The sequence below is a fragment of the Palaemon carinicauda genome, chromosome 24 (genome assembly GCF_036898095.1).
Source record: "Palaemon carinicauda isolate YSFRI2023 chromosome 24, ASM3689809v2, whole genome shotgun sequence".
NCBI classification, from domain to species: domain Eukaryota; kingdom Metazoa; phylum Arthropoda; class Malacostraca; order Decapoda; family Palaemonidae; genus Palaemon; species Palaemon carinicauda.
The window spans coordinates 109,379,892-109,524,070 of NC_090748.1; the positions used below are offsets into that span (position 1 = coordinate 109,379,892).

At 38.2% G+C, this 144,179-nt stretch overlaps 1 protein-coding gene and 2 long non-coding RNA genes across 3 annotated transcripts; 2 read left to right on the forward strand and 1 right to left on the reverse strand.

The window, feature by feature from the left end:
- The first annotated feature begins 4,236 nt into the window (after window positions 1-4,236).
- On the forward strand, window positions 4,237-30,451 carry SppL (signal peptide peptidase-like protein). The gene is made up of 9 exons (XM_068348441.1): window positions 4,237-4,330; window positions 6,983-7,120; window positions 11,022-11,100; window positions 12,002-12,114; window positions 13,419-13,570; window positions 15,473-15,634; window positions 21,320-21,435; window positions 21,854-21,998; window positions 25,924-30,451. The coding sequence occupies exons 2-9, from the start codon at window positions 7,021-7,023 to the stop codon at window positions 25,990-25,992; spliced, it is 936 nt and encodes a 311-aa protein (XP_068204542.1). The 5' UTR covers window positions 4,237-4,330; window positions 6,983-7,020; the 3' UTR covers window positions 25,993-30,451.
- Window positions 30,452-34,993: 4,542 nt separating this feature from the next.
- LOC137617963 (uncharacterized) lies at window positions 34,994-79,608 on the forward strand. The gene is made up of 4 exons (XR_011039713.1): window positions 34,994-35,115; window positions 58,629-58,729; window positions 67,922-68,022; window positions 79,417-79,608. It is a non-coding gene; the product is annotated as an uncharacterized lncRNA (long non-coding RNA).
- Window positions 79,609-104,568: 24,960 nt separating this feature from the next.
- Window positions 104,569-122,767, reverse strand: LOC137618272 (uncharacterized). Its single transcript, XR_011039760.1, has 4 exons — window positions 122,666-122,767; window positions 118,668-118,780; window positions 105,561-105,667; window positions 104,569-104,749 (listed from the first exon to the last, which is right to left on the reverse strand). It is a non-coding gene; the product is annotated as an uncharacterized lncRNA (long non-coding RNA).
- Window positions 122,768-144,179: the final 21,412 nt, after the last annotated feature.

The following is a 144,179-nucleotide window of genomic DNA, read 5'->3' on the forward strand; positions in this document are numbered from 1 at the left end:
TTCTAGAATACTGTGTAGTATTGAGTCGCATGATGGAGAAGGCCTGACTATTAGAATTAACTGCATGTATTTAGAAGTAAATTGGCAATTTAACATTGTATGCAAGAGAATAATATCAGTAATAATGAATTAAACATCATAATTGTTGCTTAATGATGTCTTTGTTTTGGAAAATGAAATCGAGTCATATCTTTTAAGGGCAAAGTCATTTATATTATCGATTCTGTAAAATAATAATGATTAAATGAAAATAAGTATTTTTATTATTATTATTATTATTATTATTATTATTATTATTATTATTATTGCTTCCTATCAAAACTAGAATTTTCATTACACCAAAATCAATGAATCTCATGACGTCATATGTGTTTGTATATCATATATATATATATATATATATAGTGATTATAATGTGTATATATATAGTTTGTTTGTAATTATATATATATATATATATATATATATATGTATATTTATATAAATAGATAGCTAGATAGATATATAGATAGTTATAAATATATGTATATGTATGTGTGTATATATGTGTATGTATATATATATATATATATATATATATATATATATATATATATATATATATATATATAAATTATTATTTTATATGTGTTATGTGTGCATGTATGTGTGTAATGTTCGAGCATTGAACAACACAAGAGTTTGAGTAGACGACAACTCCAAAGGCTTATCTGACATTAGGTACATTTTTTTTCATAACCTTAATCAACCTTGCTCTTTGGGAATAATGTTCCTGCAATCTCTTGTCTGTTCGTCCTGCTATCAGCTGATATAGTCCACTTGCAGTGAGGAACACAATTGAGTGAAATGTGCTCAGAAAGAATTGTTTATACGTTGTCATTTTCTGTTATTGTTTGTGTGTTTATATTTTTTTTTTAATATTGGTGTGTTAAATATTAGTTAATCCATTTGCATGATTATTTTGGATGATAGTGGTATTATTATTATTATTATTATTATTATTATAATTATTATTTCTAAGCTACAACCCTAGTTGGAAAAGCAAGATGCTATAAGCCCAAGGGCTCCAACAAGGTAAAATAGCCCATTGAGGAAAGGAAATATGGAGATATACTATATAAAAAGTAATAAACAATTAGAATATATTTTATTATTATAATTATTGTTAGCTAAGCTACAACCCTAGTTGGAAAAGCAAGATGCCATAAGCCTAACGGCTGCAACAAGGTCAAATAGCCCAGCGAGGAAAGGAAATGAGGAGATAAACTATATAAAAAGTAATAAACAATTAAAATATAATATTTTATTATTATAATTATTATTAGCTAAGCTACAGCCCTAGTTGGAAAAGCAAGATTCTATAAGCCTAAGGGCTCCAACAAGGTAAAATAGCCCAGTGAGGAAAAGAAATAAGGAAATAAATTATATAAAAAGTAATAAACGATTAGAATATAATATTTTATTATTATAATTATTGTTAGCTAAGCTACAACCCTAGTTGGAAAAGCAAGATGCTATAAGCCCAAGGGCTCCAACAAGGTAAAATAGCCCAGTGAGGAAAGGAAATAAGGAAATAAACTATATAAAAAGTAATAAACAATTAGAATATAATATTTTATTATTATAATTATTATTAGCTAAGCTACAACCCTAGTTGGAAAAGCAAGATGCTATAAGCCCAAGGGCTCCAACAATGTAAAATAGCCCAGTGAGGAAAGGAAATAAGGAAATAAACTATATAAAAAGTAATAAACAATTAGAATATGTTTTATTATTATAATTATTATTAGCTAAGCTACAACCCTAGTTGGAAAGGCAAGATGATATAAGCCTAACGACTGCAACAAGGTCAAATAGCCCAGTGAGGAAAGGAAATGAGGAAATAAATTATATAAAAAGTAATAAACAATTGAAATTGAATATTTGAAGAACAGTAACAACCTTAAAAGATCTTTCAAATATAAACTAAAGAAAGAGACTTCTGTTGACTTTTGTTATTTTTTATTATAGTTGCCTCGGTGTAGTATTTAAAGGAAATCTAAGAAGGATAGAACATGTTATTTAAAGTATATTATTTCTATAATAAGTTATAATATAAGAAAATTCTATTGCATAAAACCAACATATAGTAACAAACTACAAGAGAAGTACTAGACAATCTAAATAAAATATTTCAAGAACTGTAACAACATCAAATCAGATCATTCATATATATACTCTAAAAACTTGATAAAAAACAAGAGGAAGAGAAATACGATGGGACAGTGTGCCCGAGTGTACCCTCTAGCAAGAGAACTCTAATCCATGACAGTGGAAGGTGTGGTACAGAGGCTATGGCACTACCCAAGACTAGAGAACAGTGCTAGTGTATCACCAAGTTAAAATCACTCAACAGTCTATACAAAAAGAGGAAGAGAAATATAGAAATGCATGCCCGAGTGTACCCTCAAGCAAGAGAACTCTAATCCAAGACAGTAGAAGGTCATGGTACAGAGGCTATGGCACTACCTAAGACTAGAAAATAATGCTAGAAATATAGAAATGCATGCCCGAGTGTACCCTCAAGCAAGAGAACTCTAATCCAAGACAGTGGAAGTTGTGGTACAGAGGCTATGGCACTACCCAAGACTAAAGAACAGTGCTAGTGTATCACCAAGTTAAAATCACTCAACAGTCTATACAAAAAGAGGAAGAGAAATATAGAAATGCATGCCCGAGTGTACCCTCAAGCAAGAGAACTCTAATCCAAGACAGTAGAAGGTCATGGTACAGAGGCTATGGCACTACCTAAGACTAGAAAATAATGCTAGAAATATAGAAATGCATGCCCGAGTGTACCCTCAAGCAAGAGAACTCTAATCCAAGACAGTAGAAGGTCATGGTACAGAGGCTATGGCACTACCTAAGACTAGAAAATAATGCTAGAAATATAGAAATGCATGCCCAAGTGTACCCTCAAGCAAGAGAACTCTAATCCAAGACAGTAGAAGGTCATGGTACAGAGACTATGGCACTACCCAAGACTAAAGAACAGTGCTAGTGTATCACCAAGTTAAAATCACTCAACAGTCTATACAAAAAGAGGAAGAGAAATATAGAAATGCATGCCCGAGTGTACCCTCAAGCAAGAGAACTCTAATCCAAGACAGTAGAAGGTCATGGTACAGAGGCTATGGCACTACCTAAGACTAGAAAATAATGCTAGAAATATAGAAATGCATGCCCAAGTGTACCCTCAAGCAAGAGAACTCTAATCCAAGACAGTAGAAGGTCATGGTACAGAGACTATGGCACCACCAAAAACTTGAAACCAATGCTAGTGTATTACCAAGTTAAACTCCTCGAGTGTCTATACTTCACACAGTCTGCAGCTTTTCCTTTTGCCTGTTTTTATGTCATTTTAAGGATCATGCATTTATTTGATCTACGTCTTTGCATCTTCTAAACCCCCTCGAGTTGGTGAAACCCTTTTGCAGATATCTCGGGACTGTTAAATCAGTGGAACGTGTCACTTAAGGACAAGATTCCTCCACAACCTGTTTTGAGGAACTTTCTCTCACTGTCTTCCTTTAGTTTCATTTAACTAGATACTTTATATCTTGTTTTTCCTCATGGTTGTTGTTCTGTGGGGTTGGAAGAAGGAAAATGTATTAAATAATAGAAAAATTGTTACATGTATAACACACATATGTATATTTATATATATATATATATATATATATACATATATATATATATATATATGTATATATACAGTATATATATATATATATATAATGTATATATACATATATATATATGCATATATATATATATATATGTATATATACATATATATATATATATATATATATATATATATGTATATATACATATATATATATATATATATATATATATATATATATATGGGTACATACATACATACATACATACATACATACATATTAAAATGAACATTGCTTATTTGATGTTTATATTTGTACTATTTGTAACTAAAAAGACCTTCTATTTCACCCAAAATAAATTATTACTTTCAAAGACAAAATTTACATCTATTACTCGAGTAATATAAGATAAATACTCTATAAAAATGTCTCAATTAAGTAATAATAACAAATATCTTTTGTCACATTCTAAGACAATTTGTGGCAAATAATATAGAGCGAAATTTAAACCAGCAACACTAGAGTTTTGAGAGTTCAAGCTAATTACATCGTTCATTTTCTTTTCAGATCGCTCAATCTGGAGCAGGAAGCGCGGGAAAGGGAGTCTGAAAAGGAGAGAAACAAATTGTTGGGCATTGCCACTCCAGCCTCCAATGATAACAGTAAGTTATTCATTCTTAAATGTTCGTTGGTGACCTAAAATCTAAGTCAAGGCTTTATCCTACTATTTGCTGTCTTCTGTTTTTTTTTTTTTTTTTTTTTTTTTTTTTTTTTTTTTTTTTTTTTTTTGGTCAATTAGATATTTCTATTATTATTGATTTTTTAAGAAATAGATTGCAAAGTGTTGTTGATAGGTACCATAGGAAGTATGGGAATGTGATATGTGGTTATGCATGTGTGTGGTTTGGCCTAGAAAACAAGCTCGTTCCATATGCAGATGATGCTACTCTCTTTGGAGATGATGCTACTCTCTTTACATCAATTCCATCTCCTAAATATAGACCTGGGGTTGTCAAATCCCTTAATAGAGATCTTGCTAAATTAGTTTTTTTTTTTTTTTTTTTTTTTTTGTATTTTTTCGGAAGATGGGTGTAAGAATGAGGCAGTTAGCTAGCTAATCATGGTAGGGAATAGTTTGGAAAGTTATGTACAGTATTAGTAAGAGTAATGGAAAGTATGGTTTAGCCACAATTTTATATATATATAAATGGTACATTTTTCTTGTTATGGTAAATGTTAGCAAAGTATAATATATCAGCATAATGAATTGTATAAAGGGATTTTTTTTATTCATTAGCCCTTCGTAGTTCAACTCAAGATGAAGTTGCCATTTTCTTATTTCAATATAAATTTTAACTCTTAATAATTATGATTTTGCAACACAGAAGCATATTCAGTGAACCATTGTTTCTTCCAACGTTCTTGAAAATATAAATTTTCTGAGCTTGAAATTAAGTTTACTTTTTTCGTCGTAAATATTGCCTTGCAAGACTGATTTTATCACTTAATAGAAATCTCAAGTAGTGGGGATAAGGACCCATCAACATTTTGACATATCCATTATCTCTTATCTCCCAAATTCTGCTATTCATGCACCTTAATTTTCTATCTTATCTTGAGATCTTCTTTGTTTATATTTTTTTTATGATCTTTGTATTCTCGAGAGTTGTTGTAGTCTACATTTGATATTCCTTTAAGAATTTTGAAAGCCTCTATTAACTGTCCCCGTAGTCGTCTTAACTGTCCCCGTAGTCGTCTTAACTGTCCCCGTAGTCGTCTTAACTGTCCCCGTAGTCGTCTTAACTGTCCCCGTAGTCGTCTTAACCGTCCCCTCAGTCGTCTTAACCGTCCCCTCAGTCGTCTTAACTGTCCCCTCAGTCGTCTTAACTGTCCCCTCAGTCGTCTTAACTGTCCCCGTAGTCATCTTAACCGTCCCCGTAGTCGTCTTAACCGTCCCCGTAGTCGTCTTAACCGTCCCCGTAGTCGTCTTAACCGTCCCCGTAGTCGTCTTAACCGTCCCCGTAGTCGTCTTAACTGTCCCCTCAGTCGTCTTAACTGTCCCCTCAGTCGTCTTAACTGTCCCCGTAGTCGTCTTAACTGTCCCCGTAGTCGTCTTAACCGTCCCCGTAGTCGTCTTAACCGTCCCCGTAGTCGTCTTAACCGTCCCCGTAGTCGTCTTAACCGTCCCCGTAGTCGTCTTAACCGTCCCCGTAGTCGTCTTAACTGTCCCCTCAGTCGTCTTAACTGTCCCCTCAGTCGTCTTAACCGTCCCCTCAGTCGTCTTAACCGTCCCCTCAGTCGTCTTAACCGTCCCCTCAGTCGTCTTAACCGTCCCCTCAGTCGTCTTAACCGTCCCCTCAGTCGTCTTAACTGTCCCCGTAGTCGTCTTAACTGTCCCCGTAGTCGTCTTAACTGTCCCCGTAGTCGTCTTAACTGTCCCCGTAGTCGTCTTAACCGTCCCCGTATTCGTCTTAACCGTCCCCGTAGTCGTCTTAACCGTCCCCGTAGTCGTCTTAACCGTCCCCTCAGTCGTCTTAACTGTCCCCGTAGTTGTTTTAACTGTCCCCGTAGTCGTCTTAACTGTCCCCGTAGTCGTCTTAACTGTCCCCGTAGTCGTCTTAACTGTCCCCGTAGTCGTCTTAACTGTCCCCGTAGTCGTCTTAACTGTCCCCGTAGTCGTCGAGTTTGTAGATCAATTGAGTTCAAACGTTCCATCCTCCTTCTATATCCAAATTGCCTTAGTGTTGGAACTAATTTGGTGGCCCTAGCTTGTACTGCTTCCATTCTATCTATATCCTTCTGAATACTTGGAGCCCAGAATTGCACTCTGTTTTCTAGATGGGGTCTTAGTAGTAATGTGTACAGCTGTAGTACAGTGTCTTTGTTTCTGTATTTGAATTGTCTCTCTTGAAGTATTTTACTCACCAATGCTAGTAATACGGCATTGAATTAGTTAATAATATTGATAAGAAATGATATATTGAATATGTTTAATGATATAAAACATAAAATATGATATAAAGAGTTATTGATATTGGTTTAAAATATATTGATAATGCTTAATGATATAGAACATAAGATATGATATAAAGAATATTTGTATATAATAAACAGGGCATATTATGATATACTGTAATATTAAAAATAAGGATAATGATGTAAAACAAAAAATATGAAATAAAGGATATTCGTTTATTATGCAACAGTGCACATTTGGACGTACCGATGCACGGCGTACCGGCGTACGCTCATGTATAATAATGCGAAATCATTTATTCATATAACTATTTCCTTTTAATCACTTTCCATTACAGTCTTTCCTACCTCCACAGATGTGCAGACATTGGACACAATGCAAGCATTATGTTTACCAATGGGAGCCTCCGTGTCTTTACTCATCATGTTCTTCTTTTTCGACTCGATGCAGATGTTATTCGCCGTTTGCACTGCAAGTAAGTCGCGTTAACCCTTTTTACCCCCAAAGGACGTACTGGTACGTTTCACAAAACTCATCCCTTTACTCCCGTGGACGTACCGGTACGTCCTTGCAAAAAACTTCTATTTATATTTTTTTTTTGCATATTTTTGATGATTTTTTCGACTCGATGCAGATGTTATTCGCCGTTTGCACTGCAAGTAAGTCGCGTTAACCCTTTTTACCCCCGAAGGACGTACTGGTACGTTTCACAAAACTCATCCCTTTACCCCCAAAGGACGTACTGGTACGTTTCACAAAACTCATCCCTTTACCCCCAAAGGACGTACTGGTACGTTTCACAAAACTCACACCTTTACCCCCGTGGACGTACCGGTACGTCCTTGCCAAAAACTGCTATATATATTTTTTTTTAGCATATTTTTGATAGTTTTTTTTAGAAACTTCAGGCATTTTCCAAGAGAATGAGACCAACCTGACCTTTCTATGATGAAAATTAAGGCTGTTAGAGCAATTTGAAAAAAATATACTGCCAAATGTGCTTGAAAAAAAGTAACCCCTGGGGGTTAAGGGTTGGAAAGTTCCAAATAGCCTGGGGGTAAAAGGGTTAATTTACCCTTGAGAAATGTTGACTACACATTACAGCATGTTTTGGGAATGGGTCAGACCAGATGTACAGAAGGTCCTCAACATGCAAACATTCGACTAAAAAAGATTTATAAACCTCGTGGCTAGTACAGTGGTAACGTGTTTGCCTAGCATTCGCAAGGCGGCAGATCGATCCCCGCCCGGGACCATGAGTTTAAGCTGTTTACTGGGGAGGCCACTGCTGTGGTTGGGCACCAGAGTCGGGGGTTGGGCTTGCCCGGCTGACGTTCTGGTGAACATCTATCCTGGTGAAACTGGAACGGAAACACGACACCTTTAACCTGTAACCTTTAACCTTTAAACACAAATCCAACTGAACATAACAAACATAAGATAAAGAAATATTGTAATAAAACAATATTTTGAAATTTGATACAGTAAGATTAACGACATTTGTAGTAACCTGACATTTATTTCATATGAAGCCTAACTATTTGTTAATTTTGTAGTTGGAAATCATACGGATGAGATTCAGGTTAGGCATACTTACAAACAGCTTGGAACCAATTAAGTTTGTAAATTGAGGACTTTCTGTATTTCCTAATGTCATCACCTTAAATTAAGGTAATTTCCTGAGAAGTGTAAAGCTCGTAATTTCGTAAAACCGAAATTACCTTAGAGTCGCCTTAAATATTACCTTGAAGCCATGCAAATTACCTCAAACTAAGGTAATTTCCTTAAAAATGTCTTGACGTATGTCCTTTTTATAAGGATGGGAACATTAAAGTCCTGGGTTTAGCATACTCCTTCAGAAAAATGTTATGTCGAACAGGTTGACATAAGTCCCTCTTCTTACTTTATAAATGACAGATCTATTTTAATGTTAGAGATCGTAAGATTTTTTTTAATTCAACTTGCTGTATTTTTTTCCTCTCTGAGCTATTTCCCCTGGTGGAGCCTTTGAGCTTATAGCATTTTGCTTTTTCAACTAAGTTGTAGCTTAGCTTGTATAGTAATAGTAATACATACATACATATACCAAGGCACTTCGCCCAATTTTGGGGGGTAGCCGACATCAACAAATGAAACAAAAACAAAAAAGGGGACCTCTACTCTCTACGTTCCTCCAGCCTAACAAGGGACTCAACCGAGTTCAGCTGGTACTACTAGGGTGCCACAGCCCAACCTCCCACATTATCCACCACAGATGAAGCTTCATAATGCTGAATCCCCTACTGCTTCTACCTCCGCGGTCATCTAAGGCATCGGAGGCAGCAGCAGGAAATAGTAATAATGGATATTAAAAATCCAGTATTATATCATTGTATATTTCAAATACACACGAGCTTTGAGCTTTCGCACGTTTATGAAAGGGCATTTTCAGGTGAAGCAGCACTTTGAAAAAAAGTGCGAAAGTCCTGTGTTTTCAAAATATACAATGATATATAACTGGTTTTTAAACCCTTTTACCCTCAAAGGACGTACTGGTACGTTTCACAAAACCTATCCCTTTACCCCCATGGACGTACCGGTACGTCCTTGCGAAAAAATGCTATGAAAATTTTTTTTTTTCATATTTTTTCAAAAATTTTGAGAAAATTCAAGCATTTTCCAAGAGAATGAGACCAACCTGACCTCTCTATGACAAAAATTAAGGCTGTTAGAGCAATTTAAAATAAATATACTGCAAAATGTGGTAGGAAAAAAATAACCCCCTGGGGGTTAAGGGTTGGAAATTTCCAAAGAGCCTGGGGGTAAAAGGGTTAATACCCAAGATTCTCAGACAAGGCATTTTGTTTTCTTCAAATTAGTAGTCATAATAATAATGATATGCAAATACAAACGTAAGTCTTATCAAAGGACTTTGATTTGTAACCTTGTTTACCTCATACAAATGTGAAAAAAGCACGTCAATAATAGAAGTAGTTTTGTATAGTTAGGAGAAATACAAACTATTAAAGATATGTGTAATCACATAAGTGATTGTAGTAAGTTCATTCACAAGTGTTGTGTGGTAATATTGTTTGTATGAAATGTAGTTTCTATAATTGAAATTACTTGTTTTTATGTAATCGTTAACATATTTGTAAAGTGACCAATGTACAGTTTCATGACAGGACAGATTTCCAGTTAAAGAAAGCCAATGTAGAGTTTTGAGCATACAGTAATATAAAGATATTCAAGTTATACGTCTATTTCTTCTTGATGCTGTAGTTCAAAATTCCGTGAAAGTATAGTATGTGTAATGGAGAGGTCAGGAGTAATCAATATCAGTATTGAAACAACATTATTATTATTATTACTATCCAAGCTACAACCCTAATAGATTGTAGCACAGTTGAGTGATCTTCCTAATTGAGCAATTTAATCGGTGGAATTTCAGAAGTTCAAATTTGCAGCAAATATTTTTATATTGAACAGGCTGACATAAGTCTCTCTTCATAGTTTATATATAACAGATAAATTTTAATATTCCTATGGATCTTAACCCTTTTACCCCCAGGCTCTTAGGAAATTTCCAACCCTTAACCCCCAGGGGTTTATTTATTTCCCAGCACATTTTGCAGTATATTTTTTTTAAATTGCTCTAACATCCCTAATTTTTGTCATAGAGAGGTCAGGTTGGTCTCATTCTCTTGGAAAATGCCTGAATTTTCTCAAAAAATTATCAAAAATATGAAAAAAAAAAATTTTATAGCATTATTTTGCAAGGACGTACCGGTACGTCCATGGGGGTAAAGGGATGGGTTTTGTGAAACGTACCAGTACGTCCTTTGGGGGTAAAGGGGTTAAAATATTTTATTATATTAAAAACTTCTCATGTGTTTTATTTTCTTATTTCATTTCTTCTCTGGGTTATTTTTCCCTATTAGGGCCCTTGGACATTCAACACTCAGCTTTTCCAACTGGGATTGTAGCTTGTTTTGATAATTGTAATAATCAAGGGCTTAGGCATTTCATGTATCTTGCTATTGATATGTCTGGTGTGCATTTTTGTAGCGGATCAATGTTCAGTCGTGGAAAGTCAATTTTCCCTTATTGAAAAAGCCTTCAAGTTTGAACAACTCATGACATTGTATTGAAGATAAATGGTTATGTTTTTTTATTCATACCAAACAGACATGCAAAATTCCAATGTCGTTATTGTAGGAATTTAATTAAAATCTTGATGTTCGTAATAAGACAAGTGTAGTTCATGCTGCAGGAATGATTTTGGATATAACAAATTCTTCTACATTTTTTTATCTTGATGTATTTCTTATTAAATATTTAGAACACAGCCAATTTCTGTACCAAAAATTTCTCATCATCTCTCCTTTCTTTTTCAGTAATTGCGACAGTGGCTTTAGCCTTTTTGCTACTACCCATGTGTCAGTACATAATTCGTCCGTGCTCCGATAATAAAAAGTAAGTCGGTCAGTTGTAATTTCAAGGGTTATACTTCAGGACTTGTTCATTTTCCTGTGTGATATCACGGGATAATTTTTTTATCTGTAAACAAAAATGATTTATGCTTATGAAATGTTTCTGATTATATGAATTTTATTTTTTATTTAATAGATTTATGAGGAATTTTATTTGTAATACGGAAGCGTAACCTTTTAAATGGTTATCATTACAGTATTTTGCAAGAACAAAAATATAATTATATCTATCAATCTCTGATTAACAAGAAAATGTGAAAACGTCCTTCAGACATTTCCTATAAATTAAGCATGTCCAGTAGTTATTTATCGGGAAAACTAAACATAAACAAACATTATCACATAGGAACATCTTTAGAAATAACGTATACCATGGTTGGCTTAACTAATCATAAATGTTTATGAAATTTTTTTATTATATTTCATAACTTATATAGTCAGTGAACGACACCTCGTAGTAACGGGGGATTTTGAGGAGGGAGAAGTCTAATTTGAAAGGAACCTCTGGTAGTGGTATCACTCGCCCCAGTTTTAATACCGACACCCTTTAGGGGTGAGCGAGCAGGATATATTCCTGGCATTCTATGCAACTTTTTTCTCTGGTATATTTAGCAGTATTTATTATACCTTAGAAATGGTGCTTTAAGGAGCATTTCACTGGGCGACACAGGTTGAGGCCAGAAATAGATTTTTCCTTCGTCAAAATCAATTTTTTAAATATCAATTGACTTACTTTGTGTGGCGGGTGAAGTAAAGACATTTTTGCTACCTTGAAATACTAACCTCTTTAATTGACGTTATATTCGATTGCAAGATAGCCATCGTGCGATATCTCTCTCCTGCTTGTTACATACAGACGTTAATTGGTGTATCTCGTATTTCAGAATATCCTTTGGAATGTGTGGAAGGTTTACGGGGGCAGAAATTATGGCTTTCTGCCTTTCTGTATCTATCGTCTGCATTTGGGTCATGACTGGCCACTGGCTGCTTATGGATGGTATGTAAAGTGTTAATTTCCCTAGTATAAAAAAGGCATTTTTTTGTGAGAAATACAGTAATGTACTTACACTGTTTAAGTGATTAAAAAGTGTATGAAAATTAAAGAATATATTTTTTCCTTTTTTTTTTTATCAGGTGCAATATTTATTGTTTATGTATATAGTTTTTGTATTATAGCATAGTAAATACAATTATATTAAAGAATAATGTACTTACACTGATAAATTGATTAAAACATTTATGAAAATTCAAGAACAAAATGTATTTGTATCAGTGGGTACAGTATTTATAGTTTGATAGTATAAAAATCAGTTATAAAGTCACTGGGAAAAATATTAATTCCTTTTTCTAATGCCTTTACCATCGATAGTTATGACTTATACTGATAAATTGATTAAAACATTTATGAAAATTCAAGAACAAAATGTATTTGTATCAGTGGGTACAGTATTTATAGTTTGATGGTATAAAAATCAGTTATAAAGTCACTGGAAAAAATATTAATTCCTTTTTCTATTGCCTTTGCCATCGATAGTTATGACTTATACTGATAAATTGATTAAGACATTTATGAAAATTCAAGAACAAAATGTATTTGTATCAGTTGGTACAGTATTTATAGTTTGATAGTATAAAAATCAGATTTAAAGTCACTGGGGAAAATAATACGGTAGTTCCTTTTGCTCATGCCCTTTCTGTCGATAGTTATCACAATTTGTTTTTGCCCACCTGCAAGTTCTATTACATTTTAATAGGTTTAGTTATTCTACAATAAAGAGCAAGTTTCTTTATGTTTACTAACTATTAGATAGAAAATCCTATAATTTTGTTGTACCTTTTTCAGCTATGGAAGTGATAGTATAAAAATCAGATTTAAAGTCACTGTGAAAAATAATAATTCCGTTTGCTAATGCCCTTACCATAGATAGTTATCACAATTTGTTTTTTTTTTTTGCCCTCATACAAGTGCTAGTAAATTTTAATAGGTTTAGTTATTCTACAATAAAGAGCATGTTTTGTTATGTGTATTAACTGTTAGATAGAAATCCTATAATTTTGTTGTACCTTTTTCAGCTATGGGAGTGATACTATAAAAATCAGATTTAAAGTCACTGGGAAAAATACTAATTCCGTTTTCTAATGCCCTTACCATATATAGTTATCACAATTTGTTTGTTTTTGCCCTCATGCAAGTGCTAATAAATTTTAATAGTTTTCGTTATTCTACAATAAAGAGCATGTTTCTTTATGTATACTAACTATTAGATAGAAAATTCTATAATTTTTTTTTTTATTTTTCAGCCATGGGAATGGGTCTGTGCGTAGCGTTCATTGCATTTGTACGTTTACCCAGCTTGAAGGTCTCCACGCTCTTGTTGACGGGCCTTCTCGTGTACGATGTGTTTTGGGTATTCTTCTCATCTTACCTATTCAATGCCAATGTTATGGTAAAGGTGAGTAGTGTCCGTCGGTTTTTTCTATACGTATATTTTACAGGTATTTTAATTGTTCCTTACGTCTCTTGTATCTTATTTATCTCCTTATTTCATTTCCTCACTGGGCTACCCTGTTGGAGCCCTTGGGCTTATAGCATCTTGCTTTTCCAACTAGGGTTGTAGCTTGGCCAGTAATAATAATAATATTTCTTGTTCCGGTGTAGGAAGTACAAAATGCTTGTTTTTTACGTCTCCTGTATCTTATTTATCTCCTTATTTCCTTTCCTCACTGGGCTACTTTCCCTGTTGGAGCCCTTGGGCTTATAGCATCTTGCTTTTCCAACTAGGGTTGTAGCTTGGCTAGTGATAATAATAATATTTCTTGTTCCGGAGTAGGAAGTACAAAATACTTGTTTTTTACGTCTCTTGTATCTTATTTATCTCCTTATTTCCTTTCCTCGCTGGGCCAATTTCCCTGTTCAAGCCCTTGGGCTTATAGCATCTTGCTTTTCCAACTAGGGTTGTAGCTTGGCCAGTAATAATAATAATATTTCTTGTTCCGGAGTAGGAAGTACAAAATGCCATTACGTCTCTTGTATCTTATTTGTCTCCTTATTTCCTTTCCTCGCTGGGCTACTTTTTCTGTTCGAGCCCTTGGGCTTATAGCATCTTGCTTTTCCAACTAGGGTTGTAGCTTGGCTAGTAATAATCATAATATTTCTTGTTCCGGAGTAGGAAGTACAAAATGCTTGTTTTTTACGTCTCTTGTACCTTATTTATCTCCTTATTTCCTTTCCTCACTGGGCTACTTTCCCTGTTCAAACCCTTAGGCTTATAGCATCTTGCTTTTCCAACTAGGGTTGTAGCTTGGCTAGTAATAATAATATTTCTTGTTCTGGAGTAGGAAGTACAAAATGCTTATTTTTTAAGGCTATTTCCTCCGTTGCATTCTCCATCGAAAGGCTCAATATAAGATGTAATTATAAAGAAAATCCTTTCCTTAATCATTAGATAATGAATGTAGTATTTTTTATAAATGTTAACCCTTTTACCCCCAAAGGACGTACTGGTACGTTTCACAAAAGCCATCCCTTTACCCCCATGGACGTACCGGTACGTCCTTGCAAAAAAATGCTATAAATTTTTTTTTCATATTTTTGATAATTCTTTGAGAAAATTCAGGTATTTTCCAAGAGAATGAGACCAACCTGACCTCTCTATGACAAAAATTAAGGCTGTTAGAGCAATTTAAAAAAAATATACTGCAAAATGTGCTGGGAAAAAAATAACCCCCTGGGGGTTAAGGGATGGAAATTTCCAAATAGCCTGGGGATAAAAGGGTTAAATACTGCCTCGTTATCTTTTCTAATTTTTACAAGGAAGGTTTATATCACTACATTTTTAAAAGTTGGATACTGTGTTATCTTGTAAGTGGTTATGCCATGCCTCTCCTACTCTTAATTTCTTTCCCATTTTATATTTGCGCTTTTGAAAGTTCAGAAAAGGAATTTATTTCAATTAAACTTTTTTTAAAAGTTTATAAAAGTTAATCTATATATATATTACATCTAAGAAAGTCTTTCATTTTAATACATGATTCTTGAAGTAGATTCTATGTTTGTCAATCCTAAATAATTGTATTATAAATTTCAACCTATAAACATGTCTGATAAGGGTGGTCCTGTTATTTTCTGTTGTATTGCAATATTTCAAAATACATACATATACCAAAGGCACTTCCCCCAATTTTGGGGGTTAGCCGACATCAACAATGAAACAAAACAAAAATACATTATAAAAAATTTATATTGAAATACTCTATATGTTAAGGATTTTTCAAATATTGCAATATTTAAAAAAAGAAAAAATCATTGTAGTATAAAATTTGAAGTAAAATACTGTACGTTAAATTATTTTCAGGTTGCCACCCGTCCAGCGGAAAACCCCGTCGGAGTGATGGCCCGTAAACTTCATCTCGGTAGCGTGGGACGAGAGGCGCCTAAGCTGTCTCTTCCTGGCAAGCTTGTCTTCCCATCCATGCACAATACTGGCCACTTTTCAATGCTTGGCTTGGGAGATATCGTAAGTTGATTGGAAAACATTACGAGAGGGGAAATTTTCATTAAACAATGCTAAATAATTTGAATGAGCTTTTTTGATGTTTGTCTTTTCAGTTAGGTTCTTGCGTATTGGGGTTTTCACCTCCTTACATTGGAATTTTAAACATTTACGTTTTCCTACGTTAATAGAAAATGCTAATATTTTGCTTTTCTTTATCACCTTACATTGGAATTTTAAACATTTACGTTTTCCTACGTTAATAGAAAATGCTAAAATTTTGCTTTTCTTTATCACCTTACATTGGAATTTTAAACATTTGCGTTTTCCTACGTTAATAGAAAATGCTAATATTTTGCTTTTGTTTATCACCTTACATTGGAATTTTAAACATTTGCGTTTTCCTACGTTAATAGAAAATGCTAATATTTTGCTTTTGTTTATCACCTTACATTGGAATTTTAAACATTTGCGTTTTCCTACGTTAATAGAAAATGCTAATATTTTGCTTTTGTTTATCACCTTACATTGGAATTTTAAACATTTGCGTTTTCCTACGTTAATAGAAAATGCTAATATTTTGCTTTTGTTTATCACCTTACATTGGAATTTTAAACATTTGCGTTTTCCTACGTTAATAGAAAATGCTAATATTTTGCTTTTGTTTATCACCTTACATTGGAATTTTAAACATTTGCGTTTTCCTACGTTAATAGAAAATGCTAATATTTTGCTTTTGTTTATCACCTTACATTGGAATTTTAAACATTTGCGTTTTCCTACGTTAATAGAAAATGCTAATATTTTGCTTTTGTTTATCACCTTACATTGGAATTTTAAACATTTACATTTTCCTAGTTTATAGAAAATGCTAATATTTGGCTTTTCTTTATCACCTTACATTGGAATTTTAAACATTTACGTTTTCCTACGTTAATAGAAATTGCTAAAATTTTGCTTTTCTTTATCACCTTACATTGGAATTTTAAACATTTACGTTTTCCTACATTAATAGAAAATGCTAATATTTTGCTTTTGTTTATCACCTTACATTGGAATTTTAAACATTTACATTTTCTTAGTTAATAGAAAATGCTAATATTTTGCTTTTCTTTATCACCTTACATTGGAATTTTAAACATTCACATCTTCCTACATCAATAGAAAATTTGATAATTAGGTGATGCTTTTAATGTACAGTTGATATGGACTGTAAACCTGTCCAGATTGATGGAACAACTTGTTGAATGCTAGTGATATTTATCAAGAGAGAGCTGGCTTTGCTCATTATACACGTTCTTTGCTGTGCCCCAACTTGCTGGCAAGATTCCATTTGTTTTTCCTATTGTTTACTTTAGTATCTCAATGCAATGACAAGGTTTCTTTTTTATTTTCAGTTTTCTTTGTTGTTTCAATGCAATGAAAAGATTCCATTTGTCTTTCTGTTTTATTTGCTGTCTCAACGTGATGGACAAGATACCATTTATTTTTCCTTCTGTTTGTTTCACCGGTTCATTTGGCCTATAGCGCATCATGCTGTCTTACCTATATGCTTCACAAAATCATAGTCTGTGAAGTAATTCTAAATTAAAGGTTTAAAGCACTGAAGGTTGTTTATAAGCAACTGAAGCCAGGGATAGATCATTGCACTGCAGCACACTTATCCTGGAGATGGAGTAATTATACTTGAAGTAAGGTCAGCTCCAAAGCTAGTAATGAAGAAGACTCAGGAAGTAGACCTATTTCCAGGACTCAAACTCGGGATTCTCAGACATTTCTCTGAGGCTGCCACAACCAATTTTGTTTAATTCATAATTTTGATATCAATTTGTGCTAAGCATACTGTAGTTTGTTCATCTTAACCCTTTTACCCCCAAAGAACGTACTGGTACGTTTCACAAAACTCATTCCTTTACCCCCATGGACGTACCGGTACGTCCTTGTAAAAAAATGCTATATACATTTTTTTTTGCATATTTTTGATAATTTTTTTGAGAAACTTCAGGCATTTTCCAAGAGAATGAGACCAACCTGACCTCACCATGACGAAAATTAAGGCTGTTAGAGCAATTTAAAAAAGATATACTGCAAAATGCGCTTGAAAAAAAATAACCCTGGGGGTTAAGGGTTAGCAAGTTCCAAATAGCCTGGGGGTAAAAGGGTTAATTCTGTTCTAAAATTAATTACACATATTTTTTTTAATATTTTATTTTCTGGCGAAGCAGGGTCTAGATCATATACCTTATTCAACCAAAATGCCACTTACTAATTAATAGCTTCTTGAGATCTTCAGCCTCAATCATTGTATCCCATAGGTTATGCCATATTCTTTTATTGGTTTTTTAATGGTGTTTAATAGTTATGTTTGATTTTGTTACATTTTACTGGATTACAAAAAATATTTCAGTTTAGTTATAACAACAAAAGTTTTGATTAGAAACCTGTCAATTCTTGGTAAAGTTGAAGTTGCGGGTTTTAGGTCTCCCCTGAGACAACCTTCATCATCTCCTCGGGCGACACGAGTGCCCTTTTCCCAGCCCTTTGAATTTTGGTGCTACGCATAGTTTACGTGAAAATTTGAGGAAGTTGTGCATGGTAATTGTTCAGTCGCTACTTTCCACTTGGTAAGGGTAGAGACGACTCTTAACCTAAGGTGAGTAGATTTTATAGGAGATGGACACTAAAAATGAAACCATTGTTTTCTTTTTTTTCGGTAGTGCCATAGCCTCTATAGCATGGTCTTCCACTATCTTGGGTTAGAGTTCTGTTGCTTGAGGGTACATTCAGGCACATAATTTTGTTTCCTTATTTCCTTTCCTCACTGGGCTATTTTCCCTGTTGGAGCCCTTGAGCTTATAGCTTCCTGCTTTTCCAAATAGGGTTGTAACTTAGCTAGCAGTAATAATAATGGGACTGCTTTCTTCCGAACAGAGAAAGGATTGTGAAGCTGGGGACATTTGGAATTCAAGATTTACGAATATACAATACATTATAAGATTGAAGTGTTTTAAGAAAAAAAAAACGAGATATTATCCGATTATAATTGTCAAACCAGCATCATCTTATAACTTATAACTCTACCATGGTTATGTTTAAATGGAGGCTACACAGGATATTATTCTCAAAATTGTACCAATTTAACAAAAGAAATTCTGAGGGTTTGCCCTTATATAGTCTGGCATGGACACCTTATAGCTATCACAAAAACATAAGGGAAAGGTTAAGCGTAAAATATAAAAGTCACATGGTATATTTAATAGATGAGTTATCAAGGTCTGCTTTGTAGCAAAAGTCAAATGTTTGTGGCTGTTTAATGATCCGTTCGTCAAAGATCATACATAAGAAGTGCAGCGTATAGCTGAATATCATTTAACCCTTTTACCCCCAAAGGACGTACTGGTGCGTTTCACAAAACTCATCCCTTTACCCCCATGGACGTACCGATACGTCCTTGCAAAAAAATGCTATTTAAAATTTTATTTTGCATATTTCTTATAATTTTTTGAGAAACTTCAGGCATTTCCAAGAGAATGAGACCAACCTGACCTCTCTATGACAAAAATTAAGGCTGTTAGAGCAATTTAAAAAAAATATACTGCAATATGTGCTTGAAAAAAAATTAACCCCATGGGGGTTAAGGGTTGGAAATTTCCAAATAGCCTGGGGGTAAAAGGGTTAAGTCCTCCCATTACCACACAGGCGATATTTAAGGGAATAATACAATGGTGAACTTGTATGACATTTTCATTCTAAATAATTGCCCAACCTTAACCCTCTTATAACCCCTTCAAGATCCTCATGTTAAGTACAGTATAAGATATTTTGTGTATCATACAAATATCCAAGATTTTCTATGTAACTATCTAGCATAGAATCTAGACAATCTTAGATGCTAAGTGAAAGCTATGTACAAAGCATCATTTATCAAATCCAAATTGAGTGAACTGGAGTCTGGACTGACATACCGAAGCTATTGCTTTGATCCCCCTATAAAATTGGAAAGGTGGATCGTATATCGTGATGGTTAGTCCATTACTGGCTAGGCAGCTGTGAGACTTGGTGTTTAGAAATTGATAGGGAAATTGTTTGGGCACGCACATTAAAAGAGGATAGGATTTGTTATAGCTATGGAACAGAAGTACATACATACATACATATACCAAGGCACTTCCCCCAATTTTGGGGGGTAGCCGACATCAACAAATGAAACAAAACAAAAAAGGGGACCTCTACTCTCCACGATCCTCCAGCCTAACAAGGGACTCAACCGAGTTCAGCTGGCACTGCTAGGGTACCACAGCCCACCCTCCCACATTATCCACCACAGACAAAGCTTCATAATGCTGAATCCCCTACTGCTGCTACCTCCGTGGTCATCTAAGGCATGGTACAGAAGTAGAATATTGATAATCTAGAATGCTTAATAATTCCTAAAGAAAAACAATACAGTACATATAGCCATGGATTAGATGAAAATTGAAGCAGAAAGATTGCACGAGGAAGGAGGTTGAAAAAAAATTTTCTGACGTCAAATCTCGTAATACGGAAAACCTTGATTTGAAAACTTTTATTTCACGTTGCTTCTTTTTCATGAAGTTTCTTATAAAAGTGCAAAACTAAGGCCATCTCATTAGATTTAAGCTCTTTCACTATTCAGTATTTTGAATAATTTGAATGGTAAGAATAGAGGATTTCTTCAGTTCATAAATTATTCTAGTTCTTAAGAATATGAAATTTTTTCAGTCCATACACTTTGATAATACTTAGCGGTTTTTCATATGTATTTTTTACTTGGCATACACATTTCCAGTGTAGCTTACTGTCATGTTCATATATGAAAGATTTATTTTGATATCGTTACTCTTCTTAAGATGTTTGATATTAATTGTTCATTACTTGTAGTTTATCTCTCTTCTTATTTCCTTTCCTAACTGAGCTATTTTCCCTGTTGGAGCCATTGGGCTTATAGCATCCTGCTTTTCCAACTAGGGTTGTAGCTTAGCAAGTAATAATAATAATAATAATAATAATTTTATTGAAAGTGATTTCTGCCTCAGTGGCGTTAATTTTGTAATTAACGTTTTCTATTGTTTTTATCCTCTTCTTTTCTTCAATGCTACAATCTGCCAGTAACTGGGAAAGGGACATATCATTAGGAAGGTGATGAAGACCATATCATTACAATTCTGTTGTTTAAGGGTGCATTCAGGCACACAATTTTGCACAAAGTAATGGTCACTTATGACAAAAAAATTACGTGGAGTTAAGTATAACACATCCTTAACTCCACGTCATTTATAATTTTTGTACATAAGTGACCATTACTTTGTGCACACTAACATAGTGATAGTGTTTTATACGTTGTACGTAGTATCTGTACTTTCATAGTGTGTTGTGATATATTAAAGAAGAATTATGAATGATATGGTCTTCATCCTTCCTAATGATAACATGTCCCTTTCCCAGTTACTGACAGATTGTAGCAATGAAGAAAAGAAGAGGATAAAAACAATAGAAAAAGTTAATTACAAAATTAACGCCACTGAGGCAGCAATCACTTTCAATAAAACCTGCTTAAAAGAGGGTCTACTGTACTCCAGAAATAATAATAATGATAATAAGTTTTTAGCTCTTCAATAGTGCGGTTGATTGAATTTATATTTTTTTTCTATTTTATTTTAGTAATTAACCTTTTATAACCTTCCCTAGGTAATGCCAGGCCTACTATTGTGTTTTGTGTTGCGGTACGATGCGTATAAAAAAGCCCAGCTTCTGTCAACGGAAGCCGGTGTTCCGCCTCCTCCGTCAAACCTGAATAAAATAAGGTTTGTCAGCTGGTTAACTTTTCATCTGTCGAAATCATGAATACAGTGAATACAGTCTTGTATTGAAGTTCAGAAATTGAGTGGCGTGCTAGCATAGCTATTTTCTCAGTGATATTTCAAATGTTAAATGCCTTAGAATAGAATAGAAATAAAGTTAGTTAAATTTTCATCTGTCAAAATTATGAATACATTTATATTGAAGTCAAAAAGTTTAGCAGCATGCTAATATCATTATTTACTCAACAATTTTTTTTTCCAATTGTTAAATACCTTTACCTTCAAACCTGAATTAAAAAAGATTAGTCAAATTTTCATCTGTCAAAATCATGAATACATTGTTATATTGAGGTTTATAATTTTAGGAGCATTATTATTTTCTTAACGACATTTTCTCAAATGTAATAAAAACCTTTTTCAGCTACTTCCATTGCTCCTTAATTGGATATTTCCTGGGACTCTTAACTGCGACGGTCTCATCCGAGGTGTTTAAAGCTGCCCAGCCTGCATTGTTGTATCTCGTTCCATTCACGTTACTTCCCCTCCTAACTATGGCATACCTCAAGGTACAGTATTGATGTAATATTCTGGAAAATATAGATTCATGAATTATGAATCAACTATAAATAAATGAAATATCAACCCTTTTACCCCGAGGCTATTTGGAACTTTCCAACCCTTAACCTCCAGGGGTTATTTTTTTTAAAGCACATTTTGCATTATATATTTTTTAAATTGATCTAACAGCCTTAATTTTCATCATAGAGAGGTCAGGTTGGTCTCATTCTCTTGGAAAATGCCTGAAGTTTCTCTAAAAATTATCAAAAATATGCAAAAAAAAATTGTAAATAGCAGTTTTTTGCAAGGACGTACCGGTACGTCCATGGGGGTAAAGGGATGTGTTTTGTGAAACGTACCAGTACGTCCTTTTGGGGGTAAAAGGGTTAAAGTATTTATTCATCTTATCTTTGTTATTTTCTGTTGGATTTGTGTTTGTCTCTCCAAATGTTTGAAAGTTAAGGACCTTCTGTACCGTATAGTGTATGTGAAATTTTGTAAGACAGGGAAATGGATAGGCACTGTAATATACGTGCATGTTAAAGAAAATATTGTTGACAGGGTTGTGCCTTATTGCAAATTAGAAGTGTTTTGAGTGTACAGGGTTGTGCCTTATTGCAAATTAGGAGAAATGTTTTGAGTGTACAGTACATGTATGTACAGGGTTGTGCCTTATTGCAAATTAGGAGAAGTGTTTTGAGTGTACACGTATGCTCATATTAGGTTATACTTCCCGGAGCCCCCTTGGACCTATTAATGCACGTTTGGGTGGAATCACAGCACAGGAATCAGGGACAAGTAGTTGGAATGGCAGACAGGGAAAGAATAGGATGAAGCACTGTAGCAAGACCAGAAATCATGGGGAAGATCACGGATCAATATCTGGATTGGATGTAGATCCGGGACGGAAGACTTCAAACAGAACTTTTTAAAACTTTTTCTGTATAGGGAAGATCACGAATCAATATCTGCATTGGATGTAGATCCAGGATGGAAGACTTCAAATAAAACTTAAAACTTTTTCTGTACAGGGAAGATCACGAATCAATATCTGGATTGGATGTAGATCCAGGACGGAAGAGTTCGAATGGAACTTTTTAAAACTTTTTCTGTATAGGGAAGATCACGAGTCAGTATCTGGATTGGATGTGGATCTGGGACGGAAGAGTTCAAATAGAACTTTTTTAAACTTTTTCTGTACAGCCGGGATGGAAGAGTTCAGATGGAACTTTTAAATTTTAAAAGTTTTTCTGTATAGGGAAGATCACGAATCAATATCTGGATTGGATGTGGATCCGGGACGGAAGAGTTCAAATGGAACTTTTTAAAACTTTTTCTGTACAGGGAAGATCACGTATCAATATCTGGATTGGATGTGGATCCAGGACGGAAGACTTCAAATAGAACTTTGTTAAACTTTTTCTGTACAGCCGGGATGGAAGAGTTCAGATGGAACTTTTAAATTTTAAAAGTTTTTCTGTACAGGGAAGATCACGGATCAATATCTGGATGGGATGTGGATCCGGGACGGAAGAGTTCAAATGGAACTTTTTAAAACTTTTTCCGTACAGGGAAGATCACGGATCAATATCTGGATTGGATGTGGATCCAGGACGGAAGAGTTCAAATGGAACTTTTTAAAACTTTTTCCGTACAGGGAAGATCACAACTCAATATCTGGATTGGATGTGGATCCGGGACGGAAGACTTCGAATAGAACTTTTTAAAACTTTTTCTGTACAGGGAAGATCACGAATCAATATCTGGATTGGATGTGGATCCGGGACGGAAGAGTTAAAAAGTTATTGACTTTTTCTGTACAAGGAAAATGATGACAAAAAATGTTAATGATACATTTTATAGATATAAATATTCAAATGGGATTGGAGATTTTTCAAAATATTTACCCCTTTTACATAGAAGCCTTGATTGAGTCGATGGTCGAATACACAAAAAATTACACTATTTCAGTTACAGTTTCTGTATTGCCATTTTTATTTATGTAAGAATGACATGGAGAATAAGAACTCATAAATTGATTTTAGAATTTGGTAATAAGACATGACGTAGCTTGCGGTTCTTAGTATTTTCAAATGGTGTAAGAAAGTATGATGGTCTAGATAAAATGTTATTTATAAATGACATGCTTCCAAATGCTCAGAATTGCTGTGATCATAGATGTAGAAAACTTATTCATATGAATTCAAATCTTCCGAAGAGTTTTATAACTGTGTATGTTAAAGAGGAATTTATTCCCTATTAATAGTACCACCCTCATGAATATTTAAATATAGAAAACCTTTTGGTTTGTTGATTCGATGCATTTCACATCTGACGAAAAGATATTAAGCTATATTTTTATTTTTTCTATTAAAAGGATTTGGTCTAAATTTATGAGAAATGGCTTACGTCTCTCGAAACATATTAACAGAAATATTATCTAAAAAGTATTACGGTATTGAAGAGTTTTTAACTTATTACCTTTTCTATACCCATGAAACAAAATTTTAAGCTAAATTTTGAATTAAAAATCATTACATATTACTTTTTTTCTTTTTTTATCTGATGGGAGAAATGGGGTGAACTTGGAACATACCGTACTAAAAAAAAATTTTGACAGAAGGTCGTCAACTTACAGACTTAATAGGTTCCAAGAAACTGTTATTAACCCTTTTACCCCCAATGGACGTACTGGTACGTTTCACAAAATTCATCCCTTTACCCCCATGGACGTACGGGTACGTCCTTGCAAATAACTGCTATTCAAATTTATTTGCATATTTTTGATAACTTTATGAGAAACTTAAGGCATTTTCCAAAGAATGAGACCAACCTGACCTGTCTATGATGAAAATTAAGGCTGTTAGAGCAATTTAAAAGATATATATTGCAAAATGTGCTTGAAAAAAAAAAAATAGCCCGGGGGTAAAAAGGTTAAGTAGAATATTTTGAAAGTTTTCCCTTGGGTAGGCCTAACCTGAATTCCATGCCTATGATTTCCAGCTAGAAAGGTCAACAAATATGAAATTGATATCGGGTTACTACAATTGTCGTTTTGCTTACTGCTGCTGCCTCCGATGCCTTAGATGACCGCGGAGGTAGCAGCAGTAGGGGATTCAGCATTATGAAGCTTCATCTGTGGTGGATAATGTGGGAGGGTGGGCTGTGGCGCCCTAGCAGTACCAGCTGAACTTGGTTGAGTCCCTTGTTAGGCTGGAGGAACGTAGAGAGTAGAGGTCCCCTTTTTTGTTTTGTTTCATTTGTTGATGTCGGCTACCCCCCAAAATCGGGGGAAGTGCCTTGGTGTATGGATGGATGGATTAAATGATATAATACTGTAATGTATTATTACTGTATTTCTTTATCTTAGTTATTTTCAGTAAGTTGGGGACCTCCTGTATATAAAAAAAACAGTATTGATTATTTTCAACTTATTACCTTTTTTTTATCTCCATAAAATAAAATTTCCAGTTTAATTTTAAATTGAAAATGCATTACATTTCCATTAAATGCTCGCTCATTTCTTTTTAAGGGTGACAATGAAATTTCCAATTTAATTTTAAATTGAAAATGCATTACATTTCCATTAAATGCTCGCTCATTTCTTTTTAAGGGTGACAATGAAATTTCCAATTTAATTTTAAATTGAAAATGCATTACATTTCCATTAAATGCTCGCTCATTTCTTTTTCAGGGTGACAATGAAATTTCCAATTTAATTTTAAATTGAAAATGCATTACATTTCCATTAAATGCTCGCTCATTTCTTTTTAAGGGTGACAATGAAATTTCCAATTTAATTTTAAATTGAAAATGCATTACATTTCCATTAAATGCTCGCTTATTTCTTTTTCAGGGTGACAATGAAATTTCCAATTTAATTTTAAATTGAAATTGCATTACATTTTCATTAAATGCTCGTTTCTTTTTCAGGGTGACTTAAGGAGAATGTGGAGCGAACCCTTCATCATTCAGACTCCCAGTAAAAATTTAGACGTGTGACTTAGGATCACGCGTAGCACGTAGGCATAAGTGTGGTTAGTGTACATTCGTAGTGAAGAAAAAAAAAAATATATATATAAAAACAAGTCATAGCAACCCGAAGCTTCTGGATTCTCGGCTGTGCGTCTTGTCGTTATCGTGATGGAATTGACAAAGTATTATCGATAGAAGCTTAAAATACTGTTAATCTAGTACTTTTGTACAGAAGAGACAACACAGCATACAGTAATGTATATGTCTGAGATATAGTTGCTCTAGTAAAAGTGAGTAGTGCTGAAGTACCATAGAACTGGGACTTAATTATATCCTATACTTCCATTGCCTTTTTAAACACAGTAAACTTGTGTTTTGTGTTTATACAATAATATGTCCTCCTAGTACCAAGTAGCTTAGCTGATGCCAGGTATTCTGCAGGGTTTAATTGCCGTGTAAAATGTAAAACCACTTGTATTTCTTTAAGTTTTTTACCGTAGAAAAAAAAAGGTTTATATATTTTTATTTGACAGATGAAGATTTGATTTAAGAAACGTTCAGGCGAGCAGAGCGGGCGAAGCGTGAAAAGGGGTATTCGTTGAAATATTTCTCTGTGCTTTACTGTAGATCCTAGTTGCTTGCATTCCGTGTAAGCGCACAATCATAAGGTCCTACAGAATAAGTTCTCGTCTACTGTGTTGTAGGTACTTTTCGTGTGACTAAGTGATGCTCTTCAGTCTAAAGTTTTGCAAAAAAAAAAATCATTATGTGAAGACACCATTCCTCTGTGTCATTGGGGCAGCTGAAATAAGATGCTGTTTCTTGTGGGTACCACAAGAAGTCTTTTTTTTTTTTCTAAGTTTGTGATAAAGGTTGTGTCATACCTCAAGAGACTCTCGGGTGAAATGAAGAAGGCGGCGAGGTCGTCCCAGATGGTTATCCTGATTTTCAATTTGTATTGTGAATCTATTATTAAAGAATACAGTCATTATTTCTGGATTATTTTTATGAAAATTGATAATTTCTGCATTGTGAATCTGTTATTGAAGAATACAGTCATTATTTCTGGATTATTTTTATGAAAATTGATAATTTCATAGACAAGCATGTTTTGCTAGTTAAAATCAACCCCAGACTTTTTAGTGTTGCATTTCCATTTGCTTTTCATTTACCATTTGAGAGATTATTTATGGGTCAATTAAAGCATAAATATGTTTGTAATTGTTATAGATTTGGTTTATGTTTTACATTAAATGACTTCCAAATGATTTTCTCATTTTGATGCATAAAATTTTTTTAATTTTGGAGGCTAAACGTCAGAAAACTGGGCTTTCGAAGAAGCAGCAATTTGAACAGGGAAGGTTCATAGAAATAATTGCAGTTGGTGTTTTAGTGTTTCATAAAGAAAGATAATTGGTGATTAAAAACAAACTTTATTGACTGAAATCTCATATGAGTCTGGTAGAAAACTTTTGAGAACCTTATCTACTTTGCATAAACGTGGATATTTGTACGCATAACCAAAGATAGATTCTTCTGCAGGACAGCACTTGATATTGATAATTTCAGGTAGAATTGGAATAAAAGTGTTTTTATTTTGTTAGGATGTAGAAGCTAAATTTTTCTATATAACCTGTTCTTATTGATAACCACGAAAATATGTTTCATTGAAGGAAAAGTTTATAGATACTGTGAATTATGATTAAAGATATTTTTTCATGGGCTGAGTTGCAAAGGCAGAATTGAAATACTTGCGAAACACCAGCTATCAAACATGAACCTACTGTTTTAGCTCTGTACACAGTAGTTTACCAAAAATATATATCTTCAATTTCCTCTTTATGTACCTTCAATAGAAAATCCAGGGGTCGAAATATTGACTAAATTTGTTTTCCTAAGTTTTAGTAAATTTATCGACTGCAATATATTTCAAGGTGTATATACATACTGTATTTAGTTCCATACATAGTAGTTCGCCAAAAATATATATCTTCAGTTTTCTCTATGTACCTACAATAGAAATTCCAGGGACCGTAAATTTGACCAAATTTAATTCTTAAGTTTGAGTAAATTTAGCAACAGCTAGTGTATTTCAAGGTGTTTGCCCACAGAGTAAAATGGTTACATTACTTACAAAGAATATCATCTTAAAATTTAGATATGTTGTATGTGTTTTAGCCTTCCAATTGTTTTAAAATTTATGGAAAAAGAAAAGTTCTTATAACAGGAGGATTTTTATTGCTTAAATGAAACTATTCAATTGAGTTTGTGAAGACTTACTGTTTCCGGGCAAAAAGAAAGCTATGTATATAATTACCTTTTGAGATTATGAAGTGCAGTTTCTTGAAATTATTCTGCACGATCGATATTATATGTTTTCTATACCGATACTAGCTTTCTCAATGTCACGGTTTTAGACGGTTGAAATGCCATTTCTTTATGTTATACCTATTGCTGTACAAGTCACATTTCTATAATGATTTAGTGTATTACCGTATTTCTTTTGTTTTCCAGACCAATATTTGTGAGGTATAATTTCATTCATGTACTCTTATCTTATTCCCTTTTGATGTAAAACATTGTTTCAGGTAATATATTTTTAGTTTTTCTGTTGATTCAAATTTCCTTAAGCCTGACACGACCAGTAAGTTTGGCAAATTGGACTCTAGAATGTTTTTGGTGGAACTTGCGATCGAAACGATACGGTATGGAATCGAAACGATACGGTATTGAAAAGGCATCTTTTGATATCTTTAGGAGCAGACACAGCACAAAATAGTAGTAACAACAGCGTGGGAAACTGCTAGCTTTTCTATTCGAGGATTAGCAAGCTGTTTGCTGGGGATAGAAGTATTTTGTTTTGATACTATTGTTTTGTAAATGCAGCATATACTGTTTCATGTATCACTTTAGATTTATATAGGAAGCATCGTAGAATCCTAATTAGAGAAAAGAAATACTTATTCCTGTAATTCTTAAAGAAGTTGAATTGATTTCGGCCAATGATGACAATCATACCATCGTTAAAAATGCAGCCTATTTATAAAAAGTTAAACCTGACTGAAGCGATATGATTTTTATTAACTTTACTGTATCAAATCTCCAGCAGTCAAAGAGTACTGTATGATGCTTTTAGGAAGAGTGGAATTTTCAAATAGCTCATGAAACCAGAAGTGAGTTTTTGTATTAGAAATGTCTTATTTCTTCTTAAAGCTTCCCATATATTTTATTTTTTGGTAGAGCTTCCATTTAAAAGTTTGATTTTCTTGAAATGCTTCGAGGTTAGTTATTAATATTTACCAATTTCTCATTTAATAATATACTGTACACTCTAGGAAGAAAGCCATTTATTGTACTGTATAATAATACCAATAGAAACAAGTTAGGTTATGTATTGTCTGAAAGCGAACGAGAGTAAAATAATCGGGTACTGATTTATCTCTTGCAAAGCTATTTACTGTACTGTATGATAGCACTAATAGAAACAAGTTAGGTTATGTATTGTCTGAAAATGAGAGAGTAAAATAATCGGATACTGATTTATCTCTTGCAGTTTCGTCAATGAAAAATTTGATATTGCAATTATTAAAAAAAAAAAATCTAGTCTGATCATTCCCACAAATGAAAATGTCACTGATCTCTTCAACTTCTTTATGATCACAGAAAATACGGCAAAATCGAGCCTAGTCTAATAAGAGGTGAATTTCCGAGCATCATAGCCACACACATCATGATTGTGTACATGTTGTGATCGTTAATTATGGAAGAATTTTTATGATTATTTTTCATATTGTTTGTAGTGTGTAATGCTAGTCCTTGGAAGGACCTATGATCAGGGTCATGTTGGGACATTGTTTTTAACTGTGATGTTGGATTTACAATATTAAAGTTTAGTAGATTCCAATCGGTTCTCGTCTTACGTGTTGAAATATCCGAAAAGTAGAAGTTACTGTATAGTATTATTTTATTATGCCACGACCACCCAAAACAATATACCCAGCTACTGGCATTCTGTCGTTTCCTCCACCCTTCTTCTGATAGGAGGCTGATGGCTAACGACAGAACCCAATACTCGGACACGAGTGGGCGCCGACGACGACGATGCTATGAAATTTAAAATCCAATTGTCTGTAAGCAAGTAGAAACATACCTTGTAATTTAGTTGCAATTGCTTTAAACATAATCCATATTTCAGAAAGCTTCTTGAATAAGATTTAGATTATTTTAATCAAAATTAAATTCTTTGGGTCTGTACATGTTTCGTTCACCTTACATTGGAAATGCAACATCACAGTTGGGTGCAGTGTGTTAACTCTGGCTTTTCAGTTCTGCAGTGAATCTCACACATCATTTTATTGTAATGAGATTTTGTAATATTCGTCATTCAGTACAACACTTGTCATTACCATTCATACCCATTTCAATAAAAAAAAAGGAGATATCTTTTTAGTCTTTTACGTGGAATAAATCATTACTTTGATTTGTATTTTCTTGCTTTTTTTTATCCTTTTCATGCATAGTCCATCCATCCATATACCAAGGCACTTCCCCCAATTTTGGGGGGTAGCCGACACCAACAATGAAACAAACAAAAAGGGGACCTCTACTCTCTATGTTCCTTCAGCCTAATCAGGGACTCAACCGAGTTCAGCTGGTACTGCTAGGGTGCCACAGCCCAACCTCCCACATTTCCACCACAGATGAAGCTTCATAATGCTGACTCCCCTACTGCTGCTACCTCATAGTAAAGATTACAAAGGTGGTAAGAGTCATGAGATGGTGTGGGTACGTGTTGTGGATGTGGGGAGTGGGTAGGGTTTGGGAGGAACCTGTGACGGGGAAGATCAAGACAGAGGCAGAAATTAGATGGTGAGATCAGGTGAAGATGATACGGAGAGGAGAGGTTTGCTGGAAGAGGATGCCTTTGATAGAAGCCATTGGAGAGGACGCATTAAGCAAACGACCTCTTAACGTAGGGATTACAGTGGGAAAGAATTGTGAATCTTCATTAATAAGAAGTAACTAACCTAGCTGGTTTTTGTTTATTGTAAGATTTATAATGGTGATGTATCTTTTACTTAAGTTCATATTTTCTCTGTCAGTATTATGTCATATTTGAAATAATAATCTAGGTTTACAGTTGCACGATGAAAATACTGCATTTAGAATTGCCGCTCCTTTAGGTAGCAACTGTCGACCTGCAATAAGTAATGCTTCCTGTGTTTTTGCGTAATGATGTTGAAGTCTATTCACTATTTTAATGTATTCACAAACATGTTGGTCACATACTTCAATATGTGGCAAATGCCGACTGTCGTTACCATCAATCGGACTTGACAACTTTACCATCTGGAAAATTTAATTCATTTTCCAGGTGACTTTGGCTTATTCATTGTACAGGGCATGGCTGGACAGGCAATTTGTTTATCCATTAAGTTTTAGATTATTTTCTTTTAAAAGAACATTAGCTTACATCAGATGTTAGGTAATTCACCCACTTATAGAAAGTTTTTTGAGAAATATTTAAATTTTGTGCGGCATGAGCCTTCGATGCATGCCATGAAAAACACTTTGATTATACATGAAAATTGGGCAAAATATATGTACGGGTGTAACTGTATTGCCTAACATCCATGATGATGTTTTCGTGTACCTATAACTCTCCCCTCTCGCATATATAATGCTCTTGTATTGATTGATTTTCTATAAGACTCGGAATAATGCGGTTTCAATGGAGGGGAATTTACTGAACACTGCCTTTTCTGGTCCAAGTAAGGGCCCACAGAGAATGGGATTAGTCATCACCATGGAGGCCAACCTCATAATCGCTTGTCCCAGCAGTGAGATGTTGAGATTTAGCTCTGAACATGCGGTCCAACACTTTGGTAGAGGACTGGTATGCTGGTCTTACCTGCTCGTCACAGGTAAACTAAGGCAGTCACGGTCCTCGTTCTTAGTTTAACATTCTTGAGAAAGTATGACCTTATAAAATATGAGCCTAAGAAATTTGGCGTTTTCTTAAGTTGCAAGAGGTCCCATGAAACTCCGCAATCAATGTTGTGGAAAGGGGTTCTTATCAAGATGAGATGTTTGACGGACTTTACGGCAGACTTAACATAACTGTTTATTTATAGGCAATGTGAAGTCGACTTGTAGTTCCACAGTGCTCCATGAATTCTCTAAACTCATTCTTGTGGTAGTCTATCGGAAAATTCCCTGGCTGATGATATACCAGATGGATGTGAGACCTGCTCAATCTCAATAGTCTCTAGTAGTGTGTGTAACTTCACCATCCTTGTGAGCTAAAGCTTGGAGGTTTTAGGGGAACCTATAGGTCTACTTGCTGAGTCATCAGCAGCTATTGTCTGGCATTCCATGGTCCTAGCTATAGTGGACATGGTGCTTGGATGCTCACCATATATGTCTCTTGGGCATTGTTGCTGTCTCTTGTCCCTGCCATTCATGAGAAACCATTGAAACTTGGTCCACCATCAATTCTAAGGTAGAGAGGTACACCAACTTATTGGAAGTATTGAAAGAAGATTCTGATTGTAATGAAAGTGGTACAGGTAGTACTGTTGTCCCTTTCCAGGGAATGATGACCAATGAATGGAAATACAAAGACCACAGGCAAAGTTTGCTTCACGTCTTATGTATTTGATGTAGACCCGAGTGCTCCACCAATCTGCCAATTTGTTTCTTTTCCTTTAACGCTTATAGAGTCTGTGTACAACTTTGGATTTAATTTTTTTAAACGTTAAAGAATTGGCTTAGAAAATATTATTAAACACACATGTTTACTCACTTCATGTGTAGATGTTTAGATTAAAAATATTTTTCTGGGAAGATCAAAACCTGGTTTTAGTTGAGATCTTGATGATAATTATATTATAAATTAATTTATGTACAGATCTAGAGTCAAAATCAAATGGTTCAGTTGAGTTAAAAAAAAGAAGTAAAATTGTCTGTCATTGCTCAAATCGAATTGATAGATTTTTCCTTTGATTTGAGTCTATTATGAAATGTGAAAGATGGTCGTAAGAATAGCAGGTGACATTTCCCGTAAATCATAGAATTGAATATTGTTTTTAGGAGAATTAGCATCATTGCAGTTTTAGAGACTAAATCCATCTATCTGGAATTTTTCTTCAAAATGTTTCTTCTATACTGGTTGTATTTAATCTCAAAATTATTCCTTCAATCTGTATAAAATCTTATAATGAAAAAGTCTGAAAATATCTATACGCTGAAGCAAGAGACTCGAGAATGTAGACATGAAAGTTATATTATACAATATTCCATCTAAATAGCTAAGCTTAATAGATATGAATTATTATTTTCCCCCAATGTAACACTAGAATTTATTTTGGGGAAATATTTTTAATTTCTTATTTCCTAAAGAAATTACCTTTTACTGGTCCTTCAATGATTTACTTCTGAATGGGGATTGCTATAAGAGCCAGGTAATTAAAAAAAACTATAAAATATTACCTAGATATTTATAAACTATTATGAAGTATATTTTTGTCTGAGTAAACTGGCTCAACTCTCATGAAAAACATGAGTAAAAATAATTAATATATATATATATATATATATATATATATATATATATATATATATATATATATATATATATATATATATATATATATATATATATATATATATATATATAGTCAAAATGATTTACTTATATATGATTGCATATTTATTTAGTTCATGGGACAATTGTGGAATGTAAACAACCCGTTATTATTATTATTATTATTATTATTATTATTATTATTATTATTATTACAAGCTAAGCTACAACCCTAGTTGGAAAACCAGGATGCTATAAGCCTAAGAGCTCCAACAGGGAAAAGTAGCCCAGTGAGGAAAGGAAATAAATAAACAATATAAGAAGTAATGAACAATTAAAATCAAACATTTTAAATTTACATTGAATTGAATGTTTTATCTTATTAAAACGAGTGTCGGGATAATTCACTTTCATAATCGGTTGATTTATTTCATTTTGCAGTCTAACCTTTTCTAACTTTAACCTCATAGTCCAACAGCATTGTTTTCCTCCATTTGTATATACTGAATTGCCTTGCAGGCCCCAGCTCTTGTTTATATAGCCCAAAATCATAAATCCAATTGCCTACAGATAATTCACAAATGTTAAACGTAATATAAAAGACAATACACAGATTTTATAAGGTATACAATGTTAATATTCATCAAGAAATAAGTCCTTTAACTCCTAGTAATAACAGAAGTCATGGAATAAAAAAGACCTAAGTTCAATTTTTGATGATGCTGATGTAATTTCTCTCTCTCTCTCTCTCTCTCTCTCTCTCTCTCTCTCTCTCTCTCTCTCTCTCTCTCTCTCTCTCTCTCTCTCTCTCCATTTATATAGAAATTAATTTATAAAATAAGGAAAAAATATATCAGGACTTTCAAAATTTCTCAGTGGAAGAGATAGAAGAAGGTCCGTGATATAATTTTTCTCTCTCTCTCTCTCTCTCTCTCTCTCTCTCTCTCTCTCTCTCTCTCTCTCTCTCTCTCTCTCTCTCTCTCTCTCTCTCTCTCTCTCTCTCTCCATTTATATAGAAATTAATTTATAAAATAAGGAAAAAATATATCAGGACTTTCAAAATTTCTCAGTGGAAGAGATAGAAGAAGGTCCGTGATATAATTTTTTTCTCTCTCTCTCTCTCTCTCTCTCTCTCTCTCTCTCTCTCTCTCTCTCTCTCTCTCTCTCTCTCTCTCTCTCTCTCTCTCGAAAAGTGTTTTAATTATTGGACTAAATCAACGTTGTGACATAATAGTTCAGGTCCTGCTGTTCATTCAGTTGCAATTTTAAATATTTCAGGCTCTAAACATCATCTCTCTCTCTCTCTCTCTCTCTCATCTCTCTCTCTCTCTCTCTCTCTCTCTCTCTCTCTCTCTCTCTCTCTCTTTCCATTTATATAGAAGTTAATTTCTAAAATAAGGAAAAAATATATCAGGACTTTCAAAATTTCTTAGTGGAAGAGATAGAAGAAGAAGGTCCGTGATGTGTCACGTGACAATAACAAACCTGTCACGTGACCTTTTTGTTTACAAACTAAAAGTGAACAACCACGAAGTTTCATGGATTATAATACCCAATTTATAAAGGTAAAGTACATTTTATTCTTTGATAATAAAAGGGAAAATAGTCTAAACAAACATAGGTAAGAATGGAGAACCTATAAATTGAAATTATTGCCATTTTTTTGAGGTTTCAGTAAGTGATTAACATCCAACCATATTGTGTCGGGAATACAATGCCTTATTGTATATGGATATTATAAGGAAATTCTAGGCGAAATATAAAGATATTTAGTTTTTAATAATACTTTTGTAGACTTACAAGTGTTTTTGATGTGTTGGAATCAATTTCAGTTGAGTTAAAAGTAATATCCTGAACAAAAATTATAACATCGAGAAAATTTAAATTCTCGTTAAGAAAATTAAGACATTGAGAATAACTTCACTAATGAATCTATTTAATGTAGTTTTTAACGACCCCAGAACAAAGAATAATGTTTAAATGAGGAATTTATAATTATGGAATTGATTGAAGTTTTAGGCCTAACTATAAATATTTGGAGTTAAAGAATTTTACTTAAGGAAATATTATTTTGGAAATGGTAGTACATATTGAGGAGCATTTGTATATCAGCAGCCAGTCCTCCCTCGTGCATAGTTAATGGACACCAACTAACCTAAACTTTTCCCCCTTAACCTAACCTAAAAGCCGTGTCCTTACCGACTTAACTAACCCGGAGGCTGACACCCCCTTGCGACCCCCCCTTACACTGCCGAATTCATAGTCGGCCGTCATCATACATACACCCCCATATTGAGATTATGGAGACACATTTATTAGTTAACGTTAATTGTGCATTATTGTTTGGTCGTATAATTGATCTGGCTTTAGTTAAGTTGTTGATTGTTGATATGCAGTTATATAACTAAGAGGGTGTGGAGTCCTTTTGAAAATGCCTCCCTGCCGGTGTGACGGTCTTAACGATCCCCCGGTCTCAGAATTCTCCTTGATGATCTGCGCATGCGCAAACATTACCGTTTGCCAGTGCATACGAGGTTGATGTTTTATTTTCCTGTAGTGTTGGCGTGCGCAGCTCAACATTACTGCTTGCCAGTACATACGAGCTTGATGTTTTATTTTCATGCGAGCGAAGCGAGCTAGTGGCGGAAAAGAACCATTATACAATGTCAAGGAGAATTCTGAGACCTGGGGATCGTTCAGACCGTCAAAACACAGTCAGGATATTAAAGTATGTAAGTATACATTTAAAATTGCCACCAACGCACTAGGGTAAGGGTGTGGGACCTCTTTACTAACTCAGGTCCCCAAATTTCTAGCTACACCCCTATTTATATGAAATCAATGTAAGAGAGAAGTGTCCCTTCTATCCAGTGCATAAATTTATGGCTGGAAAATAGTGTTAAGAAATAGATTGGAGTTTGTGTGTGTGTGTGTGTGTGTGTGTTTCAATTAGCAGAAGGAATATATCCTATTTCCTGTCTGTGTTTCAATTAGTACAGAAGCCCAACTTACAATTCCTGAATTTTGTGTATGGGTTTTAATTTGATGAATAAGAGTGAATAACAATAGATAGTGGATTTATACTTAGCTTTATTCATTTGTATATATATATTTTGTACCTTACCATTGCTATTGTTATTCATATTCATACCTTACACATGCTTCGTTAATCTGTTCATACCAGTGTACGCAACGCATCAAAAATGACGGTAAAATAATTTCTTTTATTATGTCGGCTATTATTACCGAGCGATTCATAGCCATGGGTTTAAATTAATGTACTTATGATTTATTTAAATATGCTAATTAAAAGTGTCTCGGGAATATTGTGTTAATGTAGAATAAAATCAAAGAAAGATACATACTTATACAGTATTTATATATATTATTATTATTATTTTTTAAATATTTAACTTAGCCGGTGAATATATATAGCTGCAACTCTGTTGCTCGACAGACAAAAAAACAGTAAAACTCGCCAGCGATCGCTATACAGGTTGCGGGTGTGCCCACCAGCGCCAACTGTCGGCCAGATACCATACTCGATGTAAACAAAGACTCAATTTCTTCTCTGTCGACGTGTCGACAAGACGTACTTTACTCGCTGTTGAAACCTGGAGTTTTTCCCATCATATTTGGTGAAGTACTTTATTTTGGTTATGAGCTTTCGCAGTACAGTGAACCCTCGCTACTTCGCGGTTCGACCATCGCGGATTCACCACTTCGCGGATTTTTTCCATAACCCATATATATACAGTAATATATATATATATATGTATGCATGTATTTATGTATATATGTAGGTATGTATATGTGTATACATATAATATATATATATATATATATATATATATATATATATATATATATATATATATATATATATATATATATATATATATATATATATATATATATATATATATATATATATATATATACACACACACATACATATATATATATATATATATATATATATATATATATATATATATATATATATATCTATATATCTAAAGTAGGAAGATGTGATATAGTTCTAAGGGAAAAGTATGGGAAATATGTCTGGGTAATAAGCAAAGCTCTACCTCCAGTTTGTTTCTACATTATGATCAGAGATAAATGTAAACAAAACATTGGTTGCCATTTTTTATCGTGCTTTTTAGCATGTTTAGGAAATGCATGATATAAAATCACCTTTAATATTTGTGCCTGTTTTAGTTTAGGGTACTGTAGTACATGCATTAAGTGTTCTGTACATTAAAGGGTAGTTTGTTAACAGTACTACGTACAAGGGAAGGTTTTAAAAGTCTGAATATACATGTTGAATAAATAGGTAAATATGGTGTCACTACTTCGCGGATTTTCACCTATCGCGGCCGCGACTGGAACCTATCTACCGCGATAAACGAGGGTTCACTGTACAGGGTTTTTCTTCAAATAAATCCTTGAACTCTTTTTTGTATCGGATTCATTGTTGATGACTTAGATCGTTTTTTGGAATTTTCCCTTGACCAATTCAAAATGGCTGACCTTTCACAAGTTCCCAAGTTTAGAAAATGCAATGCTAGGGACTGTCATAGGCGTCTTCCAAAGGCTTCTCTCGACCCTCACACTGTTTGTTCCAATTGTCGGGGTAAAACCTGTCAATTGGAAGATCGGTGTGAGGAATGCGTGGGCCTTTCGGAATTCGATTTTATCGAATTTGAGAAGTATACACGCAGACTAGAGAGAGATAGGGTAAGGAGAAGTTCTTCTAGGTCGGTAGATTTTTCCTCTCCTCATGCCCCTCAACCTAATCCTTCCCCTGTAGTGGTTGTTCCTAACCCCCCTCCTAGCACTCAGGAACCATCGATGGCTGACATGATGCGTGCTATCCATGCCTTGGGGGAGAGAGTTGAGTCCCTCGCAAGTGACCGCAATCAACTCATGACGGATGTTAAGGAACTAAAGTGCCAAAGTACCGCGGGAAGTGATAAAGTGCCTAGTGTTTCTCAAAGTGTTGTGAACAGTGTTGCGCTTGAGGGTTCGTCTGTTCGTGCCTGTCGTCCTCCTAGTCCGGGACCTCTTGCAAGCTCCCAAGCCCAGGGGAGAAGCAATGTCGTACGACGCATGGGTTCGAGAGGCCTTGATCAGCGAACAGACGTTCCCTCTATGGTATCAGGCGTATCTCCCCAAGATCGCCCCTACCAACGTAAGACGAGAGAGCCCGTTTTTACCTCGTCGTCCGAAGGTGTTTCTCGTAAGAAACTTTGGACCAAGGTCTCACGACCTTTGAAGCGTAAGTCGGTCCCTTCAGGACAAGTCCAACGTCCCGGCTGTAGCCACTGGGTCAGTTCGGACTCGTTGCCGTCATCTGATGACTGCTCGCCGCCTAAGAGAGGCAAAGCGGTACCGCCTCAGTCGCTCACCCCGTCTGTTGCCGCACCTGCTGCCGTAGACCCTAAATGGGTATTGCTACAGGACATGCAGTCCAAGCTTGCGTCCTTGATGGAGGACTTCAATGCGGAGAAGGTTGCTGCTGAACCTTCTGGCCAACAACCATCCAAGCGGTCTGTTGTGCGTCCTGTTGACGCTGAGGTAACTTTCTCGCGTCTACCAGTTGAGGTTGTACCCCCACCGATGCGACCCAGTGTGGTTTGCCAGCCGCACGTTGACGTTAGGCGACGCACGGAGGTGGTTGTTGACGTTCAGGACGTTCAACAACCATCAGAGGTGACTTGTTTTGACGCGGTGCGTCAACCTCCGCAACCCGGTATGGTGTTGACTGCACAACCCAGACGGTCTAAACTGTCTCGGGTGGACGCTGTGCGTCCTCGCGCACCCATGGTTGTTGACAGTTCACAGACTGTGCAGCAGTTCCATGACGTTGCGTCCGGATCCGTCACGCATGCACCAGTGCGACCGGACTCAGCGAGCCAAACGTTGCCCACTCCGTTGCCGTTTCCTCATCAGTTTTCGGATGAGGAACTATCTGATGAGGACGTTGCTGAACCGCAAGAGAATCAACCTTCAGAACTTGACGAACCTAAGGCAACTCAACCATCATTGGACTTTAGAAAAGTCATGGCTGTATTTAAGGAGTTGTTCCCTGACCACTTTGTTTCTGTGGCTCCTCGTTCGCCGCCGTCAGAGTTTGTGTTAGGCGTGCCTGCTACCACACCTGCCTTTACTAGACTCGTTCTCTCTCGTTCATCCAAGAGAGCTTTGCGGCTGTTGGGAGATTGGCTAGAGACTAAGAAGAGTTTAGGAAAGACAGCATTTGCCTTTCCCCCATCTAAACTCTCGTCTAGATCGAGCGTCTGGTATGCCACGGGAGAAGTTCTCGGCTTGGGAGTTCCTGCCTCTACCCAGGGCGACTTCTCAAGTCTTGTAGACTCTCCCCGCCGCCTTGCCATGAGACGCTCGAAGATTTGTTGGTCACCATCGGACCTGGACCACCTTCTTAAAGGGATTTTGACGAAGGAAAAATCTATTTCTGGGGAGAGACCTGTGGCGCCGGGCGAAAAGTCCTTCTTGTATACCTTTTCTGATAAAAACCTTCCAATTATACCAGAGAAAGATAAAAGCATGGAATGCTGAGGTTACAACCCTCGCGCGAGCACCTTTTGGGTGTCGTGTATAAAGCAAAGGCGCGTGAAATCCACTATTCACAGGTTGTCTTCCATTTAGTTAATTCCTTCGCCAAAGGGATGGGCCGATACAGAGGCCCTAGACACATCCCCAACGCCGCACCACCCACGCCACGACGCGAGCGCCATCTGAACAACATCCTTCTTTTTGGAATTCAAAAGTGTTGAATGTTTTCGTTGTGCTCTCGGTCTTTTTTATCTATCGTGGATTTATTTTGTCATGTCCGAAGCTCCATCTTCACACATTCCAATGTTAAGTACCATAGTTTGTTTTGACAGTATTTTATTGTACCGGGCTTGTGTTTTATATCCAGTATAGTCTGTTTTATTATTCCCGTCTGGCCTGTCATGGCGGCCATTGTTTGTTCACTTGTTTGGGAATTCATCTTTATCTGCCCGTTTAGTACTCTGTCACTTAGGTTCTTGGTTAAGTCCCTGGCCTTATGCCTTTAGAACCGTTATTATTTTTATTTTTATTTTTTTTTTGTGTATTTATGCTCATGGTACTTTTTGCAAGTAAGTCCAGCCTACGATCGAGATAGCGATTTAGCTTTGTTTTTGTTTAGTAACCGCCCGAGGCGTTCGTCACTCGACTCGGTTAAAGGAACAGTGCTATTTATTTTAAGTTTTAACGGATGCTATTCTTCGATCGTAGTATTATATGGATGTACATTTTTATTTTATACGTTTATAATAGTGTTTTGTGATTTTTAGTCCTGTTTTTGTGTCCAAGAGAGCGGGAGATTGGGGTCCCCGTTTTCTGTTCGCAGTCACGAGTTACCCCTTTCTCTCGTTTTCTTTCTTAGCTCCGGTGGGGGAGCGGATTTCCCGTTTTCCGTTTTGTGCGTTCAGCGGGTTCTCCCTCCCTCACCTCTCCCCCTCTGGGTGGATGATAACTTACGAGTTATTTATTTTTCGTGACTTTTCAATTGTTAGCGTTATTTTGGTCCGTGTTTCGTCCTCTCCCCGTTACGGCTCGGGAGTAGTTATGAACGTTATCCACTCCGCCTTGAGTTATACTCCGCCACGAGGGATTCTCAATAACTTTCGTTCTATTGTTATATTTATATTGTTTACTACATGGGACGGGCTTCATATTGTTTAGATAAGACCCTCCGGTGGCCCTTACTTCGGTCTCAGGCCACGGCCATATCCACAATAGCCTTTGTTATTACAACTGTGTTGTTATTCACAATAATTATTCAGGACCTTTCTTCTCCCTCCGGCCTCACCGGAGATCGTAAATACGCTTTACTATAATCTAAGCTTTAGTCTTTAGCTACGACTTAGCTTTTTATCTTTCACAATTGAATTATTAGCCACAATTGAATTATTAGCCACAATTGAATTATTCAGGGCATCTCATTATCCTCCGGCGTCACCGGAGGTCGCCCAAACACTTAACACTTAAAGTTGCCTTAGCTAATTAGCTAAGGCTCCTTTATTCAGGACATTTCATTACGATCCGGCCTCACCGGAGCTCCGGCTTCACCGGAGGTCGCCCATACACTTCACACTTATATTTGCCTTGCCTTTAGCTAAGGCTGGTGTTTGTATTTATTTTAAGGGCATGTCACTGCTTCCCCGACCCTTGGAGGTCGGCGGATTACTTTAAGCTTATTATCCTTATGTCATTAACAGACATTGGGTGCATTACAAATATACAGACAATTGAATTTTAAAGTGCCAACAATGGTATGGGGAGTATCAACTTAAAGTTAATAGTTAGTTGTTTGGTCAATGCAATATGGGTACTTAGGTAATTCAGTGAGTGCCAGAACTCTAAAATAATAGGTTTTTATCCCTTATCAGAGTTTCAAGCATCACCAGACTCATGTCTCCTTTCTTTTACAGAAGGCCCGTTGTACTGCTGAAGGATGCTCTGCCTCGTTCAGCGACCCCGTTGGGCATGACCTCTGCCGGTCTCATGCTCACTGCTCCATTCCCTTTATCCAGGAACCGGGACAGGCCCAATACCCAGTGTGGTTCCCGGATTTGTGCTCGTTCTGTTTTTAGGGCTTTCGAAGTCTTTAACTTCCTAGACTGGTGCCTAGGAGCCCTGAGCAGGAAGATCTCTTCTGCAGATAAGGACGTTTCTTTGCTCATTATGTCCTGCATGGACAAGGCCGTCCGTGATGGGTCCAACGAGCTAGCCGCCTCATTCACGTCCGGAGTCCTGAAGAAGCGAGAGTCTCTATGTTCTTTCCTGTCTGCTGGAGTGACGCCATGCCAAAGATCCGAGCTTCTCTTTGCTCCCCTTTCCAAGTGCCTGTTTCCTGAAGTCTTGGTAAAGGAAATTGCCTTATCTTTAGTTCAGAAGGACACCCACGATCTAGTTGCGTCCTCGGCTCGCAAAGCTCCCCCTTTGCCTACATTGTCTGCTAGACCGAGGTTAGACACTCCAGCGTCTCGCTTTATTCCGCCCTTTCGTGGCAGAGCCTCCAGCAGAGGAGGTGCTCGTGCCGAAGGGAAGCGAGGGAAGAGGAAAGGATCCAAGTCCTCTAAGGGCAGAGTCTGACTGCCCGCAACTTCAGACAGCAGTAGGAGCCAGACTCAAGAACTTCTGGCAAGCCTGGGAGAAGAGAGGCGCAGATCAACAATCTGTGAAGTTGCTCAGAGAGGGGTACAAGATCCCTTTTGTACGCAAACCCCCTCTAGCGACGTCCCCCATCGATCTCTCTCCCAGGTACAGAGAGGAAGAAAAGAGACAAGCCCTGAAACTGGAAGTGTCTCTTTTGCTAGAGAAGGGAGCGGTGGTCAAAGTCTCGGACCTTCAATCACCAGGGTTTTACAACCGTCTCTTCCTAGTATCAAAGAAGACAGGAGGGTGGAGACCGGTGCTAGACGTCAGTGCTCTGAATGTCTTTGTCACAAAGACGAAGTTTTCCATGGAGACCACAAAGTCAGTCTTAGCAGCGGTCAGAAAGGAAGACTGGATGGTCTCGCTAGACCTAAGGGACGCCTACTTCCACATCCCCATTCACTCAGACTCCCAACCTTTTCTGAGATTCGTCTTCGAAGATGTGGTTTACCAGTTTCGGGCCCTGTGCTTTGGCCTAAGCACAGCTCCTCTCGTATTTACGAGGCTGATGAGGAATGTGGCCAAATTCCTCCACTTATCGGACATCTGAGCCTCCCTTTATTTGGACGACTGGCTTCTCAGAGCCTCTTCCAGTCGTCGCTGTCTGAAGGATCTCAAGTGGACTCTAGATCTGACCAAGGAATTGGGACTCCTAGTCAATTTGGAAAAGTCGCAGCTGGTCCCATCCCAAACTATTCTGTATTTAGGGATGGAGATTCACAGTCAAGCTTTTCGGGCTTTTCCGTCGGCCCCCAGAATAGATCAAGCCCTGTTTTCCATCCAGAAGATACTGAAGAAAGAACGCTGCTCAGTCAGGCTGTGGATGAGTCTGGTAGGGACGCTGTCATCCCTGGAGCAATTTGTATCACTAGGAAGACTACACCTCCGTCCTCTGCAATTCCATCTGGCTTTCCACTGGAAAAAGGACAAGACGTTAGAGGCGGTCTCGATCCCGATTTCCGGAAAGATGAAGTCTTGTCTGACTTGGTGGAAGGACAATATCAACCTAAGAGAGGGTCTTCCCCTGGCTATTCAGTTACCCAACCACGTTCTCTTCTCGGACGCATCGGACTTGGGCTGGGGCGCGACGCTGGACGGTCGGGAATGCTCAGGTCTGTGGAACTCGAGTCAGAGGAGCATGCATATCAACTGCAAGGAGCTGTTGGCAGTTCATCTGGCCTTGAAAAGCTTCGAGTATCTCCTTCGAGGCAAAGTGGTGGAAGTAAACTCAGACAACACCACGGCCTTGGCGTACATCTCCAAACAAGGAGGTACCCACTCACTGACGTTGTACGAGATCGCAAGGGACCTGCTCATCTGGTCAAAAGATCGAGACATCTCCCTAGTAACGCAGGTTCATCCAGGGCGACTTGAACGTCATAGCAGATTGTCTCAGTCGGAAAGGGCAAGTAATTCCAACCGAATGGACCCTCCACAAGGATGTGTGCAACCACTTGGGGTCAACCAACCATAGATCTCTTTGCAACCTCGCTGACCAAGAGGCTTCCAATCTATTGCTCTCCAGTCCCGGACCCAGCAGCAATACATATAGATGCCTTCCTCCTAGATTGGTCACATCTGGATCTCTACGCATTCCCCACCGTTCAAGATTGTCAACAAGGTACTGCAGAAGTTCGCCTCTCACGAAGGGACAAGGTTGACGTTAGTTGCTCCCCTCTGGCCCGCGAGAGAATGGTTCACCGAGGTATTTCGATGGTTAGTAGACGTTCCCAGAAGTCTGCCTCAGAAGTCTGCCTCTAAGAGTAGACCTTCTACGTCAGCCGCACGTAAAGAAGGTACACCAAAGCCTCCACGCTCTTCGTCTGACTGCCTTCAGACTATCGAAAGACTCTCGAGAGCTAGAGGCTTTTCGAAGGAGGCAGCCAGTGCGATTGCTAGAGCAAGGAGAGCGTCTACCATTAGAGTCTACCATCGAAGTGGGAAGTCTTCCGAGACTGGTGCAAGTCAGTTTCTGTATCCTCGAACCAGTACCTCTGTAGCCCAAATAGCTGATTTTCTCTTATACCTGAGAAAAGGACGATCCCCTTTCAGCTCCCACTATCAAGGGCTACAGAAGCATGTTGGCATCGGTCTTCCGGCATAGAGGCTTAGATCTTTCCAACAATAAAGATCTGCAAGACCTCCTTAAGTCTTTTGAGACCACTAAGGAGCGTCGTTTGGCTACTCCTGGGTGGAATTTAGACGTGGTACTAAGATTCCTCATGTCAGACAGGTTTGAGCCTTTACAGTCAGCCTCCCTGAAAGATCTCACTCTTAAGACTCTTTTCCTGGTATGCTTAGCCTCGGCTAAAAGAGTCAGTGAGATTCATGCCTTCAGCAAGAACATCGGATTTTCGTCGGAAAAAGCTACTTGTTCGCTGCAAACTTGGTTTTCTAGCCAAAAATGAGCTGCCTTCTCGGTCTTGGCCTAAATCTTTCGATATTCCCAGCTTATCAGATCGTAGGCAATGAACTAGAAAGAGTCTTATGCCCTGTTAGAGCTCTTAAGTTCTATTTAAAGCGTACTAAACCTTTATGAGGCCAATCTGAAGCTTTATGGTGTTCAGTTAAGAAACCATCCTTGCCTATGTCAAAGAATGCTTTGTCATACTTTATCAGATTGTTAATACGAGAAGCTCATTCACATCTGAGTGAGGAAGACCGAGCTTTGCTTGAGGTTAAGACGCACGAAGTTAGAGCTGAAGCAACTTCCGTGGCCTTTAAGCAAAATAGATCTCTGCAAAGTATAATGGACGCAACCTATTGGAGAAGCAAGTCAGTGTTCGCGTCATTTTACTTGAAAGATGTCCAGTCTCTTTACGAGAACTGCTACACACTGGGACCATTCGTAGCAGCGAGTGCAGTAGTGGGTGAGGGCTCAACCACTACAATTCCCTAATTCCATATCCTTTTAATCTGTCTCTTGAAATGTTTTTAATGTTGTTTTTTATGGGTTGTCCGGAAGGCTAAGAAGCCTTTCGCATCCTGGTTGATTTGGCGGGTGGTCAAAGTCATTTCTTGAGAGCGCCCAGATTAGGGGTTTGATGAGGTCCTGTTGTATGGGTTGCAGCCCTTGAATACTTCAGCTCCTAGGGGTCTGTCAGCATCCTAAGAGGATCGCGAGGCTCCGTAAGGAAGACGTACTTACAAGGCAGAGTAATCGTCTAAGTCGACTTCCTTACCAGGTACCTATTTATTTTGTTTTTGTTATATTGATAACTTCCAAAATGAAATAAAAACTCTTAGCTTATACGATGTAAACATATTTAACTGGTCTCTACCCACCACCCTGGGTGTGAATCAGCTATATATATTCACCGGCTAAGTTAAATATTTAAAAATGATATTTTAATTATAAAATAAATTTTTGAATATACTTACCCGGTGAATATATAAATTAAATGACCCTCCCTTCCTCCCCAATAGAGACGCAGTGGGATGAGAAGAAATTGAGTCTTTGTTTACATCGAGTATGGTATCTGGCCGACAGTTGGCGCTGGTGGGCACACCCGCAACCTGTATAGCGATCGCTGGCGAGTTTTACTGTTTTTTTGTCTGTCGAGCAACAGAGTTGCAGCTATATATATTCACCGGGTAAGTATATTCAAAAATTTATTTTATAATTAAAATATCATATTACTAACCAATCTACAACCCTAGTTGGAAAAGCAAGATGCTGTAAGCCCAAGGGCTCTAACAGGGAAAAATAGCCCAGTGAGGAAAGGAAACAAAGAAATAGATAAATGATATAAGAAGTAATGAAAAATTAAAATAAAATTATTTAAAAAATATTAATAACATTAAAACACATAATTCATATACGGTATAGCTTATAAAAAGACTTATGTCAGCCTGTTCAACATGAAAACATTTTCTGCAAGTTTGAACTTTTGAAGTTCTACTGATTCAACTACCCAATTAAGAAGATCATTCCACAACTTGGTCACAGTTGGAATAAAACTTCTAGAATACCGTGTAGTATTGAGCCTCATGATGAAGAAGGCCTGACTATTAGAATCAACTGCATGCCTAGTATTACGAACAGGATAGAATTGTCCAGGGATATCTGAATGTAAAGGATGGTCAGAGTTATGAAAAATCTTATGCAACATGCATAATGAACTAATTGAATGACGGTGCCAAAGATTAATATCTAGATCAGGAATAAAAAAATTAATAGACCGTAAGTTCCTGTCCAACAAATTAAGATGAGAATCAGCAGCTGCAAACCAGACATGAGAACAATACCCGAAACAAGGTAGAATGAAAGAATTAAAACACTTTCAGAATAGATAGATCACCAAAAATCATGAATGACTCTCAATTAGCCAATTTTTTGTGCAATTGAAGAAGACCCAGACCTAATGTGTTTCTCAAAAGTAAATTTGCTGTCGAGAATCATACCTAAAATTTTGAAGGTCATATAAAGTTAAAGAAACATTATCAATGCTGAGATCTGGTTGTTGAGGAGCCACTGTCCTTGACCTACTTACGATCATTCTTTGAGTTTTGTTAGCCAGACTCTTGCTCTTTATAACAACAATGCAATTGAACTTTTTGCTTTGAGTCCATGTAGGCTTCTTTTTTTTTACTTCATGAAACTTGTATTGCCTATTGTCCATTTCTACCAGCTCACATATACATTGTAGGTATGGAGGTAGGAGAATAGTATACTAGGTCTCAGGCTCTAAAAGCTGCACATTTAGACTACACACAAGGACAAAGGCTGACACAGTTTGAGGGAGCACACTACCCTCCCTCATGGTTTGCAACCTCATGATTCATGCCCGCACAGTTTTCAGAGACATCCTGTTCTTAGAGAGCACCTGTCCTTCTTTTAGGACACTCCTTGTCCTCTTGTTTTTTTTGTGTAAGGTGAGAGTTTCGACTTGTCCCCGTACAGAGGACACGTCAGTTTGGGAAGATGTGAAACCTTTACGTAAGTCGAAATTCAATTATCCGGAACTGGTCTCTCCTGATGAATTGACGGTAGAGGATGACCCCTTGTCTTATTCTTCATTTCCTGTTCCTGTTCCAGAGGTCCGGAGAGAGAGAGAGAAAAACTTACTGGAATGCTGTAAAAGCCGTCGTCTCTGAGTGAAGTCAGAAGACACTATGGCTCAACCCCTTAGTAAGGGCACTTTACCAGTGTCTCTGGATAACTCTTCTCCTGTTCTCATTAACCAACTGATACACCAGGAATTTATCCGTTAGAATCTTTTGTTCTAGAACTGGGTGAGGAATCGTCATTCTTAAGAGTTTGGGCCATCATTAGAAAGCTTATTAATTTGAGAGATGTACCTAGAGCTCCGTTTGGAGCTTTCTTTCTGGAACCTCATAGCTCTAGGCACCAAATGGAAATGCTGGGGTCTCGACAAGTTGTGGATATTATTCAGAGGTCAAGCAACAGGTGTCTACACCTAAGGACTCACTTGAAGCTGCGAGGTTGTCAAAATTATGACTCTCAGCCTTTTCGAAACAACATTACGGAAGGGGCTCATCCTAATCTGTCACCTATTGATCGAGACATGCTACATTGCCCCGTGGGATGTCCAGTGAGAGGTTGGCTCAGAAGCAAACTATCATTTCTGCAGCCGAAACATCGAACTTGGAATATGCTGCCATGTCGGCCTTGCAACCATATTCTTGGTTAAACCACTGGTCGACCACAGTTTCCTACTTTTCGGTTTTGGCAAATCTCTCCAATTCCAAAAAGAGGAAACAGTTTGAAGAATTCATCCGTTAGGCAGCCAAGGCCATTGAGTCTTTTTCATCAGTGTTCCTTCCTATGGGGAAATTGCATTCTCAAATGTCAAGATGCAGTTGTTAACAAGTTTGTTCATCAAATGGTTTCTTAGGATGCATTGACTTTGTGTAGCACCCCGCTGACGCAATGCCCAATCTGTTCTCTCCTGGAGAAGTTGCAACAGTAGTTTAGAAATAGGGGAAAGCGAGCCAAGCCACCTTCTTTTGACGAGCAGCTTCATCCAAACAGGCTCCTTTTTAACCCCCATATGGCCCAAGACACCCCCCCCCCTGCCTAAGCAACCTCAACAGCATAACAGGTTCCTTTAGAGGTCAACCACCTACAGTGCAGGAGAAAAGGTGACTTATCCCATTCCTTTCATTGCCATGGACATCCCAACAGGAGGGTCAAGGTCACCGAGGTTCCCATTATAGAAGGCATTCTTCTCATGCTACCTAGGGGGATACCTGTCAATTTGTTTGACAAGGGGCCAGATTCATGAACAGTAGATGTCCTTTGTTCTAGGTCTTGTTGCCTTCCTCGGAGTCCGTCAATCAGATTATTGCACTTAATAGGGTCCACCAATGACATACTCTTACAGGATGAAATTCAGACTATGCTGGTGAAGAATGCCGTAGAGGAAGTCCATGACAGATCTCCATGCTTCTACAGCAATTTGCTTCTGGTCAAAAAGTTGATGGGCGCTTGGAGACCAGTCATCGACTTCTCTCTTGAACCGTTTAGTTTTTTAGACACGTTTCAAGATAGAGACTCCCAGTACAGTTCTACAAGCAATTTGGGGATACGTCTTCCTGTTGTCCGTAGAAATCATGAACATGTACTTTCAAATCCCAGTCTGTCCTAGGTCATGAAATTATTTCTTCATTGTGGAGTCCTTCACTTCAGCCTGTCTACGGCCCCTAAGGTATTCACAAGTCTTCACTCTAGTGTCATCCTGGACTCAATGTCATGGGAATCAGACTTACGTTATCTCTATGGCTGGCTGTTATTCACACAGTCCAAAGCTCGGACTTTACACCACAGAGACACTTCTCGAGTTTTGTACAGGTTTGGGGATCAGGATAAACCTTGAGAAGTTGGTCCTAGATCCTCATTGTTGTCTTCAGTACTTGGCCATGCGTATCGATACATTAAAAGCAGTAGTGCGTCCATCTGGACACAGACTGCTACGATTCCAACAGGTCGCAGCAGCCTTCTTAAAGAAGGACTCACTCAAGCTGTGATACAGCAGCTGACTTCCGGGGCACTTCACATCCCTAGAACGGTTGGTTTCTTTCGGGAGGATGCACTTGTGTTCCATTCATTGAGCACTGCAGTCCCAATGGTGCCAAAAGACGGATGCGCCATTATTTCAAGTTGCAGGAGTCAGGACAGATCTATCTTGGTGGCTTTCAGAAAAGAACCTGTTGTATGGATGCCCATTGCAGGCTCCTCCTCCAGAGTTTCTCCTTTTCTTTGATGTTTCCCGGCAAGGGTGGGGAACACATCTCCTAACCTAGTATATTTCTGGTCTGTGGTCACAGGAGGACATGATTCACCATATCAACTATCTAGAATTGAAGGCGGTGTACCTAGCGTTACTCCATCTTTCGGACTCTCTTCAGGGTCGTTCGGTATTGTTGGTGAGCGACAACACGACGACTGTAGTCTCACCATCTTTGTCAGTTAGCAGGGACAATGCATCGGTGAGTCATGTCCAAGGCAGTACACTTCACAGCCCGATTCATTCCGGAGAAGAGTCACCTGGCTTGGATGGCTGGCTCAAAGTACTGTAGTCTTTGAATCCTCTGGTGGCTAGGGAACTACTTACTTTGTGTGGTTCCTCAATCATCGATATGTTTGCAACACACCTGAACAAGAAGCGGGAGGTGAATTGCTCTCCAGTTCCTGATACATCAGTAATTATGGAAGATGCTTTTCAACATCCATGGAATGCATGGTCCAAGTGTGGTTTCTGGGGCCTTTGTTACGGCCATTCCCTTTGATGAAGGAATTATCTAAATGGAAGACAGCCTGTGAATAGTGGTTTTCACACGCCCCTGATGTATACACGACACCCATGAGGTGCTCGCGCGAGGGTAGTAACCTCTGCATTCCATGCTTTTATCTTTCTCTGGTATATTTGGAAGATTTATATCAGAAAAGTGTAAAGAAGGACTCTTTTCACCGGCCGTCACAGGTCTCTCCCCAGAAATAGATTTTTCCTTCGTCAAAATCCCTTTTATGCGTTTCCCTTGTTTTATCTCATAAGATGAGTCCTCAAAACAAGATAAGATTATCTCAGGAACTTTGGGTAATGCTAGTTGCACTGAAACGGCCTCATGCGGATTATACCCGGACCTTCTCGACATGCTCGTAAAGGCCCCAAGAGAGCTTCCCAATTGGCCCTCTTTTCTGTACCAGTCACTCATCAAAAGATACCACAATGCAATGACTTGCCTATCTCTTCATGGGTGGAAATTATCCAGTATCTTTTCAGAGAGAAAGGGTTTTCCAGACGGGTTGCGAAACAATTTCCAGGATATTGTTATTATTACTATCCAAGCTACAACCCTAATTGGAAAAGCAAGATGCTACAAGCCCAGGGGCTCCAATAGGGAAAAATAGCCCAGTGAGGAAAGGGAATAAGGAAATAAATAAATGAAGAGAACAAATTAACAATAAATCATTCTAAAAAAAGTAACAATGTCAAAACAGATATGTCATATATAAACTATTAACAACGTCAAAAACAAATATGTCATATATAAACTATAAAAAGACTCATGTCTGCCTGGTCAACAAAAAAGCATTTGCTCCAACTTTGAACTTTTGAAGTTCTACTGATTCTACCACCCGATTAGGAAGATCATTCCACAACTTGGTAACAGCTGGAATAAAACTTCTAGAGTACTGCGTAGTATTGAGCCTCATGATGGAGAACCTCCGTAAGTCCTCCACAGCAATCTACCAAGCAAAGTGGTCAGTTTTCTGTGATTGGTGTAATCACAGTACGGTATACTGCTCTGCTTGAGTCCACTATTCCTGATATAGGAGACATTTTAGTTTTCCTATTGAAGGAGAAACTTCTGTCAGTTGTCACAGGGAAAAGCTATCGCTCAGCCTTAAACCACATGTTTTGGTTAATGGGAGTAGGTCTATGCTCGTCGTGAGGACTGTTTGGTTCGACTCGGAGCTTCAAACAGTCTTGTCCACATAGGGAAATCAAACTTCAATCTTATCTTAGAGTGTTATCAAGGTTCTGAGGCCCCTTAAGATGGCACCTTATGAACCATACTGAAGGCCTTTGATAGGGATCTTATCCTTATGACGGTCTTCTTATTACCTTTGGCGTCTTCTAAATGAATAAATCAGCTTCAAAGCCTCTAGGCTTTTGGTATCACACTCTTGGAGGTGGAAGGAGGTAGCTGACGTTCTCCTTTGTACCTGATTTTTTCATAGAAATGCAGAATCTGTCAATTATTGTTGTTTTTACTCCTCAATTTCATCACTTAGGGAGGCAACTGATTTTAGGTTACTTTGTCCTGTAAGGGCTGTTCATTTATACTTGAAGGATATCTGAGATTGTCATCCTACTTTACAACACCTTTTCACAATCACAGGCTAAAAGAAAAAGAAAGTTTCTAAGAACGCAATCTCCTTTTGGTATTGCGAGACCATTCTCAAAGGCTATAAGCATTAAGGAGAATCTTTCTTAGGGATGACTCCTTGGACACACAATGTCAGAGGGATTTCTGCCACTGGATATTTTAAAGAGCCATCAAGCAGCCCGAGTCCTTAAAGAGACAAATCACATTTACAGCACACTATCCAAAGGATTGCACACATAGGTCTTAGGACACCTTTTCCATTAGCCCTTTGGTAGCTGCCCAGCAATTCATATAGATCCTTGCTCGTTATAGGACAAGTAGCATATTGTGTAATTTAGCATTTGCACTTTGTTGTTAAGTTTTTTGTATGAAAGTAGAATGTCTGGCCTTCTTTTTTCTCTCTTCTCGTCACCATCGTCCCTTCAATGGGAATAGCCAGTATGATACTGAAGCTAGTCTGTCACTTTCGCAGGTGAGCTCACTATAGTCCATTTCTTTTATCGAGGCAGATTTGCACCGACTCGCAGCGGTGCCCTTTTAGCTTGGAAGAGTTTCCTGATCGTTGATTGGTTAGAATTATCTCGTCCAAGCAATCAGCGATCAGGAAACTTTTCCGAGCTAAAAGGGCACCGCTGCGAGTCTGTGCAAATCTGCATCGCTAAAAGAAATTGACTATAGTGATGGGTAGTTTTTCTACTGTATGTAGAAGTGTTGTCCTCAAGTTCCTTCCAAATGGGAACGTGGCTTTTTAACACAAATCCTATTATCATTTACTAGCCTTTGCTTTGAGTCCCATAGACCCTGATAATGACACCACGTTGGGCTGTAACTCATTAACCCTTTTACCCCCCGGCTATTTGGAAATTTCCAACCCTTAACCCCCAGGGGGTTATTTTTTTCCCCAGCACATTTTGCAGTATATTTTTTTTTAAATTGCTCTAACAGCCTTAATATTTGTCATAGAGAGGTCAGGTTGGTCTCATTCTCTTGGAAAATGTCTGAATTTTCTCAAAAAATTATCAAAAATATGAAATAAAAATTTTTTTATAGCACTTTTTTGCAAGGACGTACTGGTATGTCCATGGGGGTACAGGTAAAGGGATGGCTTTTGTGAAACGTACCAGTACGTCCTTTGGGGGTAAAAAGGTTAAACTTTGTCACTTTGGGTCACGGAATGGTAGGACTTGATGCATTGTTTCTCTTACTGGACTGTGCATCTTTGTCTCGGGTGGTTGCCAGCCTGAGGGCAAACGGGACTTCCTCCTTCCTAAGGAAGACCCCTTTTAACCCTTTTATCCCCAGGCTCTTTGGAAATTTCCAACCCTTAACCCCCAAGGGGTTATTTTTTCCCCAGCACATTTTGCAGTATATTTTTTTTAAATTGCTCTAACAGCCTTAATTTTTGTCATAGAGAGGTCAGGTTGGTCTCATTCTCTTGGAAAATGTCTGAATTTTCTCAAAAAATGATCAAAAATATGAAAAAAAAAAATTTTATAGCATTTTTTTGCAAGGACGTACCGGTGCGTCCATGGGGGTAAAGGGATGAGTTTTGTGAAACGTACCAGTACGTCCTTTGGGGGTAAAAGGGATAACACAAATCCTATTATCATTTACTAGCCTTTGCATCGAGTCCCATAGACCCTGATAATGACGCTTACCACGTTGATCTGTAACTCATTAAACTTTGTCACTTTGGGTCACGGAATGGCAGGAATTGATGCATCGTGTTTCCTCTTACCGGACTGTGCCTCTTCGTCCCGGGTGGTTGCCAGCCTGAGGGCAAACGGGACTTCCTCCTTCCTAGGGAAGACTCGCCTTTTAATTGACAAAGGTTTGTTTTGCGTCGGAACAAATAGTAAATTTTAAAGTAATTCATATTTGTCGTAGCTACCATATCGGTTGCCGAATCCTCAATAATTCGCAATCGGCCTTCTCCAGTTCACGCTAGAGTTAACCCCTTTTAAATGGCTCAAGTTTGAAATAGGAAAAATTAAAAATTTTTTAAAATGTTTTTATTTTTTATTAAGGAAATTATAAAGGAGTGGAAAGATAATTCTATCTCATATAATCATTATAAAGTTTTTTTTAGCATGGCAGATGCACTTATGGAATAATGCAACGTTATGTCTCTTTGAGAGTATACAGGTATGTGTGTGCTTATACACTCGGACACTTGCTCTTTATTATATAGGGGAGATATATACATGTATGTGTATATATAATCAATTCTTCATTTTAGCCATTGTTTTTCTGTCATTTTTGTTATTTATTATTCAGTCAAGCATTCTTTATTCGTTTATTGGTTTTTTATGGTTATTCTTAAATTTTAATCCATCTAATTTTAAACTTTTCGTTTTTTAATGCATATTTTCCTAGTTGAGAGAGAGAGAGAGAGAGAGAGAGAGAGAGAGAGAGAGAGAGAGAGAGAGAGAGAGAGAGAGAGAGAGAAAGCCCTGTCACACACACACACACACACACACATATATATATATATATATATATATATATATATATATATATATATATATATATATATATATATATATATTACAGGAGTTAGCGATAGGTTATAATTATTGATTTTGCATCGCGAAGACATTTTAAAATTACGTCAAAGTAATATTAGATAAAAGTCTATAGTTTAGAATTTTATCTAATATCAAATTGCTTTCCAGTTAGTAACTATCCAAGATAAAATTCCTTCTGAATATAATTATTCCTTGCTGTATTGTTAAATTCTTCCATTTTCCAATTTAAATATATAAAATTATAACAATATTTAATGCCATTTTCGGTTGTGAAAAATGCTGCCTTTTGTCGAAAAGACTAGAAACTGAGTCCAACCAATAGGAGAAAGGCTTCCAAGCCACCTAGACAAATGACGAAATTTTCAGCCAATAGGAGACATCCATCCAAAGGGACTTTGGTGGAGGTCTCTGATTCAGGGTTGCCAGGTTTTTAAGTGAGAAAAGCCCAACTTCTGATCAACAGAAGCTTTAAAAGGCCAACCCATTAATAAAACATAGCCAAAAATATAACATTTAGGCCAAACTTTCTTTTTATGATATTGCTAACGGCCAACCAATTTAAGAAAAAGCCAAATTTTGAAGTGTTTGGCCTGAAAAAAGGCCAATCTGGCAACCCTGCTCTGATTGGCTAAGGCTAAATCCCTTGATTTTCCGTGCATTTTTTCAGAAGCCACGGACAAGTAAAGGTTAGTAGAAATTTCCTCCCTAGAAGTTAATAGAAATTCTATTATTATGATGTAAGTATACAGTCATTTACTTATTTTCCGTTATTTATATGGTTATTGAAACCATATTGTCTATTTTATATTAAGGTAAACACGGTAATAATTATCGATAGAAAATTACGCTGAGTAATAGGTAGGCAAGACGGTATGGTACCTACTAGGCTACTACCCGACATTTTGATATGACAGGTGGGTGAGTGAGTTTACAAAGTATTTCGCATAATTTAAATTCTTAAATACTATTCTAATTAAGTACGCGAATAGAGGAATTCTATATTAATTCATTATGTAACAGGCGAACTGTTTAACTAACCGAGGTTTTCCGTTTACTTACGTAATTGACATTTTTTTTGGCCTTGTGTGCGACTTTCGTACGGTGTTTCGCTAATTCAGTAGTTACCGATATAATTAATTCATTAGAGTCTGATATAGTTTATATATTACTGTTACATTTAATGTTATAATTACATACGTGTTCAGTGTAGTTATCGATGCATGTAATTTAGTTACTGATATCATTTATTAATTACTTGTTAGAAATTTATTGATTACTGGTGTGATTAACTCGTGCGATTTATTTATTGTTGTGACAATTCATTAACATGTTGGATCCAATTTGGTCATTCGGTTATTAATTTTTTTTTATGGAATTCTTGGTAATAACAACATACGAGGCTCATATGTCCTGTTATTATTATTATTTTTTTTTTTTGGTTAAAAACGATCTCGCCAAAAATCGTCTTTTTTATTTTTGTCTTAGAAGTTTCCTTTTTCACGAACGATTTTTTTTTAAACATCTTGCATTTTTTCCTTTGAGAACGAAGTAAGCAGAAATATTTAAAGTTAATATCCTTACTTCCTTTCCTCACTGGGCTATTTTTTCCTGTTGGAGCCCTTAGGCGTATAGCATCCTGCTTTTCCAACTAGGGTTGTAGTTTAGCTAGTAGTAATAATAATAATAATAATTATACAGTTTCGGGATAGTCTGATACAGAAAAGGGGGCGTGGCAGGTTTATTAACAACCCATATTTTCGGTATTTGGGTTAACCCTTGAAGTAGGTTAGTCAGTATCACAAAAATGGCTTCGCCTTTGTTTTGTAATGCTATGACTATTTCTGTTAGCTTCTATATAGTAACTGAAATAAGGTTATTTTGAATGCTGTGTGTAAGGTGCAAGTCTCCAATATATATATATATATATATATATATATATATATATATATATACATATACATATATATATATACATATATATATATATATACATATATATATATATACATATATATATATATATATATATATATATATATATATATATATACATATATATATATATATATATATATATATATATATATATATATATATATATATATATATATACATATATATATATATATATATATATATATATATATATATATATATATATATATATATATATATATCTACCTTTCTACACTATTTCTGATGCAACAAATATATTTTTATTGCATTTTTCCAAATTTGGCTGAAACTAAAAATTTACCATATTTCTCTCTACAGTATTCCAAAATATGCAAATCATTATTTTTTGCATCTTTTATTAAATTTGTGTTAATACGAAATGTGGTATTTTTCAAGCTTTATTTGAAAAATCATATTTATTTATTAGGTTTTTTTATCATTTTTTCGTTTGTAATTACAGAATGATTTTTAGCTCTTAATTTTTTCCCTTTTCCCATAAGGTTTCAAGAATTATTATTGATGCCATTTAATTTTCTTTTTGAGTTATTGAACTTTAGTCTCTCTCTCTCTCTCTCTCTCTCTCTCTCTCTGAAGCAGTTTTATTTTACGTAAATTTCTTGGATTTTCAACTGTCTTAGCAAGCTATTTCTTGGGGGATAAAAAGGGGTGTATTAGTTTTTTTTTTTTTTTTTTTTTTTTTTTTTTTTTTTTTTTTTTTTTTTAGAGGGGGGGGGATCTTGGAAAGGAGTTTCTTGTGGCTAAAAGGTGGTCTATTAGGGGGGGGGGATCTTGGAAAGGAGTTTCTTGTGGCTAAAAGGTGGTCTATTATCAAAGTGTTTTGTTGGGTGGAGGCTATATTTCGAAGGTGTTTCTTTGAGGTAAAAGAGGGTGTACAGTATTAGCAATATGTTTGGGGGGGGGGGGTTGTAAAAGAGAGAGTATTAGCAAGGTGCTTTGAGGTGGTGTCTTAGCAGTGTGTATCAGAGAGTGGTATTAGCAAGGTGTCTTGTTGGGGGGGTGTCTTTCGAAGGTGTTTCTTGGGGGTAAAATATGGTGTACAGTACTAGCAATATGTTTGGGGGGGTGGGTAAAAGAGGGAGTATTAGGAAGGTGTTATGTGGGGGTGTCTTAGCAGTGTTTATCGGAGAGTGGTGAAAGTGGGTGTATTTGCAGGATGTTTTGTTGGGGGGTATCTTTCGAAGGTGTTTCTTGGATTAAAAGAGGGTGTACAGTATTAGCAATATAGTTTTTTTGGGGGAGGGGGCAGGTAAAAGAGCGTGTATTAGCAAGGTTTTTTTTTTGGGGGGGGGGGATCTTAGAAATGTGTTTTTTTTATAGTATCTGAGCAAAGTGTTTCATGAGAGTAAAAGGGGATTGTATTAGCAAGGTATTTTGTGGGGGGGGGGGGTGTCTTAGCAGGGTGTTTCTTAGGATGGAAAACCCCTTTATCCTTTAGAAACAAGATCCTAAATCCTATATCCAAAGCAAGTTCCCCATGTCTCAGTAACTCCACTTTATCAGTGACGAATGACCTAGGATTTGACCCTAATTACAAGACCTTGTTTTTCAATCTTGTATCGAAAGTTTTATGCCAAGTTCAAGAAGCAAGCCGGCTGTTAATTAAAGTGTTCCATGAAATAGAGTCTGAAGAAATTACCGTATAAAGATCGGTTACCCAAATGTAGATTAACTTATTGTTGAATTCTCCATTCTGTTGATACTGTAACATGTAACCAGAGTCTTGTAACTTACTTTGAATACTGTTTTCTTGGTCCCAGATTTCCTTATTGTTGAATTCTCCAGTTTGTTGAAACTGTAACCTGTAACCAGAGTCTTGTAACTTAATTTGAATACTGTTGTCTTGATCCCACCCGCACAAAAAGCTTCTGTGAATTACAGAACCCACAAGATTCGTTTGTAATCTATTCATGAGTCCTTATGTAAATTGTGGTGATATGGGTTACAAAATCTTAATATGGTTTTCACTTGAGTTTTGATCCTAATTACGTATTTATTTCCAGATGCTGTTCGTAGAAAGTACAAACACCGAGTGGCCAGACAGGCCCCAGCACATGCCTATGTACCCAAATTCATGAGTAGAGCACTCCAACAATATTTACAGGTAAGGTCACTTTTCAAAGTATTGGACTTCCACACTAATACCAACCCTTCTTAGGGTCTATTTTTGAGAATCACTCGGTCAGTGCTATTAGTAGACTGGGAGACACAAAATAGGTTTTAAAATCAGTTTGATGTCGAATTTAACATTAAATCTTCTATTCCGTAAATCTAAATACTGTACAATTTTGTCTTCTGCATCTAGGATTTTGGCTCCTTTTAATAGCTGTAACTTGTGGTAGCACTATTCACTAAGTTGAAGGAGTCAACACTTCTGGAAATGTGATGCAAACTTTGCAATGTTAGGCTTGGTACATAAACCAGCTGCCAATTATTGATATATTGCAGAAATTACCTGCATATTATCACTATTCTACTGTTGTGCAAATTTAATAACTATTTGGTGCCAACATTTATTGATATGTTCAGCATTTCAATTCTCATTTTCTCGTGTCTAGATTGAACTCATTGAATACGTAGCTATATTTGAAATATAGATATAAGTCAGTGTTAATATGTGGGCTTTCTCCTGTGACGAGTTGGAGGTGTCAGTGTTGACACACCTAAAATCATGTGTGTATCACAAGAGCTATTGGCAAAGGATTAATGCAATCACTGCTTTGGGAAATCCCTGAAGACAGACAGACTTAGACTAAATATCCATGGACATACCTGGCACAGTGTTATGGGTTGTAACAAGAATTGCTCAATAAGTATTTGGAAGGTATGGTCGTTGATATTACGTCAATGCCCACATTTATCAGTTTGGTGGTAGAATATTAGTTAATAAAGAGCTACGAAAATATTTTGTTTTAGGGTCACTGTTCAGACCAGTCATGTAACTTTTACTGCCTACAGTAACTTGTGGGGTTTCTGTCTGCTACAAATTTACGCTAAAATGATCCAGTACTAAATTTTGAGAATAGTACATTCATAATTCGTATTTATTTAGTTGGTTAGTATTACAGAGATATGGAATAAAGTTAGAACTGTTTGTGGGTGATACACAAGTTTACTTTGACGTAAATGATATCAGTGATATATACGTTGTATATATTTTATATTGTATATTTTTATTCTTCTGCTGAAGAGGCGCTTTTTAAAACATGCAAAAGCTTCTGCATTTTTATAAGATACACAACGTAAACGAGAAGGAATACTGTACTGTAAACAAATTTACAGTGAAACTAAGAAAATCCTACAATTGCAATATAAAGGAACACAGAACCGGCTTAGAGCACACAATGGCATGGAATCCTCTCACGTCCTGGCCTCTATACCCTTCACCATGGCTCCCACAACCCATCAGGCCACCTCACGTATAACTGGATTTGTTCCGTAACCGAAATACAAACCACACTATTTAATATGGGTATTACTTTCGCGTAGCTGAAATGACGAGCCATTAGAATTTTAACGAGGGTTTACTACCCCCTCGCTAGTTAGCGAGGGGTTAGGGAGGGGTATCTAGCTACATCTCCCCCCCTCACACACCTGTGACTAGCTCACTTTGGTTTTGGCTCTGGTGATGAACAGACGTGTCTGCTCCCACCCTCGCTTATTGACGGCCTTTGATCTTGTTTTGCTTTTTCTTTTCAGTGTGCTTGGAAGTTGGCCTCTACTATGCGGAAGTGTCCTGGATTACCTGACCGCCCTTGTGGTACATTTATGTCGGCGGTCGAAACGGACCCTCACACCTTATGTCCTTTTTGCAGGGGCCAACGGTGTGACAGAGATAAATTGTGTAGGGAGTGGTCTACCTCCCAGTGGGAGAGGTTTTCTCGGCGCTGGAAGTAGTAGTCCAAGCGGGATATTTCTCCTTTAAGGGTTTCCTTGAAGAAGGAAATTTCCAAGGACTCTTCTTCCGTAGCCCGAACCTCCTCCGAAGCTCTCACTCGATTGGTCTCTTCCGAAGCTCTCACTCGATTGGTCTCTTCTGAGAGGCCGTCGAGTGGTAGCGTAGGCCGTACTTATGTTGACCGACCTCGGGGTTCGGGAGAGGGAGTTGCCTCCCATAGCGAGGCAGCTCCTCCTCCTCCCCCGGGGGAGGATATCTCTGATAACAATGTTGCTAATGATGATTTGTTACAGCTTTGAGCTTCCTTGGGGCTTAAGGGTTCGCCCTCCAAGGAAGCCCTGTTTGACATAATCAGGTTGGGGGCTGCTGTCAAACAGTCGCCGGCTGTAGCAGAGGTTGATCCTCTGTCTATTGTCGACGTTGTTGTGGCAGGGGCTTTCGACGAGTTAGGTCAAACCCCTGCTTTGGTTCCTGATGCCGCAGAAGGCTTAGTTCCCCCCTCCGAACATCCTTCAAGGGAGGAGCTAAGTCCAACGGTCTCTCCTGCAGGTGATTCTCCCCCTCGGGGAGTTCACTGGGGGACGGGAGACTTTGCTGCCAGTTCTCCAGGAGGGGAGCCACAGGAGTCAGAGCATGCCTTCTGGCAGGTTCTGACCCTGATGAGGCATCTCAACAGGTTTCCTGATCCTGAGATTCCTCCTCGAGAGGGCAAGGACACGGTCCTGGACCGAGTCTTTGGCACTCAGAAGCCCACTAAGGCCAGTGCAGCTTTGCCCTGGTCCCAAGGGGTGAAGAGTGCCAGGGATAAGGTTGAGGACCAGCTCTCCGAGCTTGCCTCCTCCATCCGTTCCACTGCTGGCAATAAGCTCATCCTTCCTCCTCGTATCCACCAGAGGAGGTTCTTTGAGATCATGGAGGAGTCTTGTTTAGCTCTTCCCTTGCACCCCTGTGGAAGAGCTTACCAAGGGAGTCCCTCTTGAGAGACACTCTAGCCGGCAAGTGACTTTCTCGGCGACAGAGATCCTAAGCCAGGAGAAGGTTGCGAAGTGTGCCATGCAGGCTACTTCGTGGCTAGACATCTGGCTGGGGTCTCTTGGCATCCTGTTGCGATCAGAAGACCTGTCTAAGGAGAGCAACAGGAAGGGCCTGGAGACCTTCCTCCTCTCGGGCACCCGCACCATTGAGTTTTTGGGCCACCAAGTCTCGAACTTGTGGGCCAATTCGATCCTGAAACGACGTGATGCGGTGGCAGAGAGGTTCCACACGAAGGTCCCAACCGTCGAGGTCAGCAGGCTCAGACATTCTTCCATTTTGGGGAAGAATTTGTTTGAGCCTAAATACGTGGAACAGGCAGCTGAGAGCTGGCGGAAGTCCAACCAGGACTCCCTCCTTCATAGGGCTCTTACATCGAAGCCCTATAAACCTCCGGCACCTCAACAACCTCGCCCGTCCAAGACGATGAAACCGGCTGTGGCAGCAAAGACAACGATGTCGAAGCCCTTTCCTGTCAAAGACAAGAAAGGCAAAAAGTCCTCCAGGGGAGGCAAGAATCCTAGAGGGAGTAGCCGAGGCCGCAAACGCTAGAATTGGCAATCCTCCTGCATGTCCACCAGTGGGGGGATGCCTTCAAAGTTGTGCAGACAGGTGGCAGCAACTCGGGGCTGATTCCTGGACGATTTCCGTAATCAGTCAGGGATATCGCGTCCCGTTCATAACATCTCTACCTCCCCTGACAGTGGATCCAGTGTCGTTGAGCTCCTTTGCCATGGGATCGGCAAGGGGGCAAGCCCTACGGGCAGAAGTCGAGACCATGTTAAAGAAGGGCGCTCTCCAGGAGGTCGTCGACGGTTCCCCAGGCTTCTTCAGTCGACTCTTTCTTGTAAAGAAGGCGTCTGGAGGCTGGAGACCAGTCATCGACCTCTCAGCCCTGAACAGGTTTGTCAAACAAACCCCGTCCAGCATGGAGACGGTGGACACGGTCAGACTTGCGGTGAGACCACAAGACTTCATGTGTACACTGGACCTGAAGGATGCGTACTTCCAGATCCCAATCCATCCGTCTTCAAGGAAGTACTTAAGATTCAGCCTAGACGACAAGATTTACCAGTTCAAGGTGCTGTGTTTCGGTCTCTCCACAGCACCTCAGGTATTCACCAGAGTGTTCACCCTGATATCTTCGTGGGCACACAGGATCGGCATCCGTCTCCTCCGTTATCTGGACGACTGGCTGATCCTGGCAGACTCGGAGTCGACCCTTCTTTGACACCGAGACAAGCTTCTGGGACTTTGCCAAGATCTAGGGATCGTGGTAAATCTCGAGAAGTCTTCTCTGCTTCCAACTCAGCGACTGGTATATCTAGGCATGATCTTGGACACCAATCTCCACAAAGCCTTCCCATCAGACGACAGGATAGCAAGGCTGAGGAGGGTCGCAGATCCTTTCCTCAGACGAGAAGAACTCCCAGCCCAATTGTGGTTACGTCTCCTAGGTCACCTTTCTTCACTGGCCGGTCCAGTTCCAAATGGTCGCCTCAGGATGAGATCCCTTCAATGGCGACTAAAGTCCCGGTGGAATCAAGGACACGATTCCCCGTACGTCTTGGTCCCTATGGGTCCTGCGGAACGGACGGACCTTCAGTGGTGGGTGACGGACGAAAACCTGCGAAAGGGAGTGGATCTTCTTGTCCTCCTCCCGGATTTGATGCTGTTCTCGGACGCCTCAAAAAAAAGGGGGGTGGGGGGGGGGCATGTTCTGAACCACAGGACCTCAGGCCTCTGGTCAGAATCCGAAAAGTGCCTCCACATAAACCTGCTAGAAATTAAGGCCATATACTTGGCACTTCAACAGTTCCAACAATACCTGGCGGGTCACTCCGTGGTGGTGATGTGCGACAACACTACGGTAGTGGCTTACATCAACAAGCAGGGAGGTACCTTTTCAGACCAGCTATCCCATCTTGCAGTAGAGATACTGAGATGGACCGAAGTCCACTCGATTCCACTATCAGCTCGCTTCATTCCAGGCAAGAGGAATTTGCTCGCCGACAGTCTGAACAGGGTATCTCAGATAGTAAGTACCGAGTGGTCTTTGGATCGTCTAGTAGCCAACAAAGTCCCGACGGTGGATCTGTTCGCGACAGCTTTGAATTTCAAGCTTCTGCTGTACTGCTCCCCAGTCCCAGACCCCAAGGAACTCTGGCAAGATGCCTTCCAACAACGGTGGGACAACATCGACGTTTACGCCTTTCCACGGTTCTGTCTGATGAGAAGGGTACTCAACCAGACCAGAATATCGGTCAACCTTTCGATGATCTTGATAGCTCCGCTATGGCATCATGCAGAGTGGTTCCCGGACCTTCTGCAGCTCCTGACGGAACTCCCGAGAGAACTTCCTCCTCGACATGAGCTACTCAGACAACCACATGCCAACATCTTCCACAAAGCCGTAGCATCGCTGCGGCTTCACGCCTGGAGACTATCCAGCGTCTCCTCACAGAGAGAGGCTTTTCGCAACTAGTTGCTAAAAGGATGTCTCGACACCTGCGAAAGTCATCCGCAGGGGTCTACCAGGCAAAGTGAAGAGTCTTCTATGGTTGGTGTCGTGGAAGGGGTATCTCTCCACTCGATGCCATATACCAGCAATAGCTGAGTTTCTCGTGTATTTGCGGGAAGAAATGCGCCTTTCAGTCTCGGCAGTGAAAGGCTATCGCTCAGCCTTAAGTCTTGCCTTCAGGCTCAAAGGAATGGACATTTCCTCTTCGCTGGAACTTTCTCTACTCATACGAAGTTATGAACTTACCTGCCCTCAGTCGGAAGTGAGACCTCCATGGAACGTGGTTCGAGTCCTCAGGTCTCTTAAGAGACCTCCTTTCGAACCATTACGCCAGGCTTCTGATCGCCACCTGACTTGGAAGACTGTGTTCCTACTTGCTTTGGCCTCGGCCAAGCGAGTTAGCGAACTTAATGGTCTCTCGTATGACATCGCCCATTCAAGGGGATGGGGAGAGGTAACGTTCAGATTCGTCCCTGAGTTTGTTGCTAAGACTCAAAATCCAGGATTGCCGGACCCTCGGTTCGACTCTTTCCGGATTTCGAGTCTCCGTTCTGTAACAGATGACCCAGACCATCTCCTACTGTGCCCAGTAAGGAATCTGAGGCTCTAGCTTAAGAGAACAGCTGCAATTCGTCTTCGGGTGCAAGCATTGTTTGTGAGCATGGGAAGGACGAAGAGGAGGGTCACTAAGAATACAATCTCAGCGTGGATTTGCAGGGTTATCCATCATTCCCTGAATCCCGACCCTCCTCCGTCACGTCTCCCTAGAGCACATGATGTCAGAGGCATTGCTACGTCTCTGGCATTCAAAAAGAATTACTCAGTGACGCAGGTTTTACAAGCAGGGGTTTGTAAGAGTCAAACGACCTTCACAGCCCACTACCTGCAAGACGTGACCCACAGGAGGCTCGATACGTTTTCTATCGGCCCTGTGGTGGCTGCACAACAGCTAGTTTAAACCTCAGGCTCCTTGACAAGTAGCAGAAGGTTGAGGGCATTGTTACGTGGTTTTAGTCTGCATGAATGAAAAGGTATGCCTGGCCCTTATTCTTTTCTTCATTCTCCCCTCTCTTGGGGAAAGCAGCATCCTGGGTTCTCTGCACAGCTGACCTCAAACCACTGCAGGTAAACCATGTTTCCTTGTGTTCCTAGTATTAAGCTAATACTGTCACGTTCCCATACCCTGACGAGGTGGTATTGGGAGAGTCCTAGCCTAAAGTTTCCATCTAAAGGACCACCGGTCAACTTCCTAGCACGAGTTACACTTCATACCTTCATACACAGCTTACGTAGGCCGCAGCCTTTGCGTAGCAAGGTTCTAGCGAGGTGCAGGGACTCCTTATTGTTGAGTGCTGACACACTCAGATACTGAGTCCCCGGGCAAAGCCAAAAGCCAGTACTGGCTGGGACTTGCCACCCTTCCTAAGGGGTGAGTCACCCATATTAAGTAGCGTAGTTTGTATTTCAGTTATGGAAAAAATTACAAATTCGGAGGTAATTTGTATTTTTCCTAACTATACAAACCTTAACTATTTAATCAAACTTGCCCGCCAGCCCTATCCCCCGTGATGTCCTACCTCTAAGTCTAAGCAAAGTGAGCTCAAGTACAGGTGTGTGTGAGGGTTGGTTGGTTAGCAAGCTACCCTTCCTACCCCCCCGCTAACTAGCGGTGGGGTAGTAAACCCTCGTTAAAATTCTAATGGCTCGTCACTTCAGCTACGCCGTAAGTAGTTACCCATATTGAATAGCTAAGGTTTGTAAAGTTAGGAAAAATACAAATTACCTACGAATTTGTCATGATTGTTTACAAACAGATCATGTAACCTGTAGTGTGTAGGGTTTTCATGTCTGATGGGACTGGGAAAACAGTTCTTAAAGTTAATCAAAGTAAATTAAAAACCAAAAGAACAACTTGGGGAAGTTGCAAAATATGACAAACGTTACTACTTATTAGAGCTTGAAAATAAATTGCAATAATCTACATTGATTCATCAACATAAAGGAACTTTTCCAAAATATTTGAAAGATTTATAATTCACCATAACCATACAAATATTGAACAAGGAGTTGAAGACTAACTATTTTTGGAGTTATGATAGCATTGATTTGACAATTAAAACGAACTATTCCGTACAAAACCTATCTTGCGTTGTCCCTGCAGCGCACCAATGCATTTTTCAGTGTGGTGATGAATTGGGATTAGTACTGTATTCTTCAAAGTATTAAAGAGACAGAATGACAATTAGGATGAAAGTCTCGTCAAGTGAGGCTTCTGAAATCTGTATTAGTTATCCTAAGCCACAGTCAGCCAGACAAATCTGAAATCTACAGTAGTTATCCTAAGCCACAGTCAGCCAGACAAATCTGAAATCTACAGTAGTTATCCTAAGCCACAGTCAGCCAGACAAATATGTAACCGTATACTGTAAGGCAAAGGTCAAAATACTGTAGATGTTTTATGTATATTTTTCGTAGGATTTGGCGCAAGGCAAAGTGTACACAAGAAAGGAGAGAGTAGAGAGAGATGATAGGAAACAGCAAACCCCTAAAGAAATGTGTAAAAAACTGAATATAAAGAAATAAAAACACTAGGGTAATGTACTTTTAAGATTAACGTTCGTTCCAGGCCTTGTTCCTGGGGGCTATTTTCTGATTTTACCTATCTATAGAGCTATTATTTACAAGGGAATATAGCATTTAGAAAATTTAAAAGGTAAATTTTAACCTGGTGTGATGCTTCGAGTTTAAAAAACTAAACAACACTGCTTGAACATATGAGATTAGCTATACTTGCTTCTGAACATGTACATATTCGTACCTGTGAAATGTGGGAATTTCCCAGAAATACGCTAATGTGTGTTAATGAGTATTTTAGTTGATTAGGCAGTTTGATATTGACTGCTGTGTTTGGTGCATGTACAGGTTTGCAATCTCTCTCTCTCTCTTTCTCTCTCTCTCTCTCTCTCTCTCTCTCTCTCTCTCTCTCTCTCTCTCTCTCGATGTGGATTGTAAGCATCAGTCAAGGGTCTCTCTCTCTCTCTCTCTCTCTCTCTCTCTCTCTCTCTCTCTCTCTCTCTCTCTCTCGATGAGGATTGTAAGCATCAGTCAAGGGTCTCTCTCTCTCTCTCTCTCTCTCTCTCTCTCTCTCTCTCTCTCTCTCTCTCTCTCTCTCTCTCTCTCTCTTTCTCTCTCTCTCTCTTTCTCTCTCTCTCTCTCTCGATGTGGATTGTAAGCATCAGTCAAGGGTCTCTCTCTCTCTCTCTCTCTCTCTCTCTCTCTCTCTCTCTCTCTCTCTCTCTCTCTCTCTCTCTCTCTCTCGATGTGGATTGTAAGCATCAGTCAAGGGTCTCCTCTCTCTCTCTCTCTCTCTCTCTCTCTCTCTCTCTCTCGATGTGGATTGTAAGCATCAGTCAAGGGTCTCTCTCTCTCTCTCTCTCTCTCTCTCTCTCTCTCTCTCTCTCTCTCTCTCTCGATGTGGATTGTAAGCATCAGTCAAGGGTCTCTCTCTCTCTCTCTCTCTCTCTCTCGATGTGGATTGTAAGCATCAGTCAAGGGTCTCTCTCTCTCTCTCTCTCTCTCTCTCTCTCTCTCTCTCTCTCTCTCTCTCTCTCGATGTGGACTGTAAGCATCAGTTAAGGGTCTTATATAATACTGTATTTCTTCGGCCACTTTCTCTACTCGTTATTTAACCATCCTGCTTTAATCCTCTGTTCATGGTTGCCTCCTCCTGTCTTGCCGTCCATAGTGCAACTGCTTTAAATATCTATGATTTTACATTATTAGATTTGGTGAAAATTTAGTTTTTAAACAATTTCTTGGTTTTGTAAAACCATTTTGCTTTTCAGAACCACACACCATTATAGAAAACCTCTACGATGGGATACTGCTCACCCATGAAGGTGCTTTTGTTAAAGCAGGTTTACGTTAAGAAGAGGTGCCGCGATGAGTAAGTATTTATTTTTCAAAATTATATTTAGTTGTTTACGAAGATTTGGGACAATACCTATTGCAAAATGGCACCGGAATTTTGTTTCGATTTATACTCGTGCTAGTAAATGTATCGATAAACGCGTCACTTAGGTATATGTTAGGCTATATGAATTGCAAATTTAAGACCATGTATCAAATTCCCTTGGACCTAATCTCTCTCTCTCTCTCTCTCTCTCTCTCTCTCTCTCTCTCTCTCTCTCTCTCTCTCTCTCTCTCTCATAGTCTTCGGCCTTTATTATACGACTAGCTTTCCATTTCAGAATCACTCTTGACCTGAGCATTGAACTATGTATTTAAAAGTCTGTTCATTGTACAGTAGTGGGTTGCTGCATCTGGTCTGTGTGTGAGCGGTTGTTGGCTTCGGTCTGAGTGGGTGAAACAATTCTTATGTACTGTTACTCGATGTTTCTCTGGTCAGGAAACTTGGTTTTGCTATGAAGTTTATTGCACATGTAGATTTCAAACTCCATTCTACTTCAATCTTTCATTGGTCCTCATTTCCCCTTCCTTTTCATATTAACCCTTTTACCCCCAAAGGACGTACTGGTACGTTTCACAAAACTCATCCCTTTACCCCCATGGATGTACCGGTACGTCTTTGCAAAAAAATGCTATTTAAATTTCTTTTTGCATATTTTTGTCAATATTTTGAGAAAATTCAGGCATTTTCCAAGAGAATGAGACCAACCTGACCTCTCTATGACAAAAATGAAGGCTGTTAGAGCAATTTTAGAAAATATACTGCAAAATGTGCTTGAAAAAAAATAACCCTTGGGGGTTAAGGGTTGGAAATTTCCAAATCCCCTGGGGGTAAAAGGGTTAATAAACTTAGACTGGCAAAGAACTTCTAATCAATGGTTTCTTTTCTTTTATAGCCTCATCTCTATACTTCCCCTTACAGAGACACCTGTCTATTTGCATATATCTCCAAAGTCTAATTTTTCCACCTTTGCTCTGCAAACTCATTCTTTTTTCTGTACGTTATGCCCCTTTCATTCTTCTCACCTGATCAATAATACACAGAGATTCATACCTATAAAAAGCAGCCCACTTCTCTCTAAATCCTACCAAGTTCTTACTCCCATAGCCTTATATTCTAACCATATATATCCATACAAAAACTATATTTTAGAATCTTGACTATATCCACCATTCAGACTTGACACTACTATCTACGGTACTTCGCAGATTAACGCACACTTAGGAATTTCCTTTTCATTCTGTTTCGCTCTCTAACTCTCGCATTCTTACATTATTACTCTCGTTTGATGAAGGGCACTGTATCTCTGCTTTTGTTAATTAGTTTCATACCAATCTAGCACCGCCTGACGCACATTTTATTTTATACTTTCATTCTCCTATCCAGTCGATGCTACAAGCCTCAATGTATCTTTTTAAATATTTAACTTAGCCGGTGAATATATAATAGCTGAGCCTCCGGCGGCTCGACAGAAAAACACACAAAAACTCGCGAGCGATCGCTATGAAGGTTGCGGGTGTGCCCACTAGCGCCAACTATCGGCCAGATACCGCATATACATGTAAACAGACCCAATTTTTCTCTGTCGGCCTTAACGACAAGACGTATCAATACTCGCTGTATAACCTGGAGTTTTCTCAACATATTTGGTGAAGTACTTCCTTTTGGTTTGATGTTTCGCAGTGCAGGTGTTTTATCTTCAACTTAAATCTTGAACTCGTTTTTGGATAGATTTAATTTTTGATGACTTTGGATTTCTTTTTTTGGACTTTCTTTGACTTTTAAATGGCCGACCCTTCCCTTAGTACGGAAGTGTGTTTTAGGCTTTTAGCAATTATCTTATCACGTTATAAATTGTTGTTGTTAATTTTAGATTTTCCTCTATATATTTTATATCTCAACCGCCTTTATTAGGCCTCTTCGATTAGCTTTCCATTTATAATAAACATCAAGATAAATTTTAATGATTTGTTTATATGCGACCTTTCCTATTCCTCCTCTAATCCGAGAGTAGGCGGTCCTAACTTGGAAACCGAAGTTGAACAACGTTGAGCCCTTTCAATCGTAAATAACTTTTACAGAGAAAATGATTTAAAACTTATTAAATGAATATTTTTTAGTAGATATTTTATGAAAGATTTTCTTTGAATAGTCTTCGTACTGTTTCAAAGATGAACTAACGTTTAGTTTATTTATGCTACGCAGTTTGCGCTCTATCGTTACGATAGAGAGAGAGAGAATCACGATTTCACTTTGCAGAAAGAGTAAATCGATTCTGACGTTTTGTTCATTCTTCTTTCAAACTTAAATGTTTTAAATACTATTTTAAAGGAGCTTGTTAATTGAAAAACCTTTCAGTTGTTTCCTTTGGTCAAATAACCTGTTTATTGACGAAAGATAAGTGGGCTCTTCTCTTCGGTGCGAAATCAAGAGAGAGAGAGAGAGAGACGGAGAGAGAGAGAGGAAGAGAGAACGTTCCGATCTTTATTCTCGTCCCAAGCGAGTAACGTTGTTCTCGAGTCAGTTTTTTACTCTCGTCCCTAGTCTCTGTACGGGGAGAAAGGATAAAACGTTTTTAGTTTTTATTCTCGTCCCAAGGCACTGTACGGTGAGAGATTGAAAACGTAGTTTTGAATGAACTAGTGTTTAGTCTCCTTCCCAGCCACTGATCTTTTTATCTTAATATATGTTTACTGTTTTTTGCTTGTATTAATGTGCTTACATTATACGACTGATTTCGCAATTATAACCTTTTGATGAGGGTAGAATTGCGTGCTTCAGGTAGAAATCAGTTTTATTCATACCTAATGTGAATTGTTGTAAAATTCGATTTCAGTGAAGTAAGTGTAAAACAGAAAATCGTAGTGATAAAGTGATAATTGCGCAAAGTGTTATCAGTGTTGCGACCGAGGGTTCGTCTGTTCGTGCCTGTCGTTCGCCTAGTCCGAGACCTCTTGCAAGCTCCCAAGCCCAGGGGAGAAGTAATGTCGTACGACTTATGGGTTCGAGAGGACTTAATCAGCGAACAGACGTTCCCTCTATGGTTTCAGGCGTGTCTCATCAACACCGCCCCTACCATAAGACGAGCGAGACGATTTTCTCCTCGTCATCCGAAGGCTTTTCGCATAAGAAACCGTGGAACAAGGTTTCGAGGCCCTTTAAGCGAAAGTCAGTCCTTTCAGGACAGGTCCAGCGTCCTTGTTGTAGCCATTAGGACAGCTCTGACCCTATGCAGTCATCGGAAGACTGCTCGCCGCCTAAACAAAAGCGTAACACAGGCTCCGAGAGTCTTTTTGTAGGCAAGGTTTTGCAGTCACAGACGTTACCCTCGTCTCGTACCGCAACCATTCCCGTTGATCCTAAATGGGTTGTACGGCAAGACATGCAGAATAAGCTTGCCTCTCTTATGGAGGACTATTCTGTTGAGCAGGTTCACGATGATCCTCGCCGCTTAGCTGATCGAGATCTTGGCCGTCAGCCGCCCAAACGAGCCTTTGCTCGTCCTGTTGACATTGACGTTACAAAGTCACGTCAATCGTGTTTTGTAGAGCCTCACTCGATGCAGTCCCGTGTTGACTCTCAGCCACTTGTGGACGTTCAGCCGCTGCCACTTGCTCTTGTTGACGTTCAGGACGTTCACCAACCAGCATAGTTGACTTGTTTTGACGTTGAGCGTCAAGCACTGCAGTCAAGAGTTGTTTTGACTGCTCAGTCTAAGCAGTCAAGGCAGTCTCGAGTTGACGTCGAACGTCCTCCCGCACCTGTTGTTGTTACTGGTCAGTCCTTTAAGCAGTTACATGACATAGCGTCCTTGACTGCTACTGTTGCTCCTTTGCGTGTGGACTCTGCTTGTCAAGCATTGCCACCACGGCAGGTCTCTCCCTTGCTTGAGACTCGGCTATTGTCGGACAAGGTTCCTTCAGATGAGGAAGTTGCTGAGCCCCCTCCTACTGATATTCCCTTGAGGACTCTGTCAGCTGCTCAGCCCTCTATGGACTTTAAATAAATCATGCTGATTTTCAAGGATCTTTGTCCGGATCTTTTTGTAACTGCTGCTCCTCGTTCGCCTAAACGTCAGAGTTTACACTAGGCCTAGCTACTTCGAAGCCGTTGTTTTATAAGCTAGTGCTCTCTCACTCTTCTAAGAGAGCTTTACGTTTGCTAGGCGACTGGTTAATCACCAGGAGGAGTTTGGGGGAGACAGCCTTTGCTTTCCCTACTTTTAAGCTGGCTTATAGAGCGAGAGTCTGATATGACACGGGAGAAGTTCTCGGCTTGGGAGTTCCTGCCTCTGCCCAGATAGACTTCTCAAACCTCATAGACTCTCCCTGGCGTTTTTTTTTTTTTCGAGCGTTTGAAGTTTTGCTGTACAATTATGTCATGCATAAACAAGGCTTTCAGGGATGGCTCCAATGATCTGACAGCCACGTTCTCTGCAGGAACAAGTCCCTCAGGGATGGCTCCAATGATCTGGCAGCCATGTTCACTGCAGGAGTACGTAAGAGGCAAGTGCGCTCAATGTGTTCATTGTCAAGACAAACTTCACGATGAAGTCTACCAGGCTGTCTTGACAGCATTAATGGAAGGCGACTGGATGGTCTCTCTCGACCTTCAGGAGGCATACTTCCACATTCCTATACACCCGGATTCCCAACCGTTTCTGAGGTTTGTTTACAGGAATGTGGGGTACCAGTTTCGAGCCCTGTGCTTTGGCCTCAGTCCTGCTCCTCTCGTGTTTACGAGGCTCATGAGGAATGTGGCAAAATCCCTCCATCTATTGGGATCCGAGCCTCCCTGTACTTGGACGACTGGCTTCTCAGAGCATCGTCCAGTCTTCGCTGTCTGCAGGATCTACATTGGACGTTGAGTCTGGCCAGGGAGTTGGGACTTTTGGTCAACCTAAAAGTCCCAACTGATCCCATCCCAGATTATTCTATATTTGGGGATGGAGATTCGCAGTCCAGTTTTTTTTTCGGGCTTTTCCGTCTGCCACCCGAATAGAACAAGCCCTGCTCGAAGTCCAACTAATGCTGAAAAGAGAACGTTTGTTCAGTCAGGAGTTGGAACAGTCTCGTAGGGACTCTCTCATCCCTGGAGCAGTTTGTCTCACTAGGGAGACTACACCTTCTGCCTCTCCGGTTCCATCTAGCCTCTCACTGGAACTAGGACAAGACGTTAGAGACGGTATCATTCCCAGTCTCCGAACCAGTAAAGGCATGCCTGAAATGGTGGGACAGCAATATCAGTCTGAGAGAGGGACTATCCCTAGCAGTCAAGAACCCAAACCACGTGTTGTTCTCAGACGCGTCGGATTTGGGTTGGGGTGCGACCCTGGAAGGTCGGGAATGCTCGGGTCTGTGGACCTCAAGTCAGAAGAGCATGCACATCAACGGCAAGGAGCTATTAGCAGTCCACTTGGCCTTGATGATATTCGAAAGCTTCTTCGAAACTAAGTGGTAGAGGTCAACTCAGACAACACCACAGCTTTGGCGTACATCTCCAAGCAAGGAAGCACACACTCCTTCACGCTGCTCGAGATCGCAAGGGACCTTCTCTTATGGTCAAGAAATCGAGGCATCTCCCTGTTGACGAGATTCATCCAGGGGGACTTGAACGTCTTGGCAGACTGTCTCAGTCGGAGGGGTCAGGTGATACCCACGGAATGGACCCTCCACAAGGACGTGGGCAAGAGTCTTTGGGCTACTTGGGGTCAACCCACCATAGACCTCTTTGCCTCCTCGTTGACCAAAAGGTTACCTATCTATTGCTCTCCAGTCCTAGATACAGAAGCAATCCACATAGACGCATTTCTACTGGATTGGTCTCTTCTGGACTTATATGCATTCCCACCATTCAAGATAGTCAACAAGGTACTGCAGAAGTTCGCCTCTCACGAAGGGACAAGGTTGACGTTGGTTGCTACCCTCTGGCCCGCGAGAGAGTGGTTCACCGAGGTACTTCAATGGCTGGTAGACTTTCCAAGAAGTCTTCCTCTAAGGGTAGATCTGTTACGTCAGCCCCACGTAAAGAATGTCCATCAAAGCCTCCCCGCTCTTCGTCTGACTTCCTTCAGACTATCGAAAGACTCTCAAGAGCTCGAGGCTTTTCGAAGGAGGCAGCCAGTGCGATTGCAAGAGCGAGGAGAGCTTCTACCATTAGAGTATACCAGTCGAAGTGGGAAGTCTTTCGAGACTGGTGGAAGTTAGCATCTGTGTCCTCGTCCAGTACCTCTGTAGCCCAAATCGCAGATTTTCTTTTACATCTGAGAAAGGTTCGCTCCCTTTCAGCTCCCACGATTAAGGGCTACAGGAGCATGTTGGCTTCGGTCTTTCGACATAGAGGCTTAGATCTTTCCAACAATAAAGATCTCCAAGATCTCCTTAAGTCTTTCGAGACCTCTAAGGAACGTCGTTTGGCAACTCCTGGATGGAACTTAGACGTGGTCCTAAGGTTCCTCATGTCAGACAGGTTTGAGCCATTACATTCAGCCTCCCTGAAGGATCTCACCCTCAAGACACTTTTCCTAGTGTGCTTGGCTTCGGCTAAAATGGTCAGTGAACTTCATGCCTTCAGTAAGAACATTGGCTTTTCTACAGAAAAAGCCACTTGTTCACTTCAACTTGGTTTCCTGGCCAAAAATGAACTGCCTTCTCGTCCTTGGCCTAAATCTTTTGATATTCCTTGCTTATCAGAGATTGTAGGCAACGAACTGGAAAGAGTATTATGTCCTGTTAGAGCTCTTAAGTTCTATTTAGCTCGTACTAAGTCATTACGAGGTAAATCTGAGGCATTATTGTGCTCAGTTAAGAAACCATCATTGCCTATGTCAAAGAATGCTTTGTCATATTTTATCAGATTTTTAATACGAGAAGCTCATTCTCACTTGAATGAGAAAGACCGATGTTTGCTTAAGGTTAAGACGCACGAAGTTAGAGCTATAGCAACCTCCGTGGCCTTCAAGCAAAATAAATCTCTGCAAAGTATTATGTACGCGACTTTTTGGAGAAGCAAGTCAGTGTTCGCGTCATTTTACTTAAAAGATGTCCAGACTCTTTACGAGGACTGCTACACACTGGGTCCATTCGTTGCAGCGAGTGCAGTAGTGGGTGAGGGTTCTACCACTACATTACCCTAATTCCAATATCCTTTTTAATCTGTCTCTTGAAATGTTTTTAATATTGTTTTTTGGGTTGTACGGAAGGCTAAGAAGCCTTTCGCATCCTGGTTGATTTGGCGGGTGGTCAAAGTCATTTCTTGAGAGCGCCCAGATTAGGGGTTTGATGAGGTCCTGTTGTATGGGTTGCAGCCCTTAATACTTCAGCTCCTGGGAGTCTTCCAGCATCCTAAGAGGATCGCTGGGCTTCGTGAGGAAGACAGACTAATAAGGCAGAGTAATCGTCTAAGTCAACTTCCTTACCAGGTACCTTTATATATTTGGGTTTTGTTATGATATAACTGTCAAAAACTCTAAGCGTATACGCTGTAAACTTAATTAACTCTGGTCTCTACCCACCACCATGGGTGTGAATCAGCTATTATATATTCACCGGCTAAGTTAAATATTTAAAAATGATATTTTAATTATAAAATAAATTTTTGAATATACTTACCCGGTGAATATATAAATTAAAGGCCCCCCCTTCCTCCCCGATAGAGACCCAGCAGGATGAGAAAAATTGGGTCTGTTTACATGTATATGCGGTATCTGGCCGATAGTTGGCGCTAGTGGGCACACCCGCAACCTTCATAGCGATCGCTCGCGAGTTTTTGTGTGTTTTTCTGTCGAGCCGCCGGAGGCTCAGCTATTATATATTCACCGGGTAAGTATATTCAAAAATTTATTTTATAATTAAAATATTTTTCTGTGCCTTCCTTTCCCAACATTTTTTTCATTTTAGCTAGTTTTTTATTTGATTTTCTCCTCCGTTGACCACCTCTTCTATCATTTTCACCAGCATTCTTAATTCATCATTTTCCTTCCTTTCCTTCATCCTCACATTTTTTCTTCTTCTGTTTTATTCTCAAGGCATTTGATTATTCTATCATACTTTGCAATTTTTCCACACTTCCAAACTATCAAATTTAGCTTGCTATATCTACCCTTTTCTTGTCCAAAATGAGTCAGGGCCCCCTCTTTAAGAAATGCCCCATATTTGGTTCCATATATGTCACGTGAATAGGGACCTCTAGGGGCCATGGTCAACCGCATTTATTTTAATTCATTTATCTATTTGAACGCTTACCATCACGTACATTCACTTCCATACACTTACGGTTTTTCCTTCAATATTAATCTTGAAATTAATCTTATCACTGATTTTATACTTCTGATACTATACCATATGAGAGTGTTGTTCATTAAAAATATTGTTTAAACTTTATCTAAATCAAATAAGCTGCTTAATCTCTATAAACTTAATACAGTTATGAATTTAATACTGTATTCTAAATTAGGACCCAACCATCATCACATAACATGTATAACAACATATTTCACAACATAATCCTCCTTTATTCTTTTATACTGGCCAATATGACTTTAACCCTTTTACCCCCAAAGGACGTACTGGTACATTTCACAAAACTCATCCCTTTACCCCCATGGACGTACCAGTATGTCCTTGCAAAAAACTGCTGTTTACAATTTTTTTTTTGCATGTTTTAGATAATTTTTTGAGAAATTTCAGGCATTTTCCAAGAGAATGAGACCAACCTGACCTCTCTATGATGAAAATTAAGGCTGTTAGAGCAATTTAAAGAAAATATACTGCAAAATGTGCTTGAATAAAAAGTGACCCCTGGGGGTTAAGGGTTGCAAATTTTCAAATAGCTTTGGGGTAAAAGGGTTAAGTCCTCCCATTACCGCAGAAGCGATATTTAAGGAAATAATACAATGATGAACTTGTATGACATTTTCATTCTAAATAATTGCTCAACCTTACCCCTCTTATAACCCCTGCAAGATCCTCATGTTAAGTATAAGATATTTTATGTATCATACAAATATCCAAGATTTTTTATAACTGGGCTATTTTTCCTTGTTGGAGCCCATTGGCTTATAGCATCCTGCTTTTTGAAAAAGGATTGTAGTTTAGCTAGTATTAATAATTATTTGTATATCTTTCTATACAGCTTTAAAGTTAACGTCAACAGAGTTTGTCACAAGGTATTGGTATAAAAAGGGATTTTGACTAAGGAAAAATCTATTTCTGGGCGAGGAACCTGTGTCGCCCAGTGAAATCCTCCTTTAGCACCATTTCTAAGGCATAGTTATTGCTAAATATACCAGAGAAAAAAAGGATGCATGGAATGCCAGAAATAAACCCAGCTCGCTCACTCTATGAGTGTCGGTATAGTAAACTGGGGCATGATAGAACCATGACCGTTAATCATTACTATCACAAACGTCTCGTACGCACCTTTCTCTGATCCTTACAAGGAGTCACGGAGTCCAACTGTGTACATCAAATCGGCCTGAAAAGAAAACGAAAGTTGGTAAATCGGGAAAGGAGAGGCAATAAAATTATGAATAAGATTTTATGAAAATTACTACAGTAAGATATGGCACAAGGGAAACATTTAATGTTGTGTTTATGGAATATTAAAAGTAAATTAAAATTTGTTAACCAAGACACTGTGATTGAGTTTGCTTTGATAGAATTATTAATTGCCACCCAGAGATTGAGGTGTGTGTGTTACTGCATATATTGGTGTGCTACTGTTGTTAACACACATTTGGGTTCTCTTCAATGTGTTATAGATTAGATTTGGTATGTTACATCTTTTAAGTAAAGTCTAAGTAAGTTAACTTTAAAATAGTTTATTCTTTAAAAACAGTATTAACATCTCCATCACAGGAGTATAGATGGTTTGGTCGGATGACCATTCCGTATGACATCTCAAAGTGAACTGCCACAAATATCCATATTCACGTTAAAGTTTATACAGTTATCTCAGGACTTAAGGATTTATAGTAAACACAACATTAATACCGGAAGGTACTTGTTCCGTTCTCACAGACAACTCTTTCTCACGGGGCTTGGTTGTGTTTACTCTTCATGAAAAATGTTACATTGCTGAGGTTTGGCATTCGCATCCTGCTTATGATATGACTATGGCATTTCTCACACTTCTCTTACTTCCACAGTGACCTGTAGGTCATGTGTTTTAAACAAGTAATATCTAATATATTACACATACAGGGTGTCCACAAAGTCTTGGGTACATGAGATAATTCAACTACAGGGTGTCCACATAGACTGGGTGCATGGGAGAATTCAAATACAGGGTGTCCACAAAGTCTGGATACATAGGATATTTCACTCCTTATTTAAGTTAATTTTCCTGTCCATATTGAATGACGGCTCTGTCTAAAGAAGAACGATTCGAGTTAGTAGTCTTAAGTGGACGAGAAGGAAGGATGGTCTTATCGTAAAATTGCAGAAGAATTTAACCTTCGACACGCTGAATTTTGTAAAATGCATCAAATTATGCATTGAAAATGATGGAAATCGTCTTGAAAATATTAGTTATTAACATTAGATTTAAATAAAATTGTTTCAAAAGAATGTGTTTATCTCCAGTGTACCCAGACTTTGTAGACACCCTGTAGAATATTGCAATATAGATTTAGTATATTTCTTCACCATCAAACCATTGGTACCAGTTTCTCTACGGTATAGAAAGTTGATTTGACAGTGTGGTAGATAAAAGTTCCTTTCAGATTTATGAAAATCTTAATGTTTTCTTTTCACTAAAGATCAAAGCCGATTGATTTTGAGAATTTTCATGTTTTTATATTCATTAGAAATTATCATATTCTTTTATAGTCGTCATCGTCTTCTTCGTCTGCATCTTTTCCCACTTTTATGTGGGGTCGATGTTTCTGGCCAGCGTTCTCCATCTACCTCTGTCCCACACTTCATCACTGGTTATCAGCTTCCTTTATAGTACTTCTATGAAAAAAGAGCCTTCATAGAACTATCAGTGATTATTATTTTAGAAATTTAGAGGGATCTGTGTCTTGGTGTTGCAGGAATGTTAGCTGTTATACTTCAGAAGTTCAAACATGTAAATAATTTTCTCGGTTGAACAGGATGATATAAGTCTTTCATACTTTATATATGACAGATCCTATTTTAATGTTTTTATTGAACTTTGAAATATTTCATATTTATTGCTTACTTTTCATATACAGCATAGTTTATTTTTTATTTCTTGATTTTCTTCCCTCACTGGGTTGCTTTCCATGTTGTGAAGCCCTAGGTTTTTAGCTTGGGTGATAATGATAATAATTTTATTATAGAGATAAATTTAGCAAATTTGGTTTTTAAATGATGACCTTTAATAAATTATTTTTTTCTTCTACAGCATGTATACCTCTATGATGACTTCAGCCTGTTGGAGAAAGAAGTAACCTGGTTAACAAAGATGTCGTAGCTTCTGGCTAACCCATGAGGAGGAGAGATCTAAACCTTACCAAGACGATATTTTGACAGGAGATGAGAAAATACAAGATTTGCAGGAATTGAAAACTAGATAATTATGTCTTGACAATATGAAGTCTCAAGTTTTTTTTTTTTTTTTTTTTTTTTTTTTCTATTATAAAGATGTATTTAAGGATATTACATAGTGCATTAGTCTCAATTACTGGAAATGTTGATAATATTGAAAATATTGGTGAATCTGTCAATTTTGTAATGGAGTTTTTGACCAAAATTTTACATACTGACATTTAAGAAAATACTCCTTCAATAAGCAGATCAAATTCATATCAATGAACAATTCCTTCATATATTTTTTTTTACAAATTTGCAAAAGATTTATTTTAAACTATTGCTGAAAAATCAGCAACAATTTCAGCAGTATATTTGACAAACGTAAATCGAAACTAACGTTTTCCAGAAACCGAACAATAGTTTTTGCCCGTTGATAGGCCGCCTTTACTTGGCTCTAATGTATATGGAAGTTTAGACCCATATAGTGATTTTATATTGAAATACTGTAGCTGGTTTCAGATTTCCAAATTATCTTTGTATTATTCAAATGTAAAATGGTAATATGACTCAATTTTATAACAGACTGTAGTAACTCCAGCTATGCTCATCTCTTCCCTTTTCCCTTCCTCTTATCTCTAATACAGTTTTCACCATTTATATTTTCATTATCAGTGCTCTTTAAAGTTTCTGCTACATAGATTAGCAATTGGACTTTAGTATATATTAACCCTTTTACCCCCAGGCTATTTGGAAATTTCTAACCCTTAACCTCCAGGGGGTTATTTGTTTCCCAGCACATTTTGCAGTATATTTTTTTTAAATTGCTCTAACAGCCTTAATTTTTGTCATAGAGAGGTCAGGTTGGTCTCATTCTCTTGGAAAATGCCTGAATTTTCTCAAAAAATTATCAAAAATATGAAAAAAAAAAAATTTTATAGCATTTTTTTGCAAGGACGTACCGGTACGTCCATGGGGTAAAGGGATGGGTTTTGTGAAACGTACCATTATGTCCTTTGGGGGTAAAAGGGTTAAAAGTCTTTGCTTTCTTTGATAACGACACATTTTGGTTTCCACTTCAACTTATTCTCATTCTAACTGCTCTTTCAGCACCTTTAATGATTCAGAGAACATTCGATGATTGACTTATAAAATCTAGCTATCTATCACAACATTGTTCCTCCCATCCCTCCCTTGTTGCTTTTTTAGGTCATTGAAACCGTACTTCATCATCACTATGAGATCATGGCCTCTACTCATTGTAATTTTCTTTCTTTTCATCATCATCATTACTATCATCTTAGGGTTAGGAATAGGGAAATGAGTTGCCTCCACTCATTTTACCAGAACTATTAGCCTGTACCGACCGTGTGTCACACGATCGTACATACTTCATTTTGTGTATATATTGCTTGTATCTTCGCTCTCCCCTCGCACTAAAAAGAACCTGAAAAATCATGTCTGCTTTTCTCCTGTGTAACAGTGTCAATTTTTAAGCATAGAAATTCTTGTTGCTTTGAAATTTTGTATATAAAGGAGAGTGTTCTACAATAAACTCACTCAGTTGTTTTCAACTAGCCTGTGAGTCACAACCTTCCTCTCGGCTTGTCACAAGCCTTAGGTTTTTCTTTATTCCCTTTTCCATGATTTATTTAACTTTCCAGTAAGATGTGGCTACTTTTGTTCTAATATTTTCCTGACCAACAGTTCAAGATCCCTTCTCGTCACACAAAATATCGCCTCCCTTTTGTGATTTCAAAATATTTTTCAGCTTAGGAAAAACACTTTATCTGGTACTTTTTTTTTTTTTTTTTTTTTTTTTTTTTTTTTTTTTTTTTTTTTTTTGCAGTATAATCTTCTCATTACTCGGGCCATGAATGTTTACATTTTATGGTCATGCTTTTATAAAATCCTTTGCATCTTCATCACCTGAACATGATTCTGCTGCATAGATTAGTTCAGATCTTGTTTACCCAATCTAGTCTTTACTCTTTCAGCTACTGGAATATTGGTATTTGACATCAGTTTAGTTATCTCTACATTCTACTCATGCTGGAGGTTCTTTCTTAACTGTTCATTTAACTATTTCTTCTAAGATGACCTCAGTCATCATAACAGGGTTATCATCTCCCTTCAGGTACTCCAAATATATTTAATTATCTCTACATTCTACTCATGCTGGAGGTTCTTTCTTAACTGTTCATTTAACTATTTCGTCACTGTTCAGTACTGAGACAAAAGTAACAGAAATACTCTACCTCTTCTAAGATGACCTCAGTCATCATAGCAGGGTTATCATCTCCCTTCAGGTACTCCAAATATATTTAGTTATCTCTACATTCTACTCATTCTGGAGCTTCTTTCTAACTGTTCATTCAACAATTTATTCACTGTTCAATACTAGTCAAAAGTAACAGAAATACTCTACCTCTTCCAAGACAACCTCGGTCTCACAACAGGGTTATTATCTCCCTTCAGCTACTCCAAATATAATTAGTAATCATAAACACTTCTTGTAGCAGTACCTTGTACATATTGAACACAGTGCAGTGTTAATCCCGTGCAGCTACAATGCCACTTTCTTGATTACACATTTTCTTTTGGTTTCTTTTGTCATCTTAAGCTTTTTTATTGTTACATTACACTTTCATCTTTTAAACATTTCCACCACCTCTCCCACAAGCTATCAGAATCAGTATCGCCCAGGGTGATGTAGGTTTCCATCTATTCGGATGCCTTTGTAAAACCAATTTGATTATTTCACTACTTAGTTCAAAGTTTCACTTGCTTTTTAAATGTTGCCGTACAATGACTTTCACTAACCACTACATGTCCCAGTGTGATGTAGAATCTTTCTTATACTCAGTACATTTGTAAAGCCCATTTGATTATTTCAGTACTTTGTCAAAAGAACTGCTGTTGTTTTTTATATGTCTTTCAATGTTTCTACAAATCACCTCGTGGTACTGTATTTACTGACACTCCCTTATACTCTTTTTTACCTCATTAATTTTTCAGTTTTCAAAATTTTTACCGCTTTAATTTTTCATTTTTCATGAAGTTACATTGTTTTTATAAGATCTTTTTTCATATTTCTCTGCCTAATGATCAATTTTCTTCTATCCTCTTATATATTTCTTTGCCAGGGTTTGAAAGTCATCTCAATATTCTCAAGTGCCATTTTGTGTTTTTTAGCTCTAGTATAATTGTCTTGTCAAGTCAATGGGTTTCAAGGTGCTTTGTGGGTCTTTTGGCTAACAGGGGTAACTGTTATTTATATGTATGATTTATAATAGATCTTGTATTCCCCTTATTTGTAATTCAATCTTCCCACTCTGCTCATCAGAAAATCAATCAATCCCAGTACTCTTGCTATTGGCCTGAACACTGGATCCCTCTCTAAACCATCATCTTTATCATATTCATGTTTCTGGTACCTTGTGTACCTATTGTAAGTCTTTGCTACTCTTCTTTAGACCTTATTATTAATCTTAATCAACAGCAGGATTTTCTGCATGTGTTGGCTTTTGTCAGCTTTTTCCATCAATTTCTATTTCTTCCCCTAATCCCACTTCACCCATATCCTTCCTCACCACATCTGTCTGATCATATCTGCTGATGCCAAACCCTCGGTAGGCTAGACCAAGCAGTAACTTTCCCACTTTATCTGGTCTTTAGACCGGCAGTAAGTGGGACTGGCTTGGGTTCTTTTCTCTCAATAAAGGGGCATGTTTATTTACCAGTTGTTTAGCTTACTCTCTTCACCCAAGCTCGGCTCTCAACTCTGCTACACAATCCAGTGTATCTCCAAAATAACACAGTGCTCTACATATAAAATCTCTCCATTTATCACAGCTAAGTTTCTGACTACCTTACTCATTAATCCTTTGGCTCTTGTTACATTTGGTACAGAACAATTATCATCCTAATATCTTTTTCATAAAAACCTTAAGCCATCTTTCCACATTGTCCTTTTTCCATTAGCGTCTCTTCTTTCCAGTGTTCCAACGTGTTAAACACTAGGTTACCTGGATAGAGTATCTCTAGACTTGAAGGCTTCCTGTTCTGTATGCCTTTGTAACTTCTTTCACAGCTTCGATGAATATTGAAGGGATCAACACTGATCTTCTATATATATACCAACTTTTATATTTCTTCTTACACATTTGCCACTGGCATCATTCAAAATTGTTTTTTTTTCCCTACAGTAAGGTCAATAGCTTAACAAGCCTTTCTGCTACACATGTCATTGCAATTCTCTTGAGTTTCTTAGAACTGTCATATCTTTTTAGGATCCATAATTAAGTAAACTTATTCTCATTGCACTGTGCTTTTTCCTGCAGTTGCTTCTTTATAATAACTGCAATGTTTGTTGACTGTCTAGCTTAAAACTGACTATTATCAGTCTTTTTAAATGTTTTCCTATATCGCTCAGTCAGTCTTGTTCCTTTATCCTCTGGGTCTAAAATTTTCTCTTTTAAACAGTTGTATGTAGTATGTCTTCCTTTGAAAGGTTTTCATATATTCTGATAAGTGAATGGTGACGGGCTGTCTTTCTGCATGCATTAGGTCACTTCATTGCATATAATCCTGTTTATTTTTTTTTTTTTTATCTTGGACTTTCACTTGCTTTAGCTCTTTAAGATTTCTTCTGGTTCTGTCATCATGCAAATATCATCCAGTTTTTTGTTCATTTTTCCAATCTTAATTTTTTCAAAATACCATCCTTGTTACCTTTCCTCTTTTATCTTTCATTTTCCCATAATTACCTCTTACATACTTTGTCGGCGTACCTCTTATATACTTTGTCTACTTATCTCTTATATACTTTCTCTCCTTTCTTGGAACTTTTTCTGTATTGCACAATCCTGAAACACAGACTTGTGACTCTCAAATGCTGATATATTTACAAAATGGAGATCTTTAAGGGACAGACCCAGTTATATTTATAAATCAGGTCTTTATTGAATTATTTCAAGCCAAAAACTATGTAATCCCTGTTTGTGAGTGATGAAAGGAGGAGATAAAACATTGTAAACTTTGTTTGATTTTTAAAAGTTAGAACAGTTTAAAGGAACGGTCATCAGAGAATAAGGAATTCCAATTACGTTTTGATTTACAAAAGAATAAAAATGTGTTATGTGTTTTATTAATTTCTCTTTCTCATCTCAGTTATCTCTCTTATTAAATTCCTATACTGTTTTAGGCATAGTCATTAAATTTACTTGCCTTTTCTATGCTTAATTTTCACATGTCCTTGGTATACACTACTGCCATTTCGGGTGTCCTTTTCATTTGGGTTTGAATAGAGACCAGATGTAAAATTGTTTTGATTGTCAAGTGATTTTACTAATTTTTAGTCTTCTGTAGACTAAGTGGTTTCGTGTATTGGGAAGTCCTTTTTTTAACCGTCTTTTGCATTTGTCTTGCTTTCGTTTCGGTTTCCTTGCCAGCACTTGGTATGAATAGAGTTGAAACTGTGAGCGCAATGTCACAGTTTTTTTTATTGTGTACTGTATATGAAGTAATACAGTTAATATTAACCTCTTGTTGCTGTAGGGCAGTCCTTCCTTTGGTTATCATGTGGTATTGAATTTTAGTGCAGTACAGCATGTAGATCACGCACTATAGGAAAAATCCACTTGGATGGCTGAAGTGAGGTTTTGAAAAGTGGCCAATATTTCTTTTATCGATGTTCACTGAGCATGAATTTTCAGAAACTGGTTTCAAGTTTCACCTTTTAAAAATCCTTTTTTGGGGAACAAAACTATAATGTGATGTTTTGACATGTCATCACCTCTTCAAATGTATGCAACATAGTTTGCTTTATTGGAGTTGAAAGCCTGCAGAGTTCTTTCCCCATTACAGTACTTTGGGTTGTTTTTATTTTTTGCATTAATTCTTATCTGGTCACTTTGTCCAGGACCTTGACTGGCTCGTGAATGAAGCTACTCTTGGGAGGATCACATTCTTTGACATCCCCAGGTGACTTTAGTTCAGCTGTTGATTTATGGTAGATTTGGAGCCAGATTGGTAAAAAATCTCTTTAGATCCAAGTTGGCACTTTTAGGCTGAAATAAGTGGCTGATTACAATTTGTTTTTTTATGTAACTAATATAGTTTCTTGGAAATAATTTGGTTTCGATTTGGTTTTGTAGTTGCAGTACCATATAATAATGTTTTTCTACTATAGAATATTTTTAATGGTGTCATTTTCAAAATTTGCCTAGTTAGGATTACATCTGCCAATTTTTTTTTGGCTTGTGATGTGCCTTCAGTATCAAAAGTATTCGGAACCAAAGGTTGGGTTCCAGAGAGCTTGATTGTTGCTCTTACTTTTGAAAATGTACCGAAGTCAGTATTCAACTTGTATACCAGTAGCTGGTTTTTCCAACAGGGTCTCTTAAGAGCATCATCATCATGCATTGCTTGTGTCCTTAACAGTACAAGAAGGAATTTGCTCCTTTGACCATAATGGTTTGCAATGGTCTTTCAAACAGTAATATCAGTATTAATTCTTGTGACCTCATCTGAGAGATAAAAACTGATTTGAAGTGCTTGCAATTCTATCTTGGTTGTTTTGATTTGTTGATTTTTTTTATTTCATAATCCGCTGTCAGTTTCTTCCCTATTGATGTTTAATTCTCGCTGGTTTTACTATTGAATTTTGATATAATCCTCTCTGGCAGGTTTCTTTGCTGTCAATTTTTTATATGCATATTCTCTCGGTTACTTTGCCGTTGATGTTTTGTCGTAATCATCTTGTTTCTTTGTAAGCTAGTGACCAAGGCCTTAGATTTTAATGGTTCTCTAAACTTATGTCATATAAATCTTGCCAAGCTCCTTATGTATCAACTCTGTTCAAGTTTTAACATTTTGTGTAGAACTTTTTGGGTTGAGCGGGAAAAGAAAAATTTGACCTCAGTGACACTTCACTTATTTCATTCCTGTTTCTCACCATCTCTGTTGTAAGGTCAACACACCTAGGGGAATCTCTCTCTCTCTCTCTCTCTCTCTCTCTCTCTCTCTCTCTAATATTTTGTCACATTCGTTCTCATTTTGTGTACAGCATTCTAATTCTCATTTCATTTAGATAACTATTCATATATATTCTAATCAAGTTCTCTAATTTTTGTTTATTTTCTACATACTCTCTCTCTCTCTCTCTCTCTCTCTCTCTCTCTCTCTCTCTCTCTCTCTCTCTCTCATGCAATTTACCAACCTATAATTATTTGCTCGTTCTCGTTTTTGTCTATTTTCTACTCTCTCTCTCTCTCTCTCTCTCTCTCTCTCTCGCAATTTACCAACCTATAATTATTTGCTCGTTCACGTTTTTGTCTATTTTCTACTCCTCTCTCTCTCTCTCTCTCTCTCTCTCTCTCTCTCTCTCTCTCTCTCTCTCTCTCTCTCTCTCTCTCTCATATCCTTTTTCCTATTTCACCTATATTCTATCTAATTTCACCTGTTTATCTCTATTTCACCTATATTCTCTATAATTTCACCCATGTTTCTCGTGCCCTGCATATCAGTCTCGTTTTACCAATATTCTTTTTCTCTTTTTCCTATATTCACTATTTTCCCGTTTCCTTTATTTCAGCTATTTTTTTCCTCATTTCGCCCACATATCTCATTTTTACCTATATTCTTTAGTTTCACTTATGTTTCTCTTATTTCACCTTTATTCTCTCTAGTTTCACCTATATGCTCTCCAGTTTCACTTATGTTTCTCTTATTTCACCTCTATTCTCTCTAGTTTCACTTATATGCTCTCCAGTTTCACTTATGTTTCTCTTATTTCATCTTTATTCTCTCTAATTTCACCTATATGCTCTCCAGTTTCATCTACATTTTCTCGTTTCACATATATTCTCTAATTTTACTTGCATTTTCTCGTTTCACCAATGTTCTCTCATGTCATCTACATTTTCTCATTTCACTATTCTCTCTGGTTTCATCTATATCAATTTCACTGGTTTTATTTTACCTGCGTTCTTTCATTTCACATGTTACTCGCTAGTTTCACTTGATTTGCTCTAGTTTCACCCATATTCTGTCGTGTTATTTCCCACTTTCTCGTTAAAATTCTCTTATCTAGATAATCATTTCACCAATATGCCATTTCTCTCGTTTTAATCTCACGTATTTGCTATTTGTCTCATTCTTTTTTTTCTCCAACCATTCAGTAATATACATATGGTGTATTATGATAAAACGACCATAAAAAAAAAATGGCAGCAACCTAACTAACTATAATGAGGTTGCATATCTATTATAAAATGACGTAATAAGTCATCATGATGGCATCGTAAATTATAAATCACTTAGTGGCGTCATAGTTGTAAATGACGTCACATTTAATGCCGTCATAGTTATAAATGACGTCACATATTGGTATGAGGTTGCATATATTATTATAAGATGACGTAATAAGTCATCATGATGGCATCGTAAATTATGAATCACTTGGTGGCGTCATAGTTATAAATGACGTCATATCTAATGCCGTCATATATTGGTATGAGGTTGCATATACTATTATAAAATGACGTAATAAGTCATCACGATTGCATCGTAAATTATAAATCACTTGGTGGCGTCATAGTTATAAATGACGTCATATATTGGTGGCATAGCTGTGAATGATGCCACGTTTTTGTGTAACAGTGGTTGTTACCGACAGCTGTATCTATAAATTAATAAATAAAATTTCTAATAAGCGGACATACTTTTATTTAAATCCATAGGGTATTACATAAATGTGGTGTGGTTAACCTGAATATAAATAAAAATGGGAAAATAAAAAAATATATTTTTTTTTTACCCCAGCATTGCAATTGACCCGTGGAGGAGAGTGTTCTCAGCGGGATGTGACCAGCCAGTTATCAGTTTCGGAACCAATCCAAAGGTTACTAAGCTGATTGCTGAGATGGTGGGGGAGAAGCCCCTCCCCTCCCTTGGGCTCCCCCAGATGCATACCCATTTTCTCTGTCTCTATTGAAGAATGTAAGTATCTTCCCAATGTAAAAACGGCTATGTACAGAACTCCAAGGGTGGGGGGTGGGTTAAGGTTATACCCCCTGAGACATGCCTGAGCTTACAGTCGCTCTTTTGGCTATGATGTATTTTGGTACCTCTACAAACTTTCGTCATAGTAGGCTCTTGTGAAACATGGCGTGAAAATCCCGTAGGGTTTCACTAGAAAATCTCGCAAAAAAGTTGAAGTCTAAAGACGTGAAAAACCAAGTAAAGTTCCTCGTGGACAACACTCAAGAAACTCTACGGGGTGAAAACATACATTTAGACAATCTGCTTTTAGTTTTCCTTAAGGTTTTCTTTCACAGGAAATGTCTCGATATAGAAAACGGATGCACGACTTTTCTAGCTTATGGGATACCATAGCATTTCAAGCTACGTTAAGGGGGCACTGAATTAGGGACAGAAAATTCTTAAGACACATTAAATGGTAATTTAATTCGAAATATTACTCTAAAGGGATACTTTATTCTTGTTTTCAAAGCTATTTAAAACAAAATTTAAATTGATATCTCAATATGAATGATTAACTGAAATTATCTATGGAGTTTAGGGGACTTATACAGCAAATTCTCCAGCATTATCCAGAATACTGACGTCAAATTTGACATCAAGATGTCAATAAAGACGACAAAATTGACTCGTTCTGTGATCATAAGAGTTATAATCACGAGAGACTTCAAATTTTCTCATCAATATTAACTACTTGATGTGAAATGCGACAACAAAATCTAGAATCATGTCAGAAATTATGCAAAAAGTGACATTGAAATACTCTACTCAACTGATAGCAAATTAATTAGATTTTTTTAAACTGAAAAGATTAATTTATTACTTTGCAATTTAAATAATAAATTTCGTTTATTCTAAGTTTCCTGGCTTTTTCTCATGTAAATCACATGATTTAAGCAAAAATTTACTTTTAAAAAAACCATTCGTATTATAAGGCAATTTTTACAGACTTTAATTTTACTTTTCATTGAACAGTATACTTTACGTAAATTGGATGATTTAATACTCTTAATTGACTAAAAACTTGTAGTTTTAAAGAGTCGTTTTTACATTATATAGGAGACTTGATTTAAATTTGTTTTAAAATGAGTTATACAATTTGGAGAGCTATTCTGAAAAATATCTACTGGAATTTACTTTAATCTGACTTTGAAAACAAGCAATATTTCAACTATTAACTGATAAGTATACTTATTTCTTTTGCCGATTATTCTTTTATTTCAATTAATTTTAATATTGCTAAAATTTTAGGATTTTACAGAACTTTAGTAAAACTTGCCGACTTTTAACTGCTTACAGATTTTCTTTTTAGATAATTTTCCTTTACTTAAAACCTTTATAACGTCATTTATCAGGTTTGACTAATTTTACTGATATTTGAATTAACTATTGCTTAGTCAATTTATTTATAATAAACTAATTCACCTGCATTTTTAAAACTTGCATTTTTTTCGAGCTTTTAACTTGCCATTTTTTGATTATACAATTCTTTAATTTTACCTTTTTTTTTTTTACCTTTAATCACACTTGCAATTTTTCTTCAATGAAACAATTAAATCTGAATAATCTTAAAGTATATTGCATCAAAAATACTTAATTTCTCTTGTATATTCTATCAAACTCTGATTTTTATATAAGTAGCACCTTGTTTCCTACATATATTTTAATCAAACTTTAAAAAATCTAGTTTATATTTTCCCCTAACAAAGTTAATTTTAATTCTGAATCACGGTTCTTTATAATTTTAGTTTACCTAATAAAAATAATTGAAACAATGTGGGCTAAACTGCAAGTACACTACTTTAATTTAGGTTACCCCCACGAATTTAATTTAAAACGCATTACCCACCTTTCAAGTTAATTACCCCATGATTTTATCAATTTGGATTAAATTGCACTAACTACGTTACTGTAACTGCTTCTAGGTTTAACTAAATTTAATTTCTATGTTAATCCAAATTATGAACTGTTAAGGTTTACCCCTTAAAGTTAATTCAAAATACTCAGTGTATTGTTTTTTTATGCAGACTTCCATTTACCGGATTTATTAGTTTAGCATCACAGCTATTTCATCAAATTGCCCTTTTGAAAACTTAGCCCATTAAAATCAATTAGGACCTTTCATTACTTTATTTTTAATCAGGTGCTACTTTAATCAACAGCTATTTACATTACTGTTTTACAAACGTTTCACTTTCTTCTCAGATGTCACCGTTAATAACTACGGGGATTTCACAAGTAAACCCAACAAAATTCAATAAAGTTTAATTTTATTCAAAATTACAAGTCTTCCTTCAGTCTGTTACAATAATACAATTAGTTACATTAAGACACACAGCTTCCCCAAAAGCAGAGGAGACCAAAATACCTAAATTCATCTTATGGTTAAGACACCATTCGGTGTAAGTGATTGAGTTGGGTAAATTAGACATGTAAAGCCAATATCTTTACATGAACCAGTGGGCCACTTCAAAGTCTGAGATCGGCCCTACAAAATTTATGTCATTGCCAGATAATTAGAGAGAACTGTCCCATGCTTGATTCAGACATTTCTTTAGCATTGTTAAAGTGCTTTCTAGTTAAGATTTCACATTAACTGGCTTGGATAACTTAAAACTGCTATTTTAGATTGCTTACTAATAAAGACCTTCAAATGATGGTGTTCATATAATTTGAACAGGAGCACACAAAAATTTCCAATTTCTTCAGATCACTACAAGAGGCTTTATATAAGTTACTAGACTGTAGAAATACAATTTTGTACAAATCACTATAATAGCAATACTAAACCATGAATATTGCCCATTCCATACAATTGGCAAGGACAGAGATATCATTGCTAATGTTGAGACTAAGTAATACTAGTGTGGAACAGACTTCCAGTGAAGTTGGACTTGATTCCACACAACAGTCTGTAAAAGACGATATCAGCAGATAAGTTACAAAACATCACTAATTTTGACGTTATTTTTCCTGTCATTCAAACCTAGCTATTTAATATGGATTATCCTTTTGGCAAACCTGAAACTAACCATGAGACTTTTAGCATGGCGGAACAACCCCACCGCTAGTTAGTGGTTAAGGGGAAAGGGTAGCCGGAGTAACAGCTACTCCTCTCACACACCTGAGTATTCTGGTCACTTTGGATTGCAAGCAGGACTTATGGGAGACAGGCGATGGCTGGACAATTTGTATAAATAGCTTAAAGTTTATGAAAATTATAAATTGCTTCCATATTCGTCATTTGTTCCATCACCAAACAAACCAAACGCCATTTAATAGGGATGATTTGCCCACTAGGTGGGTGGAAGTCCTTACCAACTGGCTGATCTCTGACCCGGGGTTTTCCTGTGTGTGTTCCACATGTAAAAGGAAAACCCCGACACTTTGCTTAACTATGACATGCAAAAGCACTGTTAGCATCCTGAGCAATTTTGGTGAATGCGTGATGCTAGCAGTGTGACTAGTCTACGGAAAACACTCAGAATCTAAGGAATCTTAGAAGTAACCAAAGACGTTAACTAATCCCAACTTGCCAGGTGGTATGGGGATGCAGATGCAACAAGTATTTCTATCTATACTAGGTTAGACAGGGGAAATAGTTATACCTGCACACAGTGGAGGTCAGATTTGCAGAGTACTGTAGGAGCTGTTGCCCTGTGGGGGGGGAGGGAGATTAAAGAAAGAATGAGGGAGATGAAAAAAAGAATGACCCAATCACTTTTGTCAGTACCAGGATTTCCTTGGTTAACTCTGCCCTCACCATCTGCTACTTGTCTATCCAGGAGCTCGAGGCATTATAAACCATTTGTGTAGGCACCACAGATACATTGGAGAACGTCTGCATGACCCTGAGGGAGGTGAAGGTCTGCAACGCTTTCACCTTGCTACTGGCATGGCCTGCGTCACCAGTACCTGGTTGAAAGTTATGGACAAATTTCTATCCTAAATGTTATGAGCTATAGGTGACCTCTATGAGAAGGACTCAATGACCGGTCCATGAAAGTCACGATCGAGTTCCTGATGAGCCTCCTTTGACTCTAAGGTAAGCGAAGCATGCTGAACACTCGAGGCAAACTATTGTATCTTCCTTGAGCTTATCACTGGCTTAATGGCCATTGATGTTGATCAATGATCAAGCTACAGTAGAATTTCATGTCCTGAGAGCTTTAACCCACGGTCCGAGCTGTCTGGAAAGTAGTTGGATGTTACTCCGTTCCTCGCCGTGAGCAAGACCCGTTGAGGGCGACTCATAGGGTACGCCTACTGTTTTGGCCGAAGGGAACCTCAGGAGAGACCTGTCCTCAGGATCAGGTGAAGATCTGCCGTCGAGGAGTCTTGGGTCGTCGGGGGGAGACCTCCCGATGGCAAACCATACACAACCCTCACCACGCAGAAAATAGAGTCGCAAAGGAAGTCCTCAAAGGGAATTGTAGATGTGTCACTAGACGTGACTTGTCCGGCAAAGCGAGTCTGATGGGCTAGCCGAGTCTCTTAACGAGACAAGACTGCCGACAAGACCTGTGCGGTGGCAGGTATGGGAGAAGCCATTTGTCCTCAGAGGAATCTCTCAAAAGGGAGCTTAACAGGTGAAAGCAGCCATTCTCCTACAGGAAGAGGAGATCAATGCCTGTTATTTGTTATGGGTGCAGCTCCCTGAAAGGAGGAAGGCCTTTGAACAGACTGGTGGAGGAAGTCTCCCATGAATGGGCGATTGGATGAATTCCAAATCCCAGACAGAATCCCCCCGAAGGGAAGACAACGCAGGTGAAGGAAGTGTTTCCCGTGAACGCAACAGAAAAATCTCTGCCGTTGCCGTCGGTAAATCTTCCCGAGGGAAGAAAAATGCATTTCCTGGAGATTAGCAGTGTACCATTCGTGCTCTGGCTAAGGTCCTGAGGAAGAGTGGTACTGTATAAGGCTGCCTACCCCCCTTTGATGCTTCCATAAGAAACATTAAATCTGGGAAAAAATGAGAGATGCATTCCCTGGAATACATTCTCGTCTGGCAACCACCTTACCAAGACAGTCTCTTGATTGCATCTCGCAGAGAACTAGAGGAAAGGAAGATTCCTGGTCCGAGGGACCTGGGACCTAGCCGTTCCTGAAAAGGTTGGATTTGGCAAACCTGCGGAAGCTTATGCAGGCTGATGACCATGTCTATAGATACCCGTATTCGATATGAAAGTCGAGTCTCTCGAGATTGCTTTAATCCTCAGGTCGGGTAAAGTCGATGTGCCTCCAAGGAGCTCAAGACTTATGATCAGCCAGTAGTCCCTAAGTCTTCACAGACGAGGCTGATTCTAAAGGGGAAGGTTGACCCAAGTCAAAAAACTCCTGTGAAAACTATCTAAACTGCAGCACCATTCCTTGACATAACAGGCTGAAGAGGGATGTCCAGGAAAAAGGATTAGGAGTACGAGTCCAAGTGGTCAATCTTGTACAGGAAGCAATGGGCTAACTGTCTGTATGACTGCAAGCCTTTTCCTTGCATGATAAAAGTTTTAAGATAAAACTTGTTCCCTGAGGAGAGACTAAAACTGGACACTTCTGTCAGTGACCGAAGAAGTTCGGCGGCATCTTGAACTGCATCTTGCCGTGAGACGCGATGTTCTGATCCTGAGGATAAAGAGAACCACTTCCCACCAACCAAAGGAGGATGGAAGAGACAAGAGAGTATGCTCTTGTACCTTGGATGTGGACTCTGTCCTTGGTGAAAAAACAAGACACTTCAAGCTTGTAGCAGGGATTTATCTCCATTACTAGAAAAACTTCCTTCACGAGGATGAGAAAGGTTGATATCCGAAAGGTTGATATCCCTTCTGAACAAGTCTGGTCGAAGGGAGAGCTCCAGCTACGGAAGTTATTGTCCAAGTTGACGAACAAGACTGAGTCTAGTGAGGGGTTGGGCAAATATGTCTCTATGGGAAAGGCTTTCACGGATGGAGGCTGAAGGTGCTCGCACAGAGGTCCGAGGGCGCATAGGCCGACAGAGACCTCGAGCACACAAGTTGCAGACCACCTCTAGTGTTCCAGTAGCTCACCTAAAAGTTGGCAATCAATTATGCCTAAGATTTCTTAGCATAAACAGAGGGATTTACTAAACACACTAACAATCTCATATTCTTTCGTTTAAGCAGTATATATCTTGATAGCCATCCTGAAATGAGATAAGTCACAGACTTCTGCATATCCAAGACTCTCAAAATCTCGCTTACTAAAATCAAAATTATATACTTACTAGATTAAAAAACATATCAGAATATCATATTAGCCAGAATAACAGATTTTTTAAGACAAAATTCTGTACAGGACAAATGCCTTTCGAATTATGAAATGCAGGCTCATCTTTTAGACCACAGCCTTTTTGATGAAAAAATGCTACCAGTTCCAAACTTCTCATAAATACCAGTAAAAATGCCCTGAGCTACAATATATGACTGGAGATTATGAATCCTGAAGACCAAACCAGTTATTGAAGGTAAAATGACGAGACTTTAAATCCACCATTACCAAGTCCATCTTTAATTTCTGAAGCCAATAGCACAATAAACTATTCCTTTCTTAGATAAAATTCTGGACATGACCTACTTTAATCAGACTAAAAGACACACTTAAGTGTTTTAAAGCAGACTTTGAAACGGAGACCAAGGGATAATGTCATTGTATGTTAATAGTCTATCACAGATGTGGTGGTGATTGTAAGGGTATATTTTTGCATTATGACGACATTTTGCAGTCTTCTTCCAGATTTGATTGTTAGCAATGCTTAAATAGAGTGATTGCGCAAATAGCTAGTGATTATTTGTTAACAATCAACCCCATATGCCAGCTGTAAGTTGTTCAATTCTAGTGTGTGCTTACACAACAGCAGAATGTCTTAGCAGTTACTACAGCTTCATCCCGTTACTAACCAAGCCCTGCCCATCACAGACTCAACAACCGATGAAGGTTGAGAATATGAAGAGACCAACAATCACTACCTAGAACAAGCTAGAAGTGGTCCCACTTCACAAGATCTTCAGAATTCTTGAGGAAACGGGAATAATAGAGAACAATTCTGAAAATGCCTTATATCATCAGCAGCCAGCAGCCTAAAAACAAGAATGAGGAAACATTCAAGCAGCCATATAGAAGCTCGCACCCAGTGTTGAGAACATGATTGCTATTGTATCTTTACACAAGATGCATAAGAGATGAATCAAGAAGTGCATTTTTTGCTCAACTTCTGGGGAAAGCCAATGTGAGAAAATTTACGTTACACAAACTCCAATAAATCCGTTGATTACATAAACAAGATTTTGAGGAACGGAGTAACTAAAGGGATTACCCACTGACATTTGCTTAAATGTTTTAGGTGACAAGAATCAATACCTGGAACTTGAACTGCCAGCATGTACAGAGTAAAGAAGCTAGTAAGCTCTCCAGTTTCCTCTTTGGGTAGTTGTGGTGCTGAGGGTGCACTCTGTAACATACAAAAAGAAATAGGCAATTTCTGTGAAAGAAGAAGCAAGTGCTAACACTGAGGAAAATAGTCATGGAGGTGCCTCCAATATTTGTTTAGGGAGAAATGTCCAGCCTATGGCCAGACCTGCACTCTTCACACTTGCAAGCACCAAAAGTTTTCAGATTGCAGATTGAAACCTAAACAATGTGCACCCAATTATATTCCAGAAACAAGCATGCAGAGTTTTCATTGTGCACAACTGGCACAATGCAAGAATTCAGTTTAAGGTCTTGTTTTCAGGCATCACATAAATAAATGTGCGACCGATAGCTTTTCCATACATCCAAAGAGCAACCATTTATTGAAACTAAATGGCTACCAACAGAAGACACTACACGACACCTCATTTTAACCTGACCTGCAGGCTAGAATTTAACGTTCTTGAAAAGATGGATACGAGAGTAGAGGTTTTTTCAGCCTCAAGGTAGTTAACAGAACAGGAATAATCAAGGACCTCATCCCTGTTATAATGAGCTTGCATGCAGCCCACAAAGGTAGGATTAGGATTCTGGGAGCATATATTATCAGGTCTTTTGGAACCTGCAAATCTGGGCTTAAAACTTTAACCAGATGCTCTGGTTAACATAGAACTAAACAATTAGTTTTCAGTAGAGGCATGTAAAGCTCTTGGCATTATCAGTAAAAACCTTTCATCCATTGGCGAGATGACTCCGAGTCTATATTTCAACAGCTGATCATTGAAAATATCCACAAAGGGAAAGTCTCCCACTACCTCCCATCAAACTTCAATTTACAGCTACACAGGAAAATACAAAAAAATAAACAATAACACAATGATCGCTATCATTCCAGCAACTTCAACATGTAGATACCTGCCCTAACCTCTTATGATAGTCACAATTATGAAGCTCATGATAAAGAGGACACCACACCCCTGAACAAGTGCCACTTCATTGGCAAGACCAAGTGAATGTTGACTAATAGCAATTTTGTACTTGGTATTTTGGAACCCATTCCTGTTGAAAAGCCTGTCACATGATGATGATGCATGGACATGTGTGCTAAAAAGAACGGCAAGCCACTCAGGACTGTCAATTACCAAGCACTTAGAAGTTTGCATGCAAGGAAATAGGTCTCCACAATCACCAATCCTTCAGGAAAGTGCAGTGCTAAAGCAGAGAAAACATTTAGATGCCTGGAACAGCTATCGGTGTTCCAATATGAACTTGATAATGTCACCTCTTCATTTATCACACCATGGGGACAGAGGATATAAGACTGTCCCCCAAGGTTGCATAGCATCAGAGAATGGATACACAATACACTGATGAAATAGTAGGACATCTCAATTTCATAAAAGATGATGCATCACTGACACCCTTCACCTTTAGTGGGCATGTACAAGTAAGGAGTTTTCACAGAACAGTAGAAGAGAGACTTTCAGAAGGAATAGCATTTCTGTACAGTATATGAAATTGAGAAATATCTTTGCACAAGCTGATTTGAAAGATATTTTCAAACAATCCATGAGTTTCTGACACCAAAGAACATAACTGAGGCTATACAGCTTTGGTTTGACCTTATATATCCAGTCAAGCTATACCTTCAGTGAGATTGGAAGAGTGCTCGCTGCATCGAGTTCTTCAACCATGGATTCAATTCTAGTGATACATCTATAACCCATTTCAAAAACCAAACCTTTAAACATCAGAAAAATAAAAGAGGGCATAAGGATATTTGATAAATCTTGACCCACATGCTTGGTTAGACTGGTTGTAAAACCAAATTGAATTTAGGCTGCTACAGGAACATAGCACATCCGAAATCAGAGCCCTTTTGCTGTCGTATTGGATGGGACATCACACCTGTGAGAAGTTGCATCTCTAGTTCTGTTGAATCTCATGCCCCAGTGTCATGAAAAGCCCTAGTAGAAGAGGATGCTTTGGAAAAGCAAGGTAATTTGAGCTTGGATGCAAGAACCTACAACATTGCAAGCCCCTCCAGAAAATTTCAGATATGAGATCCCTGGAAGATTTTCCAAAAAAAGGCTAAAGATTTGAAAGGAAAAATAAAAATTCATGTAGGTTTTAGATAACACACATACAATGTGCAAAGAACAGCAGATGGCTTATTCCAATACCCATCTCACTGTGAAAATGTCAAATTTACTTTAATAAAAAGTCCATGCAGCCACGGTGTTTTGCCGATAAATCCATTCTTCCTGAACATGTCCCATGAAGAAAGCAGATGTCAAGAACCACTTTAAAGCACTAAAGAATCCATAAGAATATCTGCCCTAACTTCGTTGAATTATCTACAATTTGTCACCTGGTATGAAATTACTAGCAATGACTTTGAACATACTGTATTACATGACAATGTTGAAAATGGTAAGCCTATATCTAACCATGTCTTGCATATATCTACACACTACAACCAGTTTTGCAAGTGTGTTATACTGTACAAAGATAAAATTGTCATACTATTAGCTTTGCACGACGTCTTACTATTACTCTACATACTGCCCATCCAGGTGGTATCCTCAACGCTAACAAGAGCCGAGACCTCTGTGTTCTAGACTGGCAGTACATTAAGCAACACTAATCTTAAAAGCAGTTTTCAAGAATGCAACTGAATGGCACCTTTACAACAATGTGCTCCAATGATCCGACCAGTTTCCTCGGTAATAATTTTAGTACATTTGTGCTAACTTCCACTATAAAGGACAAAATGACCAAGTCATTGTGGATCCATACGCAAATTGGCCTATTGACAAGAGTTGTAGATTGTGCCAATGGACAACTAAGAAATGTATTTGGATACATTCAGCATTGCCAAGAGTCAGAATTTACAATTGTCTACACATTTTGCTCATAAATGGAGTGTCCACAGATTATCTTCTGTTGTACTACCTCTGAGCAACTATCTTTCTGAGATAGGCATGAAAGCTATTAAACAAATGAATTTAGGTAATTCAGGTCCCAAATATGAGCTGGACACTTGACAAGTTTCAAAGAACTATCCTGCCACAATAACTGCCCTGATAAAGAGCCAGCAGAGGGCTTCTGATGTCCAATCAGATTTTTTAAGTCTTTCCAGATTGCTACAGCCCATACAATATGTTATGAGACTATACAGAAAAACGAAACAGAAACATTGAAGAACAGATATGAATATGAACACTCTTTAATACTGGTTTAAACACACCAGATGCTTGCCGGAAAAATCTGTCATCTTAGTACTGTGGGATAAGACAGGTTCAGAAGCAGAAATGCAGATGTAGAAACTATGTAGTAAATGTACATACCTCTGGAAGGTTGACTGAGCAAGTAAATATTTATTCCTGCCAATCCATGTACATCAACCATACCCATCATTAGAGATCTAGAATAATAGAAGTCAACAGTTCTTTCCAATACTCTCAATTATGGTTATCAGCATCCATTAACCCCACAAATAACTAATTCACAGATGTATCTGAAAACTTCTGCCACGGATTACCATACACCAATACAAGCAACCGGTCTACTTAGCACAGTAGCAAAACATCCCAGTTGCTACCATTTCATCAAAGGTGTAGAAACACACCAGCAAAAGATAGAGGACCTACATTCACTGCCTCTGCACCTAGATATGAATGAGTAATGCAAATGCCAAGATCAGTGTCTGAAGTCACTCAACAAGCAGACCATGGAAACGGGATGTTCACACCAAGCATCCACAATGAATTCTTCCCGGCAATTTCACCATCCGTGTCGGATCGACACCTACCTATGGTCGCTATTGCAACATGAAAAATACTAGCATCAGATTTTATAATTTCTGATGCCACCAAGACCTTGGGAGAGAGATTGCATAAGTGTACTTATGACACTTCTTTTTTATGTTCCAGATTTGACTTAACACTGCTTAATGCATGAGAGGCTAAATACTGTACTGTACACATAGGCAGTAGTTTGTACGTATTCATTGTAAACCAAACCTTCAAAAGTTTCGCAAAACTTGTCCTCTAATAACTGACGATGTTATAAAATTATAAGGTTTCACCCACAGACTTAGAAGTGGCCATCATGATATTTATCCCTACTTTATTTCACATACAGGACATGAATGTCTAACCTACGACGAAAAGGTATTTGGGCCACAACCTGGTACCCCCTTTTGAAATAACAGCATGTGTCAATAAATGTAATAATAGTATTCATATATAATTGACCAAAGGAATAACTTTTGAATTTCTGAATTTACTAAACTTGTTAATTTCTACTAAGACATCTGGCAAGATAATGAAGTTTTTAAAACAGTTTCATGTAAACTACTGTCAAAGAAAAAAATCAGAATGTGACAGTCAATCCAAATCAGACATAAAATGACAAGTTTTGCTCATTGAAAAATGCTCGGATTTTAAATTTTTCCCTAATAAATCATCAAATTTACACGGATTTGGCCAGGAAACTTGTTCATATATGGGACATAATAAAATCGAAAAATTCAAGGTATTCCACGAGCTTGAAAAAAAAGTACATTTCTCTTTACCAACACAAAAAGTCCTGTTAAAAACACCAAGAAAAAAAATTACAAGCAGAATATCAATATGCTTTCAACCCAGTAAGGTTTCTTAGTCATCCAACAAGGACCAATAATTGGAAATTCTAGTCCGTTACACTTCAACATTGCAAGAAATTCTACACCACATTTCAAAAGCAATTACAAATGACATAAGTATGTTTAGGTACCAAAGTAATCATAGTCAAAAGACGAAAGTGAGCTAAGGCATATTTCAGGAGTAACCATACCGACCAACCACCGTATTGGACTTCTGGCCATAGCAGTTTTGACACAGGAAAGATATTTACATTCTTCAACAGAGACAGAGAAAATGAATATACATATGGAAGAACACAAGAGAAGAGAGGGGCTTCTCCCCCACCATCTCAGCAATCGGCTGTCAGCTTAGAAACTTCTGAACTGATTCCGAAACTGATAACTGACTGGCCACAACCCGCTGAGAACACTCAGCCTTCACGGGCCATTGCAATGCTGACTCCGAGGAGTCCTTTATTTTGTTCTTTCCAAGTTTTCTATCTACAATCTTTCCATTTTCTCTATCTACACATTGGATATAAGACCGAACTTTGTACTTCAACTTAGTCCCAGGAATAATGAGCAAAAACTCATGAAATTTATCTTAAAACAGTCAGTTTTGGAAGCAATATTTAAAGACACTGCTCTAGTTCTCAACTTGTCACAGAATTTCAAAAGCAAGATATTGAAATAAAACTACTTAAATCGTGGTACATATTGACTGCTTAAATTTTACAGCAAAATCTGATAATTCACATAGCTCACACCTAAACTTTTACCATAGTTTACTATCCTGACATAAGATAAAACTATCTGTATAACTAAACAGAAAAGCTAAGACTGCTAAGAAAGAGCATTGAGTAACAGCTCAGGCTTTACGGTTGAATATTTCATAATTCACATATGAGTTTGCACCGAAACTTTTAGCATAGTTAACTATGCTGACAAGATATGATCCAACTATCTGTATAACTGAACAGAACAGCTAGGACTGCTAAGAATGAGAGCAATAAGTAACAGTTCAGGCTTTACAGCAAAATCTTTCACCAGTTTACTATCCTGACAAGATAAAGTTACCTGTATTGCTGGACAACTGAATAGCTAAGACTAAGAATCAAAGCATTGAGGGCAAGAAAATCAAGTTTGAATCCTATGAATGAGAATACTGTACTAACTAATTTTCTAACATTGAGAATGCTAGGGTGAATACCTAAAGGTAGAAGGTTAAGAATTAAAATTCTGATTGAGAATAACTTTTCTATAGGTTTAAACATATTGCTACTTTTAAATTTCTGCACGTTTCAACCACGCAAACCAATAAATTAAGTTATAACGTTTAAAATCTCAAGTTAATTACTACATAACTTATCTAAAAGACTGATACCTTATCTATAGCTGTCAAGTGTGTTCTTGTCACTTGAGATTTCTGCAACCTTGGCCAATTTGAAAATTCTATATAACTCCTAAGCCCACAAATTTCAAACACACAAAACATTGTATGCCATTCCTAAAGAAAGACTAGCTAACTAGTTGAATAATTTGGCCCTACCAGATAGAATTAAATTAGTTGAGAACTGAGCAGAAGTTGAAGTACTTAAGTCATTGCACAAAAAAATTACATTTACAATTTGGTTTCACAAAAGTTTCCCATTGTTAAAATTCTCAAATTAACATTTTAACTACAAAATTCAATGGGAATTGTGTGAAGCACATTAACAATCATATAAAAAGCATTTAAACATTAAAAAAGAAAAATGTCAAGACTGGCCATTCAGAGTTCTGAAAGTTTACCAAACCTATTAATCACTAATTTCTCAAGAATTTATTTAGAAAGCTATAGTGATTTATAATTTTTTTCTTTTGACTGTGATAAGCTTGTTCCCAAGATGAGGTAAAGCTTTGCTACAAGAATTCCCTTTTAGTAAAGTAACTGCTTGAAAAAGTACTGGTGCACTTATTTACACAATACTCTAAACAAATAAATAAATTATTACTTTATAAAGTAATTGTTAAACTATTTTGATAGCTAAGGATTCACAAAAATTAAATTTCATATTTACCACAAACTCCTAAGACTTTCGAGATGATTTTTGGAGCCTTCAATAAGCTATGCTTATCAATTATGCAAAATGAACAATTTCGATGTTTGCTTTTTAATTCCTTTTCCTAATATATCCTTTGTTAACTACCCAAAACTCTAAAACTTCTTTAGAGTTCAGTTCATGCAAATACCTAAATCAACCCTTCTATATCCTTAAGCACCTCACAAACAGCAACAGCATTTTCGATTGAATCCAGTCATCCATTCATATTCCCTAGGTTTCACTATCAACAATAACCGATTTCCCACGAAACTTCAATTTCAAGTTAAATCTACTTAGTAATTCATATACTAAAATTACCAATGCAAAAAATACTTGTATCCTCTTCGAGTAAAATTCTATTTGAGTATTCTTCCATACTTTCTAAGTGATGGTTATCAAAACAACTTAAAAAATCTGCTATTTAGAATAGAGTTTACTTATCTATTTGTACCTTGCACTTAAAAAGTACCATTTTCACTAATAGTAAACTTCCCTTAAAGCAAAACTTTCAATTTTGAACATCTGAATGCCAAAAGTGTCTTGAAATATGTACACACACTATGATAGCAATGCTCTTGACAAAGATAATAGTATCTCAGTATCAACTTTAAAATATATCTTTAAAGTTTATCAACATGAATTATTTTCAAGACAAACTTTGTACAATTGAAAAGTTATCGTTTGCCTGATGATTGTAGCTAGTTTTCCATTTATCAATAAATATGTTAACAACCTACATTTACAGTAATAACATTTCCTATCATATACACTGTATTGCAATCGTGCAAGTATTTTATTAGTTACGTATTAAACTAAGCCCTGGCGTAAAATAACTATCTAGATACTAACGTCTACGTAATATACGCACAGCAGAACGGTCTACAAATAGCTATGATTTTCAGTGATGACGAACTATAAATATATTTGACTAAGCTTTTCTGTAATGTTAATTTCTATAAATCTTTTAACTATTACAAGTTCCTGCATTCAGCTATTAATTAAGAATGTACAGTAAATCTGTCAATAATCTTTGACTATGTAATCAGTTAATTTTTATAAATCCTTTATCTACTTTTAAAAATTCCTGCAATTAACTATAAACTATGAGAAAGTAAAACTTAAAACAGCTGTAATCTAGCCAAAAGGTGACCTGGCCAGTGAATGCCTCCTAGGTTCTGCATTAGAAAACTATCCTTTAATACTTCATTGACAGTATGATATATCGTCAATACTGAGGACCTCATTCCTCTTAACTAATGAATTACCTACTATTAACCATCATGAAAACTACTGTATTTAACAGAGATTAATGCTTATTAATCTAACATTAACTTGGGTTGATGACTAGACAGTAATTGCTTAAGTTTTGATTACACTTATAGAAAGCAGGAGGTAAACTATGAACTAATTTATACTATATCAAATAAACTATTATCAACCATCATGAAAATACTGTATTTAACAGTGATTAACGCTTATTAACCTAACATTAACTTAGGTTGATGTCTAGACAGTAATGGCTTAAGTTTTGATTACACTTATAGAAAGTAGGCAGTAAACTATGAACTAGTTTATACTATCTATCAACTAAATTCTGGTTGAATATTTACCTGGAATTGGCAAATTTGTCTGATATAGACTAATTAAGTTTGGATAACATACATTTGACTGCCTAAATACCTGATAACAAACTTGCCTAAATACCCGATACGAAGTTTCCAATTTGAAAAAATAATTAGAAATTCTAAATTCCGCCGAATGTGTCGTCACAGACGGCACTAACGACTAAACCCTATGTTATACTTCATAGCGAAAGGAAGGAGAACTGTCTCTCCTATAAGTACAGTAAGACACAAATTGCACATTGAAGCTAAACCAACTACTGTAGTTTGTTCGCAAACAAAATTTATAAACTCTCAAGGTCTACGTAGTGATATCCGATGCTTGAAAATGATGGTATCTTCTTTAGCAGAATCTTCTTGTTCGTATTTCTTGATTACACAGATCTCCATTTTCAAGATGATTTTCTGCGGAGTGGAAAAACTATTCAGAACGTGAGTTTACTAGTTACACAGACCAAAAGTACCCTATAACCAAGCCCTTTATACTAAGAGGCACAGGAGGGTAGAGAATCCTTTTAATAGTTTTTTAATAGCGTATAAAACCTTTCTGGAAGCCTCTTTAGTTATAGTAACTTGACAAAACCAAAATCTGGACTGCATAGTAAAACTCAAAACTAAATGACAGATCTTTAACATTTCTACAGCCAAGAGAGATTAATAAAAGTGTGCTGTCATTACTACTACTTATTATAATCAGGTATTAGCACTATTAAGCTTTACTTATAACCAGTATCAAACTATTTGAAAATTTAAAACAATGCAGAATATTTGTGCAGACATTTCCACCCATTCCCTATCAAAAAATTTCCAAATTATTACCAAATTTAGGTTAATCAATTAGTTAGAAATTCTGTTTACTGCTCCCACTTACTTATGATACTTATCTAACACTTTAATTTTATATACAGCAAAACTTACCAACAATGATCGATTGGAGAAAAAAAAAAAAGACTAATTTTAAAAATTTTTGACTGCCGTACATCATTCTACTGCATTAATTTCAAGTTCTTTTTATAAGAAAAACATTATAATTATTGAACCTTCACCTTTAAACTGAATAATTCAGTTTCGTGTCTGCACTTCTCAAAATTCAGTCATTTTTTTTTTCTTTTTACACAAAATCAGCTGTCCTTCTATTTAAACCTGGTATCATAATACCAGCCAAGTTAAAAATCTCCCACAAAAGGAACATATCTCATGTTCATGAAACACTTGCCTAAATACATCCAATATGCGTAGATCTCCTCCTTCATAACACCAAATTGTACGCAATTCAGTTTCGTAGAACTTCTCCAAACTCAGCCTAAAAACTGCTTTCCTTTTCTGAAAGAACGAAAAATGAGTTAATTATATCATAATTTAGAGTTATCATTTCTATATAAGGAGGTATATCTTGGTATCAAGAATATCCTTTCTAAATCCCAATTACTAAAAGCACCACAAAAAAAAAAAAAAAAAAAAAAAAAAGCCTCAATAAGGGGATAACATCATGTGGCGTACAATGGCCATAGGATAAGAGGAGAGGTCCTCAAGGACAATAGGAAGAGGGGACAGGATGTGTTAGGGCCATATAAAGAGAAGATAAGTGCTTCAGGGTCACTAGAAGTGAGGACAGGATGCATTAGGGTCACAGGAAGAGAGGACAGGTACTTAAGGGGCACTGGAAACGAGTACAGGTGTTTTAAACCTATGTAATCTTTCTTTGAAAACATCTCCATTCAGTGTCACAATAACTGAACGTGTCACAATAACTGAACTGGGATTACAATGTAAATACCATTCATAAATGGCAATTGTAGTTTAGTTATATTTTCAATAAAATCTAGATACTTTTGTACCTAGTTAATTTATCATCATTATTATAATCATAGATGCTAGTGTCATCCACTACTATTATTAGTATTCAAAGTATCTTTACCATTATTCTGAGGATGCGCAATGAACCATACTCTAAATTAACCAAGATAATCTTTCCCTCCATGTAAGACCCAATACCATGCACTATAAGGAGGTACTTTTTAGTCCACTCTTCTCATAAGGCAATAAAGTATCTAAAACTATTAAAAGCTTGCATATTTAACGGATTTTGAGCGAAGCGAAAAATCTATTTTTGGGCGAGGTAGCCATGTCGTCCTGATGGAAGTTCCTAAAAGGTAGCTTCCTAAGGTATATTTAACTACAGTGATATTCCCAGAGAATTTTACCTTAAGGTATCCAGAATTCTAACTCCTGGCGCGAATATCCCTAAATAATCTCACAGGGATATCGCATAATATCAGAGGACTTATTCTTGACACGTCACATAGCTATCTTCACCCCAAACAGTATTAACGCTTCGAGGGGTTACAGCGACAAGAATCTGAAACAAGAATGAAAAGAGCCGCTCATAAGGCATCTCTCCTATTCCGTTTCCAGTGTGTATCTGATGAAGGCGGTAACACCCTCTTTATTCCTTGTAGCCATATACGAGGTGCTACAGATACTGTACTATAGGGAGGGGTCAAAAAGCCCTTTTACAATAAAAGGAAGAGCGGGTCTATCAGGACGACATGGCTACCTCACCCAAAAATAGATTTTTCGCTTCGCTCAAAATCCGTTTTTTGGACTCGGGCCATGTCGTCCTGATGGAAGTTTACCAGAGCATTACTGTATCTGGATTCTCAATCGGTGCCGTACTCTCAAGAAAGTATTTTCCCTGGTCCGTCTAGACCTAGAGACCTATGATGTTACCGTCATACATAATTTCATCTAAGCATCAACTATGTTAGTGCTTCCTGCCCCCCTACAGGGAAGAGTCGCACTAGACTCTGGAAAAAGTCTCTAGGAGTACATAATAACTATGGATGACAAAATGACAAGCTTGTATAGTGGTCTTGCCCTATACATTATAAAGCAAAGTTTGTATAAGAGTCACCAATGTCAGTATGAATTTGTGACACCTTCCCCAATGTGACTACTCTTATTAACTATTGGATAATGGTTGAATCCGCATAGGAACAAATTTTGCCTCTTTGCCACTATCCCGTTAGGGTACCACGTCAACCCTTCCTAAGGAAGGGTTAAAGTGAGTGGACTTTTGCTTGAATCAGGGAACAGTCTTAAAAGACATATCATGATAACAATATCCATATTTTAATCTTAATGCTCAGTAAATTTCTAATAAAATGAGTGTGGGCGAATAAGACGCAGGGTTCACTATGAACTAGTTTATTAAAATTTAATAAACGTACAGTAGGGTCCCGAATTAAGCGTGTTCGAATTACACGATTCCCCTTTTCCACGATCGCTATTTTTCAAAAATAAATTTTCTGTATCCACGAGGCTGTTCAAAGTTCGCGAGTCAAGCACTACAAAGTGTATCAAATCTATAGTCTTTTTAAGTATATTGGTAGCCCTAAATACGGTGATTTATAATAAATGTTACAAAACAATATTAACATTACATTTCATTAACATAATTTCATGATGAATAGCCTATTTAAGGATAAAATTCCACAACAACGAAATCAACTGTTAACTGTGCGAGTCCAGCTGACAAAATGTAAACAGAAATGTGGTTACGTTCTCGGCAATCTTTATCTTTCTCCAACCTTACGATAATTGTAATGGTAGTGTTAATGATGGTATATTAAAGCATTATTTTTGTTTAGTACAGTATATTTAAAAGCCTTTATTTTCCCTCTGGGCGTTCAAGGTTTTCACGAGTAGACTGGGTTCGTTTATCGGCAGTGAATAGCCTAAACTTCGGTAACGAGTCGTCAATATTTTGTCATATTTTAAACAGTAGGCTATACATTTGATTTGCAAACATTGGTTTTGTAGAGTAGACGGTAAAATAAAATCTAGAGAGAGAGAGAGAGAGAGGGAGAGAGAGAGATTTGATGGCAGAAATCTCTCTCTCTCTCTCTCTCTCTCTCTCTAGATTTTATTTTACCGTCTACTCTACAAAACCAATGTTTGCAAATCAAATGTATACTGTTTAAAATATGACAAAATATTGACGACTCGTTACCGAAGTTTAGGCTATTCACTGCCGATAAACGATAACAAACCCTTTAATGCAAACTAACTGTATCCTTTGATATTCCTCTATATTTATCACGAATTCCTTCTATACCTCCTCAGACACTCTTATTTCAAATATCTAAATTATTCTTATCACAACTAACACCATCTAGTCATTTTCATTCCATTATATCTATTATTCCTCTGGATCTTATTCCCTTTCCTTATTCTGTTTATTCGATGGGATTCGTTTTTCCCTTTACCGTCTTTCAGAATCTATTTTTAGCCACTGGCAACCAAATCCCCCCTTCCCCCGTCTCCTACCGTCTCCCCTGCGAGTCCACCCAGCCTATCTCATTACTCCCCCCACCTTCATCCTCCCCTGTTCTAGGTCTGTAACCTTCTGCGTCATAATATCTCTCTCTCTCTCTCTCTCTCTCTCTCTCTCTCTCTCTCTCTCTCTCTCTCTCGTTATACAATACAGTACTTACAAATAGATGAAGAAACCAAAATCGGTTTTCTTGAAGTGTCAATTAAATACAAAACGAAAAAATTATACCGTGTATACATCCATTTCAATCATAGCTTAAAATACGGTAACCGATTTCGTCAGCAAACCACTATTTTTTTAGGAAACACCATTCTATTCCAGAAAATTTTTACTCTTTAAATGTCAATTGCGCTATAATAAAACATGTACTTATGTTGTTAAATTTCGGGTGTGTTTTAAAAATCGAGTATTGCTAACTTATTTTTGTTTTACTTTTGGCTGTGATCACATCAGCTGATGTCTAGCTTCCGCGCGAATACAATAACAAAGAATTGTTTACACCATTTCTTAACTTATTCAAACCATCTATACAGTTAATATTACATAAACACCAATGTGTTATAACCTATCATATTTATTGTTTAGTACTTTAAAACCATCCCTCTCTCTCTCTCTCTCTCTCTCTCTCTCTCTCACATCGAACGTTATAGCGGTAACCTAATTGTTCGGTGACTTCAAAAATAGGCCTAGTACTTTCTTCTTTTATATTTTTTGCACATGGATCCATAATTGAGGTGGGTACAAGTTGACTTATAACTGAAGTTAGGAAAAGTATTTTGGATATGGAAAGGACAATTATCTTTTGTAACAGTTTAGAATTATCGTAAGTTATCACTCTGTCATTAGCGGCAGTTTGCTATTGTGGATTAAACGCATAAGGAAAAAAAATTTCCAGCTTTGCTACGAATTTAGGAATTTATATGGATACGGTAAGTAAAATATTTGTAATAACATAATGTTTACTAAATGTTTGTAATATCATTAGTTATGACTTAGATCATGTGTGTTTAATGCATTCGTTTGTTTATTATGATCGAAGATGGAGCGTAAACAAATGGAAGGTTTCCGTTTCAGGCGGCATCATAAAGAAAAACATTTCATAAATGGCATTCATTTCATTTATTTGAAAGTTCTAATAAAAAATAATTAGAACATTGGTAATAACAAATTCAACATATAATCTATACTTGGTAAAATTGCTGTCAATTCAAAAACAGATGTATAAATGCGTCTGTTTCTTCGTTGTGATCAGAGTTAAACGTAAACAAAACATTGGTTGTCGTTTTCTATTCTGCTTTTTAGCGTGTTTAGGAAACGCATGATATAAAATCGCCTTTATTTTGATAATTCTGGATTTTCAATCATACAACAAGCTAGTCTATAGAGTGGTGGTTTTGCTATTCACCAGTTGTATTATACAATAGATATGACAAACATTAAAATTTGTCTGTATTTTGGGTTGTGTTGTAACGGGAAATATATGGTGTTTACACCTATCCTGGTTATAATTTTAACCATTTTTCAAGTTATTAGAACTTTAAAGTATATTAAATGTTTTATTTATTTACAAAAACAATTTGATATTATAAAGAAATACAGTATAGTACAAAGAAAGTATTGGAAATGGGTAGTAAACACATTTGAATAGGCAAATTGCTGGTTGCCATGGCCACAATGGAATTATTTCTGTTAGTTGTGTGTTTCGAAATTCGCGATTTTCCATTTACACGAGGTCATTAATCGACCAAATTCTCGCATAATTCGGGACCCTACTGTACATATCAGATCAACATTTATAAAATTTATAAAATGTGGATGGAGTGAAGGAAGCTATGGGTGATAGGAGGATAGATGTGAGAGGGGCAAGAGTGTGTGTGCTAGAAATAGGAATGAATGGCGAGCTTTTGTGCTGCAGTTCCGGTAGGCCCTGCTGCTGCCTCCGGTGCCTTAGATGACCAAGGAGGTAGCAGCAGTAGGGGATTCAGCATTATGAAGCTTCCTCTGTGGTGGATAATGTGGGAGGCTGGGCTGTGGCACTCTAGCAGTACCAGCTGAACTTGGTTGAGTCCCTTGTTAGGCTGGAGGAACGTAGAGAGTAGAGGTCCCCTTTTTGTTTTTGTTTTATTTGTTGATGTCTGCTACCCCCAAAAATTGGGGGAAGTGCCTTGGTATATGGATGGATAAAATGAGGATGATATGCGTTAAAGCATAAAGAAAAAGTCAACAGAAAATATTGTTTCGTCTACTAGGAAACAGATTTGCCACTTCAATTGAATTATTAATAATAATGATATAGTCTGTATACCGTTTATTTACACTAGCGTAAATAACGCTTGGCCCAAGTGTCCGTATTATGCTATAGTTCACCGACGTCAATGGAACAGTTCGTAAGGACACTTTCGTGGCCTATCGCTCAGTGTGTAGTAACATACAGTGACTACACACGCACCCTCTTAATTAATCGTCCCAAATTAATTACACTGTTCCTCACAGATTTAAAACAGAAGGTTAAAGAATTCTACCTGCTGCTACCACAGACCTCTTAAGTTGCTCCACTTGCTTCGCATAGTGCTTAAAGAACACCTTGGATGACTACCAGCCGGTGTACAAACAAGGATGTTCAAAGTCCATATAATTAAAATTTTATGGAAGAGGCAACTTTCCTCGGATCATGACTAACGGGTGTACTGTCTGGATCCGTTCTGCTAATAACACGGGTGATTTTCGCCCTTATAGATAACTTTGAACCCAGGGTTTCTCTTCTGAACAGCTGTACTCCCATAAAGTCTGAAGTTCTATGAAGATAGACCTTTAGGCACTCCACTGGACAGAGATGCATCTTCCTTCAGAGGGCAGATTCTCTAGGGACCCCACCTGTTGGTGGGTAGCTTCTTCCTGGTAAGAAACGTTGGGTCTGGAAATAGATTTCGTTCTCTCTCCAAGAACTGGACGTGGCTTTCCTCTCTAGAGAGAGCCACTATTTCACTAACTCTGGCCCCCAAAGCAAGTACAAACAGATATATGAATTAAATTCAAAACCTTCTAAGCGCATTCCTCATTGTTCATTATTTATACACAATGAAGAATCATATCTAATGACCATGCAAAGGGTCTTTGGAGGCGCTGAAGGGCTAAGCCCAGCATGGGCCTTTGTAGTTCATTAAGAACGTCGTTAGAAAGGTCGACCTGTAAGGCATATGGTATCTGACTTGTCAAGGCAGGCTTGAACAATAGAATTGTGTTGGCTGCTAAACCTTGCTCATGAAGGTGAATGAAGAATGATAAATAGGAATCTGTCGAGATTTCTTTTGGTTTCTTTGCCTTGACAAAGGATATCTATTTCTTCCCTGAAGCCTCATAATGTCTTCTGGTTTCCTCCAAAAGTCTAAACTGACTTTTAACACCGAATCCTTTTCTCATCGCTAAGGAGAGAAAATCACGAGATGTAGGTTCCGTGTTTTCTGTGATGGAGCGAAGACAGTCAACTTCTGTACTCGCTGAGACAGGGATGGATCCGGTAGCGGTACGAATTTTAGTCGTAGTTCCAATGCCAGAGGGAACCACACGCTATTTGGCCACTTGTGGGCCACTACTGCTGCTTTCCCTTTGAAGGATCTCAGATTATCGAGAACCTTCAAAAGGAGGATGTGCGGAGGGAACAGATAAATATTGGACCATCTGTTCCAGTCTAGGAACATAGCGTCCACTGCCTCCGCTAGCGGATCCTCGTATGGGGACACGTAACAATCTATTTTCTTGTCGTCTTTCGTCGCAAAGAGGTCTATCTGCAGCTCCGGAACTTGGCTCGAGATGAAGGAGAACGATCCTGCATCAAGGGACCATTCTGACTCTATAGGTGTAAACCTGGATAGAGCGTCAGCTGTAACATTGCGGAACCCTTTAATGTGAACTGCTGACAGGTGCCATTTCTTCCATTCCGCCAAACGGAATATGGCCAACATCACTTAGTTGATTTGATGTGACCTCGACCCTTGTCGATTCAGGCATCTCACTATCACCTCGCTGTCTAGAACCAGTCATATGTGGGTTGAGTGGCGAGGAGATACTTTCGTTGGTGTCAGAAGAACTGCCATGGCTTCTACAAAGTTGATGTGAAATGTGAAAAGATTGGACCAAGCGCCTTGGTCTCTTCTGATTTGAGTGACCTCCCCAGCCTTCCTTTAAGGCATCTGTGTGGATAGTTACTGACAGGGGAGTAGGTTGAAGTAGTATTGATCTCTTCAACTGCTTGGCATTGGACCACGGCTTGAGAAGCGTTCGCAGTTGAGTCGGTAGAGGTCTTATTAGATCTCTTCGCGCGTTTGATGCGTATTTTCTCCAGACTCCTGTTGCATCCTTTAGCTGTGCTCTTAGCACTGGGTCTGTTATCGAAGCAAACTGTAGAGAGCCCAGCACACACTCCTGTTCGTGTGTTGATATACGTTTGAATTTCAATAGTCTCTTGACAGATCCTTCTATTTCTTTCCTCTTCTTCCCAGGAATGGAAAGTCGATGTGACTCGAAATTCCAGTGGATTCCCAACCACTGAAATTTTTGAGCTGGAGAAGGTCGAGACTTTTTGATGTTGATCTTGAATCCCAGATGTTCCAGGAACTGGATCACTATCATAGAAGCTTGCATGCATTCTGTCCTGGATGCTGCCCACACCAGCCAGTCGTCCAAGTAGGCTACTACTTGGACCCCCTTTAGGCGTAATTGATGGACGGCTGCGTTCGCGAGCTTCGTGAAAATCCTCGGGGCTATGTTTAGCCCGAAAGGCATGGCTCTGAAGGCGTAAAGTTATCTATGTAACTTGAAGCCTAGGTAGGAGGAGAGGGACGATTAATTGGAATGTGCTAATAAGCGTCAGACAAGTCTATAGAAACAGCATACACTATGCCCTTTTGGGCAGTAGGGTCCTTATGTGTTGAAGTGTGAGCATTCTGAACTTGTAGTTCACTACGAACTTGTTGAGTGGCGACAAGTCTAGAATGACACTGAGTTTTCCGAATCCTTCTTTGGAACACAAAACAGCCTTCCTTGGAATTTGATGGACTTAACTTTCCAGATTACTCTTTTGTCAAAGAGCTCTCAGACATATTCTTCCAGAACGGGGGTTGAGTGTTGGAAGAATTGAGGAAATTGAGGTGGAGGATTGCTCCAGCTCCAACCTAGTCCATCCTTTATTAGGCTGTGGGCCCAGGGATCGAAGGTCCAGCGATCCCTAAATAGCTGTAGTCTTCCTCCTACTGGAAGTATCTCACTTCTGCTGTTTTGGACCTGAGGCCTTGCCTCCTTGACCGCATCCTCCCCTGGATCCCCTTCGTCTTGAAGGGCATCTAGAAGAACCTCTGGCTGTTCCTCTAGCTTTCGCACGAAAGGAAGAAGTCTGCCTTTCGAAGGCTGGGTTAAAAACTGGCGACTGTGTCGCCACTTGTCGAGGTACCAGCTGGTACGTGGTTGGAGGTTGTGCCACTATCTGAGGCACCGCGTTCACAGGAAGTTGTTGTTGCTGCTGTCGGTAGGGTTTAGCCGGCCGAGAGGATGGCCTAGGCCTTTTTGTCGTCGTCTTGGGTTGGGGACCCTCATCTGGAGAAGACTAAGATCTAAGCCCCACTTTTTGAGAAGGTTCCTATTCTCTGTGGCGGCCTTGTCTACTACCTCTTTAACCACTTCATTGGGAAAGAGGTCTTTACCCCAGATACGAGAGGATATCAGTCCTCGGTTCGTGCCTCACCACAGCCGAGGCGAACACGAACTCTCTACAGGTTCTCCTAGCTTTAATAAAGCTATAGAGATCCTTCGTAACTGTAGCCAGATGGGTTTTGGCCACTACCATGAACATGTCCTGGTTCTTGGGGTCACTTGCCATCGTTTCTAATGTTGTTTGCAAAGACATCAATGCTGCAAGTCTTTCCTTCGTCTCTTGCTCTCTGCGCAAGAGAACATCAGACAGTTTTGGAAGTTCCTCACCAAACCGACGTTCAGCAATATCAGCTTCCAGCTTCCCGACTGAGAAGGTAAGGTGGACGTCCTTCCAGTCTTCTTGGTCCAAGGGCAAGGTCAGAGATAACGGCTTGCACTCCTCCAAGGAGAGGCATGGTTTCCCTGCCTCCACCACCTTTAAGGCTGCCTTATATCCCTTTCCATGAAGGGAAAGGCTCTGGTTGGAGAGGCCACAAAGGAGGGAAGCTTCTTACTCAAGGCTGGCACCTTTGAGTTCGTGAAGCCCCTCTCTTTCATGGAGCCCGCTAGTAATGCCTGTGCTTTACTATGGTCAAGAACTATGACCTCCTTCGGCTCCGTCTCATCCTTTGAGGCTGGCTCCTTCCTAAGACGGACATGGCAGTCCAGATAAGAATCTTTGTTGGGCCAAAATTTCACTTCCAGGGGAATTGCTCCCAACTTTTCTGATATCACGATCTTCCCGGTTGTCATTGGCATGTGTTCGGCATACCTTCAAGGATTGGTGTCCGAGCACAAAGTAAGATCCTTCACGTTGAGTCGCTTCTGGGGCCCACTGGATGCTGCAAGTCTACGTATCTCCAGTTTCATTGCAGCTTCCTTCTCATCATTCTTACTTTGAATTTGTTGGATCAACTCAACAATAGAAGAAAAGCCCTTCCCAGTTCATCTGGGATAGTAGACGATGTAGAGGGAACAGGTTCTGGGTCCGGAACCGATGTAACCGACACCTCGTCGATTTCTTCCTCTTCTACTTGAGGAGCCCGAGACAGCTCCTCATCCTGACCATCTCCTAGAAGGTCTTTCTCTGTAGAATCCGACACCTCTGACATCCTATCGTCCAATTGGATGTCTTGAAGGGCGGCCGAGACTTCAGAATCTACCGGGCAGTTGGTATCTCCACCTGAGGCTGAGGAATGACTGCATCAGCTGATGCTTTAGGGAAAAGGTATGCCCTCATCTTCTCATTTGGAAGGTAGGGGCCTGAGGCATTTTTCTGAAAACCCCTCACCAAGGTTCGTAACTTTTCCCCGGCAGCATCCCTTGACTCCGTCGACTTAGGATTGTCAAAAGCCTCGGTAATCAGGTTAGAACATACAGTACAAATACCGGAGATCACCTCTGGAGGCTGCGCATGCTGAGTGCCTCCTGCATAACTGACGTCCACAGAAGTACTTACTGTGGACATTGCAGAATACACTCCCGCACTTCGGATGGTCCTCCTGTAAAGAGAAGAAAAATCCATGAGTATCAAGTGAAGGCTTTTCACTTATGTTGAAACATGTAGCTTACACAGTAAAGTTATAGAAGAAAGGAAAGGCACATACTTGTATTTCCTGCCCAGCCAATTTCTGTAACCTCTCAAAAAATTAAAACTAAGGTTAATTCTATTCAAGAATACCTTATGTAATTTCCTAAACGGAAATTTAAGGTGTAGCTCACACCTTGAAATAAAGTTTTAATAAACGGGATAGAATGAATACAGAAAGAACTCACTTTCTATATATTGTACTGTCTCAACAAAAGGCAGTACAAGATAACATTAAGTATGTTGGAAGAACTTTAGTGTTACAACAAACTCTGTACTGTAGTTTATTAATGCAGTGTACACTACACTACAAATATAGAAATCACTGTACATCACATGCTGCTGTGCTGGCCGGCACTTACCCCCTTATAGTTCAAAGATATACTACCTTTAACTAATAGTCGGCAGGTCACTGGTTCGCAAATGTGTGCCGGTCGGCAGCTGAAAATACTAACATCCGGCTGCCGGCCGCTAATCGTAGTGGCCAGCAGATTTCGGGCTGTGTTTCCACTGCCGGCAGGCAAAGGTAGCAATACACATGCCTGCCGACAGTGGCTAAGAACCGGAGAACTTCCAACTGCCCGGCTGCCGGTTGTTAAACCGGCAGCCGGGGTAGGGGAACAAAACACTAGTAAGAGAAACAGTATGGATGTAAGGTTATAAGGCGGCATTGCCATACAACCTTCCATCCTGAAAGAGTGAACTTATGGAAGGGGAGAATGTAGCATTCAGGCTTCCAAAGAATCCATAGCCTGCCGGACTCTACCGGCAGACATGGAAGGCAGACCAAGGGAGGTCTGGGGGTCACTCTGCAAAGAACAAGGGGTCTCTGCCGGCCGACACGTAATTACCTATACTAGGTACAGAAGTAGGACTGCGGCCAAAAGATAATAAAAGAAAGAGGTGGGGAAGGGATAAGGGTCCTATAAACTTCGTTCTAGCAAGAGACACTCGGCAGTTAGGGAAGCTCATCCTAACCTAGAGTTGTCTATTAGGGAGGAAGACTGGCAATACTTGCTATCCTCCTCCCAACCAGGTGAAGTTATTTCGCCGGGCAACGGAGAAAACTCGTTCTCCAGCCTGAGAAAAACAACACAGGACAGTCTGCTAGACCACTAGAGGAAGGAATCATCTCACACAGAATCCTTCAGATGTGGACTAGGGAAGCAAAGCTTCCTGTATCCGCCCCTTGCAAAGGAGACTCATTCTCTATGCTAGGAAGAAGCAGACCACAGACTAAAAACTGATGTTCTGCCCTAACCCAAAAAACCAGACACACTGATTATCAGGTCAGGACAGACATATCCTAGTATAGTTATACCTGAATTATTTTACAGATAGAACCGTTAGGATTAAGCCTAAGGCTTACTCAGAGGGAGAGAGGGATTGAACTTAGCCTCCGGAGGAGAAAAGAACAAACGGGGATGTGCGAAAGTATACTACTGTACCTAGGATACTAGCCTAGGTGCGGTGAGAATCGATTACCTAATTCACCGAAACTCTCTCGTATACAATCTTGGAAAGAACATTCAACAATATCTTACATGTATAAAATATTTGCCTATAGCTTCAATAATATAACTCGGAAAAATTTTTATCATGAATGAAGGTACTAGGGCCAGACGCCTAGGCTACTAAGCCTCGCGAAGGGCAAGATCGGTTACCTACATCACCGAACTAAAACAAACGGCCTTATGTAAGCATTCCTAGAGGAGCTAAATAGCTAGAATATTAAAGCATAACAAACCGGGAACGTCGCTCTAGCTAACTAAATGACCCATAGCGAGCGATAGCATCCAGGATGCCTCCGGTAGGCAATAGCTCGTTTACGTTAAAATCACTTTTGATTAAATTCAAAACGACAAGAGCTTACATTTATACACAGTAAAGATAATACTCAACTTTCCAGAGGCAGCAGAGGCCGGAGAAGTCATCAAAATGTTGAATTAAATCCAAAATAACGAGAGAAAACAGGGAAAACACAGTAGTAGAGCTACACGTAAAGGAATAAAGAGGGCGCTACCGCCTTCATCAGATACACACTGGAAACTGAATAGGAGAGATGCCTTATGAGCGGCTCTCTTTTCATTCTCGTTTCAGATTCTTGTCGCTGTAACCCCTCGAAGCGTTAATACTGTTCGAGGTGAAGATAGCTATGTGAAGTGTCAAGAATACGTCCTCTGATATTATGCGATATCCCTGTGAGATTGTTTAGGGATATTCGCTCCAGGAGTTATAATTCTGGATACCTTAAGGTAAAATTCTCTGGGAATATCACTGTAGTCAAATATACCCTAGGAAGCTACCTTTTAGGAACTTCCATCAGGACGACATGGCCTGAGCCCAAAAAAACATTTTACAAATGGAGAGTTTTAACCTTGCTAGCGAGGTCTTGTTTAATCTAAGCTTAACCCTTTTACCCCCAGGCTATTTGGAAACTTCCAACCCTTAACCCCCAAGGGGTTATTTTTTTCCCAGCACATTTTGCTTTATATTTTTTTTTAAATTGCTCTAACAGCCTTAATTTTTGTCATAGAGAGGTCAGGTTGGTCTCATTCTCTTGGAAAATGCCTGAATTTTCTAAATAACAATATCAAAAATATGGAAAAAAAAAATTTTATAGCATTTTTTTGCAAGGACGTATCGGTACGTCCATGGGGGGTAAAGGGATGGCTTTTGTGAAACGTACCACTTTAATTTAAGCAATGCCTTACCTGAATATGCTCCGAGTTCAGATGACAAACAGGATTATGTCCACACCAATGTACCAAGTGAACATTTCCTGGACTCATCCATTTACTTGGATAATTTTTTTCAGTCCATCAGCCTGAAATAAAATATCAGAATGAAGGAATCATCTTCATATTCAATACAAATAAAGTTAGGCAAAATCTAGAAACTCGGCTTTTCAAATGTGTACGAAACAGCGACATAACACAATGGTGATTTTAGCAATGACCTATCTCTTAAAAGAAAGGTGTAAAATAAGCCTTGGTTTATGTCAATACCTATAAAGCTCTACTTATGAATATTGTGCGCTATTAAGATCACACGATTTTCCAATTTAATTTTACAACTGGGTTCTCTGAAAGTTAGTTTTTCATAGAAATACCATAATCCTATAACTAAATTGAACTCCACATTAGAATAGATATGTAAACTTATAAAATCTAATCTAGTTATTTGATCTGTGTGATTCAAGAATCTAAACTTCAGATCTTAGGCGGAGGTCTCCGTTCAAACCAAATGCTTCCTTACTGGAAATCTCTCTACAAGTGAAAACTAAAGAGGCACTCAGAGTGCAGACCTCTGCCACAGCAGCTTATTTCTCGACCTTGACCTTGGCACGAATTTCCATACGCTCAAATATGAACCAAGCTTGAAGTCTTTGTGGCAACGATGTCCAAACTTATGGCTGATTACATGAATTTGACATTTTACTTGACCTTTTACCTTCCAAAATTTAATAATTTCCAGATTTTTTACCCAAGTCATTCTAGGATTAAAATTGTGGCCAGAAAGCTTTTCATAAACAAACACTAACAGGGGGTAAAACAACCTCCTTCCAACTTTGTTAGAGGTGGTAAAGATGATCAAAATGACCCAGAATTATTAAGTGAGGGATCTTTGGATTTCTTTCACAAGCAAACAATGCCTCATCACTTCAAGAAAGTATTTCCTTCAGCAAAGAATGTCCTTTCAAAACACACCAAAAATGAAATTTCCATTTCCTAAATCCACTTCAAGTAATTATGCAAATCCAATTTCTAAATTGCAATAATTCTTGCTGATATTCATCAGTGAGGGGGTATATTTCTGACCAAAACCACCAGGTAATCTATCAGGCGCTACCTCCTTTGTTCATTGGAAATCATGCCACACCAAGGCAAAGGACCATTATCAATCCCAAAACTGTGGACATATGTAATGACCATATCTTTAAGCCCTTCTCACCTGTTCCCAACCTGGCCACTGGATTCTCTCTCGTAAATGACAAATTTAGCCCCAAGATACTTCAAAGTGTCTTTCAAGAGGTAAGATAAAGATAAATAATTGAAAGTCAAATCTTACTTCTTAAAAGTCTCAAATTGGGAATATTTTAAAACCTGTTACTAAAATTACCAAATGCTTTTTAAGGGGTCTAAAATTAGGACCTAATATAAAGTATAGTACATATTTTATGATACAAGTGAATTACAGGAGAACTAAGAACCACTTTAATTAGTACTCTACAATCAGTAAAAATTATCTAGAACTAACTTCGGTATGGAATTATGTAGATATTTATTCCTGGTTTTTTATTGAAATAAATTTGAATTACCATGCAACTACTCTTAATTCTAAATGTGTGGAGGTGTGCCCTCCAACTTTGCTCTAGACTCAATTTTACTTGATGCTATGCTGGGTTCATCAACTGTAGTTGTGACATACGGAAAACTAGAGGGGCACTCAGTAGAGCGCAGACCTCTGCCGCGGCAGCTAATTTCTCAACCTTGACCTTTGACCTTTAATTGGCGTGGATTTTCATACACTCAAATATGAACCAAATATTAAGTCTGTGACAATGCCCAACCTTATGGCTAATTATGTGAATATGACATTTTGCTTGACCTTGACCTTCCCAAATCAATCATTTCCAGGTTATTACATAATAGTTAGACCCTGCAGGTTTCATTACTTTACAATTAACACTGTGGCCAAGAAGCTGTTCACAAACAGGGGGGTAAAATAACCTCCTTCCAACAAGGTAATGAGATGAAAGTTCGAATCAAAGGTACAGAATTATAATGGAGGGATATGGGAGTTTTTATTATTATTATTACTTGCTAGGCTACAACCCTATTTGGAAAAGCAGGATGCTATAAGCCCAGGGGCTCCAACAGGGATAATAGGCCAGTGAGGAAAGGAAACTTGAGGAAAAATAAAATATATCAAGAAGAGTAACAAAATCAAATATCTCCTATATAAACTATAGAACATGAAAAAAAACAAGAGGAAGAGAAATAAGATAGAATATTGTGCCCGAGCGTACCCTCGGGCAAGAGAACTCTAACCCAAGAGAGTGGAAGACCATGGTACAGAGGCTATGGCACTACCCAAGACTAGAGAACAATGGTTTGATTTTGGAGTGTCTTCCTCCTAGAAGAGCTGCTTACCATAGCTAAAGAGTCTCTTCTACCCTACCAAAAGGAAAGTGGCCACTGAACAATTACAATGCAGTAGTTAACCCCTTAAATTTAGAAGAATTGTTTGCTAATCTCAATGTCAGTTGTATAAGGACAGTGGAGAATATGTAATAGGCCAGACTGTTCAGAGTGAGAGAGAGAGAGAGTGTGTGTGTGTGTGTGTGTGTGTGTGTGTGTGTGTGTGTGTAGGCAAAGGGAAAATGAACCGTCACAAGAGAGAAGGATCCAATGTAGTACTGTCTGGCCAGTCAAAAGGCCTCATAACACTAGCGGTACTATCTCAACGGGTACTAATATTGAGAATGACACTGATCATAATCTGACAAGTCTGAGATCGCTTGATTAGTTCAGCCTTGAAAATGTGGTCCCGATTATGTTAGTTCTTCACTAAACAGTTATTCTTGGAATTTGCTCAATACAGAAGAGTTAAATTAGACACCTTATCTAATTAAGATATTCATGAGTTATGTGTCAAGTTGAGTGCTTACACAGCAGGTACTCCTGTAAAGTCATTTGGCCCGATTGTTAAGCTTAACCAATGACAAAATCTAAGAAAATACGCTGTGTGTTATCCTCTCAACTACTACACCACACGCTAAAACAGCCACCTATTCCTACCAAATTTATGAATCATTGTAACCCAAGAGATTAGTGCTTAATTTTTTCTACCATTATAAAAAATCTAGATATATTCAAAAGGTAAAATGGCTCCCTTTGTCCACTAAGATCAGATTGTTCTTCAGTGACAACACAGGAAAATTTACCTACCATTCACGTTACCAGATCAAGAAGTAGTCGTTCTCTATACAAGTATCAACCCCAGATTACATCTAATGTGAAGACTAATCAACATCTGTGGAAAAGACAGTACAATTATCCTCCAGTATTTCTAAAATTCAGCTAACAAACTTTGACGGCCTTCAAGACTTCTAGGCAAAACTTTACTAAACTATCCCAGATCGTTGAAGTACAAACTTCCTTTGGACAAAATGGTTTTTATATCTATGCTTATCCATTAACACTACATTTCAAATTCTATGTAGAATTTTAGCTTCGTATCAAATGTAATAATGGTTTATTTTTCTTCATAAGCTCTACCAGAGTTTTGCCTTGCACCTAACAGTAAAATAACCAGGCGAGCAACAAAATATCATGCTTCGAAAATACCATACTTCTGAAAACAATAAGACTTATCTGTTGTGCAACATACCTTAAAAATTCAGTCAATGTTCAAAGAAACAATAGCCATATGGCACCAGATTCTAATTTTTACCATCAATCAAAAAGGTCTCTCTGAAAAATATCTATTTTTAACCCCTAAAGCAACAAAATGTCTTGCTTCGGAAATACGCACTTCTCGAAACCACATGATTGCTCTGTTGTGTAACATTACTTAAAAGCTTCAGTGTTTATATGAATAAAAAGCCTTAGGGCACCAGATAGTAGTTTATACCATCAATCAAAAAGGTATATTTTTCACCACTAATCAGTAGAGTAATTTTATTTTAGGTTGATCAATGCCTTACCTTTACATGGTCTGAATCCTGATAAATACTTGGGCCCACACTGCCGTATGAAGTTATGTGATTCTTCTTTTTAATCTATAGATTTTTTCAAAGCTGCCAACCTGAATGAAAATAAAATTCATTAGTACAGGGTCTTAGTCCATTGCCCTCTCCAGGCATAAGAAAACAGTGTTCAGTATCTAAATATTTTAAACAGCTTCCCACACATCGTCAAGTTGCAAGTGTGTTTATAATAAACTCCCGAACACAATGCCCAACTGACCCTCCTTAACAGCACAACTAACTTTAATTAATTATTATTATTATTAAATGCTAAGCTACAACCCTAGTTGGAAAAGCAGGATGCTATAAGCCCAGGGGTCCCAACAGGGAAAATAGCCCAGTGAGGAAAGGAAATAAGAAAATAAGGAAATAAGGAAAAATAAAATATTTTAGGAATAGTAACAATATTCAAATAAATATTTCCTATTTAAACAATAAAAACAAAGAGAACAAGAGGAAGAGGAACTAGATAGAAAAGGGTGCCCGAGTGTACCCTCAAGCAAGAGAACTCTAACCCACGGCAGTGTAAGACCATGGTACAGAGGCTATGGCACTACCCAATTATCAATATTCAGATTGGGTCAACTAAATATATATATCAATGCTATACAAAATAGCTAGAAGGTACTCCATAGATCAATATAGCAGTGACTCATGTACCATGTAACTAGAGCCATTCTTTAAAATTTTTTTCAAAAGCTTTACACTATTTTACGACCTAAACGTTCATTAGCATCTGGGTTGACTAAACTGGGTTGTATCCAAACCTGAAAATTATCTTAATACTAGAAGAGAAACCATGACCTAACAGTGAACCATGTTCATACTAGAATAGCAAAGTAAAACTCCTGCTTTTCTATTTCCCTCAAAGTGAAAAATAATCTAGCTATGCTCACCAATAGATATCAGACCTAAACTCTCCACTGTTTGAGTGTTCTTGATAAAATTTAAATGCAACTTTCACATTTTACTATTCCTGAAAAAGGGATTTTGACGAAGGAAATATCTATTTCCGGGCTCAACCGGTGTCGCTCCATGAAATGCTCCTTAAAGCACCATATCTAAGGTATAAATACTGCTAAATATACCAGAGAAAAAAGTTGCATGGATTGCCAGGAATATATCCAGCTCGCTCACCCCTAAAGGGTGTCAGTATTAGAACTGGGGTGAGTGAAACCACTACCAGAGGTCGCTTTCCAATTAGACTTCTCCCTCCTCAAAATCCCCCGTTATTACGAGGTGAAAATTTAATTGTCATGCATATAAAGTGCAGTATATCAAGCCAATAAGGGCTGGAAAATGGATTTATGTCAACCCACACCTAATAGTATCTAGTTACAATGAGAACTATCTATCAACAAATATTCTTAAAACTAACAACCAAAATAGTTTAACATTTTCTTATATTAACTTATTCCAATGTGCAGATGACTTGTTGCACAGATAAAATAATTCGCTTTTAATTCTTCATTATTTTACGGCTATTACTTTTAATAAACTTCCAAAATTTAAAAATTTAAATGTTTATTCTGTATTTTAAAACTTGTTCAGAATTTCCCTTTCTAGCTCTAGTTCTTTTGACTGCTTATCACAGGAATACACACTGTTCAATCTTAAAATACAATCTCAATTACAATAATTTAGATTTTATATTTCTTGATACTCACCATCCATAACATTTCGATGGCACCAACGGGTCCCTTTCAAGGTCTCTGGTATCATTCTTGAAGATTGTCGTATTCGTTTTTGTCTCCTTTTCGTAACCACTGAATTCTGCAGACACCTCGCTGAATTATCTACTGCTGCCTTTAATTTTATTCTGTATCTTTCTCCAGAGGAAGGCCAAGGTTTGGGTGGATGGATGGAGTGAAGGAAGCTCTGGGTGATAGGAGGATAGATGTGAGCGAGGCAAGAGAGCGTGCTAGAAATAGGAATGAATGGCGAGCGATTGTGACGCAGTTCCAGTAGGCCCTGCTGCTGCCTCTGATGCCTTAAATGACCGCGGAGGTAGCAGCAGCAGGGGATTCAGCATTATGAAGCTTCATCTGTGGTGGATAATGTGGGAGGGTGGGCTGTGACACCCTAGCAGTACCAGCTGAACTCTTTCCCTTGTTAGGCTGGGAGGAACGTAGTGTGTGGAGGTCCCCTTTTTGTTTTTGTTTCTTTGTTGATGTCGGCTACCCCCCAAAATTGGGGAAGTGCCTTGGTATATGTATGTATGTATCTTGCTCCAGATGTTATGTAAGATATTCTTGATAGTAGATATCAAAATATATTCTCAGCTTATTAACCTTCTACCTGCTTGGTGTTTATAAATCTACGGGGGAGAATGTATGAATGCCACTTTTTTTTTTTTTTTTTACCTAGGCACAGGCTAAATTCAATGGGTAGTCATTGTCAATTCATTAACCTTTCACCCCCAGGCTATTTGGAACTTTCCAACCCTTAACCCCCAGGCCTTTTTTTTTTTCAAGCACATTTTGCGATATATATTCTTTAAATTGCTCCAACAGCTTTAAGTTTCATCAGTGAAGTCAGGTTGGTCTCATTCTTTTGGAAAATGCCTGAAGTTTCTCATGAAGTTATCAAAAATATGCAAAAAAAAATGTAAATAAGTTTTTTGCAAGGATGTACCAGTACGTCCATTGGTGGTAATAGGGTTAACTTAACGGCTATTAGCAAGTTGTGTGTGAGCATTTGCATCCTGTTATTGTATTTTCAAGCTTTGTTTCTGAATCACGGTCTGACTATCAATTCTTTACAATTCATTCCGAGAAGTTTTTTTTCGCCTTATGGTGCTTGGTAGAAATGACATTGTCTTTCTAAAAATTTGGCCTCAAGTCTAAAGCTGTACTCTTCTTAATCATGTCTAAATCTCCGACTGTAGTTAACCCTTGAAAGCCGTACTCTTTTCTTGATCATGTTTAAATCTGTGACTGTAGTAAGGCTTTAGCACTTTCTTAGTCATGTCCAAATCTCCGACTGTAGTTAACCCTTGAAAGCCGTTCTCTTTTCTTGATCATGTCTAAATCTGTGACTGTAGTAAAGCTTTAAATCTGAAGATGCACTTTCTTAATTATGTCCAAATCTGACTGTAGTTAGCACTTATCTAAAGCTATACTCTTCTTGATCATTCTAAATCTGATTGCAGTGACACTGCATTCTAGTAGGCAACAGCTTTTTAATGAATTTCAGCACAAATCTTACGAGTACGTAGGCAGTCCCACCTTCAGACAGTTTTATGCCACTTTTTCCAATGGCTTGTTGTCCTTTTTCATTGAAACAGATCATTGTATTATCTTCAGTCTTGATACTGAATAAAAGTCATTCCCCATGTACTTGACCATAAACATGCGGCAGTATTCACCTCATACTCCTTCAGTGCAGTAATTTCCAATCCATGAGATGAAAGTGACAGGCTAAAGTTATTGCACAACACTATAAACCAGTTGCCAGTTGCTAAGATTCTAAAAGATCACAGATGACAACCACATCCAGATTTCCTGGATTATCAATCTATAGGTGAATGTCCCCTTCATTCTAACCTTTACATAGTGTGTTAACCCTTTTACCCTCAAAGGTAAGGTTAAATTTCGAGCACATTTTGCTATATTTTCTTTATTCTAACAACCTTAATTTTTGTCAGAGGGGTCAGGTTGGTCTCAATCTTTTGGAAAATGCCTGAAGTTTCTCATAACGTAATAAAAAATATCCAAAAACATGTAAATAACAGTGTTTTGCAAGAACGTACCGGTACGTCCATTGGGGGTGAAAAGCTTGATTATCTTTAGGGACAATTTCTTGATCACAACGTGACAACTCCTCTATAGAAAGTCTATAGACTATGATGAAAGAATGTTTCATCTGAAATATATCTTTATATATCAAAACTCTCCATAGCAGTTCTCTTCATATCCTATTGAGCAACTAATTCTTGAAGAATCTGATTTGTTATCTGAAATAGATCTTGATAGCTCATAGGATTTCCCTTCATTTTCTAACAGCAGCTCATTCTTAAATATCAACTTACACTTTCAATTTGTAGTTTAAGCAGCAATTAGTAAATGTTTTATTACTGACCAACTCTATACTCACAAAGGTCTAATCCAAGATGATAATATTTCTATGGACGACCTGTAATTGCTATTCTAGTATATGTATCCAGAGCTTTGCCATTTTTTGCAATTCAATCTTTCGTATTATGACCACCTGAACAGTTACTAAAGACTTAAACCAGTTCGGGATTTCATTCCATCATGGCATCCATACCTCTGACTGTAGGAGAATGTCAGCACATGTCTCACATATGCAATGGATAAATTTATAACTCATTAACATGAGTAGTCTTCAGAACAAGGCAAAACCTTGAAATAACCTGGGCCGTCCCAATTGCAAGTAGCCTTTCGAATTTCAGGCAAAAATCTTAGGACTATGTGGGTAGTCTCACCTGTAGTCAGCTATGCGACACCAATCTCCGATTTTCTTTATGTCAAGGATTAAAATGGAGGTTGTGGGCAGTCCCAAATGCAGCTAGTTTCTTTTTCTTTATATCAGGTGTTGGAATCCAAGGAGGATGTGGGCAGTCCTATCTGCAACCAGTTTCATGCAATCTTTTTCTTCATATCAAGGGTTTATTATTCTCTTGTTGAAACCATTCATTATTTAAGGTTTCTCGTCAGTCTTTGGTTTTGATATCGAATACACGACTCTTGAAGTCTTATTCTTCGTGTACTAGGCCATGAAAATATGCTAGTATTCACTTCTTCATAATCACCCTTCAGTGTAGTAATTTCTATGCTCTTCTTACATTGTTTTCTCATCTTGTCAATCTTAAGTTTGAAAAATTCCTTCTGCAGCCGTCTCTCTCTCGCTTCGTACATGTGCAGTACTAAGAATGTTGCAAGTTTCTGAAGTTCTTTGTAGTACTGAACCTGAAATAAACATACTTTATATAGAAACAAATTACTTGAATATGGATTGGCAAAACCTGAGCATTTACTGAAAGCAAATAACCCTTAATATGCTGATTAAGTTACCTATCTCCAGACTTTATGCAGTTCAGTGAAATAAACTACGAACATCGATAAAAAAGGGACAAAATTACTACACGTAAAGCTATTTTTTCAAATATGTATAAACTGCCAGATAACTGATGAAATTTATTACAAGCTAGCAAATCAGTATGAACATTATTTGTAAGCTCACTCCTGCAAATTCAGTTAACCCTTTAACCCCCAGGCTATTTGGAAATTTCCAACCCTTAACCCCCAGGGGGTTATTTTTTTCCCCAGCACATTTTGCAGTATATTTTTAAATTGCTCTAACAGCCTTTATTTTTGTCAGAGAGGTCAGGTTAGTCTCATTCTCTTGGAAAATGCCTGAATGTTTTCAAAATATAAAAAATATGAAAAAAAAATTTTTATAGCATTTTTTTTGCAAGGACGTACCGGTACGTCCATGGGGGTAAAGGTATGGCTTTTGTGAAACGTACCAGTACGTCCTTTGGGGGTAAAAGGGTTAACAGTTAGTCAAGACGCGCTCCTTGGCATTTCTCTAAAGGACATTTTGAGTACAGCACAAGGTTCCTCTATCACTTATCCAAGTCTTTGATCAACATACATACATACATATACCAAAGGCACTTCCCCCAATTTTGGGGGTGTCCGACAACAACAAGAAACAAAACAAAAAGGGGACCTCTACTCTCTACGTTCCTCCAGCCTAACCAGGGACTCAGCCGAGTTCAGCTGGTACTGCTAGGGTGCCACAGCCCAACCTCCCACATTTCCACCACAGATGAAGCTTCATACTGCTGAGTCCCCTACTGCTGCTACCTCCGCGGTCATCTAAGGCACCGGAGGAAGCAGCAGGGCCTACCGGAACTGCGTCACAATCGCTCGCCATTCATTCCTATTTCTAGCACGCTCTCTTGCCTCTCTCACATCTATCCTCCTATCACCCAGAGCTTTCTTCACACCATCCATCCACCCAAACCTTGGCCTTCCTCTTGTACTTCTCCCATCAACTCTTGCATTCATCACCTTCTTTAGCAGACAGCTATTTTCCATTCTCTCAACATGGCCAAACCACCTCAACACATTCATATCCACTCTAGCCGCTAACTCATTTCTTACACCCGTTCTCACCCTCACCACTTCGTTCCTAACCCTATCTACTCGAGATACACCAGCCATACTCCTCAGACACTTCATCTCAAACACATTCAATTTCTGTCTCTCCATCACTTTCATTCCCCACAACTCCGATCCATACATCACAGTTGGTACAATCACTTTCTCATATAGAACTCTCTTTACATTCATGCCCAATCCTCTATTTTTTACTACTCCCTTAACTGCCCCCAACACTTTGCAACCTTCATTCACTCTCTGACGTACATCTGCTTCCACTCCACCATTTGCTGCAACAACAGACCCCAAGTACTTAAACTGATCCACCTCCTCAAGTAACTCTCCATTCAACATGACATTCAACCTTGCACCACCTTCCCTTCTCGTACATCTCATAACCTTACTCTTACCCACATTAACTCTCAACTTCCTTCTCTCACACACCCTTCCAAATTCGGTCACTAGTCGGTCAAGCTTCTCTTCTGTGTCTGCTACCAGTACAGTATCATCCGCAAACAACAACTGATTCACCTCCCATTCATGATCATTCTCGCCTACCAGTTTTAATCCTCGTCCAAGCACTCTAGCATTCACCTCTCTCACCACTCCATCAACATACAAGTTAAACAACCACGGCGACATCACACATCCCTGTCTCAGCCCCACTCTCACCGGAAACCAATCGCTCACCTCATTTCCTATTCTAACACATGCTTTACTACCTGTGTAGAAACTTTTCACTGCTTGCAACAACCTTCCACCAACTCCATATAACCTCATCACATTCCACATTGCTTCCCTATCAACTCTATCATATGCTTTCTCCAGATCCATAAACGCAACATACACCTCCTTACCTTTTGCTAAATATTTCTCGCATATCTGCCTAACTGTAAAAATCTGATTCATACAACCCCTACCTCTTCTAAAACCACCCTGTACTTCCAAGATTGCATTCTCTGTTTTATCCTTAATCCTATTAATCAGTATTCTACCATACACTTTTCCAACTACACTCAACAAACTAATACCTCTTGAATTACAACACTCATGCACATCTCCCTTACCCTTATATAGTGGTACAATACATGCACAGACCCAATCTACTGGTACCATTGACAACACAAAACACACATTAAACAATCTCACCAACCATTCAAGTACAGTCACACCCCCTTCCTTCAACATCTCAGCTTTCACACCATCCATACCCGATGCTTTTCCTACTCTCGTTTCATCTAGTGCTCTCCTCACTTCCTCTATTGTAATCTCTCTCTCATTCTCATCTCCCATCACTGGCACCTCAACACCTGGAACCGCAATTATATCTGCCTCCCTATCATCCTCAACATTCAGCAAACTTTCAAAATATTCCGCCCACCTTTTCCTTACCTCCTCTCCTTTTAACAACCTTCCATTTCCATCTTTCACTGTCTCTTCAATTCTTGCGCCGGCCTTCCTTACTCTCTTCACTTCTTTCCAAAACTTCTTCTTATTCTCTTCATATGACTGACCCAGTCCCTGACCCCACCTCAGGTCAGCTGCCCTCTTTGCCTCACGTACCTTGCGCTTTACTTCCACCTTTTTCTCTCTATATTTTTCATACTTCTCTATACTATTACTCTGCAGCCATTCTTCAAAAGCCCTCTTTTTCTCTTCCACTTTTACCTTCACTCCTTCAGTCCACCATTCACTGCCCTTCCTCATGCTGCCTCCAACAACCTTCTTGCCACATACATCACTTGCAATCCCAACAAAATTTTCTTTTGCTAACTTCCACTCCTCCTCTAAATTACCAGTTTCTCTTACTCTCACCTCGTCATATGCCATTTTCAACCTTTCCTGATATTTACTTTTTACCCCCGGTTTTATTAGCTCTTCAACCCTCACTAGCTCCCTTTTACATCCACCTACTCTATTCCCCCACTCTTTTGCTACAACCAATTTTCCTTCCACCAAAAAATGATCAGACATACCGTTAGCCATACCCCTAAACACGTGCACGTCTTTCAATCTTCCAAACATTCTTTTTGTTATCAACACATAATCCATTAATGCCCTTTCTACTACTCTTCCATTTGCCACTCTTACCCATGTATACTTATTTTTATCTTTCTTTTTAAAAAAACTAGCACTTATTACCATCTCTTGTTCAACACACATATCTACCAGTCTCTCACCACTCTCATTTTCACCTGGTACGCCATATTTCCCAATGACACCTTCTACCTCTCCAGCACCCACTCTAGCATTTAAGTCACCCATAACAACTACATAATTCCTTCTACCCAGTCCTTCTACACACCTAGTTAATTCACTCCAGAACTCATTCCGCTCTTCTTCACTTTTCTCACTACCTGGCCCATACGCACTGACAAACGCCCAACATTCCCTACCCAACCTAACCCTTACCCACATTAACCTAGATGATATCTCCTTCCATTCCACTACTTTACCTGTCATCCATTCACTCAACAATAAAGCCACACCCTCTCTCGCTCTTCCCCTTTCAATCCCAGACACTCTACCAGACATTTCACCAAACATCACTTCACCCTTTCCTTTCATCTTTGTCTCACACAAGGCCAATACATCCATCCTTCTACTTCTAAACATACTTCCAATCTCACATCTTTTACTCTCTATCGTACTACATCCACGCACATTCAAACACCCCAAAACTAGAGTGCGGGGAGCAGTCACTCTCCCCCCAGCTCCATCTCTTTGTTGCTGTCTCACAGGATACTTTTACAGGAGAGGGGGTTCCCAGCCCCCTCGTCCCGTCCCTTTTAGTCGCCTCTTACGACACGCAGGGATAACGTTGGCGCTATTCTAATTTTTATATGCCCCCGCGGCCACATTAAATTACTGAACTATTACAAGGCACAGAACAAAAGCTATAGTTACCTAGCATTTGGTGGAACAATATTCTGTACAAAATCTTGTTATCTTACATGAAGTGAAAATAGTTTCCTTGACTAAACTAATTATTGAATTGAAGATGATCATAGAACTTGGTATGAGAACCAATTAATCAAAGACAAATGCCACAATTATTCTATTTCAACCAATGGCTAAACTACCTAACATGGGTAATCAAAGCTTTTTTTTTTTATGAAAGTTTTAACCTTGTCTAAAACAATTTAAAGTAAGAGGCAAATTATATAAACTTTCTCCATAAATGCTTATGTTTTTATCAATAAGTTCAATATTTACCTGTCAGATATAGTCTAAAATCAGGATCTCTGTTTTACATCCAACACCCAACTGGTCAGTAAAGTAAATTTTAGTTTGTATTAACCCTTTTACCCCCGGGGTATTTGGAAATTTCCCACCCTTAACCCCCAGGGGGTTATTTTTTCCCAAGCACATTTTGCAGTATATTTTATTTAAATTGCTCTAACAGCCTTAATTTTTGTCATTGAGAGGTCAGGCTGGTCTCATTCTCTTGGAAAATGCCTGAATTTTCTAAAAAAAATTATAAAAAAATATGAAAAACTAATTTTTATAGCATTTTTTTGCATGGACGTACCGGTACGTCCATGGGGGTAAAGGGATGGCTTTTGTGAAACTTACCAGTACGTCCATTGGGGGTAAAAGGGTTAACTGTATTTTTAAATATACTGTATAAAAACCATATTTATCTTGCTAAATAGGTTAGGAAAATTAGTTTAAACACACACTTACCACTCAATCAATGTGGTAGAGCCCATCGCCATAGAAAAATATAGCAATTCCATTGTATACTGGAGTTCATCAAGCAGTTATGTGGCAAATTCAACCCCTTTACTGCGTAACAGCCAGAGACCTGAGGAAAAACAAGATTATTAGTTCCTAATTCTTCTTGAAACAGTTTCAGATACCCTTTAGTTAACTTCTCTCCATCACTGTCGAGCTGTATCATGTACATCTCCATTTAGATTGGGTAAGGGTCCCAGTAGACCACGTAAGTTTAGGCAGAGTCTTCCTGCATTTGACAGTTCAAACTAGCTGAAATAACCATATGAAAATTAAGCTATACTATGTTAGCTATACCGTTTATTAACCCTTTAACCCCAGGCTATTTGGAAATTTCCAACCCTTCATGGGGTTATTTCTTTTCAAGCACATTTTGCAGTACAGTATAATTTTTTTAATTTGCTCTAAAAGTCTTAATTTTTGTCATAGAGAGGTCAGGTTGGTCTCATTCTCTTGGAAAATGCCTGAAGTTTCTCAAAAAATTATAAAAAATATGCAAAAAAAAATTTAAATAGCATTTTTTTGCAAGGACGTACCGGTACGTCGATGGGGGTAAAGGGATGAGTTTTGTGAAACGTACCAGTACGTCCTTTGGGGGTAAAAGGGTTAAAACTCTGAACCACCTATTTGTCAAAATAATCAAGAATTGTGTATAATAATGTGAACATTGGCTAAACATGTTATTTTCCTTTACAAACAAAGCTTCTGCTAAATGTCCTAGTCATAAGATTATAGTTTACATTTATTTAATGCCACAACATAGAGTACATCACTAATAGACTGGATGGATTTAGACAGATTTTACTTCAGGTCTTCATAGGAATTATTTCAGATACAGTGCAGTATAGACATACCTTAATTCCTAAAACCCATTTTAATTCCTAAAACTTGAAACATTCCAGACAGCATATGGAAGATTAAAAAACAGACTTTTGAAATGACAATGTTATATTGGATTTATGAAATTTGACTAAACAACCAAGCGCTGGGGCCTGCGAGACCATATAGTACCAATAAAGTTAGTAGCTACGAGATGCTTCAAAGATTTTACAACAGCCAGAATATATATTTGCATTCATGCTCAATTTGCTAGCAAACTTTAACCAGGTGGTGATAAGAACAATTGTGAATTTTGAGTAGTCTACCCTCTTCCATGGTCAAAGCTCCGAAGGATGGGGAAGGCATTCAAATATTGAAGCAGATGCCCTTAGTGACACGAGTATTCTGCTACAAAACCTAACGTTAATTGTTAAGTGAACAGTTTTACAGCTGTCAAACCTTTTACACTAGGTCATTTGCTACCCAAAGAACTTGATGGTGCCTTTGAAAGAAATATTAGCAACGAGGAAAACTTCGATGTGGTTACGTATAAGAATTATTATTGGTTTCAGTGTCATAGCAGGTGGAATAACAACTCCTGAACTTCTATGTATGTCAGGCAACTATGAACTAAAAATTTACATCACATGACCTAGATAAGAAAATTACAATAAACTAGCTAAGCCCTTCTTGACCTTTATCATTACCTTATTGGATTAAATGAAAGCATGCGAGTAACAGTTTTTTTCTTTCGGCCGAGACTATATAAGAATGCCAATTATCATGGCAACCAAGGTAAGATTTAATGATCATCAAGAATCAGGAGAGATAAACCCTTTTAAGACCTGTCAATTTGAGTGGTATGTAACAAAGGAAAGAACAGATCTAGTTTATCCTCTATAATCAACAGGTTAACGGAACCAAGTCTATTGGTATTGTTACTAGCACATGAGATTATGTTCGACTAGGCTATTCCTCTGTCCATTTTTACGTAAACTTTATGGTCTCAATAAAATTCACATTGTTGGGTGGCATTTTGTTTTTGTTTTTACTTTTCGACTAAAATGTTTCCCATTATGAAACCATTTTACTTAAACCTTTTACCCCCAAAGGACGTACTGGTACGTTTCACAAAACTCATCCCTTTACCCCCATGGACGTACCGGTACGTCCTTGCAAAAAACTGTTACTGTATTTAAATTTTGTTTTGCATATTTTTGATAATTTTTTTTAGAAACTTCAGGCATTTTACAAGAGAATGAGACCAACATGACCTCTCTATGATGAAAATTAAGGCTGTTAGAGCAATTAAAAAAAAATACAGCAAAATGTGCTTGAAAAAAAAATAACCCCTGGGGGTTAAGGGTTTGAAATTTCCAAATAGCCTGGGGGTAAAAGGGTTAATACAGTGCAATTCATACATGCAAGTAGAAATTTACATCACAGCAGCTTAGATAACTAAACATTGTACTATATAATACCCTGACAAGCTCTCATTATTATTACTTGATAAGTTACAACCCTAGTTGGAAAAGCAGGATGCTATAAGCCCAGGGACTCAAACAGGGAAAATAGCCCAGTGAGGAGAGGAAACAAGAAAAATATATTTTAAGATCAGTAACAAAAATAAATATTTCCTATATAAACTTTACAGTCTTTAACCAAACAAGAGGAAGATAAATAAAAATATGTGGTCATACAAACTTTAAGGTAACCAGGTATTACTTGTGGCTAACACACATGGCTTCGACCACCTGAACGAACAAAAATATTCCGACTTGCCTTGGTGGATATGGCAACGTCCATAGTGACAAATTGATTTCCATCTTGGTCCAAAGGGGGCTCCACTGCAGGACGGCCGTAGTTCTTGTCGACTGTATGATGCCCAGGTTATCTCCACAAATCTGCAAAATTTTAAAACATTTTCAAGTTGGATCATTTATATTGCATAATAATTAAACATGTACAAGGTATCTTTATTTCTAGAAGTTGGTTCACTTTCATTGGGTAATAATTTGACAGATAAAGGAATTAATTTCCATAAGTTATTGAATTCTGGATAGGCAACGCTGTTTAAAGTAAGCGCCTTGCAGTTTGAGAATAAATTTTGGAGGTTTTTATAGCAAGCAATTATGTAACAAAATTGAATTCATGGGGCTTTAAAGTATGTAATGTCCAAAAAACTTAATTATAGCATACAATTATGGCCAAAAAAATAAAATATAGGAATATGGAATTTTTATAGTACACAATTACATAAAACAAATAAGGATGAATGGAAGTTGCTGATATGCAATTGTCCATAAGAATTTCGGGCCTTTTATGGAAGAAAAAACAAAATTTGACATTGATAAACTTACCTTGATATAAATTTTGGCATTTTGATGAGGAGAATCCAGTCAGACACTGGATCGTTGTATACAATGAAAGTCATTTCTATGTACATCTATAGATAAAGTCGATTCCATACAACCCAAGGCGAATTATTTTATTGTTCTTGTTGTTTTAAGGAGCAATACTAGACAATGTAAAATGATTAAAGCAATTTTTAAAGTCGGATTTCTTTATTACTTGTAAAATCAAGGCGATCGAAGCAATTTCTAAACTCGGATTTCTTCAAATATAACCATTCCATTTAAATGGAGTCTTGCTTTTTTCATTTGCATACAAATTATGCTGTTTTTAAGTGGCAATATTAATTGGAAAGGCAAAATGACAATAGCTACTTTTAAACATTATAAATTGAGTTTCTCGCTTTTCTCATTTGCATACAAATTATTCTGTATTTAAGTGGCAATATTAGGATTTCTTCAAAGATTCATAAGTATTCAATTTATTTTGATAAACATCTCACTTTTCTTATATTTAAGTACAAACTATCTTTAAAACAGAAGCAAAATTCAAAGAGTTTAAATCTATAGACTTCAAATAGCTCAAGTCTTTGGAATTCAACTTTTCTGCGAGCTATTTAATCTTAGTCTTTATTTTTTTATTTATATATACTACTGATTTCTTATATCAATGTGTTCGCTTCAAAACTAACAATTTATCCTGTGCTACTTTACTGTACCGATTTATTTTTCAGTTTATCGAAAAAAAGGACGCAATGACAATATTGACAAGACTTTCAGAAAAATTAATATTGGAGAACTGAGTAACAATGTCATTTTAGTCTATAGAAAGTGAAAAAAAAATTATGACCATTGTATATAAAATAACTATATTAAATATCTTCGAAGGAGCTACTTTTGAAAGGCGTTGATTCGATTTAAAAAATGGTTTACAAATTCTCTATTAAAGGCATAAGGTTACGGACTTGGATAAACCTAATTTAATGTTCTGAAAAAACACTACTAGACAGTGACATTGTAAAAAAAATACGGACTTTATTTTTTTGGTTTTACGTTGTTTCATTGAAATAAATTAACGCGAATGATTTCTTTAATGATAATTGGAGTTGTACCAAATTGACTTAATGCATGCAATTGAAATAGACTTAAATTGTAACAGTATTTGTCTGGTAGCGATGCCTTGTCTGGAAAGAAAATTAACAATTGTCAGAAAATGCGGTTATGCTATTATTTCAGGATTAAAATGTATCAACTTTATAAATTGTAATTTATATAAATTTTCTTTTTAAACAGCAATGGGGCAATGAAGAATAATACTTTTGAACAATTTGTTTTCAAAACTTCATTATCCAAGGTCTCAATTCTATAGTTACCTCCACCTACGAAGTTGGAAAAAGGTGCATATATAGTTAGTGAACGTTTACTTCTTTCCTGTCACGCTCATGGGGAGGGGAAGTAGTCATACTATGGTGAGGTGGTTACCCCCCAGAGGTACACTCTTAAACCCCACACTCCCACAAATTGCCGAACCAGTGGGTTATATAGTTATGAAAGGGGGAGGGGCTGGGAAAGGTTGAAAAAGGACCCATACAGTGGTCCTGGTTGAACCTGTGTGATATCGGTGTAAATCTAAATATTAAGAATTAACTTTTCTATGGCTAGGGTACAAGTTATTAATTTCGTCTATCAACGAAGTGGCCAGGGTGAACAAAGTTGGAACAAGCGTCTGTCAACGAAGTGGCCGGGGTGAACAAAGTTGGAACAAGCGCCTGTCAACGAAGTGGCCGGGGTGAACACAGTTGGAACAAGCGCCTGTCAACGAAGTGGCCGGGGTGAACAAAGTTGGAACAAGCGTACGTCAACGAAGTGGCCGGGGTGAACACAGTTGGAACAAGCGCCCGTCAACGAAGTGGCCGGGGTGAACAGAGTTGGAACAAGCGCCCGTCAACGAAGTGGCCGGGGTGAACAGAGTTGGAACAAGCGCCCGTCAACGAAGTGGCCGGGGTGAACAAGGTTGGAACAAGCGCCCGTCAACGAAGTGGCCGGGGTGAACAGAGTTGGAACAAGCGCCCGTCAACGAAGTGGCCGGGGTGAACAGGGTTGGAACAAGCGCCCGTCAACGAAGTGGCCGGGGTGAACAAGGTTGGAACAAGCGCCCGTCAACGAAGTGGCCGGGGTGAACAGGGTTGGAACAAGCGCCCGTCAACGAAGTGGCCGGGGTGAACAAGGTTGGAACAAGCGCCCGTCAACGAAGTGGCCGGGGTGAACAAAGTTGGAACAAGCGCCCGTCAACGAAGTGGCCGGGGTGAACAAAGTTGGAACAAGCGCCCGTCAACGAAGTGGCCGGGGTGAACAAAGTTGGAACAAGCGCCCGTCAACGAAGTGGCCGGGGTGAACAAAGTTGGAACAAGCGCCCGTCAACGAAGTGGCCGGGGTGAACAAAGTTGGAACAAGCGCCCGTCAACGAAGTGGCCGGGGTGAACAAAGTTGGAACAAGCGCCCGTCAACGAAGTGGCCGGGGTGAACAAAGTTGGAACAAGCGCCCGTCAACGAAGTGGCCGGGGTGAACAAAGTTGGAACAAGCGCCCGTCAACGAAGTGGCCGGGGTGAACAAAGTTGGAACAAGCGCCCGTCAACGAAGTGGCCGGGGTGAACAAAGTTGGAACAAGCGCCCGTCAACGAAGTGGCCGGGGTGAACAAAGTTGGAACAAGCGCCCGTCAACGAAGTGGCCGGGGTGAACAAAGTTGGAACAAGCGCCCGTCAACGAAGTGGCCGGGGTGAACAAAGTTGGAACAAGCGCCCGTCAACGAAGTGGCCGGGGTGAACAAAGTTGGAACAAGCGCCCGTCAACGAAGTGGCCGGGGTGAACAAAGTTGGAACAAGCGCCCGTCAACGAAGTGGCCGGGGTGAACAAAGTTGGAACAAGCGCCCGTCAACGAAGTGGCCGGGGTGAACAAAGTTGGAACAAGCGCCCGTCAACGAAGTGGCCGGGGTGAACAAAGTTGGAACAAGCGCCCGTCAACGAAGTGGCCGGGGTGAACAAAGTTGGAACAAGCGCCCGTCAACGAAGTGGCCGGGGTGAACAAAGTTGGAACAAGCGCCCGTCAACGAAGTGGCCGGGGTGAACAAAGTTGGAACAAGCGCCCGTCAACGAAGTGGCCGGGGTGAACAAAGTTGGAACAAGCGCCCGTCAACGAAGTGGCCGGGGTGAACAAAGTTGGAACAAGCGCCCGTCAACGAAGTGGCCGGGGTGAACAAAGTTGGAACAAGCGCCCGTCAACGAAGTGGCCGGGGTGAACAAAGTTGGAACAAGCGCCCGTCAACGAAGTGGCCGGGGTGAACAAAGTTGGAACAAGCGCCCGTCAACGAAGTGGCCGGGGTGAACAAAGTTGGAACAAGCGCCCGTCAACGAAGTGGCCGGGGTGAACAAAGTTGGAACAAGCGCCCGTCAACGAAGTGGCCGGGGTGAACAAAGTTGGAACAAGCGCCCGTCAACGAAGTGGCCGGGGTGAACAAAGTTGGAACAAGCGCCCGTCAACGAAGTGGCCGGGGTGAACAAAGTTGGAACAAGCGCCCGTCAACGAAGTGGCCGGGGTGAACAAAGTTGGAACAAGCGCCCGTCAACGAAGTGGCCGGGGTGAACAAAGTTGGAACAAGCGCCCGTCAACGAAGTGGCCGGGGTGAACAAAGTTGGAACAAGCGCCCGTCAACGAAGTGGCCGGGGTGAACAAAGTTGGAACAAGCGCCCGTCAACGAAGTGGCCGGGGTGAACAAAGTTGGAACAAGCGCCCGTCAACGAAGTGGCCGGGGTGAACAAAGTTGGAACAAGCGCCCGTCAACGAAGTGGCCGGGGTGAACAAAGTTGGAACAAGCGCCCGTCAACGAAGTGGCCGGGGTGAACAAAGTTGGAACAAGCGCCCGTCAACGAAGTGGCCGGGGTGAACAAAGTTGGAACAAGCGCCCGTCAACGAAGTGGCCGGGGTGAACAAAGTTGGAACAAGCGCCCGTCAACGAAGTGGCCGGGGTGAACAAAGTTGGAACAAGCGCCCGTCAACGAAGTGGCCGGGGTGAACAAAGTTGGAACAAGCGCCCGTCAACGAAGTGGCCGGGGTGAACAAAGTTGGAACAAGCGCCCGTCAACGAAGTGGCCGGGGTGAACAAAGTTGGAACAAGCGCCCGTCAACGAAGTGGCCGGGGTGAACAAAGTTGGAACAAGCGCCCGTCAACGAAGTGGCCGGGGTGAACAAAGTTGGAACAAGCGCCCGTCAACGAAGTGGCCGGGGTGAACAAAGTTGGAACAAGCGCCCGTCAACGAAGTGGCCGGGGTGAACAAAGTTGGAACAAGCGCCCGTCAACGAAGTGGCCGGGGTGAACAAAGTTGGAACAAGCGCCCGTCAACGAAGTGGCCGGGGTGAACAAAGTTGGAACAAGCGCCCGTCAACGAAGTGGCCGGGGTGAACAAAGTTGGAACAAGCGCCCGTCAACGAAGTGGCCGGGGTGAACAAAGTTGGAACAAGCGCCCGTCAACGAAGTGGCCGGGGTGAACAAAGTTGGAACAAGCGCCCGTCAACGAAGTGGCCGGGGTGAACAAAGTTGGAACAAGCGCCCGTCAACGAAGTGGCCGGGGTGAACAAAGTTGGAACAAGCGCCCGTCAACGAAGTGGCCGGGGTGAACAAAGTTGGAACAAGCGCCCGTCAACGAAGTGGCCGGGGTGAACAAAGTTGGAACAAGCGCCCGTCAACGAAGTGGCCGGGGTGAACAAAGTTGGAACAAGCGCCCGTCAACGAAGTGGCCGGGGTGAACAAAGTTGGAACAAGCGCCTGTCAACGAAGTGGCCAGGGTGAACAAAGTTGGAATGAAAAGCTTCAATGGTACACATACTGTACTGTAGATTGGTATCACAGAATTAATGTAATGCTTAAAATTTCCTAAGGGTAGAAAAGGTAATAAACATAGGCTCTTATTCACGTACTCTATTTTTTTTTTTTTTTGGTTGAGTAAGCATACACCCGACTACTTCAGGATTTAAGTAAAACGTACTGCACAACATTACCCAAGTTCCAAAAAGCAAGGAAATCCCCCTTATAACATTCTTCTATAATATATGCTTATTTAAACAATGAGTTGAGTAAGACTACTCCATAAGCCGCGTAAAACTACTACAAATTTATCTAGATTTCGTTTCGTGAAAGATTTCTTGAACAAGTTTAAAGAGTCAACGGTATTTTGCAAAGATTTTTTGGCGTTTTACTAAAAATGACGGACGTACTCTACACCGTAACTTTCACGTTAAACATTTTCCTTTAATGGCAGTATTACCCGATACTCATTACAAGTTATACTTCGTCTACAACAAATATAGTAAAATTAAATACTCCATTCTTTAGAAAACAAAGTCGTATACTCTTGATACTCCAAGTAATACTTTTAGGACCGTAGTCAAATATACCCTTAGGAAGCTACTGAAGGAACCTTCCATCAGGACATCATGGCTATGTCACCCAAAAATAGATTTTTCGCTTCGCTCAAAATCCGTTTTTAGGACCGTTTTCCTGGTCCTACCACACATGAAACCCTGTATCCTACAAGACCTTCAAGACCGATTTGTCGTATACAACCTTAGGTAAGTATATTACACAACGTATTCGGCGTTGTTTCACACTGTGGGGTTCAGTTACATTTCAACTCCGTACGTTTTTCATTCGTAAATTATTACATATTTTGACGGCTGTTTTTCCGGTCCTGTACAGCAGGGGAACCCTACTCTCTATAGGACATCCACTGTAATTTTATCTTGTTAAAGTAAAGATACATTACTAAGTATACAAGTTGTATTCTAATAAGAGCATTCAAACCTTTGTAGTAACTTCAATTAAAAAACCCAGCTATCTTAATAGGAAAATCTCCGTAAAAAATACTGTTCTCATCCGCATTTCAGTAAAATACAGGCGATCGTAATTTTACCATAGTTTGTTAATATCTTTTACGTGTTTGTGACCGCAATATCACTCCGGTCGGGGGTTCGAGTCCCGCTCAGACTCGTTAGTGCCATTAGTGTCTGCAACCTTACCATCCTTGCGAGCTAAGGTTGGGGGGTTTGGGAGAGCCTACAGGTTTATCTGCTGAGTCATCAGCAGCCACTGCCTGGCCCTCCCTGGTCCTAGCTTGGGCGCTGATCATATACATGGTCAGTCTCTAAGGCATTGTCCTGCTTGCAAGGGAAATGTCACTGTCCCTTGCCTCTGCCATTCATGAGCGACCTTTAAACCTTTAACGTCCATCTATCCATTTTTAAAACTAAATGTCTGGCAACATTTGTGCCAGATTTTTACCGTAAGTTTTTAACAGTATAAAAAGTCCTATATTCATTCAATAGTATATTTCAACACTTATTAAAAAATCTAAGAATGGCAGACATTTAAGTTTTAAAACAAAATTAAAAAATCTAAGAATGGCAGACATTTTAGTTTTAAAACAAAATTAAAAAAATCTAAGAATGGCAGACATTTTAGTTTTAAAACAATTAAAAAATCTAAGAATGGCAGACATTTTAGTTTTAAAACAAAATTAAAAAATCTAAGAATGGCACACAGTTTTAAAACAAAATTAAAAAATCTAAGAATGGCAGACATTTTAGTTTTAAAACAATTAAAAAATCTAAGAATGGCAGACATTTTAGTTTTAAAACAATTAAAAAATCTAAGAATGGCAGACATTTTAGTTTTAAAACAATTAAAAAATCTAAGAATGGCAGACATTTTAGTTTTAAATCTAAGAATGACAGACATTCTAGATTTAAAACAAAATTAAAAAATCTAAGAATGGCAGACATTTTAGCTTTAAAACAAAATTAAAAAATCTAAGAATGGCAGACATTTAAGCTTTAAAACAAAATTAAAAAATCTAAGAATGGCAGACATTTTAGTTTCAAAAAATTTAAAAATCTAAGAATGGCAGACATTTTAGTTTTAAAACAAAATTAAAAAATCTAAGAATGGCAGACATTTTAGTTTTAAAACAAAATTAAAAAATCTAAGAATGGCAGACATTTAAGCTTTAAAACAAAATTAAAAAATCTAAGAATGGCAGACATTTTAGTTTCAAAAAATTAAAAAATCTAAGAATGGCAGACATTTTAGTTTTAAAACAATTAAAAAATCTAAGAATGGCAGACATTTTAGTTTTAAAACAATTAAAAAATCTAAGAATGACAGACATTTTAGTTTTAAAACAATTAAAAAATCTAAGAATGGCAGACATTTTAGTTTTAAAACAATTAAAAAATCTAAGAATGGCAGACATTTTAGTTTTAAAACAATTAAAAAATCTAAGAATGGCAGACATTTTAGTTTTAAAACAATTAAAAAATCTAAGAATGGCAGACATTTAGTTTTAAAACAACCTCTGTCATGATCCTAGTCGTGTTATTACCGAATCACTAAAAGTAACCCTATAATTATCATAAGCTATTACTATTTAATCTGCCAAAATCAAACTTGTTAGCGTAAGATATTAACAAGGGTCTATTCTTCAGTAATAAATTATCAAAGATACCTGGAAACTTATATACAAACTAGAGAGGTAATCAGTAGAGCGTAGACGACCGCCGCGGCAGCTTATTTTTCGACCTTTTGCTCGATCTTGACCTTTGACCTTAACATGTATTAATTGTCGTGGATTTTTACACTCAAATATGAACCCTGTGACAACTATGTCCAAACTTATGACAGATTACGTGAATCTGACATTTTTTTTACCGTGACCTTCCAAATTTAATAATTTCTGGCTTTTTACATATGTTAATCCCTGCAAGCTTCATTACTCTTGATTAAAATTGTGGCCAGGAAGCTGTTCACAAACACAAACACGGGCGAAAACCATAACCTCCTTCCAACTTCGATGGTGGACGTAAAAAATGGTAACTAACCTTGATTGACTAAGTTCAACCGATATATCTAGAACACTGTCTCGTCACGCCAAGTCTCTCTTAGGCTACATATTGTTGTAATTCTAAAGCTAGTGACTTTCGGTTAAAAACTCTTTGACAATTAACGCCATCTTAGGATTGACTTACCCAATATAATAACCAAGGTCTATAGACCTTGACAATAACACTACCCCCCTAACAACCGGCTTCCTTTACATTACCCCCCCCCCCTGCACCAACAACCACTTCCCCCCAAAACCACCAAAGCAGCCTTCTAAGTTCCCCCTACCCGCCGATATTTATTCGGCCCGAGATATTGTCCCTAAAAGATATCCAAATTTAATACCCAAAACATACAAAAGGTAAAAAACACCATAAAATTACACTTCTCTATTTCAGCTAAAAGTATCTTTCAAATCGTTTAGGTTAAACTTAATAAAAACAATTAAAAAGGCAGTTTATCACACTAAAGTATTTAAACTCAAAGTCTTTCGCCCCACAAAC

Bases quoted from the DNA above. Each gene is read 5' to 3' on its own strand.
- SppL (XM_068348441.1), top strand. From the start codon at position 7,021: ATGCAAGCATTATGTTTACCAATGGGAGCCTCCGTGTCTTTACTCATC. The intron at 11,101-12,001 runs GTAAGTCGGTCA...CTCGTATTTCAG, and splicing joins CCGTGCTCCGATAATAAAAA to AATATCCTTTGGAATGTGTG. The intron at 12,115-13,418 runs GTATGTAAAGTG...TTTATTTTTCAG, and splicing joins CCACTGGCTGCTTATGGATG to CCATGGGAATGGGTCTGTGC.